Source organism: Oncorhynchus clarkii, chromosome 20 (genome assembly GCF_045791955.1).
Source record: "Oncorhynchus clarkii lewisi isolate Uvic-CL-2024 chromosome 20, UVic_Ocla_1.0, whole genome shotgun sequence".
Lineage (NCBI taxonomy): Eukaryota > Metazoa > Chordata > Actinopteri > Salmoniformes > Salmonidae > Oncorhynchus > Oncorhynchus clarkii.
In genome coordinates this window covers 23,934,130-24,045,707 of record NC_092166.1, presented here as the reverse complement: position 1 = coordinate 24,045,707, position 111,578 = coordinate 23,934,130, and the positions used below count along the sequence as shown (strand labels likewise).

Genomic DNA, 111,578 nt, shown 5'->3' with positions numbered 1-111,578 from the left:
TATAAAATAGTCGATGTCTAGAGGAAGACATCTGGTTTAATCTTGGACCACAATCCGGTAACACTTTACTTCACATCCAGCGTCAACACGTTATGACACATACATAACCATGTCATAGCAGCTGACACAACTTGGCATGACACTCTCATGACCGATATTTACACCTGTTGTGACATATATTGTCTTATTTTATTTCTGGTTAATACACCATAGGTGTCAAAACTCACATTTATTCAAATGTGTTTTTGCCTGCCAAGAAGTTTCATTTTAAAGTTTGTTAAATCCTATGTTCTTCTAATGAATTCTTTAGTCATGTTTTTTTCATATTTTAAATAACTTGCAGAAAGTACGCTATGACACTGTAATGAAGCATTATGTGCTGTGCTACTTTACTTGGACTAAGAAAATGCACTTTAACAATCATAATAATATAAACCAGATTAGCATTTCACGTGCATGCCCTTATGTCAGACATCAGTCAAAAAGAGGGTGTCTTGTCCTGCTCATTAAATCTGTTCCTGCATTCATCCAAGTCATCAGCAGCAGAGCACTGGGGTAGCTGAATGACTGATGTAAATGTGGGTGCAATTACAATGATAATTGAATGAGTTATTTCAGAAAATGTTATATAACATAGCCAACTTGTCAAGAGTTTGTTTATGGTGTAATGGAATGTTTTGCCTTGTGTGGTAGGTTTTGTGGGTTTTGACATTCTTATGTAGGTGTAATAACCAGCCATAATATAACTACCGTGGTAGGTTTTGTGGGTTTTGACATTCTTATGTAGGTGTCATAACAGCCATAAAATAGTGTAATATATGTTACGTCTAAATATACTTGTCCTGACAGTGTTATGACCATATTATGACAGGTTATGTCAGCTGTTATGTGTTCATAATGCTATGATGCTGGGTGTCAAGTAAATTGTTATCCACGATCTTATATATTCAGGATTCTGTGCAGGTTTATGAAGCATAGTAAAATGTGTATGCCAGAGACCTCTAAATGTAGGCCTATTACCTCTCACTTCATTTGCAACAATAAGATATCAGAAAACGGAATCAACCTGCCACCCATTGAAAATGTACATACCAAATGCATTGAGCAAGCTTCCTCTGTGATTTGAGTTAATCTACACTGAATGAAAATATAAACTCAACGTTCTACTTTTTTTTTTTTACTGAGTACATTTTTTAAAAATTGTTGACGTTGCGTTTATATTTTTATTGAGGGTAGATTAACTCAAGTCACAGAGGAAGCATGCTACAGCTTAAAATAAAATCAGTCAATTGAAATGTGACCACTATTTGCCTCAAAGCTCGACACATCTCCTTCGCATAGAGTTGATCAGGCTGTTCATTGTGGCCTATGGAATGTTGTCCAACTCTCCAATGGCTGTGCAAAGTTGCTAGAGTGGCAGCATGCCAGTGGCCGTTGAAAGTGAGCATTTGTCGACTGAAGTTGGTTACAACGCCAAACTGCAGTCCGATAAAGACCCTGGTGAGGACAACGAGCACACAGATGAGCTTCCCTGAGACGGTTTTTGACGTTTGTGCAGAAATTCTTCGGTTGTGCAAAAACACAGTTTCATCAGCTGTCCAGGTTGCTGGTCTCAGACAATCCCGCAGGTGAAGAAGCCGAATGTGGAGGTCCTGGGGTGGCACGTGGTCTGCGGTTGTGAGGCCGTTTCCACGTACTGCCAAATTCACAAAAAATAAATTGGAGGCAGTTTATGGTAGAGAAATGAACATTTAATCCTCTGGCAACAGCTCTGGCGGACATACCTGCAGTCAGCAAGCCAATTGCACACTCATTCAAAACCTGAGACATCTGTGGCATTCTGTTGTGTGACAACACTGTACATTTTAGTGGCCACTGAAGCCAGTGAAATCATGTTGAACACAGACAGTATGTCACTGTTAGCACTAGGTTTTCTTGGAATACTCCAGTCAAAGCAAGTTTTTAGTAGCCAGCCATTAGAGCTGTGTGTAAGACCAGGAGGAGTGGAGGATCAGTTGTTGAGTGACTGATAATTCTGTGATGGAGCTGCCAGAAGTCTCATTTGAGTCCAATGCCTAGGCCCCGCCCCATGGCGTGTGTGTGTAATCCAGGGTTTTGAGCTGCTGACGTGTGTGTGCCATGCAAGAGCACAGGCTTGCGTGCTCTAGTCCGCTACAGTCCTGCATGGCCTTGTTTTCAGTCACAGCATGGCAAATGCAGCCCTCTCATTGGACCACACTGAAGCATATGGAAAACTTGGAAAGACGTTTAGTACCCCCATCATACCTCATTTCATAGCTTTGATGAAAGTTCACAAATTGCAAGTAAATATCAATATCACAGGACTACCCTGTTTCAAAACGGACACAAATCACAGTTTGGAGTGGGTGTTTCTAAGGTCGCAGAGAGCCAATGGTAAAATGCCCCATAACAATTATGAATGGTCACGCAACGTCCTGGAAAAGGGATTGCTTTCACCATGGGAATGCTGGTTCCACACCTCCCCTGCAACTGTCACTGTGCATCAGTGGTTCCCCCTCTGCCTCTCCTTCCACTAGGCTGTGCTACCCTACCCAGGGTGATAACTGTCCCCTCTGGCTGTTTGTGCCTTCCTACCCCTTCCGCTGCTCGGCTAGTCACATAACAAATAGCGTGCAGCCAGATTAAACATTTAGAGGTATTACACAGAGCAGTAGGAGAGCATAGTACCCATTGCTTTGAGTCAAGTCAAAAGGCAGCATGCTGCAGTAGAGTCACACAGACAGAGGGAGATAATGGAGAGCGATCTTGATGGTATTGTTGAGGAAGGATGCAGTAAGCAGACAGCTTCTGCAAATTATTGTCAACTTCCTCAGCAACCCTCAAATGAGCCAACCAATGAAATGATTCCATGTGAGTGTGGGTACACTCAGTAGTTTGGCATGTTTCAGAGTGTCAACACCTCTCCCTGACAGCAGAGTAAATTAGAAAAACAGATGTACAGACTGACAGGGGAAAGGATTTCTTTAATAGATTTTCTGACAGACATTCAGCATCACACACTGAAAAAGTTTAAGAAACAATTTCAAACTGTTAATTGTATAAGGCAAGCATGGAGGGATGGGTGGTGTGAGCAAGGTCTCATTTCAGTAACAAAACCACTTGGTAGTGTTCGACGGTTCATTCATCAAGTATCATACGCTTACAGATCCTCAAGGACTACAGTCCAAGCCTTTCATCGGAGGTCTGTGGAATAGGTTTCAAAAGTGCAAAAGAAAAGAAAAATCATGATTTTTTTGAAGTGTGTTTTTTTTGTGCCGGGGTCGTAATCACTAGGCACTAAAACAGGGAGGGACTATCCAAACGTGTCCAATAAAGGCAGAGTTTCCCAGGACCGAGTTTGGGAAACCCTGCAATAATGAACTCTTGTTTTTTTATTTTCCTTTAAATTGATTTGCTACCTTGTGCATTAATGAATACGACCCAGGTGTCTCCATCTCTCTCCAGAATCAAGTTATTTATTTCAGCAGTTTGTTGGCAGTGGCGGCCATAGAGGAGGACATTGAGGTCATGGTCACGGTGGGGATTGTGATGTCCTTGAAGATGGGCTGGGTGTTGCCGGCATAGGAAGGCTTGTTCTGGTTCAGCGTCTCAATGATCATCTGCTTCATTTCTCGGCTAGCGTCCCCTCTCACCGCTAGTAAGGCCACGATGTGCTCTTCCCTATGGGGACAGAGGACAGACACCTTTTTACTGAAGGACAATCAATTAAGCCTACAACGGTAAAATCAATGGACATCACATAATAATTTGAGTAGATAGCACATCGTACATAGCACACTATACATACACAAGTATGTGGACACCCCTTCAAATTAGTGGATTAGGCTATTTCAGCCACACCTGTTGCTGACAGGTGTATAAAATAGAGCACACAGCCATGCAATCTCTATAGACAAACATTGGCAGTAGAATGGCCTTACTGAAGAGCTCAGTGACTTTCAACATGGAACTGTCATAGGATGCCACCTTTCCAACAAGTCCGTTTGTCAAATTTCTGCCCTGCTAGAGATGCCCTGGTCAACTGTAAGTGCTGTTATTGTGAAGTGCAAATGTGTAGGAGCAACAACGGCTTAGCCGTGAAGTGGTAAGCCACACAGAATGGGACCGCCAAGTGCTGTATGAGCATAAAAATCATCAGTCCTCGGTTGCAACACTCACTACAGAGTTCCAAACTGCCTCTGGAAGCAATGTCAGCACAAGAACTGTTCGTCGGGAGCTTCATGAAATGGGTTTCTATGGTCAAGCAGCCGCACACAAGCCTAAGATCACCATGCGTGATGCCAAGCGTTAGCTGGAGTGTTGTAAAGCTCGCTGCCATTGGACTCTGGAGCCATGGAAACGCGTTCTCTGGAGTGTTGAATCATGCTTCTCCATCTGGTTGTCCGACGGACTAATCTGGGTTTGGCGGATGCCAGGAGAAGCTACCTGCCCCAATGCATAGTGCCAACTGTCAAGTTTGGTGGAGGAGGAATAATGGTCTAGGGCTATTTTTCATGGTTCGAGTTAGGCCCCTTAGTTCCAGTAAAAGGAAATCCTAAACGCTACAGCATACAATGATATTCTAGATGATTCTGTGCTTTCATCTTTGTGGCAACAGTTTGGGGAAGGCCCGTTCCTGTTTCAGCATGACAATGTGCACAAAGCAAGGTCCACACAGAAATGGTTCGTAGAGATCGGTGTGGAAGAACTTGACTGTACTGCACAGAGCCCTGACCTCCACCCCATTGAACACCTTTGGGATGAATTGGAACGCCGACTGCGAGCCAGGCCTTAATCACACAACATCAGCGCCCGACCACACTAATGCTCTTGTGGCTGAATGGAAGCAAGTCCCCGCAGAAATGTTCCAACATCAAGTGGAAAGCCTTCCCAGAAGAGTGGAGAGGCTGTTATAGCAGCAAAGGGGACACCAACTCCATATTAATGCCCATGATTTTGGAATGAGATGTTTGACGAGCAGGTGTCCACATATACTTTTGGTTATGTAGTGTCTTATACAGTACATCTGAAGTAACTTCTCCTACAGCCAAGGTTATTCTATTGAAAACCATGATATCCCACTAACATTCATTCTCTGTGTAGCCTATGTGTTAAGTGGCGTATGATCTGACCTGATGTCAGGGTATTTGGACACCAGCGTGGAGACCTCCAGGTACAGCAGGGTGGGGTCTGTGAGTTTAAACACCTCAGCTATAGCAGCGATGGCGTTGCACAGTCGATCAGTCTCCTCACCCTGGAGCAGAACAGAGACAGAACAAACAAACTGTAAGAGTCAGCAACAGTATCAGCGTATGGACTCATCAGAGAAAAGCAGTCTTCCTTACATCAAAAATCAATAATGAATCGTGACTAACTATTTGCTGAAAGACTAGATCAAGATGCATGTAGTTTCTACTGAGCATCTCCTTGGAAAAGAGAACACTCCTGTAACAGGAAATAAACACTCACAGCAGTGAGTTTCCTGAAGAGGAACTTGAACTGTTCAGCCTCTTTAATCATCCTGTCCGCTCCCTCCCTCCTCTCATCTGCGTTCTTGAAGGTGATTCGTTTCTGCATCACTGCCTTGATATACTCCACCACCACCCTGCGATGGGCCTCGCTGGTCATCTCCTAAACACATCACATACAACATACCCAGTCACACACACACAGGATGACCACTATCAATTTGTACAAAATGTGTGGAGTTCTCCAGATCAATCAATTGTCCAAGCCTTTCATTTGATATGATTATATCAATTGATTGATTTCTCCATGTACCGTATTGAAAGGCTTCTTGATCTTGGCGAAGTCGTTGAAGTAATCCTCGACGGTCACACAGATGGTGTCCACTGCATGGGTCCCCGTCAACCACTTCCGGGTCAGCAACTCACTGAGATGATGCTGTGGAGAGAAAAATCACCAATCAAATACAACAGAACCGTGTTCATGGCAACATTCTGTCAAATATTACACTAGAACAGTAACGAATGAGCTTAAAATATGTCCAAACACTTCGTCCTAACCTCCAAATCCAGGAAAACTTCATCCAGTAGAAACTGGCATCCATCTTTGGCCACATCGTTCAGGGTCCTCTCTATGGCAGCATCATTCTGGGTGGGCTCCGTAGATTTTAAGTATTTCTTCTTTAGACTGTTAATAGACTCCCTAGGAGCAGAGGTACGGTTAGATATACATTAGCAGCATTAGGTTAGAGAAGACATTCATATTTACAGGGAATTGTCAAATGGGAATCACTTGAATGTATGACAGTTGTTTATAATGGCGATCATGTATTGGACGTAGCACTGAGGGAGCTGCCGGTCTCTCAAGTGGTCCTCCTTGTAGGCGATCGCCTCTTCCCTGTATCTGAACAGCAATAGAAGACAATTGAGAGATGTCATATACATATTTTTTTTATTACCTTTATTTAACTAGGCAAGTCAGTTAAGAACAAATTCTTATTTTCAATGACGGCCTAGGAACAGTGGGTTAATTGCCTGTTCAGGGGCAGAACGACAGATTTGTACCTTGTCAGCTCGGGGATTTGAACTTGCAAACTTTCGGTGACGAGTCGAACGCTCTAACCACTATGCTACCCTGCCGCCCCATATTCTGTAACACACCTTTACTGCCATCAATGTAAACGGCTAATCACTACACAATTATTAACACAACATTATGAAATCCATGTTACCTGATGAGGAATGAATTCATCTGTTTTAAACAGAGCTTCAGGACCTCCTCTTTGAAGGTCTCGTCGATCTGGGCTGCCACTTGGAGATTCTGCTCAAACATCTGATGAGAGAAAAACAAACATGTCAGATGATGGTCCCCCATCCAATAGACTTACAGTACACACTAGTGACTCACTGTAATTCTCAGATCCTAATTGTATCACATACACATTGTCTAGTATAGTAAGACTACTGTAGTAGCAACTAGTACACTTAGTCCAGTGGGTTAAAGAGATTCTGGCTGATGCCAGGCTCGTGACTGGTTATACTTGGAAGACGATGGCGGGGAGGGTGGTCTGGTAGTATCCATCTTGATCCGCCTCTGGTTCTGTCTCTTTAAACCAGTCCTTCTTGTCTGTCTCCAGAGCCTTACGAAGCCAGCCAGTGATGTTAGACTGTGGAAGGGTGCGAGAGAGAGTCAGCCAGAGCCATGTTACCTGTCTTTAATAATTCATGAAACATTTCATTAGTGGCGGCTTCATCTTTGTTTACTGACGCAGAGAGAGAGAGTTGTATATCTGACAAGAGCCACCATAGAGTATGTCGCTGCTATCACAGAGTGTGTGTTGGCTGGACTCACAGTGAAGGTCTGGACGTATTTGCTGAGAAGCTCATCCACCACCTTCTGAGGCAGCAGAGGATCCATCAGGTGGATGTCATACTCTGTCACCAGATCTGGGTGACCCATCATCTCCACACTGGAACACAAACACAGTAGGGTGTGAGAACATGGCAACACAGCCCAACCTGTACTATACTGTCTGTGGGAATTAATATATTTAATGTATTTGAATGTAACAGACAGCTACAGAGACACACCATGGCATGCTTGCGCACCTGCACACACGACAATGCTTGAATCCATATTATACACACAGATACCAATAAACATAGGCTTCTCACAAGCAGTCGCACGTAAACACACACACACTCAGAAAATCATTGTGAATATAAGTGATCTATAATTCTACAGCCTCATCCAATCAGTGGTTGTGGTTTCCATGGTAGCTGATGTTTGTGTCAGAATTGGATATAAGGCTAGTTCTTTATGTTTTGAATTCATCTTTCTCCATTCAATCCTGTCGGTGCATGCAATGTGCAGTAGTATGTGCATTCATTGGATTATCCACAGCAATTTTGCTTAGATCGCATGCTATGCCCTCCCTCTCGTGCCAAGGGACTGTTTAGCTTTAAATATTGAGTTAATTACTCTTTGCAGAGCTTACAAGTCCTTCCCATATATGGAGAGTACAAAAGCATTTCCGTTCCAATGTTCTTCCTACATCAATTTAATGATTTTGAGAAACACTCCACACACAAATGGGGAGAGGTTAAAGGGATAGTTCACCCAAATTACATTGGTCTCCAAACCTTGTAAGCAGTCTATGGACAAGGCATGACAGCAATCCATGCTTTGGTTTTATTTCCCAGGAAATGTTTCCAAATGCTAATGTTTTAGCATTTGAGGCACAAATCCCATTTAAGTCATGGTACCGATATTAGCATTATTCATCTGAAAATATCTAATATTAAATGCGAAGCTCAGCAAAGTCACTAAAAGATTAATATATTGGTATCATGACTTTAATGGGATTTGTGCCACAAATGCTAAAACGTTAGTATTTGGAAATAGTGTCAGGGAAACTACACACCAAAGCAAGGATTTCTGTCATACCTTGTCAATAACTGCTTGCAGGGTAATTCAAATCCTGCATATTCCACTGAGCTATGATTGGACTGGTGCCCAGTTATCACAGATGCTACATGAGCCACAGAGAGAGCAGATCAGAGCCTGACCTGTATTCAAAAAGTGTCTCAAAGTAGGAGAGACGATCTAGGCTCAGGTCCTCCATATCCATAGCCTAATCGTATTCAATATTATCTAAAAGACAAAACTGATCCTATATCAGCCCTCCTACGTTGAGCCTCTTTTGTGAATACGGGATGAGAAAGGATACCTTTTGTATGTGTTGAGGACCCAGGTGAGGAGGGACACGATCTCGTTGGCCTCCAGGTCTTCTGCAGCCAGCTCCTGCACCCGCATGGACACGGCGTTGTGGTACAGCTTTAAAAACCTGTCAAAGGTGTTGTAGTGTGGCGGGAAGCACTGCACCATCAGATTCTTCACCACAATCAGGTCGTCCAGCACGTACTTCCTGGTGATCTCCAAGAGCCTCACCATCCACATCTTGTCTGCCTCTCGCGTCACCGACTGGCTGCCCTCGATGCGTGTGGTGACCGTGCCCTCCAGCACCTCAAACATCTTCTCTTTCCAGCTCTTGGGCCGACTTGGGGGGATAAAGCCCGTCTGCTTCTTGCGGTCCAGCATGCGCCGGTCAATCTTCTCCTCACGCTCAATAATGCGCACCACGGAAACCAGCATGGTGGGGTCACGGCGCACCGTGCCCATGGCGCGCTGCAGCACCATCCACAGCTGCTTGGCCAGGTCGTCAGACAGGCCCTGCACCGCGCCAAAGTAGTTGCGGATTAGGTTCATGTCGTGAGTGTTTTTGCTGTCCATTCGGTACTGCTCATACATGAGGTCGTCCCGCGAGCATTCCAGATCCATCAGTTTACGGTGGGCCTCTAGCAGCTCAGCCTGCTCAATCAGCACCTGGGTGTCTGCCACTATCTCAGGCACTGCACAGAAGGGGAATGGTATACAACAAGGTAGATAGTTATTGGCACCCTTGATAAAGATGAGCAAAAAAGACTGTATAAAAAAAATAATACAAGTACTGAGCTATATTGCATGCTCTAAAGAATGTGCTAATGATATTATACTAATACAATTGCTCGGAGAAGGAGATTAAGTTTAACAAATAATTAAAAACATCTAAAAAGATAGGGGTCAAAATGATTGGCTTCCGTTTTTAGTACTCCAGCACCCTCCCTCCGTGAAGATGACGACACAGCCTTTTTCTAAAATATTTTATGAGATTGGAGTGGTTCAAGTCCGGAGACAGATTTTGTGACAAATTAACAATTTCTTTGTGGATTTTGATCCGTGCCTGGGGTTGTCTTGCTGAAAGATCTACTTGCGGCCAAGTGTCAGCCTTCTGGCAGAGGCAACCAGGTTTTGGGCTAAAATGTCATGGTACATTTTATAGTTAATGATGCACCACCAAATGTTAACTGTAGGTATGAGGTACTTTTCTACGCCATACCCACCAATTGTGTGCAGGGCAAAATAGCTATATTTTCATGTCATCTGACCATAGCACTGCCTAGAGTTTGTAAAACAGCATTGGCACTTGGATTGAATCTGGTGCTATGGTCAGATGGAAAGGGCCTTGAAAGGGCCTTGAAAAACAGAAGCATATGCAGTAACATACCTCATACCTACAGTAAATTATGGTGGTGCATCTTCTTTGTTATTGGGCTATTTTGCTTCCACTGGTCCTGGGGTCAACGCCATCATGAACTTTACCAAGTACCAAACCTGGTTGCCTCTGCTAGGAGGCTGACACTTGGCCGCAACTAGATCTTCCAGCAAGACAATAACCCCGAGCACTAATCAAAATCCACAAAGAAATGGCCATCTCAGTCTCAGAACTTGAAACCCATTGAAAACCTGTGGTTTGAATTGAAGAGGGCAGTCCATAAGACCAGACAAAGGATATCAAGGATCTGGAAAGACTCTCTATGGAAGAATGGTCCTCCCAATGTGTTCAATGGGAGGATGCTAGAGTATTGAAAACACGGCTTCCAATAAATTTGGCCTCCATCTTTGAGATAGTTTTTTATTTACTTGTTAAACAAATGTTATTTCTATAAGCAACTATATTAGTATAAAATAATATAATTTTCCTTTTGTTTTTAGCATACAATCTAGCTCAGAATTTATATTCTTTATTTTATACAGTATTTTTTGCTCATCTTTATCACATTGCCAATAATTATGTACCTGACAGTATATTAATGCATTAATACTTTGTAACAGTACATTCTATGTACACAAATGCAAAGACAGACAACAATAACAGTTTTTCTTTGAGGCACATGTAGTAGTTGTGCAGCGTACCTGAGAAGATATTCTTTAAATTCTCGACAGCTGAGGCAAGCTGACTGTGCTGGACAACGGCGTCTTTCACATCTTTGAGGTTCTCAATCGTGTTAATACTCTGCCTCCAGTCCTTACTGACGTCTGCCAGGGAGTTCTGTATGTCCTTGACATCCCGCAGGGCATTATGGAGCTGACTGAGCCCTGTGCGGACCCCGTCCAACTGGGACTGGATGGCAGCCTGGGGAGAGGGAAAGAGACCAGGTAAGGTGTTTCAGGCCTGAGCCAAGTATTTACAATATATATAACGTTACAGCTCTCATGCAGACTAAATGTCTATGAACAATAGGGAAGTACAGAATGTATCTCATGTCTTCTTAGCGTCGTCATTTTCTACCTTCAGTCGGGCTTCTACTGAAGCTTTCTTGCGAGCCTCTCGCCGGCGGTACTGCTCTACTTTGTCCAACTGGTCCGAGCGCTGCAGCATCCCTGCCACCCTCTGCACCGCGGTGGCGACAGCCTCCCTGTTCGTCTCCTCCATGACAACAACGCCAAGCTGGGTCTGTCAAAGATCAAGATGCTCACGAAACTGAACGATACACGTTGTGATTACGACGATGTTGAAAGGCACTATATCAGGTCGATTGCGTTATTAAACCATTAATACTGACAGTGCCTGTGTGAGGTGAGTGCCCATTGCATTGGGTAACGTTAACGTTTAGCTGCCTTGGCTAATGCTACTTGCTGGCATAACGTTAGCTAGCTAGCTTGCTACTACTACTACTACTACTACTACTACTACTACTATATGGCAAGCAAACTCAAATGTCTCTCAAATGCATTTTACTGGAGTACAGTAGCTAGCTATATTGACTGGAAAAGACTAACCTTATAAGGACAAGCCTGACGCCCAAACCTAAGCTATAAACATTTGGTTAGAGTCAATTTTAAGTTTTTGCTAGACGGTTTAAGCGTCATCTGTGTGTTTAAAGTATCTCCCATATTGACTTACTAGAAAGCAGCCCATTGTTAATGGTAAGCTAGACAGCTAGCAGCCTAGGTTGGCGAGAGGAAGGACGCGCACACACAGCCCAATCAGCAAACACAACGCTAGCCCGTGTACAACACTAATTTGAAATGTAAAATGAACAAATCCAATATCTTACCAACTCTAATAATACGTTTGAATAGGTAAACTGTCGTTCAAATTATCTCATCTCAATTCCAACACTGCTTCTCCTGGTTCAGTTCCTGGTTGACCTTTCTCGTGCGCCGCCCCAGTAGCAGCTGACACAGCGCGCTTGAGAGCATCATAATGTGCGCGACTTTTGAAGAGTATGCAATTTCTCACAACTGTATTTTATGTTACCGTTGATTTCTATAAACAGAAGTCATTAGCTGCAACACAGTTTCTAAACCCAGAGGCATAACATCGCAAGACTTCCGGGAACGCTGGGAAACAGACCTGGTCAGGGTTTGGTATAAGAAGTCAATGAGATAAGTGAACAATTCTTCCTTAGTTGTTAATTTTTTCAAAATATGAATGCCCAATATAAATTCGAGACAATGTCTTAGGTAGTTGAACTTGTTATAACTACAAGCTCGTCAGAGTGAGAAACTGATACATTTTCATTTTCGTCCAAAACAACTTTATATCGAAGGAGTGGCTTTGATTTTACGGTCTGCATATGCGCAGTTTGGGCGAGACGAGCGTTATGACGTCATCCGCATAGCCATGACATCGCGTGATCAGGGATTTCTATTGGAGAAGCAGTTTTAGCCTATCTTCATACTGTAACGTCTTTGGCTAAAATGTGTAGGAACGTAACAATTTGGTTTTAATTCCCCAATTGTACTGAGCGCTAAATGTAGTGTTTATTAGAAAAATAAATCCTCATAAATATCATAGCTTTCTTTTTGTATGGAGATCTGTATCCAGCATTTTATTAATATTTTCAGTGTTCAAATAAATTTGATAATAATCTGCACTTGTTTTATGATTTTATTGTGCTAAATAACAAAACATGTTAGATGCCTATTGAATTCAATTGATATCTGAAACTTGTATGCCTGTAATCCTTTCTGTAAAATGTGCCTACAGTGCAACACGCAGGTTGTTCCATTTATTTATTGGTTTAATATATTACGATAAACCTTTTGTTTCTCTCCTGTTCAGTGTAAAGTACTTACAATAAATACACAATAAAAAGCATTACCAACAGTTGTTAAAAAAAAGCTTGGAATTACATTATTTACATTTGCATAATAGTTTTAAATAAAGACAAATGCAAGAGAAAGAGCTCTGAAAGCTTTCTTTAAAAAAACTAACGGCATAAAAGAATGCCGTAGAGACTGTTGCATGCAGCTATGGAATACATAATGGGACATGTCATAGTTTCAAATATTTTTTCCTTTTCAAAATATAATAACAAATTGACTTCATAAAACAGAGTTATACAGTTTCTAACATTTCTTTTGAATGTCTACAATTTTACAAACATTGACAGATAATGTTACATTGGACCAGAAACTTAAATTAACAGTATTTCTGTGTAATACATTTTTACATTATTATGCTCAGAGACCATCTTAGACATTAATGTTTGTAAATGGCTGTTAGGTGAAGCTTTGTTTAATTTACATTTGTAACACTGTTTTATAAGACAAAAATGACAAACTCACTGTTAAAATAATACATTAATTCAACCTGTCATGAATAAAAACAATGAAGATACAGTATCTCATTCATAAAGGTTCATGACTCAATGGACATTGAAGCATCAATCACATTATAAATCAATGCAAAGAAATTAGTAGGATTTTTATGTTCATCTGAATAATCAATCAAAAATAAACTACATTACATTTTTTATTTATAATCCTTTGTTTAACTAGGCAAGTCAGTTAAGAACAAATTCTTATTTACAATGACAGCCTACCCCGGCCAAACCCTCCCCTAACCCGGACGACGCTGTGCCAATTGTGCGCCGCCCTATGGAACTCTCAATCACAGCCGGTTGTGATACAGCCCGGGATCGAACCAGGGTCTGTAGTGATGCCTCTAGAACTGCGATGCAGTGCCATAGACCGCTGCGCAACTCAGGAGCCCCCAATTTAATTAATCAATGCATGTATTTTCTGTTCCATTTGCTGTAAAATGCATTGAATAGAAATACAGTTAATTTGACATGACGGGTGACATGGCTTGGTTTAAAAACGAGAAGTTATGAAATGTGTTAAAAAAAACAAATGTAGAACTCATGTGAATTGCAGTAGGTTCTGCATGTCATATTCATGTCATATAAAAACATCTCTCCATTGCTTCCATATCTTTCTGCTTTGTAACACTGTTGATTACCTGAGTTGAGTATAAACCCACCCTGCTATTTTAAGAATCAATACAATAAAGAAGCAAGGTGGAGCCCAGATGGTTTTTAAGATTGTCCCTTGAGCTCATTGCATGTAGATATATGGGTTTGGTTTGTATACAATAGCATTCATTGACGAGTTGGGAATCATATTTCTCTGCATGGGTATTTGGCTAATGTCATGGCCACTGTCAGACCATGGAGGTGAGTCCATGGGTTCCCTCTTTATAGCGTGGACCAGGTGATTCCTGAACTCGTAGTTCAGTTTGTTGTCTTGCTCCATGTAGCCATATACACTGATGTCCATACAGTTTTCTCCCTGACTGCTACACAGAGAGTCTGAGTGTGGTATCCTATGATCCTTCTGAGCCCTGTTCCCCGCTGTATATAAGTATTTATGGTGTCCATTGAGCATTGGGCTCATGTTGGTCTTGTTCTTTTGGCAGGTGGTGTATTGTTCATAGTAGTCAGCCTCTGACTTCACCTGTGGTTCTTCTGAGTAGCCCATGTAGCGCTTTTCGTTCCCCACCCAGGCTCTATTTTGGGGCATGCCGTAGATATTGCAACCGTTTTCTGAGTCAGAGTCCTGCTCTGTTTTTATGGCCGTCTCAGGCAACACCATGCCATTGTAACAGTCAAGATGGCCGCCCATGTACCTGTTGTCTGTCTTCATGCCATCTTCGCAGTAGCTCTCCACCTCAGGGCTGTGGAGGCCACCGTACAGCTTGTTCTGAGATGCATCCTGTCTGTTAGCGTGATATCCTGGAGACATCCTGTAGGATCTAGTCTTCCCCAGGTGATTGTACTTGCTTTGTCTGCCTGGTGTGTAGGTGCCGCTGGGGCCCTTTCGCATGGCGGACCCTGTGCGGATGTCCCATGGATGATCCATGCTCTGAGGTTTGGGCCCACCACTCATGGAGGATAGGCAGAAGTTCAGGGGCTCCTCCTGGGTGTAGTAGCTGTCGTTCTTGTACCTGGTGCCGTCTTTGGAGATGGGTGGCCATGGGGTGTAGTGGCAGGGTTCTCTGGTAGTGCTGCTGGACCAATTCAGAAACAGTAAGTCACTGCTGTCATATGAGCCTCTGGAGGAACAATGCCTCTTGTCACTGGGAACCGTGACAAAATGTATAAATGGTCATATATGCATTATATAATCTGCTAGTTGTGTACAGTATGAAGTACTAATTTGACCAAATTCAGCATACCCAGTGATTTGATTCTGAAATTGATGGTGTAATAAACATGTCTTGAATTGTAAATTGATAGTAAACAAAATGAAGTCCATGCCTGGCTCCTTTTATCAAGTTTAGTTAAAACATTATATAGACCAGCGTTTCCCAAACTTAGTCCTTGGTACCCCAAGGGGTGCACGTTTTGGGTTTCGCCCTAACACTACACAGCTGACTCAAATGATCAATGCTTGATGATTAGTTGATTAATTGAATCGGCTGTGTAGTGCTAGGGCAAAAACCAAAAGGTGCACCCGTTGGGGTCCCGAGGACCGAGTTTGGGAAACCCTGATATAGACACACATTATTTGAGGAAGAGTTCTCACTGCTCAGCTCTCCCCATGCACACCACTCCCACAGTGCTTACCTGTGCTTATCCAGTGTGGTGATGACGGGGCCCTTGTTCTTGCTCCTGGCCGTCATGTTCTTCATCTTCAGCTCTGTGATGGAGGGTATCATGAGGGGAACGGCCACACAGAACAGGGCCAGCTGGGGGGGCAGCAGTGCCCCGGACTCTGTCTTCTTCTTCTGGCCCTGCAGGAACTTCAAGCTGCCCTGGAACTGCATGCTCTGCCAAAACATCCATCAATCAATCAATCAAAGTTATCTATAAAACACTTTTTACATGAACAGATATCTTGAATGTGTCGGTGCTTTACAGTAACAGTAACCTTGCCTCGACACCCAAAGAGCAGGTGCACATACATAACTGAATATAACTCCCACAAAACAGAACCGACTTCATACTGTGTTGAGTACAATGGTAAATGATGATATATTCAGTTATGTAGTGCACCTGCTCTTTGGGGGTCGAGGCAAGGTTAGTGTTACTGTAAAGCACCGACACATTCAAGATATCTCCCACAAAACAGAACTGACTTTATACTGTGTTGAGCACAGTGGTAAATGACGATTGTAAGAGTTGATATTGTCAGATACTTGTGTGAGCCGCGATACTCACCAGAAAGCCTGAGGTGCTGTCCAATAAGCAGCGGACCCGGGCGATGAAACAGCGAGTCAGGAAAGAGGTGAGCTCTAGAGGAACACCGTCAGGCTCCAGTGCGTTAAAGAGACTGCTCATCACAAAGTCATCATCTACAGGACAGCCACAGCATTTCTGTTAGTACAACCTATGTAACAAATACAATCCATTATATTTGTTTTGGTCTTCTAACCACCAATATTACTGTGAGTGGTTTTAGGATAGTATTACAGAGTACAAATTAAATACAGTATCCTTTCTTTCTGTCTGTGTCTTGTATACAATAACTAATGTACTAACCCTTGTGTCCCTCTTCAAAATGGTAATACATGGAAACTAATCTAAATGACAAGTTGCATGTGAAGATGAGGGGCTTTCCTGCAGTGTTTATCGGCTCCACAGAGTGACAGAGGTAATTATCTACACACCAGTTACTGTGGCCGAGTGCTGGTCCAGGGATGCCCCCTGGGACCCGGTGTTCATGGCCCAGTGGAGCTGTCTTCTGAACTCCTGCCGCTCCTCCACATGTATATAATCAAATACATTCTGGTGCATCACATCCGTCTATGGGAGGGGATGAGAAGGGGGAGCAAGTCACCAAACAACCAATTAACCCCCACATTAGGACTGTCGATTGTGTTTGGCCAACACAGTGACCTCCCCACTTAACCTGTGTCACGGTCGAGTGAAGCAAGTCTATGGTTACACGCCATGGTGGTATCTGGACAGACACCGTAAGTGTCAGCCTGCCGTGAGCCCACTGAGAACTTAACGCTTCTGTTTTTCTGTTTCCCCCCACTGACCAGGAGGGAGCCTCCGGAGGGCCTTCTGTGACTGACGGAGTTCACTCAGCATTCCTCTCCACCAGTTAGATCTACACGGGAGATCTGGGTTCTGTACACGTTTTCCAGCTTTTTTTAAATCTTTTTTTTTGTAACAGAAAAGCTTACAACTGGAGAAAAAAAAAAACCTGAATGTATGAAGAGTTTAACGGTTGGATCATTACTGAGTGCATCCAGTAATATCAAACTGCTTTGTTTGACTGTTTGCCAGTCAAAGATCTATAAGTAGTAACTTAAATCAGTAAAACTGAGATAGTGAAAATGTTGAGTAATTACTAATGACTTCTCTACAATTTGTAACACGGATGGGTAATTGGTGACAACAGTTGAATCAGTGAGTCATGAGTTATGACTCTCTACAGTTTGTATTTATAACATGCAGTCTCTTCGGTCGGTGGGATAGTGGGAAGCCCTCCTCGCTGCCTTGTTTGTGCTTTGCGTGACACCAGAGCTGCTTACATGAGGACAGATGCAACGCTACCCTGATGAAATCCCAGCCCACACTCGTAACTCCTCTTGTTTTCTTTCATCTCCAGCTATACCCACTGTTCATAAAACGACAGACTCCCAACTAAAGTATTCAACCGTCCCAAATATATCTGCTTCTGTTGCACGCAATGCTTGCCTTCTGAAACGCCACTATTGTTGAACACACCATCTCAATTCCCATCAGAGAAGCGATCAACAGACTCTTTTGTCTCCTTTCCATGTTAAAACCCAAGGTTTAATGAGGCCCAATAGAAAGCTATTCACTCAAAAAGGACAGTTACAAATGTGTGAAGTAAACAAAGTAAGCTCTGTTTACTTACAACTCATATTATCATTAAAATCCTGTGAATTACACAACTGGCTATTTTCAACTATTGACATGGTTGGTCATCTGTTTTATACAACCATATTTAGATTTCTGTTTTGTTTAGTTTATGACTAAAAGGGCATGGTTTTGCATTAAAAACAATGTATACATTTTGTTGCGTTTTTTATTGTTGGTGGTTTTACTTTAAACCTGTTTAACAATGCTGTACAATTTTTCCTCAATGTAATTTTTTATTAAAGGCTTGTACAATGGTACTGTATTTCAACTAATTTACTTTAATTATTTATCTTTTCCCCTCAATAATTAGGACCATTTTGATGAGTAATAATACACAATTTGAGAATACAAAGTGTTGTGATTATAACATACCTGATGAAAGCCCAGGTAGTCAACAATGGAGGTGGAGACGTAGAATATCAACCCATCTGTGCCCACCACCAAGGCAAAACCAGGCAAGGACTAGGAGACAAGAGACATGGATACATCTTTATACACGGAAACAGCATAGGGTCGTTCCATTTGATGTTAATAACCTTTTGACCGCACCCCTTTTGATTTGAACAAAAATGTCTACACATATTTGCCCATGGTAGAAGTGATCAGAAAGTAACTTCTTTGACCTGAATTCCAAAACATTTAATAGATGGACGTAATCAAAGTTGATCCATTTTGCATACCCCACCCTACTATGAGACATCCCCGTCTTAATCACTGGAAAAAATAAACGGTTAAGTTTGATATCATTTAAAAGCTTACAAACAGGGTTGCCAAACCATTTTATAATTTCTTACAACAAAAAAAATCATAAATTATGCCATTATCTAAAAACATGTTTAAAAAAAAAAGAGGGTAGTCGATAAGCACAGATGAAGGATATCAAGGATCTGGAAAGATTATGTATGGAGGAATGGTCTAAGATCCCTCCCTACCAGTGTGTTCTCCAATCTCATAAAACATTTTCGAAAAAGGCTCAGGGCTCACCTCCTCGCAAGGTGAGGTATTGAAAGGTTTTGAAAAAAGGGGTGGCAATAATATTTTACACCTATTGTTGAAGAATGTATTTTATTACTAGATTGTATTGTTAAATAAAACTTTCTCTGAGCAATTGTATTGTAATTTTCAAATACTTTTTCCATTTATACAGTCTTTTTTGCATTTCTTTATCAAGGGTTACAATCATTTTGGACCTGAATGTGCTAAGAGCACAGGAGACCAACTTCAATTGCACTTGATTGATGAGTAATTCATAGGTAAATGCTTTTCATACAACATCTCTTTTTCTGATAATGAATGGACATTAGAACAAAACATTACATGTTTTCGTACCTCCTGATATGAAGAGTAAAACAGGGAGAAAAGTAGAGGACACGCCATGCAGGGTTCCTCATTAACTTCTCTGTGTTGGCTGGAGCTGTTGTGTTTGACATTTGCGTGACTCTGGCATGCTCCTTGCTAGGCCTTGTCACCTCTGGTCTAATTCGAGTAAGCCCAGGTCAGCTGGGTCCCCTTTTCCCACTCTCTGGTGTAATACTGACTTAACAGTGTCACGATCTTCATTGAGCAGCATCATGGTCGGTTGTTTGGTCTCACGCTACTGAGGGAGGGAGATTTTCTAGCCGTTTGTGGCGAGGGGAGGGCGTGGTTCTGGGATGGAGAAGGTGGGGTTTAGGGGACGCAATGTCCTGTTCCTACACCCATCCTCCCAGCAGCTCCGCTGTGCCACGATATCATCAATACATATTCTATACCTCAAATAATAAATGCGGCTAAATTCAACTTTGTGGATTTTTTTCATTCAAGCTTTTATTTGCCATTTTTGCACTCCTTAATTTTAAAGAAATAACACAATCATAGCATGGTAGACTGCTTTCGCCAAGACTGATGACCCAGTCATTGCCGTTTCCCTGCCCCATCAGTTCTCTCTCATCTCATCGCTTATCAGTGCTCTCTCATCTCATCGCTTATCAATGCTCTCTTGGGAGGACAAACCACAGCCTGACCCTTCTGCTCCACTCTTTCTCACCTCCAGTAAGAGGTCACTCTCTACCACGCTGATGCTGGTCCCCGGGGTTCCAATGGGCAGGCTCTCTTTCCTGGTATCCTGGTGGTTCAAAGGCGGCTTCATGATGTGCTTTCTGCATGGCTTCTCCTGGATGGCTGGATAAGAGGAAAAAGGACAAAACCTTCTCAGTGAGGGGACTAACAGGTTTATTAGATGTATGATGAGTAATCAGTCGATTAGGGTTCACAATAATAATACAAATTCTCACAGTTTGTCTCATACTATGCACACTAACATGAACTCATTACTCATTACATGCCACAACATGTCCTAGAGCGCTCTCTCTCTTTTTCTCACACACAGAGAGTGAGAGGGATAGAGAGAGAGACAAACGGTGTTGTACACCAACCTGGACTCACAGGTAGACGTTACATAGTAAATCTGGGACACTCAAATTAGTATATGTTACATATGGTATGTATTAATTTGTACATGTCATCTATTTCGTATGGTACGTTACGAACTGCAATTCATACAATATTACACAAATTAACAATAGGTATGATATGTTAAGAATTCCTTTTTGTTATGGCTAACGTTAGCTAGGTAGCTAGGTGGCTAACGTTAGCTAGACTAGGGGTTACGGTTAGAGTTAAGGTTAGGGTTATGAGTTAGGTTAAAAGGTTCATTAATGTTAGGATTAGGGGAAGGGTTAGCTAAAATGGAAAGTAGTTGCAAAGTATCTAAAAAGTAGTAAGTAGTTGCAAAGTTGCTGATGAACAAAAATGCTACATTTTCTGTGATGAGATTTGAACACGACACCTTTGGGTTGTTAGACGTTTGCGTTATACGCCCACCTTCCTTTTGCTTTTGCCTTAAATAACCTTCCGTCTAATGTAACTATACCAAACGTAACATATCATACTCATTGGAGTTTCTTGTATTTTTTATTTACTATGTTACATCTAGTCTATGAGACCAGCCTGTGTACACACACATGCTATGGTGATATGTTCCTAAAGGGCTCATATTTTCAGTTTATGAAGCATATCCATTTTTTTTTTTTTTTTACAGTATTTCCAATCTACCTTTTTCTTCAAGCTATTATTAAATTATTAAATTATGTGTCTGGAGAGAGGCAGTGTTTACACTCATCTCCCTGGGAACCACAGACGAAAGAGAGACAATACAGTACTAGGCTGCCCCTAATCCACTGCTTCCCTAGGCTGTGTTATCACCTGGTTGGCCAGGGAGGGAGAGCACAGAGCAGAAGGGACTGTGCCCGGTCCCTGATGTCTGACAGCCTTTGCGTGTTCACAGCACAAATTATATTCACCAGTGGCTTCCTGGCCACCCCCTACATGACTAAACAAGGAAATCCATGTCAGGATCACCAGAGGGAAGCAGGAATGGAGAAAGAGAGAGAGGGAGTAGGAGTTGGCTGGCTGAGGCGACACTGTCACGCAACTAAACCATCTGCCAATCTCCTCCATATCCCTAACAGTGGGCTGGCGTCTGTTCAATCCATTGCGTGCAGGATGGCAAGCTACATTAGCCTGTAAAGAATTTCATAATAACAGCTGTTACATATTGATGACTGCTGGCCAACACAGAATTCTCTCCCTGAACATTAGGCCCACAATGCAATTGAAACAATATACATAGTAGATGGCATAAATAATGCATACAGTACATCTGCATAGTATTACATACAAACATAGATTGTAAAGGTAATAACTATGACTGTGTGATATCCATGGCACTATTCCCAATAGAATTGTACAAAAATGATGTCCTTACGTTGATATACCTTATTGCACCTTCTTTACTGAATGCCATGACAACTGCATTGTTAACAGCATGGATAACATGGAAATGCAATCCATCAATTTAATTATTTCCACTTTTAGGAGTGAGTTCATGAAGAGACCCACAAACACACACGCAAGCACACACAGACATGAGCACACACACACGCACGGTGGCAGGCACACACAGACATGAGCACACACACACGCACGGTGGCAGGAACACACAATGAATGCATAGCTGTAGTAAAAGACCTCCGGGGGTGGTATGAAAAAAAAACTGAAACAGTAGTAAAAGCAATCAAGCTTTTGAAAATCGTGCCAACAACTCCTCTTGTGGTCACGCACTTCCAGCCATTCCCTACAGGTCAGAAACAGCCAGCAAATCCTTTTCTGGGGATTACTACTGACAACTTGGTATTTTTAATAGAAAGCACATCCAATATCACTCCCAATGTACTATATGTTGAGGCTCACACATACAACAAAGACGTCACAACTGCTGTAAGGGCTATTATGAAGGGAACGTACATGTTTACCCTACCTAAGATAATTATAACACGTACAGTACAAAGCATCTGAGCCTCAACTGGGAGAACCAGTGAAAACAAGATTTAAAAAAATGTAAGAGTATGTCCAGTTCGATTATAAGTGGTTGGACATTTCCACATTTAGACAAACTGGTTGACAGTTTGACCATAAGAACACAATAGGGAGAAGTGCCTTTGTTACAGTCAATGATACTGGTATGCCTCAGTCACAGCGGATCCAGTGAAATGTAAAAAAGCTTCCTTTAATTAACTTGCCCGAAAATAAACTAAATGAGTCCTGCTTGATCATCCTTAAGATGTTTCTACAAGTTGATTGGAGTCCACCTGGGGTAAATTCAATTGATTGGACATTATTTGTCACATTGATTGGTCATTTCCGGTCACAACTTGCAGACTTGTTCGTGTTGCTGTGCGTTTTGTTGCCAACCTTACTTTGCTACTTGACAACTTTACGGTTTTTACTTTTTAATTACCGTTTATATTTTTTGTTTTTCCTTCACTCAACTTTTTTTTCATTCAACTTTATCACTCCGGACGCTTTATCTGGACATGGTTCGTCAGGACCTCCAACAGCCGAAGCTAAGTAGTAACATTAACATGATTAGCCTTCTAATTGCAGTCGCTGTACTCATAATATACAGGAGAACGATCGCCTTACGGCGAGGATAGCTGTGCTGCAAGCCCAGCTTCAGACGCAATCGTTAGGCAAGGATAATTTCAGTGTAGGAAAGTATGAAACAGCGTCTGTGCCACCAGTAAGTACAGATAGTAACGTTAGTATAAATCCCCTCGCACGGTCCCCGCAGCCAGACAACTTTCTCATTGCTTCTGGAGGGAAATGCTGTAGGAATGCTCAACCGGTGTCGCTCGTTCAGCCGACAGAAACTTTCAACCGGTTTTCTCCATTAAGCAGCGAGTCGGAGTCTGAGGCCGAGCCTTCTCTGGTCTCTACTCCTCCCGTTACGGGGTCTGAGACGCCGAAGGCTCCCACCATTGGCTCTGACAAATTGAAAACCCTAGTCATTGGGTATTAGACTTAGTATTAGACTTAAAACGAATCATCCAGCGATCATACACTGTTTACCAGGAGGCAGGGCTACCGACGTTAAGGCTAATCTGAAGATGGTGCTGGCTAAAGCTAAAACTGGCGAGTGTAGAGAGTATAGAGATATTGTTATCCACGTCGGCACCAACGATGTTAGGATGAAACAGTCAGAGGTCACCAAGCGCAACATAGCTTCAGCGTGTAAATCAGCTAGAAAGATGTGTCAGCATCGAGTAATTGTCTCTGGCCCCCTCCCAGTTAGGGGGAGTGATGAGCTCTACAGCAGAATCTCACAACTCAATCATTGGTTGAAAACTGTTATCTCCCCCTCCCAAAAGATAATTGGCCCTCTTTCTGGGACTCACCCAAAAACAGGACCAAGCCTGGACTGCTGAGGAGTGACAGACTCCATCCTAGCTGGAGGGGTGCTCTCATCTTATCTACCAACCTAGACAGGGCTCTAACTCCTCTAGCTCCACAATGAAACAGGGTGCAGGCCAGGCAGCAGGCTGTTAGCCAGCCTGCCAGTTTAGTGGAGTCTGCCACTAGCACAGTCAGTGTAGTCAGCTCAGCTATCCCCATTGAGACCGTGTCTGTGCCTCGACCTAGGTTGGGCAAAACTAAACATGGCGGTGTTCGCCTTAGCAATCTCATTAAATCAAATCAAATGTATTTATATAGCCCTTCGTACATCAGCTGATATCTCAAAGTGCTGTACAGAAACCCAGCCTAAAACCCCAAACAGCAAGCAATGCATGTGTAGAAGCAAGTATTCATTAGAATAAAGACCTCCTCCATTCCTGCCATTATTGAAAGAGATCATAATACCTCCCTTAATTTTTTTACCTTTATTTAACTAGGTTAAGAACAAATTCTTATTTTCAATGACGACCTAGGAACAGTGGGTTAACTGCCTGTTCAGGGGCAGACCAACAGATTTGTACCCTGTCAGCTCTGGGATTTGAACTTGCAACATTTCGGTTACCAGTCGAATGCTCTAACCACTAGGCTACCCTGCCGCCGCAAAATAGGGCTACTTAATGTTAGATCCCTCACTTCAAAGGCAGTTATAGTCAATTAACTAAAAAACTGATCATAATCTTGATGTGATTGGCCTGACTGAAACATGGCTTAAGCCTGATGCATTTACTGTGTTAAATGAGGCCTCACCTCCTGGTTTACAAAAAAAAAAAAAAAAGTTTTCGTCTTTTGAGCTTCTAGTCATGAAATCTATGCAGCCTACTCAATCACTTTTAATAGCTACTGTTTACAGGCCTCCTGGGCCATATACAGCGTTCCTCACTGAGTTCCCTGAATTCCTATCGGACCTTGTAGTCATAGCAGATAATATTCACATTTTTGGTGATTTTAATATTCACATGGAAAAGTCCACAGATCCACTCCAAAAGGCTTGCGGAGCCATCATCGACTCAATGGGTTTTGTCCAACATGTCTCTGGACCTACTCACTGTCACAGTCATACTCTGGACCTAGTTTTGTCACATGGAATAAACGTTGCGGATCTTAATGTTTTTCCTCATAATCCTGGACTATCGGACTACCATTTCATTACGTTTGCAATCACAACAAATCATCTGCTCAGACCTCAACCAAGGAGCATCAAAAGTCGTGCTATAAATTCTCAGACAACCCAAAGATTCCTTGATGCCCTTCCAGACTCCCTCTGCCTACCCAAGGACGTCAGAGGACAAAAATCAGATAACCACCTAACTGAGGAACTCAATTCAACCTTGCGCAATACCCTAGATGCAGTTGCACCCCTAAAAACAAAAAACATTTGTCATAAGAAACTAGCTCCCTGGTATACAGAAAATACCCAAGCTCTGAAGCAAGCTTCCAGAAAATTGGAACGGAAATGGCGCCACAACAAACTGGAAGTCTTCCGACTAGCTTGGAAAGACAGTATCGTGCAGTATCGAAGAGCCCTCACTGCTGCTCGATCATCCTATTTTTCCAACTTAATTGAGGAAAATAAGAACAATCCTAAATTTATTTTTGATACTGTCGCAAAGCTAACTGAAAACCAGCATTCCCCAAGAGAGGATGGCTTTCACTTCAGCAGTAATAAATTCATGAACTTCTTTGAGGAAAAGATCATGATCATTAGAAAGCAAATTACGGACTCCTCTTTAAATCTGCGTATTCCTCCAAAGCTCAGTTGTCCTGAGTCTGCACAACTCTGCCAGGACCTAGGATCAAGAGAGACACAAGTGTTTTAGTACTATATCTCTTGATGAAAATAATCATGGCCTCTAAACCTTCAAGCTGCATACTGGACCCTATTCCAACTAAACTACTGAAAGAGCTGCTTCCTGTGCTTGGCCCTCCTATGTTGAACATAATAAACGTATCTCTATCCACCGGATGTGTACCCAACTCACTAAAAGTGGCAGTAATAAAGCCTCTCTTGAAAAAGCCAAACCTTGACCCAGAAAATATAAAAAACTATCGGCCTATATCGAATCTTCCATTCCTCTCTAAAATGTTTGAAAAAGCTGTTGCACAGCAACTCACTGCCTTCCTGAAGACAAACAATGTATACAAAATGCTTCAGTCTGGTTTTAGACCCCATCATAGCACTGAGATTGCACTTGTGAAGGTGGTAAATTACCTTTTAATGGCGTCAGACCGAGGCTCTGCATCTGTCCTCGTGCTCCTAGACCTTAGTACTGCTTTTGATACCATCGTTCACCACATTCTTTTGGAGAGATTGGAAACCCAAATTGGTCTACACGGACAAGTTCTGGCCTGGTTTAGATCTTATCTGTCGGAAATATATCAGTTTGTCTCTGTGAATGGTTTGTCCTCTGACAAATCATCTGTACATTTCGGTGTTCCTCAAGGTTCCATTTTAGGACCACTATTGTTTTCACTATATATATTACCTCTTGGGGATGTCATTTGAAAACATAATGTTAACTTTCACTGCTTTGCGGATGACACACAGCTGTACATTTCAATGAAACATGGTGAAGCCCCAAAATTGCCCTCGCTAGAAGCCTGTGTTTCAGACATAAGCGGAAGTGGATGGCTGCAAACGTTCTACTTTTAAACTCAGACAAAACAGAGATGCTTGTTCTAGGTCCCAAGAAACAAAGAGATCTTCTGTTGAATCTGACAATAAATCTTGATGGTTGTACAGTCATCTCAAATAAAACTGTGAAGGACCTCGGCTCTGGACCCTGATCTCTCTTTTGACGAACATATCAAGACTGTTTCAAGGACAGCTTTTTTCCATCTACGTAACATTGTAAAAATCTGAAACTTTCTGTCCAAAAAATATGCAGAAAAATGAATCCATGCTTTTGTTACTTCTAGGTTAGACTACTGCAATGCTCTACCTTCCGGCTACCCAGATAAAGCACTAAATAAACTTCAGTTAGTGCTAAATACGGCTGCTAGAATCCTGACTAGAACCAAAAAATTTGATCATATTACTCCAGTGCTAGCCTCCCTACACTGGCTTCCTGTTAAGGCAAGGGATGATTTCAAGGTTTTAATGCTAACCTACAAAGCATTACATGGGCTTGCTCCTACCCATCTTTACGATTTGGTCCTGCTGTACATACCTACAGGTACGCTACAGTCACAAGACACAGGCCTCCTAATTGTCCCTAGAATTTCTAAGCAAACAGTTGGAGGCAGGGCTTTCTCCTATAGAGCTCCATTTTTATGGAATGGTCTGCCTACCCATGTGAGAGACGCAGACTCGGTCTCAACCTTTAAGTCTTTACTGAAGACTCATCTCTTCAGTAGGTCATATGATTGAGTGTAGTCTGGCCCAGGAGTGTGAAGGTGAACGAAAAGGCTCTGGAGCAACAAACTGCCCTTGCTGTCTCTGCCTGGCCAGTTCCCCTCTCTCCACTGGGATTCTCTGCCTCGAACCCTATTACAGGGGCTGAGTCACTGCCTTACTGGTGCTCTTCCATGCCGTCCCTAGGAGGGGTGCGTCACTTGAGTGGGTTGAGTCACTGACGTGATATTCCTGTCTGGGTTGGTGCCCCCCCTTGGGTTGTGCCGTGGCAGAGATCTTTGTGGGCTATACTCGGCCTTGTCTCAGGATGGTAAGTTGGTGGTTGAAGATATCCCTCTAGTGGTGTGGGCGCTGTGCTTTGGAAAAGTGGGTGGGGTTATATCTTGCCGGTTTGGCCCTGTCCGAGGGTATCATCGGATGGGGCCACAGTGTCTCCTGACCCCTCCTGTCTCAGCCTCCAGTATTTATGCTGCAGTAGTTTGTGTCGGGGGGCTAGGGTCAGTCTGTTATGTCTGGAGTACTTCCCCTGTCTTATCTTGGCAAATGAAAAATGCTCACTAACAGGGATGTAAACAAATTTGGAAACAACATTTTAGAGCATATGGAACATTTCTGGGATCTTTTATTTCAGCTCATGAAACATTGAACCAACACTTTACATGTTGCGTTTATATTTCTGTTCAGTATAATTAACTAGGTATGCCTATTATCATCAACTGAATAGTACATGGGGTGTTCACTCTAAGTTCAAGATAAGCCATGTCACCTTTGACAATACACAGACTCAATTTAACACACACCAATGTGTTTTACAATGGAATCCACTAAAGGGGCTCTGGTTTATAACCATATCACAGCATCAATTATTCTCACAAGACTGAAGCTTTTACAGTACATTCATTGAATCTCCTGGATGCTATTTTCTCTACTCCACATAGTCTATTCTCTCTATTTGGCACGATTGAAGTAGATAGAGTTTACTCCATCAGTCTGCCTGTGACATGGTATTTCTAATGAATGTTCCCTCCAGAGTCCATGGTTATCCGACTCATCGCAGAGATTCCTCATGAGGGCGAATCAGCACGCTAATCCATACCATGATGTCACAATCACATGCTCCAGTTGAAGGTTTGGCCCTCCATCCTCAACACAAACAGCAGCTTTCATCACGCAAGTCTGAAGGGGGGGGTTGCTGCTGGATGGATCCACCACCACCACTATATATCACCTCTGAGGTCACAAAACAGAGAAGATCTCATCCAGCCAGCAACCACGCAGAGGCATATGTAACATTATAACTTTAGACCGTCCCCTCGCCCATACCTGGGTGCGAACCAGGGACCCTCTGCACACATCATCAACAGTCACCCTCCGAAGCATCGTTACCCATCGCTCCACAAAAGCCGCGGCCCTTCAAGGTCTCAGAGCAAGGTTACCCATCACTCCACTACTTCAAGGTCTCAGAGCAAGTGACGTCACCGATTGAAACGCTATTTAGCATGCACTACCGCTAACTAGCTAGCCGTTTCACATCCGTTACACATACACCTTCTAGTGGGGGAGGGGGATAGAGGGAAGCAGGGATGCGGCGCTGTGGAGGGAAAGGAATGACCGACTGGAGATGGAGCCATCAGCTGTCTACCACCAGTCACATCACCAGTCCTTCCTTCTGTTCTGTCATTCACTCCCAGGCTGTGGGGAGTACGCACTGACAAACAACTACTACTTAGGACTTTAGAATAGCGTGGCATTTAAGTCAAACCACTGTAGCTGGCAGTAGCATCCATGTTAATGTAGCCAATGGCATCTAGTGACTGGTACGAGACGAGGTGAGGTGATCAATTTAAATAAATACCTGAAACTGAACTTTCAGATAGCAGCATTGCTTCCGCCCTGGAGAACAGGGAACAGTACATATTTCCTCTTCACACCGTTGGCTGTGTTTGTGAAAGTCTGTCAACCTTTTATGTTGTGTTCAACTCTGTTTTGGGAGAGGCGGTTTTGACGCTGTATTTTGGTTGTGTGGACTTAGGAAGGGTTTGACCTACCAACTTTAAAAGGTATACGCTTTTAACATTGTAATGTGAATAGAGTCTATTTGAAAATGTTGAGTATTTAATCAAGTATACAAGTTTTGATATTGATATTTTGTAAATGAGCCGGGGTTATAATTGTTTGAATGTGATCCGGAGAAGCCTTTGGCTGCCCTTACTGTGTCATTTGTTTGTGTCCCTTACATTAAGTAGGCAGGATTTGGTATGTTGTCTATTCTGCCCAAGCAAATGATCTGGTATTTCAGGCAAAAGATTTTGGGTTGCCTTATCGGTCAGATTAGTAAAAAAATATATCTTAAATGTTAAATGTTTGTTTGTCTACATGTTTATTTTGTTACCACTTCCCTATAGACCTCCACGGCTGGCTGTTCTTAGGAGGGAACTGTTTAGTTAGACAGCAGAGGCGCCGGAGGGGGATGGTTGCCGTTTAACAGGCTCCAAACCAACTGTGCTATTTTGTTTGTTTTTTCGCATTTTTTGTAACTCATTTTGTACATAATGTTGCTGCAACCATTGCTGCTACCATCTCTTACGACCGAAAAGAGCTTCTGGACATCAGAATAGCGATTACTCACCTTGAACTGGACTAAGATATTTATTAAATGAGTCCGATGCGAAGGATATACTGCTTTGTCAAGACAAGGCCCAAATCCCGTCATTCGCGTAAAGAAAAGATGGAAATACAGGGGGCGGAGGTCTGGGTGCCTTGTGAGAATTCGTCGCCAAGTGAGTAAACCACCACTACCCTCCGTATTATTGGCCAACGTGCAATCATTGGAGAAAAAAATGGACAATCTATGATTAAGACTATCCTACCAATGGGACATTAAAAACTGTAATATCTTGTGTTTCACCGAGACTTGGCTGAACGACGACACGGATAATATAGAGCTGGCTGATTTCTGTTTTTCGGCAGGACAGAGCAGCTACGTTCGGTAAGATGAGGGGTGGGAGTGTGTGTCTATTTGTCAATAACTGGTGGTGCACAATGTCAAATATTAAAGAAGTCTCGAGGTATTGCTTGACTGAGGTAGAATACCTCATGATAAGCTGTAGACCACACTATCTACCAAGAGAGTTCACATCTATATCAGTCGTAGCTGTCTATTTACCACCACAAACCGATGCTGGCACTAAAACCGCACTCAACGAGCTGTATAAGGCCATAAGCAAACAAGAAAATGCTCATCCAGAAGCGGTGCTCTTAGTGGCCGGGGACTTTAATGCAGGCAAACTTAAATCTGTTTTACCTAATTTCTACCAGCATGTCACACGTTGAAAAAAAAACTCTAGACCACCTTTACTCCACACACAGAAACGCATTCAAAGCTCGCCCTCCATTTGGCAAATCTGACCATAATTCTATCCTCCTGATTCCTGCTTACAAGCAAAAACTACAGCAGGAAGTACAAATGACTGCTCAATACAGAAGTTGTCAGATGACGCAGATGCTATGCTACAGGACTGTTTCGCTAGCACAGACTAATATGTTCCGGGATTCATCCAATGGCATTGAGGAGTATACCACCTCAGTCACCGGCTACATCAATAAGTACATTGACGACGTCGTCCCCACAGTGACCGTACGTACATTTCCCAAACAGAATCCATGGATTACAGGCAACACCCGCACCGAGCTAAAGGCTAGAGCTTGTGCTTTCAAGGAGCGGGCCACTAATCTGGACGCTTATAGGAAATTCCACTATGCCCTCAGACAAACCATCAAACAGGAAAATCGTAAATACAGAACTCACGAGCGGAAACATACGAGCTAAATGCCTTTTATGCTTTGAGGCTAGCAACACTGAAGCATCCATGAGAGCACCAGCTGTTCTGGATGACTGTGTGATCAGGCTCTCCATAGCCGATGTGAGCAAGACCTTTAAACAGGTCAACATTCACAAAGCCGTGGGCCAGACGGATTACCAGGACGTGCACTCAAAGCATGCATGGACCAACTGGCAAATGTCTTCACTGACATTTTCAACCTCTCCCTAGCCGAGTCTGTAATACCTACATGTTTCAAACACCACCATAGTCCCTGTGCCCAAGATAGCGAAGGTAACCTGCCTAAATAATTACCACCCCTTAGCACTCACGTCGGTAGCCATGAAGTACTTTGAAAGGCTGGTCATGGCTCACATCAACACCATCATGCCAGAAACCCTAGACCCACTCCAATCTCTATTGCACTCCACCCTGTCCTTTCACACCTGGACTAAAGGAACACCTATGTGAGAATGCTATTCCTTGACTACAGCTCTGCGTTCAACACTATTGTGCCCTCAAAGCTCATCACTAAGCTAAGGACCCTGGGACTAAACACCTCCCTCTGCAACTGAATCCTGGACTTCCTGACGGCCGCACACAGGTGGTAAGGGTAGGTAACAACACATCCACCACGCTAATCCTCAACACTGGGGCCCCTCAGGGGTGCGTGCTTAGTCCCCTCCTCTACTCCCTGTTCACCTACGACTGTGTGGCCAAGCACGACTCCAACACCATCATTACGTTTGCTGACGACACTACAGTGATAGGCCTGATCACCGTCAACGATGAGACAGCCTATGGGGAGGAGGTCAGAGACCTGGCAGTGTGGTGCCAGGACAACAACCTCTCAATGTGAGCAAGATAAAGGAGCTGATCATAGACTATAGGAAAAGTAGGGCCGTACGGCCCCCATTAACATTGACGTAACGAAGAGGAGCGAGAGTTTCAAGTTCCTTGGTGTCCACATCACCAACAAACTATCATGATCCAAACACACCAAGACAGTTGTGAAGGGGGCACGAAAACGCCATTTCCTGCTCAGGAGACTGAAAAGATTTGGCATGGGTCCCCAGATCCTCAAAAAGTTCTACAGCTGCACCATCGAGGGGATCCTGACCGGTTGCATTACCACCTCGTATGGCAACTACTCGGCATCTGATCGAAAGGCGCTACAGAGGGTAGTGCGTACGTCCCAGTACATCACTGGTCCAAGCTTCCTGCCATCTAGGACCTATATACTAGGCGGTGTCAGAGCAAGGCCCAAAAAATTGTCAATGACACCAGTCACCCAAGTCAAAGACTGTTCTCTCTGCTACCAAACGGCAAGCGGTACCGGAGCGCCAAGTCTAGGACCAAAAGGCTGAACAACTAAACTAGTCAAATGGCCACCTGGACTATTTACATTGAACTCCGTCCCCCATTTGTTTTTGCACTGCTGCTACTCGCTGTTTATTATCTATGCATAGTCACTTTACAAATTATCTCAATTAACCTGTACCCCCACACATTGGCTCGGTACCGGTACCCCCTGTATATAGCCTCGTTATTGTTATGTTATTGTTATTTCTTGTGTCACCTATTGATTGATTCGGTTTTTTTAAACTTTAGTTTATTTAGCATATATTTTATTAACTCTATTTCTTGACCTGCATTGTTGGTTAAGGGCTTGCAAGTAAGCATTTCACAGTATTCGGCGCATGTGACAAATACAATTTGATTTGATTTGTTCATCTGTATGAATTATATTTATTGCCTCTTATCTTTAATAAACCTTGGTTTATATGGTTAACTCTGTAATTTATTTGACAGACCTGTGTTTAAACTTCCCTTGTGTATAAACAAGATGGCGTAGTACAGTTTACATTAATGTTGATGTGATGCTGCCTAGGAGGACATAGGAGGAAAACTAATGAAGCACTTGTGTTAGGAATCGCCAGTCTGAACACAGTCTTCAGAGGTACAGTATCTATGACCGGATGTTCTGCTCTTAGTTGCCAAAATGATGCCTCTATGGTGACTATTGACTTGGGGCGGTCACTGCTACACTGTCAGACTCTCACCAAAAACAAAAGAGGACAAAGGCAATTGTACACAGACCATAAAAATTGAGGAATTGTTATTAGTGGACCAGACTTAATTCAATTGAACGTTAACATGGTGAGACTGTTGAGGTCAAACTAAAAACGTGAGAATACAAACAACCCATTTAAAAGATGTTCAAACCCAGTTTGGATCCCACAGTTTCTGTGCCAGGCCTTGGTGACATTTTGACTACAGTATGTCTGAAAAACAATACCGTTCTTTATATCTTAACACTGAAGCTGATGTAAGATTCTCTGTTCTGTGTGGTTTGCTGTAACAGAGGCAGCCTAGATGAGACCCACTAGCTTCGACTGAGTCATTGCTGACCAGAGTGAACACCCCAGGATACTTCAAAGCTACCTAGTGATATAAGAGTAAATCCTTCTCCGTTGCGTGCGGGATGTGCAGGCGGCTCTGGCTCCCACTCACCTCCCGCCTGGCTTTGAGCGTGCTTGCTCTCATTAGCATCCCAACACTGCTCTGTGGTGTGCAGCACCACTCCACATCAGGCCCTGACAGGGTCAATGAGGCCTGAACACTTCAGGTTAAAAGCCTACTGTGCGACAGACCCAATAGTGTTCAGACATTTTAATCTGTCACCCTCACACACTTCCATACTTAATGCATGTGCTGTGTTTCAAGCCCAAATGGACAGAATGTCACATCTGACAATGGCTCATATACACACACAAATACACTGTACATAACATAATTTACAAACTAAATCCACCGAATGGATCCAGTGCAGCCTTCAGCGCTTGACGAGAAAAACATGGAGGGGAGAATCCTTAAAGCTGTGGTCTATAATGAAAGCAGATGTCTGCTTCTTCATGTGTTGGCATGGAACAAATGAAAACATATAAAAGCCCCATAAACTAAGCTTCATCCCTATAGGGGAATGCTGCATATCCAACTACCTCATCTCTTTAGATAAAGAGTCAAAGACAACATGTTTACAGTTATACAGCCATTGTTATAAAAGTGTTGTAAAAGCGAGTTCGGTTTAGGGACTGTCAAATTAAATTCCTACAGGTTATTGTAAAAATACATAGAGGGCCACTTCAAGTAATATTCCTGAACTGAAAAGCCACATTTGCATAGTTAATTGTTTATTTCAACAATATATGTGGTTTTAGAGAGTATTTTTTTCCCACAGAATAAGGTTTGTCCAAATACACATTCCTGTCTGGGCTGATGCAATACGTAACAGTCTGACATGATAGATAGACCTGCAGTATGAAATCTACACTAATCATTTGGTAGCCTAGCGGTTAAAGCGTTGGGCCACTAATCAAAAAGGTTGCTGGTTTGAATCCCTGAGCCGACTAGGTGAGAAATATGCCTATGTGCTCTTGAGCAAGGCATGCAACCCGAATTGCTCCTGTAAATCGCTCTGGATAAGAGCATCTGCTAAATAATGCAGTTTTGCTGTTGTTGATGGGTGAATGGATGCTAATCAAACCCAGACAGACACATTTACAACCAGATGTGTACTTATGCCGTGGAAATAGTGTCTTAGGGAATGGAATGACAACACTGCCAAATATTCTGGTTCATGTTCTTTCTTCATAATATCAAAAACATGAGAATTACAAACCCAATCTCAGATGTACACTGTCTGTATCTGCCTGTCTACAGTGATTTGGTCCATATCATACTCATGATTATCATTGGCAATTTGAAAATGTTTATAAGAAGGTCACTGACTGGCTCTTGAGGACCATCTCTCAGCCTGGTCTATTGAAAAGGCTCAGCAGGTCATTCCTCAGTACTGTATGCAGAGACCCAAGGACAGGGAGGGTCAAGGCCAGAGTCCTGCAGGATATCTGTCCTTGTAACACCGTCCCCCTGGGCATGAGGGATGGGACCTCTCTGACATGGAGAATATCTCTCGCCATCGCAGGGATCTGCTGGCCATGATGGAATGCCCTCTTCTCTCCATGACAACTGTCAATCACTCCCATCAGGATCTATGGTGATTGGACTGACACGGACCATCATAATGGCTCATTACCTCTAAATATTGCAGAAAGCCTGTGGCCTACATGATGAGATTATTATGGACAAAAGAGCGAGATTTGACGATCATGTCACCAGAATAGAACACTCAATATTTATTGGAAAAGAGCATCAAACTCATCACCAACACTTTCACCACACTGTGAAGTTCATCATCATTTATTTAATCTGTAGCCTACAGTTTATTAGGCTATGATTTCCCAAGTCATAGAGGGAGGACAACAAAACATATCATCGCGTGACTCCAAGTGTTCTTCAATATGATTGTTTTCTATCAATATTTGCGCATAAAAGCATTTCCACTGACATTTATTGCATAATAAATGTTACTGACACAAAAAGACATATGTTTTATTTCACCTTTACCAGGTAGGATAGTTGAGAACAAGTTCTCATTTGCAACTGCGACCTGGCCAAGGTAAAGCAAAGCAGTTTGACACATACAACAACACAGAGTTACACATGGAATAAACAAACATACAATCAATAATACAGTAGAAAAATCTATATACAGCATGTGCAAATGAGGTAGGATAAGGGAGGTAAAGGCAATAAATAGGCCATGGTGGCAAAGTAATTACAATATAGCAATTAAACACTGGAATGGTAGGATGTGCAGAAGATGAATGTGCAAGTTGAGATACTGGGGTGCAAAGGAGCAAGATAAATAAATAAATACAGTATGGGGATGAGGTAGATTGGATGGGCTATTTACAGATGAGCTATGTACAGGTGCAGTGATCTGTGAGCTGCTCTGGCAGCTGGTGCTTAAAGCTAGTGAGGGAGGTAAGAGTCTCCAGCTTCAGAGATTTTTGCAGTTCGTTCCAGTCATTGGCAGCAGAGAACGGCCAAAGGAAGAATTGGCTTTGGGGGTGACCAGTTAGATATACCTGTTGGAGCGCGTGCTATGGGTGGGTGCTGCTACGGTGACCAGTGAGCTGAGATAAGGCGGGGCTTTACCTAGCAGAAACTTGTAGATGACCTTGTTTAGCGTATTTTGTTTTGTCTACATTTGGAAAGATTACCAACAAATGTTATGTTTCCGTCAGTCCTGTCATTATCCGACATGTACTTTAATTCCATAAAAAGGTTGGATGCAAACTTGGTTAATGTGGTTCCAAGGCAATCATTTTATTCCATTGACATTGAATCAAGGAGAGCAACTGAAACCTGTCCCAAAATACTGCTACTAACAAAAATATTCCTTTGTGGGTTTTGGAAGGATTAGTGATCTAATTTGCTTATGTGATCAGATTTTGAGCAATAGCCAAAATATCAACTATCCAAATGCAGAATTACCCAAATGATCTACCCTTAATTCCATTCCACTTTCTGAATCAGTCCTTTAGAATTCCGGATCAGCTGCACTTTCATTTCCCTCTGTGTTGTTCCATTAAACCCACAGACACTCTGCCTTCCGAGTGTCTGTGGGTTTTCGTTCCTCCTTTGTAATTTATTGATTAATTAAGGTCACACTTGGTTGTCTAGAGCTTAATTGAAAGGAAAAACAAAAACACTACAGACACTAGGCCCTCTATGGAATGGGTTTGACACCTCTGCATTACAGTGATGCTCAAGGCCTCCCGAAGGACGCAGCCGTCTAATGCATTGTATCGCAGTGCTAGAGGCGTTACTACAGACCCGGGTCATTCCCGGCTGTGCCACTACCGGCCGTAGGCGGGAGTCCCATAGGACTGCTCACAATTGGCCCAGCCTCGTCCGGGTTAGGGGAGGGTTTGGCCGGGCGGGCTTTACTTGGCTCATCACGCCCTAGCGACTCCTTGTGGCGGGCTAGGTGCCTGAAGGCTAACCCCGGTCACCAGTTGAACGGTGTTTCCTTCCTCCGATTGATGCAGCTGGCTTCCGGGTTAAGCTCCTGAGCCCGTTGGGGAGTTGCAGCGATTAGACAAGATCGTAAAATACAAAAAAATGATACAAAAACAAATAAAAGTGACGCTCCAGAACTTTTGTATCATTTTTGCCAGTCATTTTGAAAGTGATGCTCTCGAGCCAAAATTGGTCCTCTTTTTTTGTGTGCTACGTCATCCAATTGTGCACTACATCATCCATTTCGTATGACATGTTATGTCCTTTTTTTGGCCAATTTGTATGTTATGTTAGAAATCCAATTTGAACAATATGTTACGAATTTGTTGTATTTAAGATCCCAAACAGCATCTTTAACTATTTATAAAGGCATTGTTATAGGTTTCATGTTTGAGAGACACCAATTGCATAAAAGCTAAGTGATATCATGGCAGTCCTAAAGAAGAGCTGAAAATAATTTTATGACCAATCTTGGATTATGTAATGTTCAAACATATGGCTACCTAGTCTGGCTAACACCTATCTCCTGAAGTCCTTCTGACTTCAGAGTCTGGAATGGCTCTTCGATGTTGTCGGAACAATGCATCGATAATGAAGGGGGCTGTGCTTATAATGGTTGGCTATTTTATGTGTCTCACTCAAATCAAATCGGATTTGTCACATACACTTGTTTAGCCAATGTTATTAAGGGTGTAGCGAAATGCTTGTGTGTAAGGGGTGCCTCACTGGTGGCAGAAAAGTCAGACACAGGAGAGTAGAACTGGGTAATAATATATAATATACAAAACCACCGGCATCCAGAATAACAACGTGGGTACAAAACCTGTCGCGCACCAGACAACAATGTGCACAAGCACTTACAACAAACAATTTCGCACAAAGACATGGGGGGAACAGAGGGTTAAATACACAACACTTAATGAGGGAATGAAAACCAGGTGTGTGGGAAAACAAGACAAAACAAATGGAAAATTAAAAATGGATCGGCGATGGCTAGAAGACCGGTGACGTCGACCGCCGAACACCGCCCGAACAAGGAGAGGAACCGACTTCGGCAGAAGTTATGACATTGTGTTTCTAGCTCTAACAGTGCAGTAATATCTAACAGTAATACCTAACAATTTCACAGCAATACACACAAATCTCAAATAAAGGAATGGAATTAAGAATATATAAATATTGGGTGAGCAATGACAGAGTGGCATAGACTTAGATACAGTAGAATAGGATAGAATAAAGTATATACATATGAGATGAGCAATGCAAAATATGTAAACTTTCTTAAAGTGACTAGTGTTCCATTATTAAAGTGGCCAATGATTCCAAGTCTATGTACAGTGGGGAGAACAGGTATTTGATACACTGACGATTTTGCAGGTTTTCCTACTTACAAAGCATGTAGAGGTCTGTCATTATCATAGGTACACTTCAACTGTGAGAGACGGAATCTAAAACAAAAATCCAGAAAATCACATTGTATGATTTTTAAGTAATTCATTTGCATTTTATTGCATGACATAAGTATTTGATACATCAGAATATTAAGCATAACTTAATATTTGGTACAGAAACCTTTGTTTGCAATTACAGAGATCATATGTTTCCTGTAGTTCTTGACCAGGTTTGCTCACACTGCAGCAGGGATTTTGGCCCACTCCATACAGACCTTCTACCAGATCCTTCAGGTTTTGGGGCTGTCGCTGGGCAATATGGACTTTCAGCTCCCTCCAAAGATGTTCTATTGGGTTCAGGTCTGGAGACTGGCTAGGCCACTCCAGGACCTTGAGATGCTTCTTACGGAGCCACTCCTTAGTTGCCCTGGCTGTGTGTTTCGGGTCGTTGTCATGCTGGAAGACCCAGCCACGACCCATCTTCAATGCTCTTACTGAGGGAAGGAGGTTGTAGGCCAAGATCTCGCGATACCTGGCCCCATCCATCCTCCCCTCAATACAGTGCAGTTGTCCTGTCCCCTTTGCAGAAAAGCATCCCCAAAGAATGATGTTTCCACCTCCATGCTTCACGGTTGGGATGGTGTTCTTGGGGTTGTACTCATCCTTCTTCTTCCTCCAAACACGGTGAGTGGAGTTTAGACCAAAAAGCTCTATTTTTGTCCCATCAGACCACATGACCTTCTCCCATTCCTCCTCTGGAACATCCAGATGGTCATTGGCAAACTTGAGACGGACCTGGACATGCGCTGGCTTGAGCAGGGGGACCTTGCGTGCGCTGCAGGATTTCAATCCATGACAGCGTAGTGTGTTACTAATGGTTTTCTTTGAGACTGTGGTCCCAGCTCTCTTCAGGTCATTGACCAGGTCCTGCCGTGTAGTTCTGGGCTGATTCCTCACCTTCCTCATGATCATTGATGCCCCACGAGGTGAGATCTTGCATGGAGCCCCAGACCGAGGGTGATTGACCGTCATCTTGAACTTCTTCCATTTTCTAATAATTGCGGCAACAGTTGTTGCCTTCTCACCAAGCTGCTTGCCTATTGTCCTGTAGCCCATCCCAGCCTTGTGCAGGTCTACAATTTTATCCCTGATGTCCTTACACAGCTCTCTGGTCTTGGCCATTGTGGAGAGGTTGGAGTCTGTTTGATTGAGTGTGTGGACAGGTGTCTTTTATACAGGTAAAGAATTCAAACAGGTGCAGGTAATACAGGTAATGAGTGGAGAACAGGAGGGCTTCTTAAATAAAAACTAACAGGTCTGTGAGAGCCGGAATTCTTACTGGTTGGTAGGTGATCAAATACTTATGTCATGCAATAAAATGCAAATGAATTACTTAAAAATCATACAATGTGATTTTCTGGATTTTTGATTTTTGTGAAGCGTACCTATGATAAAGATTATAGACCTCTACATGCTTTGTAAGTAGGAAAAACTGCAAAATCGGCAGTGTGTCGAATACTTGTTCTCCCCACTGTATATGCAGCCTCTAATGTGCTAGTGATGGCTATTTAACAGAATTTAACAGTTTGAGGACCTTGAGAAGCTGTGTTTCAGCCTCTCAGTCCCAGCATTGATGCACCTGTACTGACCTCGCCTTCTGGATGATAGCGAGGTGAACAGGCAGTGGCTCGGGTTGTTGTTGTCCTTGATGATCTTTTTGGCCTTCCTGTGACATTGTGTACGGTAAGGGGTGCTCCCTCTGCTGTTTCCTGTAGTCCACGATCAACTCCTTTGTTCTGTTAATGTTGAGTGAGAGGTTATTTTCCTGGCACCACACTTCCAGGGCCCTTATCTCCTCCCTGTAGGCTGTCTCGTCATTGTTGATAATCAGGCTTACTACTGTTGTGTCGTCTTCAAACTTGATGATTGAGTTGGAGGCATGCGAGGCCACGCAGTCATGGGTGAACAAGGAGTACAGGAGGGGGCTCTGCACACATCCTTGTGCGGCCCCAGTGTTGAGTATCAGCGAAGTGGAGGTGTTTTTTACTACTTTCACCACCTGGGGGGCATCCCGTCAAGAAGTCCAGCAACCAGTTGCACGTGGCGGATTTAGACCCAGGGCCTCAAGTTTAATGATGAGCTTGGAGGGTACTGAGCACAGCCACACAGCTACACCCACAAGCACAGGATTTTCAAATATGAACAACAAGAGGTCTCAATCTCAGAGGGAAAAAAAACATCAAATCAAATTTTATTTGTCACATACACATGGTTAGCAGATGTTAATGCGAGTGTAGCGAAATGCTTGTGCTTCTAGTTCCGACAATGCAGTAATAACAAGTAATCTAACTAACAATTCCAAACTACTGTCTTGTACACAGTGTAAGGGGATAAATAATATGTACATAAGGATATATGAATGAGTGATGGTACAGAGCAGCATAGGCAAGATACAGTAGATGGTATCGAGTACAGTATGTACAAATGAGATGAGTATGTAAACAAAGTGGCATAGTTTAAAGTGGCTAGTGATACATGTATTACATAAGGATACAGTCGATGATATAGAGTACAGTATATACGTATGCATATGAGATGAGTAATGTAGGGTATAAGTAACATTATATAAGGTAGCATTGTTTAAAGTGGCTAGTGATATATTTACATCATTTCCCATCAATTCCCATTATTAAAGTGGCTGGAGTTGAGTCAGTGTCAGTGTGTTGGCAGCAGCCACTCAGTGTTAGTGGTGGCTGTTTAACAGTCTGATGGCCTTGAGAAGCTGTTTTTCAGTCTCTCGGTCCCAGCTTTGATGCACCTGTACTGACCTCGCCTTCTGGATGATAGCGGGGTGAACAGGCAGTGGCTCGGGTGGTTGATGTCCTTGATGATCTTTATGGCCTTCCTGTGACATCGGGTGGTGTAGGTGTCCTGGAGGGCAGGTAGTTTGCCCCCGGTGATGCGTTGTGCAGACCTCACTACCCTCTGGAGAGCCTTACGGTTGAGGGCAGTGCAGTTGCCATACCAGGCGGTGATACAGCCCGCCAGGATGCTCTCGATTGTGCATCTGTAGAAGTTTGTGAGTGCTTTTGGTGACAAGCCGAATTTCTTCAGCCTCCTGAGGTTGAAGAGGCGCTGCTGCGCCTTCTTCACGATGCTGTCTGTGTGAGTGGACCAATTCAGTTTGTCTGTGATGTGTATGCCGAGGAACTTAAAACTTGCTACCCTCTCCACTACTGTTCCATCGATGTGGATAGGGAGGTGTTCCCTCTGCTGTTTCCTGAAGTCCACAATCATCTCCTTAGTTTTGTTGACGTTGAGTGTGAGGTTATTTTCCTGACACCACACTCCGAGGGCCCTCACCTCCTCCCTGTAGGCCGTCTCGTCGTTGTTGGTAATCAAGCCTACCACTGTTGTGTCGTCCGCAAACTTGATGATTGAGTTGGAGGCGTGCGTGGCCACGCAGTCGTGGGTGAACAGGGAGTACAGGAGAGGGCTCAGAACGCACCCTTGTGGGGCCCCAGTGTTGAGGATCAGCAGGGAGGAGATGTTGTTGCCTACCCTCACCACCTGAGGGCGGCCCGTCAGGAAGTCCAGTACCCAGTTGCACAGGGCGGGGTCGAGACCCAGGGTCTCGAGCTTGATGACGAGCTTGGAGGGTACTATGGTGTTGAATGCCGAGCTGTGGTCGATGAACAGCATTCTCACATAGGTATTCCTCTTGTCCAGATGGGTTAGGGCAGTGTGCAGTGTGGTTGAGATTGCATCGTCTGTGGACCTATTTGGGCGGTAAGCAAATTGGAGTGGGTCTAGGGTGTCAGGTAGGGTGGAGGTGATATGGTCCTTGACTAGTCTCTCAAAGCACTTCATGATGACGGATGTGAGTGCTACGGGGCGGTAGTCGTTTAGCTCAGTTACCTTAGCTTTCTTGGGAACAGGAACAATGGTGGCCCTCTTGAAGCATGTGGGAACAGCAGACTGGTATAGGGATTGATTGAATATGTCCGTAAACACACCGGCCAGCTGGTCTGCGCATGCTTTGAGGGCGCGGCTGGGGATGCCGTCTGGGCCTGCAGCCTTGCGAGGGTTAACACGTTTAAATGTCTTACTCACCTCGGCTGCAGTGAAGGAGAGACCGCATGTTTTCGTTGCAAGCCGTGTCAGTGGCACTGTATTGTCCTCAAAGCGGGCAAAAAAGTTATTTAGTCTGCCTGGGAGCAAGACATCCTGGTCCGTGACTGGGCTGGATTTCTTCCTGTAGTCCGTGATTGACTGTAGACCCTGCCACATGCCTCTTGTGTCTGAGCCGTTGAATTGAGATTCTACTTTGTCTCTGTACTGGCGCTTAGCTTGTTTGATAGCCTTGCGGAGGGAATAGCTGCACTGTTTGTATTCGGTCATGTTACCAGACACCTTGCCCTGATTAAAAGCAGTGGTTCGCGCTTTCAGTTTCACACGAATGCTGCCATCAATCCACGGTTTCTGGTTAGGGAATGTTTTAATTGTTGCTATGGGAACGACATCTTCAACGCACGTTCTAATGAACTCGCACACCGAATCAGCGTATTCGTCAATGTTGTTATCTGACGCAATACGAAACATCTCCCAGTCCACGTGATGGAAGCAGTCTTGGAGTGTGGAGTCAGCTTGGTCGGACCAGCGTTGGACAGACCTCAGCGTGGGAGCCTCTTGTTTTAGTTTCTGTCTGTAGGCAGGGATCAACAAAATGGAGTCGTGGTCAGCTTTTCCGAAAGGGGGGCGGGGCAGAGCCTTATATGCGTCGCGGAAGTTAGAGTAACAATGATCCAAGGTCTTTCCACCCCTGGTTGCGCAATCGATATGCTGATAACATTTAGGGAGTCTTGTTTTCAGATTAGCCTTGTTAAAATCCCCAGCTACAATGAATGCAGCCTCCGGATAAATCGTTTCCAGTTTGCAGAGAGTTAAATAAAGTTCGTTCAGAGCCATCGATGTGTCTCCTTTCCAGACCAGTATGGTCACAGCTCTGCCTGCGCTGAGTCACATGGGTCGCTTCAGTCAGACTAATGGCTGACTCCATGCAAAATAAAACTGAGCATGCAATCCGGGGTCCAGGAGAATGTGTTGGCTTTTCAATAAGTATTTGTCTCTCCTTTAATTTATCAAATCCAACCTAAACCCACTGACCTTCACAATCTCTGGTTGTAGAAATCAACTGATCGCATGATTTACTCATGCATACTTCCCCATTAGCTATTGTCAAATCCAATTTTAAGTATAAAACTAGGTTAAAACTGAAAACAGCAACGCAGCCAGGATCTGAAAATATAACTCTCTCTTAAACACTTCTGCAAGTAGAGTAACAGGGTAGCTAAAGAAGTGAATGAGACAAGAGGAATACGAGCCCAGCTGCCAAGGAAGGATAAGCAGTGTCATGTCTAATGTAATCAGCCCGGAGCCTTTAATGCATGGGGCTAATTGGCTTGGAGCATGTATAGAGTAGTACTACACAAAGTGGCTGTGACAAGGCCTGGGTGGCTATGGAGGGGGAATATGTAAATAATGACATCAAGGACAATGCAACAGAGATGGCCCTCAAGCAATGAACGCCAAATAAATCTATCAACCTTCTAAAGTATGCTATAAATGACACAGAAATCCTATCTAAGCTCTAAGGGAAGGAACAACATAATAACTCTCAGGGAAGCCACTGGAGCTTCCTGCTCCATACCACCTCTAGAATGGGTATATGTAAACAACATAATAAACAACATAATAACTCTCAGGGAAGCCAATGGAGCTTCCTGCTCCATACCACCTCTAGAATGGGTATATGTAAACAACATAATAAACAACATAATAACTCTCAGGGAAGCCAATGGAGCTTCCTGCTCCATACCACCTCTAGAATGGGTATATGTGCATTCGGAAAGTATTCAGACCCCTTGACTTTTTCCACAAAAAAAAGCTCCACGGACAATTCCTCGCTCTGACCTGCACTGACATCTGTGGGACCTTACATAGATAGGTTTGTGCCTTTCCAAATCATGTCAAATCAATTGAATTTACCACAGGTGGACTCCAATGAAGTTGTAGAAACATCTCAAGGATGATCAATGGAAACAGGATGCACCTGAGCTCAATTTCTATTCTCATAGCAAAAGGTCTGAATACTTATGTAAATAAGGTATTTCTGTTTTCACTTTGTCATTTTGGGGTATTGTGTGTAGATTGATGAGGAAAATGTTTTATTTAATCAATTTTAGAATAAGGCTATAACGTAACAACATTTGGAAAAAGTCAAGGGGTCTGAATACTTCCCGAATACACTGTATGTCTTGGTGCGTGTCTAGTGCTGTAAAGGCAATAAGGCCCAACTCTGAAGTGCAAGAGGTGGCTCCCCACTCATTTCTGCAGGGCTGGTCTCCTACACGCTGCACTGATCAACAGATCGTTTTCATAACCATTTCTGAGGTCAGAACCCAGTCTTCTGCAGTCACGCAACTGCTCGCCTGATGAGCTTTACTACATGCCTACAACACGAAGAGCCTCTTAAAGAGACATTGTGCTGATTTCCTAAGAGGCTAAAACTCATTACTCAATAACAAGTAGTTAGTGTACAGTACCTACAGAAAGTCTATCCCCCCTTGGATTTCTTCACATTTCATTATGTTACAAAGTGTGATTAAAATGGATTTAATTGTCATTTTTGTCAACAACCTACACAAAATACTCTAATGTCAAAGATGAAGATTTCTGTCAAAATACAATAGCTTTTTTTATTAAAGGAAAATAAAACACTAATATACCTTGGTTAGAGAAGTGTTCAATACATGTTAGAAACACCTTTGGAAGTCATTACAGCTGTGAGTCTTCTTGGGTAAGTCTCATAAGAGCTTTAAACACCTGTATTGTCCATTATTCTTTTCAAAATGATTCTAGCTCTGTTTAGGTGTGTTGGGGTTCATGGCTAGACAGCAATTTTCAAGTATTGCCATAGAGTTTCAAGCAGATTGAAGTGAAAACTGTAACTTGGCCACTCAGGAACATTCTCTGTCTTCTTGGTAAGCAATTCCAGTGTAGATTTGTATATACTCCATTAGGGAGTATTTTGTGGAGATCAATGACAAAATTACAATTAAATCTATTACAATCCCAATTTGTAACGCAACAAAATGAGAAAAAAGTTCAAGAGGGTGTAGACTTTCTATAGTCACTGTACCTATATCAGGAGGAGGACATCATTCTGTTACTGTGACTATGATTTTCCTGTTTTCACTTCTCATCCTTCAATTTTTTTGGTGATACTTCGTAATCAATCACTGGTGAAGGGGGGGGAGAGGGGTCAGGGGCCAACTGAATGAGAAACTTCTGTGACTGATTTCAACCTTGCTGGGGGGGGGGGGGGGTCAGTGACTGTAAGGTGCAGAGGATAGTATTCAGTGGCTTGCAAAAGTATTCACCCCACTTGGCATTTGTCCTATTTCGTTGCCTTACAACCTGGAATTAAAACTGATTTTTTGGGGGGTGTGTATCATTTCATTTACACAACATGCCTACCATTTTGAAGATGCAAAATATTTTTTATTGTGAAACAAACAAGAAAGAAGACAAAAAAGACAGAAAACTTGAGCATACATAACTATTTTTGCAGCAATTACAGCTGCAAGTCTCTTGGGGTATGTATCTATAAGCTTGGCACATCTAGCCACTTGGAATTTTTCCCATTCTTCAAGGCAAAACTGCTCCTGCTCCTTCAAGTTGGATGGGTTCTGCAGGTGTACAGCAATCTTTAAGTCATAACACAGATTTTCAATTGGATTGACATCTGGGATTTGACTAGGCCATTCCATGACATTTAAATGTTTCCTCTTAAACCACTTGAGTGTTGCTTTAGCAGTATGCTTAGGGTCATTGTCCTGCTGGAAGGTGAACCTCCACCCCAGTCTCAAATCTCTGGAAGACTGAAACACGTTTCCCTCAAGAAATTCCCTGTATTTAGTGCCATCCATCATTCCTTCAATTCTGACCAGTTTCCCAGTCCCTGCCAATAAAAAACATCCCCACAGCTGCTGCCACGATGCTTCACTGTGGGGATGGTGTTCTCGGGGTGATGAGAGGTGTTGAGTTTGCCAGACATAGCGTTTCCTTGATGGCCAAAAAGCTCCATTTTAGTCTCATCTGACCAGAGTACCTTCATCCATATGTTTGGGGAGTCTCCCACATGCCTTTTGATGAACACCAAACGTGTTTGCATATTTTTTTCTTTAAGCAATGGCTTTCTTCTGGCCACTCTTCCGTAAAGCCCAGCTCTGTGGAGTGTATGGCTTAAAGTAGTCCTATGGACAGATACTCCAATCTCCGCTGTGGAGTTTTGCAGCACCTTGAGGGTTATCTTTGGTCTCTTTGTTGCCTCTATGATTAATACCTTCCTTGCCGGGTCCGTGAGTTTTGGTGGGCGGCCCTCTCTTGGCAGGTTTGTTGTGGTGCCATATTCTTTCCATTTTTTAATAATGGATTTAATGGTGCTGCGTGGGATGTTCAGTTTCTGATATTTTTTTTAATACCCACGTACTTATGTACTTCTCCACAACTTTGTCCCTGACCTGTTTGGAGAGCTCCTAGGTCTACATGCTTAGTGGTGTTGCAGACTCTGGGGCCTTTCAGAACAGGTGTATATATACTGAGATCATGTGACAGATCATGTGACACTTAGATTGCACACAGGTGGACTTTATTTAACTAATTATGTGACATCTGAAGGCAATTGGTTGCACCAGATCTTATTTAGGGGCTTCATAGCAAAGGAGGTGAATACATATGCACGCACCACTTTTCCGTTTGTATTTTTTTTTTAAACAAGCTACTCTTTTCATTTCACTTCACCAATTTGGACTATTTTGTGTATGTCCATTACATGAAATACAAATAAAAATAAATTTAAATTACAGATTATAATGCAACAAAATAGGAAAAACGCCAAGGGGGATGAATACTTTTGCAAGGCACTGAACATCACTGGGAATCTCAAGGAGAGTAGCCTAAATACACATCATGAAGTTAATTGAGGATCCAAATATGAAATCTATATAGGACTACTTACTTTTACAGTCATGTTGAAACTATATAATATAAAATTGTCATTGTTGTTATTTACACAATGTAGCATAATATACCTCAAATAAAAGCTTAATTAACAAATTAAACTAATTTGTTACTGTCTAAACGCCCCCATCCCCAGGGTTTCTCATTCACTTGTCTGATCTATGTTGTCTAGTGCATTGATGATCAACGACTGTGGTGTTGTAGACAAAACTTGGAGTGCGAGTTGACACAAAAAAATTGTTTGGTGACAACAGTCTTTGTCGGGGTTCTTGAGTCGATATAGTTTTGTATGTTGACTAGTCCGAAGAGCAGGTGGATTTGTCATTAGAGAAAGGTTCAATACATGTTAGAAACACCTTTGGAAGTGATTACAGCTGTGAGTCTTCTTGGGTAAGTCTCATAAGAGCTTTAAACACCTGTATTGTCCATTGTCCAGCACAATGCATGTCCGTCGTAGCTGTAGCAGTCATGAAAATAATAAAGATGTAAACATTATTTTGCATTTACACATAATAATTCATCATAATTTCTTCCGTCATATTCACTTTTGAACACGTATCTTTGGGCTTGATTAATCGAACGCCAGTAATCCATCGATAAATCAATATATTTCCATTAACATACATTTCTTGTTTTGTGACTGTCTTCGTTATCGTGCCAAAATTGATAATAACATGTGTTGTGAAAATGCTTGTTAAGTAGATGTTTTTTATGATCTGATAACAGATGAAAAATCACAGTTTAAACAAAAAGGACTTGTGCCAAATCAGTTAGCACTGCAGTCATCATGCAATACGACCAAGGTTAGTACCGCTACTTTATGACATATTAAGGTCACTTCCTCACGCTATTGAGAGCAGACAAATAGTTTTCCATGATCTATACTGTAAATACGAATTTGTTCTTAACTGACTTGCCTAGTTAAATAAAGGTCAAATAAAAAATACAATATTTTCCATTGATGTTGCCTTTGGCTGATTGAACACAACCAATATCGGATAACTGAATATCACTGACAAGTAGAAAACATAAGTAAAATACATGTTGGATCACAGCATGCATACGTATAATATCAGAATAACATCTGCTAAGATTTGAATCGTTGCTGTTAATAACAACTATTTGTTAGAAACAGAACAAGCCAAAAATGTTTACTATTTCTAAAAACACTCTTCATGATCAATCAAGGCATTGTTTCTGGAAATAAGAATGAAGTGAAAAATTGATTTTTGGATGAAGTGTAACAATGACCGACAGATCAGGATGAAAGAAGAACAAAGAGAATTTCTATATATATAAAAATTTCTTATCCTTATTGAAAAACAGTCTATTCAAACATGATGACAAAAGAAAATGGAATTTCCCCGTTCTGCACGCAAGTTGAAGGAAATCTGCCAGAGAAGGTTGTGCAGCTGCCAAACACTCTGCCCTCCGATAGCCAATTTCTACATGATACTCAGAGCACCTAGTTAAACATGGAGGAGAAGGGAGAACCCAAGACCTCTTCTGTGTACTGATTCCATTCTAGCCCCTTGATCCCCCTGGTCAACATGATAAGCACTACAACTGGAAATGGAAATATGGAACTGTGACCAGACTGCAGAGTGTGCAACATCACAATTCAACACAGTACTTACAAAGGTTTTACATTAAAGTGATGCTTTCTTAGTGGTACTTCATCATTTGGTGGGGCCTTTGGCTCCCTTTGTACCAGTTCTATAACATTTCAGAACCCTTTTCACTCAACTCTCAATATCATTATACTAAACCTATAACCTCTTCTGCATTTCCGTTTGAAGACTATCACGCTACTGTACTGTTACAGTGAGTTTCAGAAGAGCATTTTAAGGTTATGGATGATAATCCAGTCTATCTCGCTTGCTTTAACATGGTACAATTCACTCAACTGGCAGCGCCTCAAACACATTAGCTCAGATTAGCTTCATTTGGCTACATCTGGGATATAATTCAGATCTAAAATGACATGACCTATACAGTAGTTCTAAGGAAAATGTATGTTCTGATTCAACATTTTAGGTACAGTATATAATGGCTGTTTCATTTGATTATAACAAATTAAATTTGGGTTTACAATAGGTGATAGATTACAAACTCACTTTAGAAATTAATTGTTAACATTCACACACAGCATCCTTGTTGTGTCATGCGAGGTCATTAGATCCCCACCAATAAGTACTGATGTATAAAACCCAATGTCGTGGCACTTGATACATACTTTCCTTTCTTGTGCATTACACTGAGCCCTGAGGGCGGTCCGGGCCTTGCCAGGGAGCAGTCACGCAATGTACTCAGGGAATAAGTGGAGCATTCATTACCTCTCTGATCTGACTATTCCTTCACTGCCACTTTCACTTGTGCACAATTACTCCCTCATGTGCTGGGGCACATTACAGCTTCCTAATATCTACCATTTTCCTTTCCCCATTACTCTGTATTCCACAGATATACACTGTCATGTAGGCTCATACAAGTCAAACTGGCGAGTTAGTCAACACTGACAAGACGCTCATACATTCATCTCCAGGTAACACGCTGGGATACAGGCCGCATGACACCTTACTGGAGATGTATCCTGTATGAAAAATGACATTTCTATGGACTTTTATGGTTCGTATGAATGTACTGCGGAGAAATCACCACATCTTCAAGACTGTTACACTTTTATTGTTTTTTCCTTGTCTGATCATTTCAAAGAGCAGCTTTTCATGTTGAATGTACAACAGGCAATATCAGAACTCTGCTTAGAATCAAACAGTATTCAGGACCCTGAGATTAAAGACCATAAACACTGATCCTCCCCGTAAGGGCACTCACCTGAAACTAGAGGTCGACCGATTATGAGTTTTCAACGCCGATACCGATACCGATTATTGGAGGACCAAAAAAAGTCGATGTCGATTAATCGGACGATTTTTTATATTTATTTGCAATAATGACAATTACAACAATACTGAATGAACAATTATCTTAACTTAATATAATACATCAATAAAATCAATTTAGCCTCAAATAAATAATGAAACATGTTCAATTTGGTTTAAATAATGCAAAAACAAAGTGTTGGAGAAGAAAGTAAAAGTGCAATATGTGCCATGTAAGAAAGTTAACGTTTAAGTTCCTTGCTCAGAACATGAGAACATATGAAAGTTGATGGTTCCTTTTAGCATGAGTTTTCAATATTCCCAGGTAAGAAGTTTTAGGTTGTAGTTATTATAGGAATTCTAGGACTATTTCTCTCTATACGATTTGTATTTCAGATACCTTTGACTATTGGATGTTCTTATAGGCACTTTAGTATTGCCAGTGTAACAGTATAGCTTCCGTCCCTCTCCTCGCTCCTACCTGGGCTCGAACCAGGAACACATCGACAATAGCCACCCTCGTAGTAGCGTTACCCATGCAGAGCAAGGGGAACAACTACTCCAAGACTCAGAGCGAGTGACATTTGAAACACTATTAGCGCGCACCCCGCTAACTAGCTGGCCATTTCACATCGGTTACACCAGCCTAGTCTCGGGAGTTGATAGGCTTGAAGTCATAAACAGCGCAATGCTTGAAGCACAGCGAAGAGCTGCTGGCAAAACGCACAAAAGTGCTGTTTGAATGAATGCTTACGAGCCTGCTGGTGCCTACCATCGCTCAGTCAGACTGCTCTATCAAATCATAGACTTATAACATAATAACACACAGAAATACAAGCCTTAGGTCATTAATATGGTCAAATCCAGAAACTATCATCTCGAAAACAAAACGTTTATTCTTTCAGTGAAATACGCAACCGTTCTGTATTTTATCTAGCGGGTGGCATCCCTAAGTCTAAATATTCCTGTTACATTGCACAACCTTCAATGTTATGTCATAATTACGTAAAATTCTGGCAAATTAGTTCGCAACGAGCCAGGCGGCCCAAACTGTTGCATATACCCTGACTCTGTGTGCAATGAACGTAAGAGAAATGACACCATTTCACCTGGTTAATATTGCCTGCTAACCTGGATTTCTTTTAGCTAAATATGCAAGTTTGAAAATATATACTTCTGTGTATTGATTTTAAGAAAGACAATGATGTTTATGGTTAGGTAAACATTGGAGCAACAACAGTCCTTTTTCGCGAATGCGCACCGCATCGATTATATGCAACGCAGGACACGCTTGATAAACTAGTAATATCATCAACCATGTGTAGTTAACTAGTGATTATGATTGATTGATTGATTGTTTTTTATAAGATAAGTTTAATGCTAGCTAGCAACTTACCTTGGCTTCTCACTGCCTTCGCATAACAGGCAGGCTCCTCGTGAGGCAGGTGGTTAGAGCGTTGGACTAGTTAACTGTAAGGTTGCAAGATTGAATCCCCGAGCTGACAAGGTAAAAATCTGTCGTTCTGCCCCTGAACAAGGCAGTTAACCCACTGTACATACTGTACGTCTTTGAAAATAAGAATGTGTTCTTAACTGACTTGCCTAGTTAAATAAAGGTGTAAAAAAATACAGATTTCGATTGTTATGAAAACTTGAAATCGTCCCTAATTAATCGGCCATTCCAATGAATCGGTCGACCTCTACCTGAAACCACAGTGAGCTGTGCAGTGTGTACTAGGTCTCTTAAGCTCTATCACTTCACCTGCCTTTTTAAAATTCAGGTCAATGCAATTTTACATTTTTGTCATTTAGCAGATGCTCTTACCCAGAGCGACTTACAGTAGAGTATATACATTTTCATACTGGTCGCCCTTGGAAATCAAACACACAACCCTGGCGTTGCAAGCACCATGCTCTACCAACTGAGCCACGCAGAAGTGAAGTGCATGCTCCAATCCTATTAACCTCTCTGTGATCTCATTGTGAGCTGCTGGGAGGATCATACAAGCATGCGTGATATCTAAGTGAGTCTGATGACTAGAACCTGGCAAGGGGAACCACAACTTCCGGCAAAGAGGAAGAGCAGCACGTGGCACAACTTGTACTGCAAACCCATTCCTCAGGCTATAGGGTGTTACAGCACTTGTATTATGCAGTATCCTGGATGAGATACTATCTCATCAATATGGTTCACAAAAGTACTGTGCAGATAGCACACAAAATAAGAGATGACAGAAAAACAAGTAATACCTGGCACACCTCCGGTATAAGTGTGGTAAACTATGGGAGTACTCAGTCTGTTGCTGTAAATAACATCTGCTCTAAACTTGAAGGTTTGTAGGGTGCTGCTGAAAACCCATCAAAAATAAACCATCTGTTAAAACTGGAATACATAGAGTTCCAGACGAGGGTCAACCAAGGGTCATAAAACCAAGGGTCATAAAATCCGACAGGGTGATCAACGCAGGGAGTTGAGTTCTGGGTGATCACATTTGAGCGTAATTGTAAGCGACAACAGTCCAACAATAGTGTTGGGGAAACAAAGGATTTCTTTCCGCTACATGCTGTGTTCTCAGCTTGCTCTTGTTGAACAAACATATTTGGCGTCTAGACCAGAAGTGGTTTGGGGTCAGTCACTTACGCCTTTTGTTGTGCAGGGCCAATCTATGCAATTATTGACATGAGGCTATTCAAGCAAAGACACCCACCAGCTCCAGCATGGCGCTGCCACAGAAAGAGACGAGGTCATTACATCACTAATGAGGGAAAATGCTTTAATATTTTCTTCTGTTGTACTGTAACTGTAGATGGGAGGTTTCAATTGGACAATACACTTTCTTTAAGTTTGTAGATATTGATATTAGTCAATCAATCAATCAAATGTATGGATAAATCCCTTTTTACATCAGCCGATGTAACAAAGTGCTATACAGAAACCCAGCCTAAAACCCCAAACAGCAAGCAACGGAGATGTAGAAGCAGAAAACAGAGAACAGCTACACATTTCTTTGATTGAATAGCATATCTGTCCTTTTCACTATTCATAACAGGTTGGGTACTTCCAGTATGAGCTTAGTATTTGATGTATTTCAAAGCTATGAAGATTTACAGTATATTGCAAAGATTGCATAAATAAGTGATGACTGACACCTTATTTCACATGTGGACAATTCAGTCAAAAGCTGATCTGAATCCAGAATCAGATAATCAAATGATGTTAACACATGCAGCAACACTACCTTGACCTAACATGTTTCATTACAGACTTTGAAGGGATTGGAAGTGACACAGAAAAAAACAAGGCCACAGCTAGACACATTTGTCCAATGTATAAAACAGTATATTTCAAAAGTTCATATAGACTACCAAGCATGTATATCCATCACATATTGGCTGAATGAGCAAGGCTACCACAGCGACAACACGCAGGCGTAGGGTCATGCATGAATGGGTAAACTATCAAGGCTGTTTGGTAATGTTTCCCATTTTCATTTTCTCAAAGTGATAAACCTTGTCAAATACATAGAAAAGTAGGAGTGTGCATGGTTAGAATATCAATAGGTAGTCTACACTCTTACGAAAAAAGGTACTATCTAGAACCTAAATAGGTTCTTTGGCTGTCCCCATAGGAAAGCTCTTTGAAGAATACTTTTTTGTCCCAGGCGGAGGGTTCTATATGGAACCCCAAAAAGTTGAAGAAGCTGAAGAACCCTTCTAGAGACCTTTTTGTCTGAGTGTTAATGATGTCTTATATGTGCCATTCCACCCCAGGAAGTCCTGAAAACATTTTTGACATCTTGGATTGTTCTGGCAATTCTCACATAGAAACTTCATTGGGAGGAAGGATGTTTGATGTGCTTTTTACATTTGTATCACAAACCATGTTTGAGAAAATCATGATGAAATTTTAGGCCCTTTTTAGACCTATATATGCCTCCTGTAAGACCTTATGATCCGTTAACCGTACATGATACAGACAATGTGTTGGTGTCATTATACTCCTTACAGTGTGCTCTAAAATATGGAGTATGTCTAGTTTCTGAAATATTATTTTTTCGCAAGAATTTATTCAACATTACAAATATTCATATTAATATCTCAAAAGTACCCTTTTAAATTTTGTTCATTTTTAGACATTGTTTTAAACAATATACTCTACAAGTACATCACATTTCCAGAGTGGGCTCTCTGCTACTTTTAAAGTTATGATACATTTTATGAGCACCACCAACACAGTGAATGGGAAAATGGATTCAAAGGGAACTCCCTCTGCTGGTGATTTCCTGAATGTACAATCCTAAAGCAGAGCTGTGATTGGTTAATGGCCTGTAAAGTCAATTTCTATGTATACAATGGGTCATATCTTCAAAAGTACCAGAGAGCCCACTCTGGAAATGTGATGTGCTTAAAGAGTAAAAATAAGTCAAATCAAAAAGGGCACTTCTGAGATATAAATATAACTACATACATATTTTAAATGTTTAATAAATGAATGTGACTTTTTATTTCAGAATCTAGACATACTCCATATTTTAGAGCACACTATAAGGAGTATAAGACACCAATATGTTGTCTGTATCATGTACGGTTCACAGATCATAGGGTCTTACAGGAAGCATGTATAGGTCTAAAAGAGGTCTAATAATGTATGTGATACAAATGTGAAAGCATGTCAAACATCCTTCCAATGAAGTGTATATGTGAGAATTGCCAGAACAATCTGAAACACCCAAAAATATATTTGGGCCTTCCTGGTGTGGAATCCCCCACATGCCTGCAGCAGAAGGCCACAAGATAAACAATTGCACACATGTTGAATCTACTCTGGTACTACTTCAGAAACGTAAGCACTTATCTTGTGACCATAGTAGTCTGAATGTGTTGCACCCAGCCTGACGGTGCATTACACACTTCTGCTTTGGTCCATGTATGATAAATAACTTTCTTTCAGCTGAGGTGTTTTTCTTTTTATTTGTCTAAACACTCTCATTAGTAATGTAAACAGAATTATAGCTTCATAACATGGAAGTGGCACTAGGGTTAAAGAAATTTGAGTATGTGTGGCAGCACAGTGCAAGTGGTGCAATTCAAGTGTACAAACCAATCCTTGCATTACACAAATAAATAACTTAGTTATAGGACTAGTTTTCATACTGCAATAAGGTGTAATCTTGGCTTCCAGACATGTCACCGGGGGTCTTTTCACAGTCCCCAAATCCAGAACAAATTAAAGAAAGTGTACAGTATTATATTGAGCCATTATTGCATGGAACTCCGTTCCATCTCATATTGCTCAAATGAACAGCAAACCTTGCTTCAAAAAACAGATTCAGCAACAACTCACGGCACAACGCCTCTCCCCTATTTGACCTAGATAGTTTGTGTGTATGTATTGATATGTAGGCTACATGTGCCTTTTTAAAAAAGTATGTAGTTCTGTCCTTGAGCTGTTCTTGTCTATTAATGTTCTGTATTATGTCATGTTTCATGATTTGTGTGGACCCCAGGAAGAGTAGCTGCTGCTTTTGCAATAGCTAATTGTGATCCTAATAAAATACCAAAATCCATGGCCAAATCTCGCATGTGCGCCGTCACGATAGGTTGTAACTGCTGTCACGAGAGACTATATAGTGTGTAACTGCACCACATGGGGACGCTGTGCTGTCTGTACCTTGGAAGAAGCTCTTGACCCGGAGGTAGCTGACACTGAGGCGCAGCACGGAGAGCTTGTCCAGTTTGGAGATGATGTCCAGGGTGAAGGGTAGGAGACTGGCCAGCCGGTCCAGCTCTGTATTCAAACGGTCACGGTGCCTCTTAGACGGATTGGTCTTCTGAGTGGCCGCTGTCTGTTTTCTGTCAGATATAGAGAGTCAAGTAATTGATTGATGTTAATTGATGTTATGATAAAAGTTACAATCTAGGCTTCAACATCAATCTACTGATACCAAAATACAGTACTATTTATTGTCCCAATGATGACTGGTTTATTAAATAAGAAAGCAAGCGTTACTGAAATTTAAATCCCATTTTGTCTCATTAGTCATTGGAATCTTTACTATGTCTAAGCAGGTATTTTTAGAAAGTCAGGTGTTGTCTGTGGGGTCAGAAAACAATGACAGTAAATAGTCCATTAATGACTAAATAATGAAGAGGGAAAGCCTCTGTAGTAGCAGCAGGTCCCTCAACTGAATAATGCTGAATATAAAATTTTTCTCAAGTTGGATATGAAATTGTAAGAAACTTGCAATGGCTTGATAGATGATGTGGACATCAATTAAGGATTCAGAGGGGTTGGATTAAATTTGGTTGTGCAACTGAATGCACAACTACATAATACTAAAACTATGTATTTACAGTACATCATACTACTACTTACATAGGCAGGCACAATGTAATTAGTGTGGGTACAGATTGTTACAAAGAACTTACAACTTTAATACATGTTTGTGGTTTGTGTAATTGCACATCTATAACGACATTCAATTTGCAAATTATAATATATTTTTTAGCAAATTGTTTTCAAAGTGTAACCAAATACCCTTAGAAATATAGGCAATGTAACAATGAATGCCAACATAGTGCGGTATGCTGTTTTTAATTTTAAAACATCACAATGCTTTTGTTTGTCCATTCATTTACAAGTGTTGAATATCCATGAAAGCCAGACTGGAAACAATTATATTATATTTGCACATGCAACAAACAGGCATTTCATGTGAGACTAACTCATTAATATCCGGTACTCAACTGTTTTTGGATGGGCTTCCTTCTCTTCCTTCCCGCATATAAACAGTCCCCAGGTGGAATCATCATCTGTGAGTCAATTATCATTAATTGCGTGTCTCAAGAAGGCAAAACTTAGAAAGGGCATATCATGAATAAAGAAGTCTATATGAAAATAGAATTATACAAGCAACAATATTAACTTCATTTCACATTTATTTATCACAATAAACTTGACCATTTGCTAACTAATTTAGCGTCCCAGTTATTTCACTATATCCGCTTCACATTCGTGTCTTTGTTTACGTTCAGGGACCAATGGCATATAGCTTGAAAAAGTGGCATGCGTAGTAAGTGCTCAGGTATTGTAAACCATCGATTTAAGGGAAATTAGTATGACTGATCAAAAAAATAAATATTAACACATCTACTAACTTGCACACTGTATTCAAATGTAATACAACTCACCTAAAGACTGTTCCAAGTAATATGCAAGTCAAAATTAAATCGGTAGTAGTTCTCAACAGTCTAGAGAATTGAATAATACTATTCTGTAAATAAAGTTGCATAAGAACCTAAATTATAGCATACGGTCCAACACAGCTCTCTACAAAGATGGTTTATCAGTCCGCGGTCCTCTTGGCAGGGATGTGGTTGATGTTATATAGACCCGATTGGGTGGCGTTATCTTCCTCGTATTTCAGGTGGCGAATTTATCCCAATGACCTGACATGCCCTTCGCACGCAACTCTCTGAGATGCGATCTGGGACGAGACACACAAACAGTTGTGCGCAGGTGGTCGTACGGCACACTTCTCCGCGATGAAGGCAAGGAGCGAGGGTCTATTTAATATTATGGATATTATTTAATATTTACATATAATGGAATTGGTCACCTACAAATTGAATAGTATGAATGTAGGTTATAGTTATATGCACTATTCCCATTCATTGACGTTTGGAAAGGAAGCGGAATAGAATGCCCTTTTTCTGAAGGACATTCGACTACATTTTTATTAATGTTCTCACATATTTTTCTAAATATTTACTTGCCTGCAGAGAGAAATGAACAAGACACTGAATTCAAATTAAAACAGGGTGAGTATCCATATTTGTTCTAAAATAAATGTTTCAGTATAAAACATTTTCTTGGATGTGCTTAAATGTAGCTTAAATGAACTTTTCTGTAAAACATATTATTGTAATAAATTGAATCTTTGTGCAAGTCGATGATAGGCCATTTCATTGCATCGTCAAGATCAGATCTGCATGATTTAACACATCAAGAAAGGGTCACGAAGGGTGTGCCCCACACTATGGGACTTCGATCACGACTGGTTGTGATACAGCCAGGGATCGAACCGGGGTCTGTAGTGACGCCTCTAGCACTGAGATGCAGTGCCTAAGACCGCTGCGCCACTCGTGAGCCCACAGACTAAATGTATCATATTCTGTTGATAAAAAATATATATACAGAATTTTGTAGTAATACCTCTTTAGAACCAATGTTCCATGAATATCAGAGATAAACAAAAAAACATATATTCTTCCCCCCAAAAAACAACATGCCCCCTCAATGTCCCCATAGTCCAACTGACATGCCCTGAACCATTGGCCTGAACTCTGAGGCACCAGTGCGATGATAGGTAAAAGTGCGCCACCTGGTGAGCGCAACTCATTGCAAAAAATACATTTATTGAAATCCATAGAGATGAGCAGCATGACGAAAGTGTATTCATTTCATATTCTACATAACTTTTTTGAAAGACAGTACATTGACAGTCAATAGCAACATGTCAGCACACCAAGTGAACAGTAGGCTAGTACATTGACAGTCAATAGCAACATGTCAGCACACCAAGTGAACAGTAGGCTAGTACATTGACAGTCAATAGCAACATGTCAGCACACCAAGTGAACAGTAGGCTATTGTAGCTCCGATCACAAATTCCTTTCAGATAAGCCTGAATTAAATGACCCTTTCCACAATATCTACGGCTGAGGTGTACGTGGACCATACCTAGTCTTCCAGGATGTAATTGGCATTGACCACTAAGAAGGGGTCCACTTCCTCCACAGGTTCCTCTCCCTCAACACCAACTTTCTTCAGCCCAGTCTTCATTAACTCTATGATGATGTGGTCCTGAAATAAACACATGTACAGAGCATGTCATTCACTCACAAATTGTACAAATCTCACTGCATTATGTAAAGGTTAATACCATAAATGCTTCAAACAGTCAAATATTTAAGATGGTTTTAGTGTGTCTTGTTTTCCAATGCTTTATTTACATAATGGATTCGTCTCTGAAGCACTTTCTCAATCAGATACTTCTTGGCAACCATCTCAGCTTCTGACTCGATCTCACTCTTCATCTCTTTCAGGTACAAGTTAAATCAGCTTTCACTTCTTCAGTGAAGACTCTTCGTCAACTGTAAGAATGAAACATTTTGTTAAACGTTGACAAAACTAGTATCCTTTTAATTAAACTAAATTGAAAATAAAGGATCCTTTCAGTTTGTTTGAACTCTGACTATCATCCATCTTGTGCATGTGCAGAATGATGAGGTTGGAGACCCTACAATACTCAGCGAAGGTCATTTTGAGAGCAGGCTTGGCAGTGCTGGTCTTCTCAGGTCTGCCTGCCCCATGGTCTATGTCCATAGCCTCCTCTGCATGATGGCCATTAGTGCCGTTTCTCCCCTTCACAGCCTCATCTATCAAGTCATTCTGAAATGGAGAACACAGGATGACAATTTTTTTATGTATAAATGTATCTTTTTCAATAAATATATTGTTGCAAAAAGGTGAAAGTGACTGTTTCCTTCCATTCATTCCCCCATTGTTTCTTACCATTAATTTCCCCATTGTCATCTTGTTCCTGGTCAAAGTTGATGTCTGGGGAGTCAACACTGATGACAGACTTATTCAGCAGTCAGATGGCCTACTTTACATGTTTGGGATGCACCTTTAAAAAGTACAAATTAAAGGGTGAAGATGTGTGTTGTACTATCAACGCAACTCTTCAGATATCATTTAAGCTTACTCATTATGTGAGCAAATTCACTGAACAACCTCTGTTACACCAACAACCATAATTATTATATTTTAACAAACAATGAAGACACATAAAAAGACAGGAGTTTACTCTACAATGTATAGGGGCCTATACATATGGGGATGTATAATTCAGTAGTAGGTGTTTGACCAGCCACATCTGAGCGGTAGAGCCTGGCCATGCCCTCAGACAGTCGGAGCATGCTATCTAGCTGCCTGACAATGATACACCAGGCTGGCTTGGTGCTGTCACTCTGACACAGATGCTTGTTTATTGCTTATTACTGCATTGTCGGAACTAGAAGCACAAGCACAAGCATTTCGCTACACTCGCATTAACATCTGCTAACCATGTGTATGTGACAAATAAAATTTGATTTGATTTGATTTGATTTGATTTGTGCGTCAACTCCTTGACCTCCGAGGTGATCAGGGGTCAACATTCACCACACCTACAATGGGACAGAAAGCATGTTATGGTAGGTAGATCTCACTGAACGCTGCATCTAAACAGCACAACACATAAGGAACACCAATACAACAAGGGCAATTATTACCTCTGGTTGAAACTGTAGAGTAAACAATATGTATCTCTGGACCTCATCAGTGGCGTAGACTCGCTGTACAGATTCCATGTTTCTACAGTGCAGGTCTACATTACGTCTGGCTATGACATAATTTGTCACCTCTACCTCAAGTCACACAAAGGTGAAAATCCATATGCAAAGGTCTCAAAGGCTTCTGAAACACACATTTCCATTCAATGTGGGCTTACTGCAGGCGCTGAAAAAGTTAGGGAAAAGGGAAGGTTTTGCTTTTACCTCATTGCACTCATCAATCAAATTGACGAAGAGGTCAAATCTGAAAATGATGTGTTCTGACATGTTGACGTTCTGTTTCAGAGACTTAAAGTGGTTGTATCTCCCATCGATGGGGTTGGCAGCTGCCATCCACAGCATGCAATGCTAGTCTCTCACTAGATACTACTCCAAACATGTAACATGCTACATTGCTATGAGGAATAATGAGACCTCCCGAGACCAGAAAGACAGCCTATGCAACAGTAGTAAACAACTCCAAATGCCTCTGTTAAAGCTTTGATCACAGGTTTGATCTTCAATTTCAAGTAACTTATATGTTGGTTACAAATAGGATAGTGCTTGGTGGATTACTTAAGAAACTGTCTCTCGGCGGTACTGGGGTCGCAAAAGATGCAAACATTGATGTCCCCCTGAGAGATGTGTCCTCCATGGTTGTCTTGCCAACACAGCCAGAGAGAATCAGTAGGATTCCACGCTTGATCTCGTCATTCCCTGCAACAAGGAATATTAAAAATGTTTTTTTTTTTCAGGTTAGGCAGTGCATTTTATAACCGTTTTAACTGTTCTTTTACTATTAGATTTGTGTGTATTGTTGTGAATTGTTATACTACTGCACTGTTGGAGCTAGGAACACAAGCATTTCGCTGCAATAACATCTGCTAAATATGTGTATGTGACCAATACAAGCTGCCTCCACTATCGCAGCACTATTTCAACTTAAACCTCATCAAATCACCTATGACTGGACTAAACAATTTAGTCCAATCAATGTATGCTAAATATGATGTGGCTGTCCATGGTTCTGATTTCTGCACGTGAGTGCGTTGTGCAAGTACAACAAATCACGTTGACTCTATCATACAGTACATGCTTTTATTTTTTGTTGTCCTAGGCAACCTGGCTAAAATGCTTGCTCGCTAGCCTGACTTCCTTTCATGGGCAGTGTTAGCTAGTTAACATTAGCCTTCAACATCTCGCTATATATTGAACTTCCATTCCTCTCAGGAGAGGGGCACAATGTATGAATTTATGGTTGAATCAGAATAGCCATTATATTAATTCGCCAGTATGGCCAAATCCCTATCTCCATCCATGGCTAATTTAGGAAAGGCTCAACACACGGTCTCCTCTTGGCCTTAATGACGAGTTCGATTTGAAACCGTTTTTATAGTTAAAAAATTTATATTTAAAAAAAATAATAATAATCCTAGTTGAATAGTTGGTGGGTATATAAACTCAGTAAAAAAAGAAACATCCTCTCACTGTCAACTGCATTTATTTTCAGCAAACTTAACGTGTAAATATTTGTATGAACATAACAAGATTCAACAACTGAGACATAAACTAAACAATTTCCACTAACATGTGACTAACAGAAATTGAATTATGTGTCCCTGAACAAAGGGAGGGGGGTCAAAAGTAACAGTCAGTATCTGGTGTGGCATTAAGTACTGTAGTGCATCTCCTCCTCAGACTGCAACATATTTGCCAGTTCTTGCTGTGAGATGTTACCCCACTCTTCCACCAAGGCACCTGCAAGTTCCCAGACATTTCTGGGGGGAATGGCCCTAGCCCTCACCCTCCAATCCAACCGGTCCCAGACGTGCTCAATGGGATTGGGATCCAGGCTCTTCACTGGCCATGGCAGAACACTGGCATTCCTGTCTTTCAGGAAATTACGCACAGAACGAGCAGTATAGCTGGTGGCATTGTCATGTTGGAGGGTCATGTCAGGATGAGCCAGCAGGAAGGGTACCACATGAGGGAGGAGGATGTCTTCCCTGTAACACACAGCGTTGAGATTGCCTGCAATGACGACAAACTCAGTCCGATGATGCTGTGACACACCGCCCCAGACCATGACGGACCCTCCACCTTCAAATCGATCCCACTCCAGAGTACAGGCCTCGGTGTAAACGCTCATTCCTTCAACGATAAACGATGACTCGTCAGTGAAGAGCACTTCTTCCAGTCCTGTCTGGTCCAGCGACGGTGGGTTTGTGCCCATAGGCGGCGTTGTTGCCGGTGATGTCTGGTGAGGACCTGCCTTACAACAGGCCTACAAGCCCTCAGTATAGCCTCTCTCAGCCTATTGTGGACAGTCTGAGCACTGATGGAGGGATTATGCTTTCCTGGTGTAACTCGGGCAGTTGTTGTTGCCATCGTGTACCTGTCCCGCGGGTGTGATGTTCGGATGTACCGATCCTTTGCAGGTGTTGTTGCACGTGGTCTGCCACTGCGAGGATGATCAGCTGTCCGTCCTGTCTCCCTGTAGCGCACTCTTTGGCATCTCATGGAACGGACATTGCAATGTATTGCCCTGGACACATCTGCAGTCCTCATGCCTCCTTGCAGCATGCCTAAGGCACGTTCACACAGATGAGCAGGGAGCCTGGGCATCTTTCTTTAGGTGTTTTTCAGAGTCAGTAGAAAGGCCTCTTTAGTGTCCTAAGTTTTCATAACTGTGACCTTAATTGCCTACCGTCTGTAAGCTGTTAGTGTCTTAATTAGAGCTGAGGTCCCGTTGACGGGATCGATATGACAACAGCCAGTGAAAGTGCAGGGTGCCAAATTCAAAACAACAGAAATCTCATAATTAAAATTCTTCAAACATACAAGTATCTTATACCATTTTAAAGGTAATCTTGTTGTTAATTCAACCACAGTGTCTGATTTTTCATAGGCTTTACAGCGAAAACACCACAAACGATTATGTTAGGTCAGAGCCAAGTCACAGAAAAACACAGCCATTTTTCCAGCCAAAGAGTGGAGTCACAAAAATCAGAAATAGAGATAGAATTAATCACTAACCTTTGATGATCTTTATCAGATGACACTCATAGGACTTCATGTTACACAATACATGTATGTTTTGTTCGATAAAGTTCATATTTATATTTAAAAAAAATCTCAGTATACATTGACACGTTATGTTCAGTAGTTCCAAAAACATCCTGTGATTTTGCAGAGAGCCACATCAATTTACAGAAATACTCATTATAAATGTTGATGAAAATACAAGTGTTATACATGGAAATATAGATAAACTTCTCTTTAATGCAACCGCTGTGTCAGATTTCAAAAAAGCTTTACGGAAAAAGCAAACCATGCAATAATCTCAGTACGGTGCTCAGAGACCCAACAAGCCAAAAAGATATCCGCCATATTGTGCAGTCAACAGAAGTCAGAAATAACATTGTAAATATTCACTTACCTTTGATCATCTTCATCAGAATGCACTCCCAGGAATCCCAGTTCCACAATAAATGTTTGATTTGTTCGATAATGTCCATCATTTACGTCCAAATAGCTACTTTTGTTAGCGCGTTTTGTAAACAAATCCAAAGTCACGAAGCGCCTTCACTGGGAGCAGACAAAATGTCAAAAAGTTCCTTTACAGTCCGTAGAAACATGTCAAATGACGTATAGAATCAATCTTTAGGATGTTTTTAACATAAATCCTCAATAATGTTCCAACCGGAGAATTCCTTTGTCTGTAGAAAAGCAATAGAACGGGAGCTACCTCTCACGTGAACGAGCGTCACGAGCCTGTGGCACTCTGCCAGACCACTGACTCAAATTGCCCTTATGAGCCCCTCCTTTACAGTAGAAGCCTCAAACAAGTTTCTAAAGACGGTAGGCATCTAGTGGAAGCCTTAAGAAGTGCAACATGACCAATATCCCACTGTATCTTCAATAGGGAATGAGTTGAAAATCAACCAACCTCAGATTTCCCACTTCCTGGTTGGATTTTTTTTCAGGTTTTTGCCTGCCATATGAGTTCTGTTATACTCACTGACATCATTGAAACAGTTTTAGAAACTTCAGAGTGTTTTCTATCCAGAAATTCTAATAGTATGCATGTATTAGCAATTGGGACTGAGGAGTAGGCAGTTTACTCTGGGCACCTTATTCATCCAAGCTACTCAATACTGCCCCCAGCCATAAGAAGTTAACAACCGTTCCACAGGTGCATGTTCATTAATTGTTTATGGTTCATTGAACAAGCATGGTGTCACGATCGTCGTCAAGGAAATGACCGGACCAAGGTGCAGCGTGGTAAGCGTACATTCCTTTATTTTAAATGTCACCAACAAAACAATTAACAGCAAAACAAACGTGAAGCTCTGTAAGGCTACACGTGCCACTAACAAAGACAACAACCCACAAATGACAAAAGGAAAAAAGACTGCCTAAGTATGATTCCCAATCAGAGACAACGATAGACAGCTGTCCCTGATTGAGAATCATACCCTGACAAAAACAAAGAACCAGAAAGCATAGACTTTCCCACCCGAGTCACACCCTGACCAAACAAACAGAGAATAAAAGCATATCTACGGTCAGGGCGTGACACATGGGTAACAGTGTTTAAACCCTTTACAATGAAGATCTGTGAAGTTATTAGAATTTTTACGAATTATCTTTGAAAGACAGGGTCCTGAAAAAGGGACAAATCTTTTTATATTATTGTAAATATTGATCACATTCCTTGTGTATGATCATATATTTTGATACATTGAATGTTAACATTGTGAATCTCTGTTATATACAGTGGGGAGAACAAGTATTTGATACACTGCCAATTTTGCAGGTTTTCCTACTTACAAAGCATGTAGAGGTCTGTAATTTTTATCATAGGTACACTTCAACTGTGAGAGACAGAATCTCAAACAAAAATCCAGAAATTCACATTGTATGATTTTTAAGTAATTAATTTGCATTTTATTGCATGACATACTTGTAAGTATTTGATCACCTACCAACCAGTAAGAATTCCGGCTCTCACAGACCTGTTAGTTTTTTTTAAAGAATAACCCCTGTTCTCCACTCATTACCTGTATTAACTGCACCTGTTTGAACTCGTTACCTGTATAAAAGACACCTGTCCACACACTCAAACAAACAGACTCCAACCTCTCCACAATGGCCAAGACCAGAGAACTGTGTAAGGACATCAGGGTTATATTGTAGACCTGCACAAGGCTGGGATGGGCAACAGGACAATAGGCAATCAGCTTGGTGAGAAGGCAACAACTGTTGGCGCAATTATTAGAAAATGGAAGAAGTTCAAGATGACGGTCAATCACCCTCGGTCTGGGGCTCCATGCAAGATCTCACCTCGTGGGGCATCAATGATCATGAGGAAGGTGAGGGATCAGCCCAGAACTACACGGCAGGACCTGGTCAATGACTTGAAGAGAGCTGGGACCACAGTCTCAAAGAAAAACATTAGTAACACACTACGCTGTCATGGATTAAAATCCTGCAGTGCAGACAATGTCCCCCTGCTCAAGCCAGCGCATGTCCAGGCCCGTCTGAAGTTTGCCAATGACCATCTGGATGATCCAGAGGAGGAATGGGAGAAGGTCATGTGGTCTGATGAGACAAAAATAGAGCTTTTTGGTCTAAACTCCACTCGCCGTGTTTGGAGGAAGAAGAAGGATGAGTACAACCCCAAGAACACCATCCCAACCGTGAAGCATGGAGGTGGAAACATCATTCTTTGGGGATGCTTTTCTGCAAAGGGGACAGGACGACTGCACCGTATTGAGGGGAGGATGGATGGGGCCATGTATCGCGAGATCTTGGCCAACAACCTCCTTCCCTCAGTAAGAGCATTGAAGATGGGTCGTGGCTGGGTCTTCCAGCATGACAACGACCCGAAACACACAGCCAGGGCAACTAAGGAGTGGCTCCGTAAGAAGCATCTCAAGGTCCTGGAGTGGCCTAGCCAGTCTCCAGACCTGAACCCAATAGAAAATCTTTGGAGGGAGCTGAAAGTCCATATTGCCCAGCGACAGCCCCGAAACCTGAAGGATCTGGAGAAGGTCTGTATGGAGGAGTGGGCCAAAATCCCTGCTGCAGTGTGTGCAAACCTGGTCAAGAACTACAGGAAATGTACTATCTCTGTAATTGCAAACAAAGGTTTCTGTACCAAATATTAAGTTCTGCTTTTCTGATGTGTCAAATATTTATATCATGCAATAAAATGCAAATTAACTACTTAAAAATCATACAATGTGATTTTCTGGATTTTTGTTTTAGATTCCATCTCTCACAGTTGAAGTGTACCTATGATAAAAATTACAGACCTCTACATGCTTTGTAAGTAGGAAAACCTGAAAAATCAGCAGTGTATCAAATACTTGTTCTCCCAACTGTATTTTTTACCTCCTGTTTCAGGAATGTCACTGAGTGTTACCCCTATACAGTGGGGCAAAAAAGTATTTAGTCAGCCACCAATTGTGCAAGTTCTCCCACTTAAAAAGATGAGAGGCCTGTAATTTTCGTCACAGGTACACTTCAACTATGACAGACAAAATTAGAAAAAAAAATCTAGAAAATCACATTGTAGGATTTTTAATTAATTTATTGAGTACAACCCCAAGAATGTGAGTAAGACCGATGTGAGTAAGACCTTTAAACAGGTCAACATTCACAAGGCCGCAGTACTAGACGGATTACCAGGACGTGTACTCCGAGCATGCGCTGACCAACTGGCAAGTGTCTAAACTGACATTTTCAACCTCTCCCTGTCTGAGTCTGTAATACCAACATGTTTTAAGCAGAGCACTCACATCTGGAGCCATGAAGTGCTTTGAAAGGCTGGTCATGGCTCACATCAACACCATTATCCCAGAAACCCCAGACCCACTCCAATTTGCATACCGCCCCAACAGATCCACAGATGATGCAATCTCCATTGCACTCCACATGGCCTTCTCCCACCTGGACAAAAGGAACACCTATGTGAGAATGCTATTCACTGACTACAGCTCAGTGTTCAACACCATAGTGCCCTCAAAGCTCATCAATAAGCTAAGGTCCCTGGGACTAAACACCTCCCTATGCAACTGGATCCTGGACTTCCTGACGGGCCGACCCCAGGTGGTAAGGGTAGGTAACAACACATCCGTCACGCTGATCCTCAACACAGGGGTTCCTCAGGGGTGCGTGCTCCTGTACTCCCTTTTGACTCATGACTGCACGGCCAGGCACGACTCCAACACCATCATTAAATTTGCCGATGACACAACAGTGGTTGACCTGATCACTGACAACGATGAGACAGCCTATAGGGGGGGGGGTCAGAGACCTGGCCATGTGGTGCCAGGTCAACAACCCCTCCCCCAACGTGATCAAGACAAAGGAGATGATTGTGGACTACAGGAAAAAGAGGACAGAGCACACCCCCATTCTCATCGACGAGGCTGCAGTAGAGCAGGTTGAGAGCTTCAAGTTCCTTGGTGTCCACATCACCAACAAACTGACATGGTCCAAGCACACCAAGACTGTTGTGAAGAGGGCTCGCCAAAACCTATTTCCCCTCAGGAGACTGAAAAGATGTTGGCATGGGTCATCAGATCCTCAAAAGGTTCTACAGCTGCAACATCGAGAGCATCCTGACTGGTTTTTATCACTGCCTGATATGGCAACCGCTCCTCCGACAGCAAGTCAGTACAGACGGTAGTGCGAACGGCCCAGTACAACACTGGGGCCAAGCTTCCTGCCATCCAGGACCTCTATACCAGGCGGTGTTAGATGAAGGCCCTAAAAATTGTCAGACTCCAGACACCATAGTCATAGACTGTTCTCTCTGCTACCGCACGGCAGCGGAGCGCCAAGTCTAGGTTTAAGAGGCTTCTAAACAGCTTGTACCCCCATGTCTTTTTTAATTTACGGATAGCCAGGGGCATGCTCCAACAACCCTCAGATATAATTTACAAACGAAGCATGTGTTTAGTAAGTCCGTCAGATCAGAGGCAGTAGGGATGACCAGGGATGTTCTCTTGATAAGTGTGTGAATTAGACCATTTTCCTGTCCTGCTAAGTATTCAAAACAGAATGAGTACTTTTGGGTGTCAGAGAAAATGTATGGAGTAAAAAGTCATTTTCATTAAGAATGGTAGTGAAGTAAAAGTATAAAGTTGTCAAAAATATAAATAGTAAAGTACAGATAACCCCTAAAAAAACAATTAAGTCATATTTAAGTATTTTTACTTAAGTACTTTACATCACTGCTAGTGTGCAGTGACATTGATGTACATTCTGATGAAAGCTGATCATGTAGCAACCTTCAGTTTTAATACCCACAAAATCCCAATTTATCCTGTTGACAAACTTTATTTGAGTTTAACAGTTTACAAATGACTAGTGATGAACAGCTAAGTATGTCATTTCGGGATTGTAATGTCAAGTAACCAGCACTGATTTAAAATATCCAGGTGACATTTTTCATTCCTGCACCCCCAATGACATGATGGCCCTGGCTCCCAAAGTGACAGCCTGAGCACAGAGCATAAATTCAGTGCACAGTATATATCCATTAATGTCTAACATATCATCCAAACTTTTACATCGGTTTTGAAGGAATAAAGACCATCAGAGGGCATACAGAAACCTTTAACTTTTATTTACCACATAAAAAAAAAAGTGAACCACACTATACAAATGGTTTTCTGGTAGCAGGTAACAATGCAGATTACACTTCTAAGGGCCTTTTTCAAACACACAGATCGCGCTCTGGAAGTGCAGCTAAAATTGCTCATCTTTTTTAAAACACGTTCTCCTGCCACGTAACGCAGCAGTGTCTCAATAGCTTCTCCCCTATTACGTCTTTTTGCTCCTTAAATGCAGATAGGCAGTAGCATGCAACCCTCGGTGTGAAGGGTTTTGATTGTTTTTTTTGTAATGTTAAGATAAAGGGGTAAAGGTCTCTGTCCATATTTACATATCAAAATGTATCTGTCGAACCTGAGCAGTTCAGATGGGATCTTCAAACAAACACTGGGCGAGCAGCTATCCCATAATCTCCGAGTTTAAAGGGAAGTCCAGCTTTAGCAACCACCTTGATGATTCAGAAGACTTTTCTTTCTTCTTTATGGTTTTTATTTTTCTCCTTCTGTGCTCGCATTCCTGACAACATTGGCCAAATGTCAAAAAGAATGATGTTTACTAATCAAGAAACAACTTAAAAAAAGAAAGGAGGAAGGGTGGAGAACAATGAAAAGGTTTTAAGCCAAGTAGCTGTACGTGTCTTTCTCTCCATCGACACGCTCCAGGTACTCCTTCTCTATCAGGATGTCGATGCATTTCTGAAAGATACATACACACATGACCATTATACTATTACTAACATGGCAGATGTTGCATACAGAAAGTGGTTTCCATAAACCTACAGGAAACAACCGTAATTTAAAAACACAGTATAGATTTGTTACATTTCTGAAACACAAACAAGACCGTTCCTACCATGGCAAGTGATGCATTTACAGTATGTGGTTCCATGAAATCCTCTGGAGTCGGAAGGTAAATTGCCATCTAATGTTCCCTAATTTAATGCATAATTTACCTTGATGACGGGGACTCTTGGTTTAAACCTGGATGACAGCTGGTTCAGAACCTCTGCCAGGAGCTGCTGATGTTTCAGCACTTTACGCATCTTCATGATTCTCACGATGGCTGCCTACAGTAGGGTGGAGGAATACAACAGAACAGCCTTAAACAACAATATTCTAGACTAGCGTCATTTGTGGACGATGGATGATAAACAGCGATTTTTGTGAATGTTAATGAGTGCTTGAGAGTGTGTAAATTTCAGTGAACAGAAGAGCATGATGATGGACTGATGGACAGTGTACCTGTATTAGCAGTTTCCTGTCCTCCTCTATGTTCTTGTGAGTGGTTTCCTGCTCCTGCTTCTGCTCGGTCTTCATTGGCACGTTAATGTTCACCCGAAGTTTCTTGCTGTCAAGATTAAAATCAAAACCTGCTATCAGCAACAGTTCATGGAATCGATTACAGTACAGTAACATCATAGGGATTATGAATATCTTTTTTACACCATTTGTACAGTTGTGATCTACACTGATAAACAGGGCTGCATCCCAAATGGGATTCCCTACGTAGTGCACTATATAGGGAATAAGGTTTGGAATCAGCCATGGTGTGTGTCATCACTCACTTTTTGTATCCCAGGAAGAGTTTTATTAAGGTGTCTGGTTTGAACTCCACTTCATCCACATTTGCATTCTCATCCTCCAGGACCTGGACAAAAGAACATGGCTTAGGTCAAAACTTTCAAAGAGACTCTACAGTGCTGAATGGTGATTCCCTATCAACTGGAGTTGTTTCTGTCTGTCTGCTAATAAGAGGCACGAAACTTACCAGCAATTTGGACTTCAACAAGATTTGCAACACTTGCACCAAAATGTCCTGTAGGGGAAGAAAAAAAACTTCATCAAAATGTATGAAGCAAATTAGTTGGCTGTTGCTTTCAGCTTATATCTTCACATCACAGCATTACATCTTCTTTTGAAAAACCATCCATCAAAGAGAATGGTCTGTCTGACAGTAACTTTTGAATTACATTTATTTTGAGTAACAGACATATAAAACAAATGTACAATGTGGACCCAGAGGATATCACTTGAAAGTATTCATTAAAATGCTTGTTTCCAAAGTGGTCCTCGATGGTATACTGGATCCTTTAGAGTTGTCAGTACTCACTATCTTGATCTGCGTGCTGTCAGTGAGCTGCTGCACTGTGTAGACATCCTCAGTGTTGTATTGTAGTAAGATGGCCATCTGGAAGGTAGAAGCCTGGGAGGACAGGAGGAGCAACAGGGAATATATCAAAACCATCTTACAGTACAGGATACAACGGCAACTCAGCTCCATGCATATGGTTGATTTGTGGAATTTTTGCTTGTTGACAGTGAGCACACAGCAGTACGCTCCAGTATGTTTGTTCAACAGTGTTGGTTGATTAATGAATATTCCTAACTTGTGAGAGTCTGAAAGGACATTATTGCATTTTATTTGACCAGAGAGACAACAGCTGTACTCGCCTGGAGAGTGTATCTGTTCTTAAAGCAGTTGGTGACCAGCTCTCCTTTGGACAAGTGGTAGAGCCAGGTCAGCTTGCGCCCGCTGTGTCTGCTGGCGTAGAAGGCCGTGAACCTTTGGTAACTCCTCTCCAGCTGAATGAGGGCAGGAGAAGAAAAGAGAGAACGGTGAGTAAACAGGGATCAATGTCAGTTAATTGGGTCACTGTGGAGGAGATCGTTAGTGTGTCTTACCTCAGAGGGCAAAGCGAATGTACAGGACTGCTGGAAGGGCCAGGAACCAGAACTGAGGACCTGGATGCTGAAGTCCACTGGAATATAGACACACAAACAGATTAGCAATCTTCTTACCATAGTTCTTGGTTTCAAAGTGATTCTTTGTTTTACAGTTTGGTTAGGATAACACAGGGCTGTAGATTAATCTCAGTAGCCGAGTTTCCAATAAACTCCTTTCTGTCATAATGAATCCCAGAATCGGGAAACTCTCCTTTTGCTCATTAGTCACATTATACTCACAGTCCAAAGGCTCAGAGTTTGTGAGGTGCTTTTTGAATTGTTCATTTAGGTCTTTGCTGACGCCGATGTCCTGGAACATGCGCTGGAGTTTAGAGGTGTACTCGAAGCCGCACGCTTGCTGTTGGGAAAGAGGGCAGGACAAACCATTAAAACAGGGGTGATCCCAGGTAAAACACAGTCCAAACACTGAGCAACCAGAGAATATCTTACGGTTTGTAATTCAACAAACCAATCAAAATGCAATGGCAATATCACAATAAAAACTGCAAACTGATCAAATGTGTTTCAAGGCAATTAAAGGCATTGTCATGAGGTGAACAAGATTTTAGTTGTGTACTACCTTCAGTTTGGAGATCATACTGGCTTCAGCATCGTCACTGGCGCTGTTCTGATGGACTAACCGCTTAGCCAGCATCTTGGCGTAGAACTTCTGGAACACATCTTTGTCCTCTATGTACTTAAAGACCACCATCTAGGGAAGAGAACACATAACAGTTAGATATAGGGTTGTGAATAGAGATCACGTCATATACTGTAAACCAACTAAAATACAACATCAGGCTGAAGGAGGGGGAGGAGATTGGGTCTGCAATGGAGGGCAGGCAGTTGTGGAAGTCCCAGTTTTCATCCTGTTGACTCCAGATAACCTGATGAATGACCAGTAGCCGTGTAGGCATACCAATCCTTGCGCCCTAAATAGTAGGCTGTTTGAGTATGCGAAAAAATTTAGTTTAATAGTTTGCAACGTTTAAAAAATAAGGTATACTTTAAAAGCACTGATGTCATACTAATTTCGGCTTTTGACAACAGCTGATCAATTAGATATTGGGAGGTGCTACCGAAATCAACAAATAGTGGGAATAACGCAATCACGCATGACGCATTCTCAGCATGCAAAAATATAATGTGTTATATATAGTATGTGACTTTTCAAAAATCAAGTATAAAAATGCCAGGATGTTATACTTATTTCGTCTCTTCGTCTAGTGGAATTCGATGCACACTTTTCCAGTGCTTTAGTTTATTATGTTGCTGTCCAGCGGTTCCCGACTGTCCATGTTTTGTGCAATAGCATTTTGATTTGAACATCCGAAAGGTTTGTGCGTGTAATAGGCTATTCTATTTCATTTATATATGTTACAGCACTTTGGTTTCACTAATAAATATGCTGAAATGGAACCAAATTATCGTTTTTTGTCTTCAGTCCTTTTTACACTGAACAAACATTTAAACGCAACATGTATAGTGCTGATTCCATGTTTTCATTAGCCGAAATAAAAGATCCCAGAAATGTTTTATATGCACAAAAAGCTTACTTCTCTCAAATGTTGTGCACAAATTTGTTTACTTCCCTGTTAGTGATAATTTCTCCTTTTCCAAAATAATCCATCCACCTGACAGGTGTGGCATATCAACAAGCTGATTATTGATCACTACACAGGGGCACCTTATGTTGGGGACAATAAAAAGACACTCAAATGTGCATTTTTGTCACAACACAATGCCACAGATGTCTCAAGTTTTGAGAGAGCGTACAATTGGCATGCTGACTGCAGGAATGTCCACCAAAGAAAGTTGCCAGAGAATTTAATGTTAATTTCTCTACCATAAGCCGCCTCCAACATCGTTTTAGAGAATTTGGCAGTACGTCCAACCAGCCTCACAACCACAGACCATGTGTATGGCGTCGTGTGGGTGAGCAGTTTGCTAATGTCAACATTTTGAACAGAGTGCCCCGTGGTGGTGGGGTTATGGTATGGGCAGGCATAAGCTACGGACAATGAACACAATTGCGTTTTATCGATTGGCAATTTGAAAGCACAAAAATACCGTGACGAGATCCTAAGGCTCCTTTGTGAGGCTCAGTCTTTTTTAAGTATCTGTGAACAACAGATAAATAACTGTATTCCCAGTAGAGGTCGACCGATTATGATTTTTCAATGCCGATACCGATTATTGGATGACCAAAAGAGGCTGATGCCGATTAATCGGCCAATATTTTATATATATATTTGTAATAATGACAATTACAACAATACTGAATGAACAATGAACACTTTCATTTTATCTTAATATAATACATCAATAAAATCAATTTAGTCTCAAATAAATAATGAAACATGTTCCATTTGTTTTAAATAATGCAAAAACAAAGTGGAGAAGAATGTAAAAGTGCAATATCTGCCATGTAAAAAAGCTCATGTTTAAGTTCCATGATCAGAACATGAGAACATATGGAAGCTGGTGGTTCCTTTTAACATGAGTCTTCATTATTCTCAGGTAAGACGTTTTAGGTTGTAGTTATTATAGGACTATTTCTCTCTATACCATTTGTATTTCATATACCTTTAACTATTGGATGTTCTAATAGGTACTTTAGTATTGCCAGCCTAATCTCAGGAGTTGATAGGCTTGAAGTCATAAACAGCGCAATGCTTGAAGCGTTGCGAAGAGCTGCTGGCAAACGCAGTAAAGTGCTGTTTGAAAGAATGCTTACGAGCCTGCTGCTGCCTACCACCGCTCAGTCAGACTGCTCTATCAAATCATAGACTTAATTATAATATAACAACACACAGAAATACGAGCCATAGGTCATTAATATGGTCAAATCCGTAAACTATAATTTCGAAAACAAAACGTTTATTCTTTCAGTGAAATACGGAACCGTTCCGTATTTTATCTAACGGGTGGCATCCATAAGTCTAAATATTGTTGTTACATTGCACAACCTTCAATGTTATGTCATAATTACGTAAAATTCTGGCAAATTAGTTCGCAACGAGCCAGGCGGCTCAAACTGTTGCATACACCCTGACTCTGCGTGCAATGAACGCAAGAGAAGTGACACAATTTCCCTAGTTTAATATGGCCTGCTAACCTGAATTTCTTTTAACTAAGTATGCAGGTTAAAAAATATATACTTCAGTGTATTGATTTTAAGAAAGGCATTGATGTTAACGGTTAGGTACATTCGTGCAACGATTGTGTTTTTTTCACAAATGCGTTTTTGTTAAATCATCCCCCGTTTAGCGGAGTTGGCTGTCTATGTTAGGAAGAAATAGTCTTCACACAGTTCGCAACGAGCCAGGCGGCCCAAACTGCTGCATATACCCTGACTCTGTTGCACAGAACGCAAGAGAAGTGGCACAATTTCCCTAGTTAAAATAAATTAATGTTAGCAGGCAATATTAAGTAAATATGCAGGTTTAAAAATATATACTTGTGTATTGATTTTAAGAAAGGCGTTGGTGTATATAGTTAGGTACACATTGGTGTAACGACAGTGCTTTTTTTGCGAATAAGCTTGTTAAATCACCCATTTGGCGAGGTAGGCTATGATTCATGAATTAACAGGCACCGCCTCGATTATATACAACGCAGGACAACCTAGATAAACTAGTAATATCATCAACCACGTGTAGCTAACTAGTGATTATGTTAAGATTGATTGTTTTTTATAAGATACGTTTAATGCTAGCTTGCACCTGACCTTGGCTTCTTGCTGCACTCACATAACAGGTAGTCAGCCTACCATGCAGTCTCCTCGTGGAGTGCAATGTAATCGGCCATGATCGGTGTCCAAAAATGCCCATTACTGATTGTTATGAAAACTTGAAATCGGCCCTAATTAATCGGCCATTCCAATTAATTGGTCGACCTCTAATTAGCAGTCATGCAAAATCCGTAGATTAGGTCCCAATTTATTTAAATTGACTGATATGAACTGTAACAGTAACATCTTTGAAATTGTTGCATGTTGCATTTATATTTTTGTTCAGTATAAATAGGATAGATGGACTATATGGGCTACAGTAAAGATTGAATGTGATAGTCTGCCTTTAACCAGCCTGAGTAGGCCTCTAACTTCATTCCTACTCTACTCAGCATTTAGAGAAATTAATCCAATTGGAATTTAGCTATTGTCAGGCTCGTTAATACGATGCAGGGCCACGGTCAGTATGTTTCTATGTTCTGGAACATTCGATTGAACGGAAACAAGATTCCGACCAGTTGACAAATCGGGAGGAGTTGGGTTGTGGAACGCTGTCAGCCTGGCTACTGCCCATTAAATACGTCACTCATTACTTCAAGCCACACCTCGCCAAACGTACCTCAAAGTCCGTTCAAGAACGTTTTGGGAAACGTGTCGTTCAGTACCAACCATTCTGCAATGTGGCAAACGTTTAAGCTAACCGAACGCACCTCAGGAGCCAGGAGCCGCTACCGTATGGCGGCCGTGGCATACTGCATACTTTTTTACTGAACAGTATGTGCTGAATAGTATGCGACAATGAGTACGTAATATGCAGTTTAAGTATGTAATACGCTAGTATGTGTATTCAGACATGGCCAGTGTGACAGCTGAACACTTGAGAAAAAGCAGTCCCCCAACTTACCACTTGGTTTAGTGTGTCTTCCAGCTCTGCCTCCTCTGGGTTCTTTGAGCTGTGCGAAATAAAGAATTTCATTTAAAATCAATGTCAATGTGAACCGTTTCAGAGCAAAAGTCAATAGCAATACTGGAGTGCAGGCTACTGCCCTCAGGCGTGCGTAGACTTGAATATCAAACTGTGGGTCTGGAGTTATGTATTGGGTGAATGCATCAGAGGAGAGACTGAGTGACACACCTCTTCTTCAACAGAGAGTCACAGTATCTAGCCAGCAGCTCTGGAGATTTGCTGGACGACTGCACCATCTTGGTCACAGCATTGTTGTTTATGAAGCGTCCACAGGCCTGGAAAAAACAGTTCAAACTTAACAGCAACAGTCTGCATGACACCATATGAAAACCTCTTACACCACAAAATATAGTAACATTTGACCATACCTTGTCCAGAGCAGCAACAAAACCAGCGTCGTTGTTGAACGCTGACATTACTAAGGCATTATACTTTTTGTGGACGTCTAAGATGGTCTGGACATACATTTTGGGATCCTGTGGTGAAGTAAATGAAAACAATAAAGTCAAGGATAACTCAAGTGATCTGGAGAGAGTGTCTCAGATGAATCCAATAAAGATGTGAACCTTTGGGTAAAAAGTATGCGTAAATGTCACTATTTTAGCCACTGTAGTTCTTACATTGAGAGCCGCTTCTCCACACTTCTCTATAGCAGCAAGGCCCTGGTTGTATATGTGCGTCTCCAGGAGTTTCTTCAGCTCTCCCAACCCATCAGTGATCCGGGACACCAAATTGTACATCCGCCCAAGGTCTGCACAGAGATATATATATATGAGAATAAATGGTGATAACCACAAACATACATTTACACAGCCAAAGCTCACATGGAAAGTACATATACAGTAAATGTACATATAGAAGTACATACATAGTGTACAAAGCATTGTTGACTGGATGTCCTTTGGTTGGTGGACCATTCTTGATACACACCAGAAACTGTTTGAAAAATCCAGAAACGTTGCAGTTCTTGACACACTCAAACTGGTGGGCCTGGCACCTACTACCATACCCCGTTCATAGACACTTAAATATTTTGTCTTGCTCATTCACTAACTGAATGGCAAACATACACAATCCATGTCTCAATTGTCAAGGCTTAAAAATCCTTCTTTAATGCGTTCTTTCCCCTTCATCTACACCGATTGAAGTGGATTTAACAAGAGACATCAGTAAGGGACCATAGCTTTCATCTGGTCAGTCTTTCATGGAATGAGCAGGTGTTCCTAATGTTTTGTACACTGTGTACAAATTTATGGAAAGTACACAAAGCAAAAAGGCACGTCTGGCAATTGCCATCTGGACTCTCCTCTGTACCTTCATTTTTGTCAGCGTCCAGAAGATTCTGGAACTCTGTGTGGAAAATCTCCAGGTGCTTCTCGATGAGCACCTGCTCACACTTGCGGGCCAGCTCGTCCTGCGTGCTCTCATGGAGGTACACCTGCACCCTCCGCTGCTCTTCCAAAAGACGTGCCTCCGCCTGAGAGACAGAGAAGGAGAAAAAGAGAGCAGAGGGAGACGGATAGAGATGGAGAGAGAAAAAAGGATTCGATTAACATTTTTACACTAAACAAAGGCCACAGATACAGCTACTATTTCGCTCGATGCACAGGTTTGATAACCTACCTTCTTCATGTACTCAGTAACAGGGTTTTGTTGCAGGAACTCTGTGCTCTCTCGTGTGTAGAAGCGCTCGGTGTCCGCCAAGAACTGAGTCTCAAAGTACTCTTTGTAGACCGACAATGTGGGGCCTTTGGCAAAGGCATCATCCTCATTGAGGCCCAACTCAACTAAAAGACACACAACTCCACTGTCAGAGCCATGAAATCACAATAGTTTCATATTGGTTGACCAACACACAACTAAAATATGCAATGACCTACCGTAGGATTGGACGACTCCACTGATAAGCCTGGTGTTGATGGTCTCTCCGTTTCGTTCCTTCTCGATGAGCTTCAATACAGCATTTGTGACCTTAGTTGCGGGGGGAAAGAAATGTAGGGTAAATGCCTTCAACAAAATGTACATTATCACAATCTACTCACTAATAAACTAAGACTGGGAATAACTTTTCCACAGCTGATCTGAGGGGATACTCACTTGTTTATTCAAAGGTCTGAAAAGGCATTCCCTCCATGTCACCAAAGCGAGCTGAAAGGAGAGGAGAGGATGGGGCGATGCATACGGTTGAGAATACCATCTAAGATGAGATGTGGGTTAAGAAAAATTATTGTCTATCGTCTTACGGAGTAGATTTCATAGATCCCTTTGCGCCCCTCATCACACTCGCGGCGGACCCAGTGCCGGTTGAGGTAGGCACAGATACCATTCAGCACTTTGCTGGAGAATCTGTAGTCTTCCCACTGCTGTGTGTAGAACTTTAATACACTCTCATCCATCAGGTCTTCTCCATCCTGCAGATGAAGGGAAAAGAGAGGGAAGAGAAGAAGAAACTGATATTTAGTTAAAGATAAGCAAGCAAACGTGGTAGGATATTTCATATGCTTCCTTTAACCTCTTTTGAAAGGGCTTATGGAGAATTAACCAGTATTCAATTAATTCAGTCACTTCATTAACCTCAGTCCATTTAAAAAGGTACAGGAAAGAGCATTACCTTGAGCAGGTTGGTCAGGTAGTTCTTGAGGAATTCCTTGAGTCTCTTGTAGAGCTCCAGGCCCACAAACTGGGCCCCTCCTGGGGTGGGGGCCTTTTTGGAGGGTTTGGATGGAGGGGGCCCTGTCCCACGGGCCTGATTAGACTGGTGCACACTGGTACAGTAGTTATAAACATGTCTGGGTGGTGGGTTAAGGCAACAACATAAATGTAGAAACTGAAAATACTGACAAATGGATTTTCCCCAATTGTGCTTCAAACTGATGCAAGCATGTCCCAAAAAACATAAAATGCATTTTTTCCAGCTTTGCCATTTTGTTTGACTAACCAGGCATAGAAACCATCCGTTAGCTATGCCCCTTAATAAACACACCGGGAAGTGCATTAGGAAGTACATTAGTCAGAGAAGCCTTGCAGTGCATCTATGGGGAAGGATACGTGTAGAGTTCCATGTATCGTGCTTTGGCCATGCTCTGTCTGGTGTACACCTGCTGTATGCCTGCTCGCAGGTCATCCCAGATCTGGTCTAGGCCAATCTGTTTGAGCCCATGAGGGTTCTGGCTTCTGTTGGAGGACATTGTCTCTTTGCTTGTTGTTGCTCTCTTATCAGTTGCTGTGTCACGTTTTGTTTTATCGTGTGTAATGAACCTGTCAAGAGCTACTCCTCCATAAGGTGATGAAGAGAGAGGCCACAATCCAACACAAGACAAGGTGGGGTCTTCTCTTCAGAGTGGCAGACAATATTGGAAGACCCCCTTCAAGTAGCAATCAGGAGCACCCTGCCAAGAGACCTGCAAACACACACACAACAAAAAACATTGTAAGAAAGGAGCATACATTTGTATAAGTCACATAGTGCAGACTCTGAAGTGTAAGATAAAATGTTGGAAAAATCAATTAGCTCATCAATATATGCATTATTTTGAAACTGTTTCCATTATAGACTACACTACACAGCAAAATGATTGGAATAATTCCCCTGCCACACAAAGCTGCTCTCTAGACAGGTGCTAATGAATGACATATTGTAAGAGATTAGCTTAGTCGGTGTTATATTGACTCCAGCCTCCCATTGATCAGGACCTAGCAGCTGGGCTTGAGGTCTGACCTTCACTGGTTCTGAATATTGTAACTTTAATACAGTGTCAGTAAGTGTGCCTGTCCACCGCAGTGCAGCGATGCCTGGGGGGAATATGGCTGACTGGATTGGGCTTTCCTTCAGCTTGAAACCTAAACCCAGCTGCCCTCGGCTTCTGTTTACCATGTGCATGGCGGGGCTGATTTCCGGCATGGAGAAGGACATCCTTCAAGTATAATTGAATAATACATTGAAGGTAGAGAAATTACAAAAAAAAATAACCATGATTTAAAAGGAGACAAGAGCACAGAATTATGATTTCAAGATGACGTAGGCCTAACCTGATCTTGTTTCATTACTGTGTTTATGTATGCAAATATGTTCATTTAGATTCTACTAAGTCTTAGAATACAACCATAGACATGTGTATATGATAATATCCTTGGTTACTAGAGACAAATGTATCTAATAAGAATATGACTTGTCTTGAATGCAGAAACACTGCATGCACTTTGCATGAATGACAAACATGAGATGGTAACATAAGTGGTGGGCTTAATCATTTAATAACCAACTGTTCAAGATAATGTGTTACTCCTTTAGTCAAGGCTCAATTATTCATAATGTTATCAGAGACAGGGTTGGCTCTCTGTAACCATGGCAACAGATGCAGATAACTCACTAGAAAGAGGTAGCCTAACCTCTCAAAGTGGTGTGGGTGCTATGGATGGAGGGAACTAGCATATGTGCAGTAAAGGTAGGTTGGCTGCATAACAACGTTCTGAAACAGTGACACTAATCCAGTTCAACAAATAAAGAAATGAAACGTCGGACAGTTGGCAGCAAAGAGGAAGCTACATGATCATAGGGATAATAACGTTGTTTGGGCAAAATGATTGTCACTTAGCTGATAGCTAACAACAATCTTTGAATGCCTGGCTTGCAATACGTCGTCACATATCTATTCTCTGTCTATTGTTAGCTAGCTCCATAGCTCACTGTCAGTTGCACAACTGTTAACATTGATAACTAGTAGGTAGCTAGCCAAAGGCAACATCGTTGTAGCTAACGTTAGCTACAGTAACTTTATCTGGCTATATAGTTACACCTGTACAGTCTTCCGGCACGATCTAGCTATCCAGGGAAACTTCTGAGTTTGTAACTAACTAGCTGTATCATGCCATGGCCAAACCTGTACGTTAATATTAACCTGGTCTGTGAAGCGTAAGCAACAATAGCAGTTAATAATGGTTTGGACTAGCTTACGCTAGCTTTATTTGCTAGGTGTATGTAGCTAGCTAGTAAAAAACAAATAACTACTCGATAACAAGACAAACTACACATTTTGATTGACAACTGTTATTTAGCTAACAGAGGGCACTGGCTAGTACTAACATGATATATAGCTAACTAACGTTACTGCGAAAAATGAGGCCTGTTGTTCGGGCGCAATGCTAGCTAGCGAAGTTAGCTGTCCGCAGAAGGCAGACGAGATAAGACAGCCAGTCGGTGTTCGCTGTATAAACACAACACAAAATAGTCTAGTGCGCGTTCAGTTTATAACCAGTTAGCTAACCTAGCTAGCTAAATAGGTACAATAATTTCAAAGTTCACTGGTGATATGTGTAGCTAGCTATGCTTAGCTACCGTACTAGCTAGCTAACAAGCGAACGTAGCTAGCTGACGTTAGTTTACCATCGTCCAGTAGCAGTAGTGCTCGTTCTTGGCTCCAAATCAAAGAAAACAGTGCAAATTAGGCACAAATATTACGTTTATAATCCGAGTAGAGTATTGTAAAATCCCCTTTCTAAAACAAATCCCCCTTCCCTCTAAATGATTTTCTTTCACTGCCACAACAATAGCTGCGGCAGTGTATAGAAATAACACTTTATAAATCTGCGTTCACAGAAAGATGTCCCATGGAATTTGAGTGTGGAATTTAACGTTCCGTATACGGTCGGCGGATAATAAGGCCATTTTGTTCCATGTCACAGCCTGGTTTGTGAGATTGTAAAATTTCTAAGGAAAACTGATTGATGATGATGTATACCCCTACTACAACAGAAAACAATTAGTGTCGTCATATTCTAAAACATCCTGTAATTTTAATATGGTTTTATGGGTCCGGCTCTGGCATAGTTTGATGCTACAGGTACAAGTGTAACTATCAGCCATATGGTTCCCCTTCCACTCACCACCAAATATTATGAGAGGAAGGCTGGCAGTGGGAGAAAAGTAAAATGCAGTAGGATCTGTAACATGGAGCTGGATCTGGATGTTACATCAAGTAGGGCATCCAGCTCAGAGTTAAAACTTCCTGCATAGCATCCAGATCAGTTACGTTCGGCTCAGAGTAACATTCAGCATCCAGCTCAGTTACATACAGCATCCAGCTGAAAGGTACATCCGGCTCAGACTTCAAATCAAATTTGATTTGTCACATTCTTTTATTATTATATTTTTTATTTAACTAGGCAAGTCAGTTTAGAAATATTTCTTATTTACAATGACGGCCTACCCCGGCCAAACCTTGCCCTAACCCGGACAACGCTGGGCCAATTGTGCGCTGCCCTATGGGACTCCCAAAAACAGCCAGTTGTGATACAGCCCGGGATCAAACCAGGGTCTGTAGTGACATCTCTAGCACTACGATGCAGTGCCTTAGACCACTGCGCCACTCGGGAGCCCGAATACAACAGTTGTAGACCTTACCAGGAAATGCTTACATCCAACATCCGGCACAGAGTTATATCCAGCATCCGGTTCAGAGTTACATCCAGCATCCGGCTCAGAGTTACATCCAGTTCAGAGTTACATTCAGCATCCGGTTCAGAGTTACATCCAGCATCCGGCTCAGTTACATCCAGCATCCGGTTCAGAGTTACATCCAGCATCCAGTTTAGCGTTACATCCAGCATCCGGTTCAGAGTTACATCCAGCATCCAGTTCAGAGTTATATTCAGCCCAGAGTTACATCCAGCATCCAGTTTAGCGTTAAAACCAGCATCCGGCTCAGAGTTACAGTTGAAGTTGGAAGTTTACATACACCTTAGCCAAATATGTTTTAACTCAGTTTTTCACAATTACTGACATTTAATCCTAGTATAAATTAATTCCCTGTTTTAGGTCAGTTAGGATCACCACTTTATTTTAAGAATGTGAAATGTCAGAATAATCATAGAGAGAATAATTTATTTCAGCTTTAATTTCTTTCATCACATTCCCAATGTGTCAGAAGTTTACATACACTCAATTAGTATTTGGTAGCATTGCTTTTAAATTGTTTAACTTGGGTCAAATGTTTGGGGTAGTATTCCACAAGCTTCCGACAATAAGTTGGGTGAATTTTGGCCCATTCCTCCTGAAAGAGCTGCTGCACACGCTTTTTTTAGTTCTACCCACAAATGTTCTATAGGATTGAGGTCAGGACTTTGTGATGGCCACTCCAATACCTTGCCTTTGTTGTCCTTAAGCCATTTTGTCACAACTTTAGAAGCATGCTTGGGGTCAATGTCCATTTGGATGACCCATTTGCGACCAAGCTTTAACTGATGTCTTGAGATGTTGCTTCAATATATCCACATAATTTTCCTTCCTCATGATTTTGTGAAGTGCACCAGTCCCTCCTGCAGCAAAGCACCCCCACAACATAATGCTGCCACCCACGTGCTTCACGGTTGGGATGGTGTTCTTCGGCTTGCAAGCCTCCCCCATTTTTCCTCCAACCATAACGATGGTCATTATGGCCAAACAGTTCTATTTTTGTTTCATCAGACCAGAGGACGTTTCTCCAAAAAAGTACGATCTTTGTCCCCATGTGCAGTTGCAAACCATAGTCTGGCTTTTTTTATGGCGGTTTTGGAGCAGTGGCTTCTTCCTTGCTGAGCGGCCTTTCAGGTTATGTCCATATAGGACTCGTTTTACTGTGGATATAGATACTTTTGTACCCGTTTCCTCCAGCATCTTCACAAGGTCCTTTGCTGTTGTTCTGGGATAAATTTGCACTTTTCACACCAAAGTACCTTCATCTCTAGGAGACAGAACACATCTCCTTCCTGAATGGTATGACGGCTGCGTGATCCCATGGTGTTTACACTTGCGTACTATTCTTTGTACAAATTAATGTGGTACCTTCAGGTGTTTGGAAATTGCTCACAAGGGTGAACTAGACATGTGGAAGTCTACAATTTTTTTCTGAGGTCTTGGCTGATTTCTTTTCATTTTCCCATGATGTCAAGCAAAGAGGCACTGAGTTTGAAGGTAGGCCTTGAAATACATCCACAGGTACACCTCCAAATGACTTAAATTATGTCAATTAGCCAATCAGAAGCTTCTAAAGCCATGACATCATTTTCTGGAATTTTCCAAGCTGTTTAAAGGCACAGTCAACTTAGTGTATGTAAACTTCTGATCCACTGGAATTGTGATACAGTGAATGATAAGTGAAATAACCTATCTGTAAACAATTGTTGGAAAAATTACTTGTGGCATGCACAAAGTAGATGTCCTAACCGACTTGCCAAAACTATAGTTTGTTAACAAGAAATTTGTGGAGTGGTTGAAAAATTTGTTTTAATGACTTCAACCTAAGTGTATGTAAATTTCCGACTTGAGCTGTACATCCAGCTCAGCGTTACATCCAGCAGGATGTAACTATGAGCTGGATGTAACGCACTTCAAAATAAGAGTCCCCCAATTTATCATGCCAAAATAAAAGTAATGCCAGCATTACTGATTTTAAAATATGTCAAGCAAAAATGAAAGTCTTGCATTTCCAATTTGAAAATAAGTCCTGCGATTTCAGGTTTCAAAATAAGAGTCCCTCAATTGGAAATGTGAAAATATGTCCTGCAATTTCCTATTTAAAAATAAGAGTCCCTCGATTTGTCATGCCAAAATAAAAGTCTGGTCAATTTCCAATTTCAAAACAAGAGTCCCTTGCTTTGTCATTAACATAAGTAATGCAATTTTCAATGTCAAAATAATAATACCTTGATTTATCGTATCAAAAAAAAGTTATATAATTTTTTATTTTCAAAATAACAATAAGTTTCGTTCCAAAATAAGTCCTACATTTCCAATTTCAAAATAAGAGTCATGATTTGTCGTGTATGTTTTTTTATGTCCGTTTTATTTCAATAGTAATATAAAGCCCTTGTGGAGAATGTCATAAAATTAATTGTCAAGGCACAGATATACAGTGCCGTGAAAAAGTATTTGCCCCATTTCTGATTTTCTGTATTTTTGCATATTTTTGATACTGAATGTTATCAGAACTTACACCAAACCCAAATATTAGATGAAGGGAACCAGAGTTTACAAAAACATATATGCTTATTTGATTTATTTAATTAACAGTTATGCAACACCCTATTCCCCTGTGTGAAAAAGTATTTTCCCCCTTACACTCAATAACTGATTGTGCCACCTTTAACTGCAATGACTGTAACCAAATGCTTCCTCTATTTGTTGATCAGTCTCTCACATCGATGTGGAGGAATTTTGGCCTATTCTTACATGCAGATCTACTTTAACTTACTTTAACATTTGTGGGTTTTCAAGCATGAACTGCTTTTTCAAGTCCTGTCACAACATCTTTGACTAGACCATTCCAAAACTTCAAATTTGTAGCTTTTAAGACATTTTCATGTAGACTTGATTGTGTGTATTGTATCATTGTCTTGATGCATGATCCAGCTGTGCTTCAGCTTCAGCTCAGAGATGGAATGCCTGACATTCTCTTGTAGAATTCTCTGATACAGAGCAGAATTCAGGGTTCCTTCTATTAAGGCAACCCACCCAAGTCTTGAGGCAGCAAAGCATCCCCAAACCATCACATTCTTGAAACCCACCATTCTTGATTGTTGGTATAAGGTTCTTACTGTGGAATGCAGTGTTTGGTTTTCGCCAGTCATAATGGGACCCATGCACTCATTATTGGAAGTCGCTCTGGATAAGAGCGGCTGCTAAATTACTAAAATGTCAAATGTACTTTTGACTCATCTGCCCATAGGACATTCTTCCAGAGTCTTAATAACCATCCAGATGCTTTCAGGTGCTTTTTGGCAAACTAAAGTAAACTTTTTGGAACGAGATGGGTCCCATTATGTCTGCCGAAAACCAAACACTGTCCCAATTTTTTGTTAATAGAAGAATTAAGGAAAGTGAAGAACCAGCTTCTACCATAACTGCTCACATACCTGCCATGATGTTGTCCTGTGCGGTGAAGGCCACTATGAGTCCGTCAGGGGCCTGGTTGCCAGGCCTGTCAACTTCTTCCTCAACATCTGCTCCTGGCTCACCATCAGCCTCAGCAGGTCAGGACCTGTCGGGGTAGTCTGACATACTAAAGACTGGACTGCTGGGTGGCCAAGACACGAAGCTGGCCTGCAGGGGCTTCCCCGGGTCATCCTTCAGGCCTTTATGTAGTCTTTGGTGAACTGCTCATTGAGGATCATCTTATTCTGCAGCTGGGCATTCTCTTTAGCTGAGATCCTCTGGCCCAGTTTATTCAGCTTGCCCTCAGTCACTTTCACAATGCACTTGAGGGGCTGGTACAGGTGGAAGGGGGGCAGCAGGTCTGTCTGAACCGTCTGCAGCGATGGGGTTATCCTGTAGGGGGCTCAGCCACTGCTTACACAGCCACACAGGACAACAACCAGTTAGCTACAAGGTTGTACCATCCAATATCACAGTAATCATTACCTGTAATGCTTTGATGTCTTGTGTAGTTAACTGATGTCTAGTTGTCTTCTTGGATAGGGAATTAGCAAAGTTAGACCTATTTTTACTGTTGGACTGACCTTTTGTTGAGGACGGGGGGAGGTCTTGTGATGTTGGTGGGTATTCTGTCTGGCTCTTGGGGAGGCAGGAGCGAGAGAGAGATAGAGAGAGAGCCAGAGAGAGGGACAGAGAGAGCCAGAGAGACAGAGGACATGCTTGGGGAACACTTGCTTTTGCAATGTTAACATATGTTTCCCATGCCAATAAAGCCCTTGAATTGAATTCAATTTAATTGAGAGCCAGAAAAGGAGAGAGACAGAGAGAGAGACAGAAAGAGAGAGCCAGAAAGAGAGAGTCAGAGAGGGAGAGCCAGAGAGAGAGATGGCCAAAGAGAGAGAGAGACAGAGAGAGAGCCAGAGAGAGACAAAGAGGGATAGAGAGAGAGACATACAGACAGGAGAGAGAAACAGACAGACACAGAGTGGGCTGTGCATGATGTGACTCACCAGGGCCAGGTACCAGGATGTTCCGTTCTGAAAACTAGCCACTTTAGCCAGGAGGTCATCATTTAGCCCTCTCCTATCCCTACAGTATGTGTGTGTTAATAGACCAATTTCCAATCAACACATTTAATATCTGTTTCAGCTTAGATTGTTCCTGTTAACCATTCTAAATGCAATATTTTTCCTATTGCAAATGTAGTCAATTTCTCAGATGAAGAAATCAGTGATATTTGATCCTAGGCATCAAATAAAAAGTTGTTTTAGACACCTATGTGTCTCCCTTAATTAACATACACACTGTATTGGACTTCCATTTTTCCTGGAAGCAAGAATTCTATTCAAGACCCATCAGAGAATAGAGTGTTTCATTAAGTGGAATTGACCCCATTTTAAAATAAACAATCCCAGAGCCCCTTTCCAGTAATCCTATCAGTTTAACCTGTTGCATTAGTTTAGTAAAATGCAAAACTGTTGTTTAACAAATGTAGAACCTTCAAAAAGTTGGTGCTGTCTTATCAGCTTGGCAGTCAATACTTATTTCATTCTGCTTGTATTACCGGACACTACTCCACGTAATGGAAACAGATTATAATTTTATAATACATTAGCTTCCTGCTCAAATTCACTGGAGTTACCTAACTATAAAACCAAGCAACAATAATCAAAAACTGTCAAAGAATGTTTCTCATACCTCTATTATGACGACCGTCATCAAGGCAAAGGGTGGCTACTTTGAAGAATCTCACATATCAAATATATTTTGATTTGTTTAACACTTTTCTGGTTACCACATGATTCCATATGTGTTATTTCATAGTGTTGATGTCTTTACTATTATTATACAATGTAGAAAATAGTAAAAATAAAGTAAAACCCTTGAATGAGTAGGTGTGTCCAAACTTTTGACTGGTACTGTACTCAGAAAATCCCAAGAGTGGTCAGTGCACGTCGCCTGACCCGTATGGTAAACGGAAGGAAGGAGAAAAGCCTATCAATATTATTGTTGTTTGAGGAGACTACCTGAATACGTGAAGTTTGGATATGTGAGGTATGCCGTGAGAACATCTGTGTCCAAACCATTACAGTGTTGGAATTGTGAAGGATATGGTCACGTGTCAAATGTTTGCAGAAGGGAGAAGTATAGTATTGAATCTGTCAATTGAAATTGTTGCAACTGTGGGGATCATACTACGGACTTCCTTGAGTGCCCAGTTAGGGTGAAGGTCAAGGTGTCAAGGATCAGGGCTGTGCAGCAGATCTCCTATGTCAAAGGGGCAAGAGGCAACAGTGTTGAGGATATGGCAGTGGATGCATTGTAACCAGTTGCTAGTGTTTTAAGTCAATCGAGTGATCTGGATACACTCAATCTGAAGAAAGTGGATTTTTGGGCATTTATAGCCACAGTGATTTATTGTACAGCACAAGGGTCTAAGAAGCCCAAGAAGCTGGACATCATTATATCTGCATCCGAGAAGTTTCTGGGTCTCCAAGAATTCACGGCAGAAGCACTGCAAGGACTGTTGTCGCTAGGAAATGTTTTCGCCCTCACAGAGCCTTTTTTTTTTTTTTACAGAAAAGCAGGTTAATATTGTTAAGTAATGTTTAAAAATATATATATATATATTTTTTCCCCCGTTTTTGCTCATCTCCCAGACAATCACTGGTATGGTTGATTAGCTGTCCTAAGTCAAATATTGAGAAAAGTGCATTTAAGTGGGACCATCCTACTACTCTTCAAACCATCCCATCCTACTACTATCCTCAAATCACCATATTTTCCTACTCTCATCACCAATGGGAACCGTCAACACGGCTGGCTAACCACTTCCAAGGAGCATCTTCCAGAGTGAACAACAGTAAGAAGATGGGAAAGGGGGGACCCCTTTTGGACAATCAGAGCCTTACAAGCCTGCTGCTGAAAGGCCAACCCAACACTCTTCCTAAAGAAGGCTTGTTCCGACAGAGATAAACGGCGAACGGCACTCACAAATAAATACATTCATGATTTCTTACTTCAAACGGGCGGCTGTTCGTGTGCAAAGTATATGATTACTGTGAGAATAGTTCTAAAGATGTATCAACAATGTATCTCTCTCTCTACCCCACCCATCTTCATTTTCCGTGTAACAAGCCACCATATGTTGTCAGTCCGTTTGAGACATTTTTCTCATGTATTAAGTGTGTATGTTATCCTGTTTTGACCTGGCGAAGATCCGTTTTGGATCAAAAAGTTGTCTTGTTCTATTCTGTTTTATTATTTAGTTAAGTAGTGTCATGACGTTGGCCTGGGGGGTAGGTTTATGACCGTCATAAATACCTCTTCCCCCCTGTTTCCTCTCTCTACCCTACTGATGTGACATTTGAAAACCCCTTGGTTAACATAGAGATTCTGGGAACATCAGAAGGTCGGGGGAAATGAACTATATTCTGGTAATCCAACCAACTGAATATACGCGGTGGTACATAATGAATATGATATCAGTTCGGTTGTCATCTGAGACATTCTCATCAATGACAAGATGACATAAACTCTACAGTGGAAAGTCTGCATATTGTAGTTATCGGATTCACATGGAATTGTTGTTCAATTTAAATGTTTGAATATAAATTATTGGTGAAGAGATTAAATGTAATTTTAGCTTCCAAAAGAGAGATTTGGGTTTTCATAAGATTAGGACTCTGCTCAATCAGTGGCCCGCCCCTGTGAAGGGACATGGGTTATACAACTTTTCAAACACGCCCTCCTCTCCCTTCCTATATAAAGAACAAACATTATGAATTTACTGAACATAAATGTAATAATGTTTGTGTATGGTTCAAAAGTCAAAACTCATGTTGGCTTTTGTTATTATTGAAGGACAATGAGGTTCTTATCGACTTACACAAATCCACAAGGAGTCAGTAGAAACCACATTTGTTTAAGCAAGTCAGCCATATCTGCTATGGTTTTCAGTAAATGAGGCTGAATGAAATATTTCACTGCCAGATGAGGCTCCGCTGATAGCCAGCTGTAGCAGTGGTAAGGATTCACTCCATGGTGCTGAAGGAAAGCTTCACTGTCGGGACAGCTTTATGTAGGCCCTAACAGTTTGTGGGCACCGTTTGTCACTGTTATAGTGCAATTAATGTATTGTTTTGTCGTGGCTTTGCTGGCATGCATAAAACTAAAATTGGGAGTTTGCCCCACCAATATTTACATGCTAAAATAGCCACTGTTTAGAACAGTGCCAAAGTTGTCTTTCAACTGTAAAGGTTTAGCACAACAGAACCAGTTACAACTGAAGTATCTGTTCATCTGTTACGAATCTCTTTTTGGCCCGACAGTCTAGGGGGGGATGGTAGTGAGACCCGTAACATAACTCATGTAAATTATAATAGTGACAAAGTAAAAGTGAACGAAATAACCACGACAACCGAAATAATACCGTCAAACTCAGGGTTTATTATAAACACACGGTAATGGGGGGGGAAGCAGGAAAAGGGGCTGAGCTGGACCCAAGGAAAGAAACAAATATGCAAAAACACCCCTAAGCTAGGCTAGCCTATTTCAACAACAGCTAACTAACTAACCAAAAATACAGTGGGTGGTCCGCCCAGTTCTAACTAGTGTGTTTTAACAAAGTTTACCTACGGGTAGTGTATGCCCATGGGCGACTTGTCTTGGTTTCCCCTTTTTCCCACCAGCAAACACCATAAACAAAAACAATACTCACAGGAGATGACAAAGTGCTATGGAGGTGCTCAAACAAAAGAGGAGGTTAATTAATACACAGAGAGCGAGATCTACATACATGGCATTTACAAAGATTGAGTTACTGAAATCTATCAAGAGCAGAGATCTACCAACATGTCATTACAAAGATTGAGCTCTCCTGAAATCTACAAAGAACAGCTATCTACCAACATGGCATTACAAAGATTGAGCTCTCCTGAAATCTATCAAAGAACAGCTATCTACCAACATGGCATTACAAAGATTGAGCTCCTGAACAAACAAATGATGGGGTTTTTAAACCATGGGGAAGGAACTGTGATAGGGTAGGAAACAGGAGGAGGTGTGTCTTCTGATTGATGGGTTGATTGTTGACTGATTGGGGAGTAATGATTTTCACCTGTGAGGGGAGAAGGAGAGAAAAGAAACACACACAGGATACACAGACACAGGTTACCTGTATCCGTAACATCATCAATGAACTCGAGAAAAGGGTATTTGTTTTTAACACAGCAACCACATACCACCAGGTAGGCCAAAATGCACTTCATTATCCTTTTCTAGTTTATTATATTTTATTCCATGTTATTTTTGTTACAAAATAGATGTATGTTGACTGTGATTAGGGCATTGGAATATAAAAACATCTGCTAGGCTAAATTAACAAACTAGGCATGCATATGTCACCACATGATCCTCAAACCAAATAGTGGGCAAACTTGTGTTTCTAAAAGTGAATTCCAAGGCATTGTAGAATGACTGTAGAGCCCAATAAGGCATTTATCGTTTCATTCTTATTTATTTCTAAGTCATCTTTTTTTAAATTATTTCATTTTATACAGCCTAAATGTGAAATGTATATATATGCATGTTGTTGAAGTGCTGTTGTTGTTGTAGTGTTGCTGAAGTGCTGTTGTTGTTGTAGTGTTGTTGAAATGCTGAGCGCTCCTACCAGCCTGTAGCGTGTCACAAATGATTCCCAATCTATTTCTTAAATGGCAGATCATAGCCTTGAAATAATAATAATATAGCCTAAATAATTCATTTTCGTTCCTTCTTAGGCTATGTTGGGGTTCATTCCTTGTTCCTTGTCAATCATTGGCGCATTGGTGAAATTAGCATTCAGACAATATCTTTAAGTCAATCACAATCACTCATTTATTAATGCAATTGCAGACAGAAGTTGACAACAGGAACATAGCACGCATGTTTCCGAGTAAGTTCTTCAAAATAGAAAAGGGTCCGAGTTTTTTTAATTATGCCTGCAGTCATATATCTTAGCGATGTCACTGCCTACGTCATGACCTTCTACTCATGAGACCAAACCCATGCCTACACAACTATACAAACAATAGTTTCAGTGTTATCTAAAGGCTCAGCAGTAAATGTCCACTCCCCAAGTTGATTTATAGTGGAATGTCTGACTAGTCTCTTATCTCTTACACTCCCCTGCAGAGTTCTGTCTCACATTCACACAAGGGTCTTATAACCTCTCCCCTTCTATTAATACAACATAAGCATATTCAATTATTATAATATATCAAACATTTGGTACAGCCCCTATCATGACCCCAAGGTGAACCCAACAGCTACCCGGCTTGCTCCTGACTGATTTCGAGTTAGTATGTTGTTAATAGCCTGTTGAAATATTGAATGTGAATTGATAATGACAGAATCACATATTACTTCCCAAGCAAAGTACATTTTTGGTCTCCTCGGCTATAGAAGGTTGTAACGCGGCCTCTAAATGTCATAGAGACGAATCAAAGATATTCCATATGCATGAGTCACATCTTTCCCCTGCATTTTACAGCTTGTTTCTAGAATAAAGCATTGGGGACTAAAACGTCATTATAGATAGCTTTATATAATCAGGTCCATTACATATTTTTCTAAATCTTAAGCTAACAAGGGTTAGGCTGTCAAACAGGTAGGCCTACCTCTTATTTCTTGAATAGGAAGAAATAGGCTCTAACACAAAGCCATCTTGTTGTTAGTAACCTGAAGTAAAATTAAAATGAAGACTGTTTAAATGAATTAGGCCTTCTCGAATGAGCTTTTTAGCACCCATGTGCTGTCCTTCTCCAAGGCTACTGCTTCATCGTAATGCAAGTTATGTACTCGAATATGGATTATTGTGAAGTCAATTACTCTGATATATATCTTCATTGTGGGCAACGAAACAGATTGTTATACCTCCGGTCGTCATTCTCATCTTCGCACTATCCCGCTAAAACTTAACAGGACATCAGTAGGCCTAGTCAGCTTGCACATACAGTATATTGAATTTGTTGGACAAATATAGTATTTTTTCTGAAGAAGCCTTTGACTCCCCTCCTGAAGTGCAACTGTACACAGCACAGCTATTGGTTGGGCAGCACAAAAGGCTTTAGGCCTACATCAGCAAGAGCAGGGCAGGCCAGGGCCTAGGATTGGGGCAGCCTATCCATTGCCGCGTGTAATACAGTGTAGCCTAGTTTACACCATCCCAGCAGCGCAAAAACACGGGAAGGAAGTATATTTTCTTAGAACTATAACTTTGACCTGTGCTTCTCCGAGCATGGTCTTCATATAGGCTATGGATCATTGGATTGAGACCACACTAGGCACACTTGATATTGCTCACCCAGCAGAGAATAAGGGATGAGGGGCAGCATCAGGTTCACAGAGATATAATGAGCAACTAATTCTCGAACACTGAGCAATATGACATTAAATCTATTACAGATTACATGACCCTCCTATGGACTAAATACAAAAATATTAAACCCTCCCCCTGACTGAAATTGAAAAAGCATGACCCACCCCCATTTCCTCCGGGGTAGCAATTGTATACATTTCTACCGCTCCATAATCATATCACTTAATAATTTTGTTTCCAAAAGAGGGGTTTCCTATTTTGCCTTAACACTGAGCTTGGATGTCAATATGGTAAAACATCTTTAAACAAAAGCACTGGTTTAATTCAAACCCAGACAGAGAAGCCCATACCTCTTGCCAAAAGCAGTGTCTGGCAGGGGTCTACATAAGGATTTGGTGATAATGACATACAGGTGTGTGAACAGCTGATTAGAATTCAGGTGATTGGGATCTGGAGAGTGAGCTGCTGCGTTCAGGGGATCTACGTGTTTTAGGGTGTGAGTTGGAAGCAGACGTTACATTACCCCTCCCTCTACTAGCGGTACTTCCGGCGCCGACAGAGATGGCCGCCTCGCTTCGCGTTCCTAGGAAACTATGCAGTTTTTTGTTTTTTTACGTGTTATTTCTTACATTAGTACCCCAGGTCATCTTAGGTTTCATTACATACAGTCGAGAAGAACTACTGAATATAAGATCAGCATCAACTCACCATCAGTACGACCAAGAATATGTTTTTCGCGACGCGGATCCTGTGTTCTGCCTTACAAACAGGACAACGGAGTGGATCCTATGCAGCGACCCAAAAAAAACGACTCCGAAAGAGAGGGAAACGAGGCGGTCTTCTGGTCAGACTCCGGAGACGGGCACAGCGCGCACCACTCCCTAGCATTCTTCTTGCCAATGTCCAGTCTCTTGACAACAAGGTTGATGAAATCCGAGCAAGGGTAGCATTCCAGAGGGACATCAGAGACTGTAACGTTCTGTGCTTCACGGAAACGTGGCTTACTGGAGAGACGCAATCCGAAGCGGTGCAGCCAACAGGTTTCTCCACGCATCGCGCTGACAGGAAAAAACATCTTTCTGGTAAAAAGAGGGGCGGGGGCGTATGCCTTATGACTAACGTGACATGGTGCGATGAAAGAAACATACAGGAACTCAAATCCTTCTGTTCACCTGATTTAGAATTCCTCACAATCAAATGTAGACCGCATTATCTACCAAGAGAATTCTCTTCGATTATAATCACAGCCGTATATATCCCCCCCCAAGCAGACACATCGATGGCTCTGAACGAACTTTATTTAACTCTCTGCAAACTGGAAACAATTTATCCGGAGGCTGCATTCATTGTAGCTGGGGATTTTAACAAGGCTAATCTGAAAACAAGACTCCCCAAATTTTATCAGCATATCGATTGCGCAACCAGGGGAGGAAAGACCTTGGACCATTGTTACTCTAACTTCCGCGACGCATATAAGGCCCTGCCCCGCCCCCCTTTCGGAAAAGCTGACCACGACTCCATTTTGTTGATCCCTGCCTACAGACAGAAACTAAAACAAGAGGCTCCCACGCTGAGGTCTGTCCAACGCTGGTCCGACCAAGCTGACTCCACACTCCAAGACTGCTTCCATCACGTGGACTGGGAGATGTTTCGTATTGCGTCAGATAACAACATTGACGAATACGCTGATTCGGTGTGCGAGTTCATTAGAACGTGCGTTGAAGATGTCGTTCCCATAGCAACGATTAAAACATTCCCTAACCAGAAACCGTGGATTGATGGCAGCATTCGTGTGAAACTGAAAGCGCAAACCACTGCTTTTAATCAGGGCAAGGTGTCTGGTAACATGACCGAATACAAACAGTGCAGCTATTCCCTCCGCAAGGCTATCAAACAAGCTAAGCGCCAGTACAGAGACAAAGTAGAATCTCAATTCAACGGCTCAGACACAAGAGGCATGTGGCAGGGTCTACAGTCAATCACGGACTACAGGAAGAAACCCAGCCCAGTCACGGACCAGGATGTCTTGCTCCCAGGCAGACTAAATAACTTTTTTGCCCGCTTTGAGGACAATACAGTGCCACTGACACGGCCTGCAACGAAAACATGCGGTCTCTCCTTCACTGCAGCCGAGGTGAGTAAGACATTTAAACGTGTTAACCCTCGCAAGGCTGCAGGCCCAGATGGCATCCCCAGCCGCGCCCTCAGAGCATGCGCAGACCAGCTGGCCGGTGTGTTTACGGACATATTCAATCAATCCCTATACCAGTCTGCTGTTCCCACATGCTTCAAGAGGGCCACCATTGTTCCTGTTCCCAAGAAAGCTAAGGTAACTGAGCTAAATGACTACCGCCCCGTAGCACTCACATCCGTCATCATGAAGTGCTTTGAGAGACTAGTCAAGGACCATATCACCTCCACCCTACCTGACACCCTAGACCCACTCCAATTTGCTTACCGCCCAAATAGGTCCACAGACGATGCAATCTCAACCACACTGCACACTGCCCTAACCCATCTGGACAAGAGGAATACCTATGTGAGAATGCTGTTCATCGACTACAGCTCGGCATTCAACACCATAGTACCCTCCAAGCTCGTCATCAAGCTCGAGACCCTGGGTCTCGACCCCGCCCTGTGCAACTGGGTACTGGACTTCCTGACGGGCCGCCCCCAGGTGGTGAGGGTAGGCAACAACATCTCCTCCCCGCTGATCCTCAACACTGGGGCCCCACAAGGTTGCGTTCTGAGCCCTCTCCTGTACTCCCTGTTCACCCACGACTGCGTGGCCACGCACGCCTCCAACTCAATCATCAAGTTTGCGGACGACACAACAGTGGTAGGCTTGATTACCAACAACGATGAGACGGCCTACAGGGAGGAGGTGAGGGCCCTCGGAGTGTGGTGTCAGGAAAACAACCTCACACTCAACGTCAACAAAACTAAGGAGATGATTGTGGACTTCAGGAAACAGCAGAGGGAACACCCCCCTATCCACATCGATGGAACAGTAGTGGAGAGGGTAGCAAGTTTTAAGTTCCTCGGCATACACATCACAGACAAACTGAATTGGTCCACTCACACAGACAGCATCGTGAAGAAGGCGCAGCAGCGCCTCTTCAACCTCAGGAGGCTGAAGAAATTTGGCTTGTCACCAAAAGCACTCACAAACTTCTACAGATGCACAATCGAGAGCATCCTGGCGGGCTGTATCACCGCCTGGTATGGCAACTGCACCGCCCTCAACCGTAAGGCTCTCCAGAGGGTAGTGAGGTCTGCACAACGCATCACCGGGGGCAAACTACCTGCCCTCCAGGACACCTACACCACCCGATGTCACAGGAAGGCCATAAAGATCATCAAGGACATCAACCACCCGAGCCACTGCCTGTTCACCCCGCTATCATCCAGAAGGCGAGGTCAGTACAGGTGCATCAAAGCTGGGACCGAGAGACTGAAAAACAGCTTCTATCTCAAGGCCATCAGACTGTTAAACAGCCACCACTAACACTGAGTGGCTGCTGCCAACACACTGACACTGACTCAACTCCAGCCACTTTAATAAATGGGAATTGATGGGAAATGATGTAAATATATCACTAGCCACTTTAAACAATGCTACCTTATATAAATGTTACTTACCCTACATTATTCATCTCATACGCATACGTATATACTGTACTCTATATCATCGACGGTATCCTTATGTAATACATGTATCACTAGCCACTTTATACTATACTATGCCACTTTGTTTACATACTCATCTCATTTGTACATACTGTACCCGATACCATCTACTGTATCTTGCCTATGCTGCTCTGTACCATCACTCATTCATATATCCTTATGTACATATTCTTTATCCCCTTACACTGTGTACAAGACAGTAGTTTTGGAATTGTTAGTTAGATTACTTGTTATTACTGCATTGTCGGAACTAGAAGCACAAGCATTTCGCTACACTCGCATTAACATCTGCTAACCATGTGTATGTGACAAATAAAATTTGATTTGATTTGATTTGACGGCCAAGGAAGCTGAGCAGGGGATCTCCCCCGGGGGCGTGGAGCTGGGCGGTCAGGACGGTTACTGTGGAAAGCCAGGATCATGTCTGGGTCGAGGATGTCCTAGGCGGGGATCCAGGACCGTTCTTCGGGTCCGTACCCTTCCCTATCCATCAGGTAGTGGATGCAACCACCCAGGCGCTTGGAGTCAAGGAGGGCTCAGACGGAATAAGCCATTGCACCGCCAACGTCAAATGGAGGGGGTGCGCCGAGGTGTGCCACAGGAGGATGGAGAGTGTTGTACCTCATAGTCTTGAGAAGGGACACATGGAAGGATGAGGAGATCCGGTAATGGTGGGGCAACTGGAGATGGTAGGTGACAGGATTGATGTGGTGTGTTATTTTGAAGGGACCAATGAACCGGGACTGAACCTTTTGCAGGGGTCATGAAGCCGGATGTCCCAACTAGAGAGCCACACACATTGCCCAGGGTGGAAGAGTGGAGTAGATCAGCGACGCCGGTCAGCGAACCGTTTCTGGGAGAGGGAAGCTTGATGGAGGTGCCGATGTGCGGTCTTCCAAACCTGTGCGCTCCGTCGAAACCACTCATCGACGGCAGGCACAGTTCCGGGCTCTGTCTCCCATGGGAACACAGGGGTTGGTATCTGAGGACACACTGAAAAGGAGCAAAGGAGCACCAGGGAGTTCTGTGCGTATTCGGCCCAGGCTAGAGAGCGACTCCACTCGTGTGGTTGGTAGGTGCAGTGTTGGCGAAGGTACTTCCCAATTTCCTGATTCAGGCGTTCCGTCTGCCTGTTGGTTTAGGGATGGTATCCGCAGGATAGGCTGATGGAGACCTCCAGTCGGTCACAGAAGGCTTGCCACACCCTGGAGACGAACTGGGGTCCCCAATCTGAAACGATGTCTTCCGGGATCCCATACAGACGAAACACCTGTTGGAACATGCACTCTGCCATTTCCATGGCATTAGGTAGATGCGGAAGGGGGATGAGTCGGAACATCTTGGAGAACCGATCCACCACAACTAAAATGGTCATGAAGCCTGAAGGGTCCAGCAGATCCTTGAGGAAATCCATGGCGTTGTGGGACCATGGTCTGTGTGGTGTAGGTAAAGGCTCAAGCTTACCGGTAGGTAGTTGGAAAGGGCTCTCTGCCCAAGCACAGACAGGACAGGAAAGAACGTAATCTCGGACATCGGCTGTTAGGGATGACCACCAGAACTTTCGTGTCAGTAGCTCCATGGTCCGGGGGATTCCGGGACGGCTAGAACTAAGCGAGGTATGGCACCACTGCATTAGTTGGTTTCTGGCGGACAGTCTTGCCTGCAGGGGTTTCGGAGGTGCTGGTTTGTGGCGTAGGGCCTCTTGGAAGGCTTCTTGGATTTCCCGCTGTATGGGTCCCACGACACAAGACGGAGGCAGGGTGGCCTCGGGAGCTGTGTTATAGGAAGGGGCATCAAATAGACATGATAAGGAATCAGCCTTCACATTTTTCTTGCCGGGAAGATAGGTGACGGTGAAGTTGAAGTTGAATCTGGTGAAGAAGAGTGCCCAGCGTTCCTGTCTGGGGTTGAGCCTCTTAGCACTTATTAAGTACTCCAAATTGCGGTGGTCGAAAAGGACAAGGAATGGGTGATGAGCTCCTTCTAACCAGTGGCACCACTCTTCGACAGCCAGTTTAATGGCGAGGCGCTTTCAGTTCCCGACGTCATAGTTCCTCTCAGCGGGTGACAGTTTCTTGGAAAAGAAGCCACATGAGTGTAATTTGGAAGGTGTCCCGACACACTGAGAGAGAACTGCTCCCACACCGACCTCGGATGCATCCACCGCCAGAACAAAAGGAAGGGTAGGATCTGGCTGCCTAAGGATGGGTGCGGAGGTGAAGAGGCGCTGCAAGGTCACAAATGCAGTAAGGGCGGTGTCGGTCCATTGGAGGGTACGGGTTTTTTGACTGGTGAGAGCTGAGAGAGGAGCGGTTGTGCTGCTGCAGTTTCAGATGAACGGGCGGTAGTAGTTGGAGAATCCTAGGAAATGTTGTAGTTCCTTTACGGTGGTAGGTTTGGGCCAGTTAAGCACGGCCATGACATTGCCTTCATCCATGTTTTTTAAATGTTTGTATTTTTTTTGCCCAATTTCTTGGTATCCAATTGTTAGTAGTTACTGTCTCATTGCTACAACTCCCGTATGGACTCGGGAGAGGCGAAGGTCGATAGCCATGCATCCTCCGAAACACAACCGAACCTAGCTACACTGCTTCTTAACACAGCACGCATCCAACCCAGAAGCCAGCCGCACCAATGTGTCGGAGGAAACACCGTACACCTAGCAACCTGATCAGCGTGCACTGTGCCCAGCCCGCCACGACTCTAGTGCGCGATGAGACAAGGATTTCCCTGCCGGCCAAACCCTCCCTAACCCAGACGAAGCTAGGCCAATTGTGCACCGCCCCATGGGCCTCCCGGTCGCGGCCGGCTGCGACAGAGCCTGGGCTCGAACCCAGAGTCTCTGGTGGCACAGCTAGCATGCAGTGCCTTAGACCACTGCGCCACCTGGGAGGCCCCGCCTTCATCCATGTTGACCCTTCCTGGTGTCAGTACGACCCCTGGGAAGGTTACCATAGTAACGTGAAAGGCGCTCTTCTCAGCCTTGACATAAAGAGGGTGGTCCTGTAGCTGTTGGAGGACCTGTTGCACATGCTGTACATGTTCTGCAAGAGAGTGAGAGTAGATCAAGATATCGTCAATATACACAATGAGGAACTGGTTGATCATGTCCTGGAAAACTTCATTCGTGAAGGACTAGAAGACTGCGGGAGCATTGGTGAGACCGTAGGGCATAACCAGGTATTTGTAGTGACCCCTAGCGGTGATGAATGCCGTCTTCTACTCATCCCCACTTCAAATACGGACCGGGTTGTAAGCACTACGTAGGTCCAGTTTGGAGTAGATGGTATATTGTCCAACTTGTTCTAGTGCGGCCGGAATCAGAGGAGGAGGGAAGCGATTCTTGATGGTAAGGTCATTGAGGGGTCAGTAATCTATGCAGGGACGGAGACTACCATCCTACCATACCACCATTTTTTTTTCAAAAAATGAAACTGGATCCAGCCAAAGACGTGGATGGACGGATGAATCCCATGTCGAGAGCCTCTTCTATATAGGTGTCCATAGCCTCATTCTCTATGATGGACAAGGGGTAGATCCGACCCTTAGGGGGCGATAGCCCAGGAAAGAGGTCGATCGGGCAGTCCTCCAGGCGATGAGGGGGCAGAATGGATGCCTTTTTCTTGCTGAAGACACTCAGGAACTAGGCATATACAGTTGGGATGTGGGTTGGAATGGCAGACTCTGATCCTTCTATAGAGGTGGCTCAACATGGTAGACTGAAGCAGTGCTTAAACAGATGGGAGACCATGACAGCAGTTCCCCTTGCCACCAGGAGATGGCAGGGTCATGAAGGCTTAGCCAGGGGTGACCAAAGATGATGGGTTCTTTAGGTGAAGATAACACCATTAACTGAATGACCACAGAGTGAAGGAGGCCAATCAGAAGGGTGATACTTTCGGGTCATGCTAGACACAAGACCAGTTCCGAGAGGTTGTCCGCATTCATTCTAAAGGGAGGATTAACAGGGATTAGCTTGACCCTTAACTGTTGTGCCAATTGTTCGTCAATGAAATTTCCTGCAGCCCCCGAGTCCACTAGTCCCTCCACAAACTGAGTGAACTAATTAATAGAAAGAAGTGCTGGGATCCCAAACTGCCTTTTGGTAATGTTCAAAAATATAGAGGTGCTTACCCGGGCGGAAGTGGAGGGGTTGTGGTTACACTCTCCACAATATAGGCACAGGTTTTCACGTAACCTCCGGTGTCTCTCGGCAGGCGTGAGGGGAGCGCGGCCGAGATGCATGGGTTCGGGGCTATTGGACCGTGGTGGATGAGAGAAGGGCGTGGAAGACTCGCAGGCCATGGGCGACTGTATACGTTTGCGGTCCACCAGTAGTTCGCCAATGGATATGGACATCCGGATATATTGGTTTAGGTCCATTAAATCTCCTCTGCAGGCCAGTTTGGTCTGTAACTCCCAATTAAGACCCCTCTGGTAGACTGTAAGGAGAGCTGGTTCACTCAATCCACAGCCGGCAGCCATGGTACGGAACTCAAAGACATACTCAGTGGTGGAGCGACGGCCCGTCGCAGCTCACATAACAGTTCCCAGGTGTAATGACCTGAAACTGAATGGTCGAACACCTCCTTGAAGAGGGCGTGGAAACGTGATTCAGAGGACAGATCAGAATTTTGAGTGGCCCACAGGGCTGTGACCCAATCCAGAGCTTTGCCTGTGAGTAGGGAGATGACGAAGTCCACCCTGTCTTTGTCAGAGGTGAAGTCAGCGGGGTGATGGTCTATGTACAGGTTACACTGCATGATAAATACTTGACATTTCCCTGGGGAGCCGTCATATTTATTAGTCATGGATATGGGGGGGAGATGAACGAGAGGAGGCTGTGGCACCTGATATGGGTGAAGCAGGAATGGACTGGCGAAGGAGGTCGCAGAGTTCATCGATTCGTTCCTCATGTCGGGTCAGAAGTAGCTGCAGCACCGCTGAATCCATCTGTCGTTTTTGGTGAATTATTCTGTAACGAACATGAGGGGAGACAGAGAGCTGGTTTCAAGCGCAGGGCGCAGCAGGTGTTTATTGCAAAGGACCGCAAGAGGAGGCAGGTAGCTAGGTCCAGGGGCAGGCAGAAGGTCATACACAGAGGGTCCAAAAGGGCAACAGTACAGGCAGGGAAAAGGCTAGTAACGTAGTCCGCGAGATGAGGCAATAGGTAGATAACAGGAAATCTGATAGGCTAAAGTACAAGCAGCGAATAGGCAAAAGGCATCGTTAGTGAGAGCACACTTATCCAGTGTGCAAGTGGCCATCGAAGGTGAGCATTTACCCACTGAAGTCTGTTACGGTTTCTGGCAGTTTGTGCAGAAATTCTTCGCTTGAGCAAACCCATAATTTCATCAGCTGTCTGGGTGGGTGGTCTCAGACGATCCGCAGGTGAAGAAGCCGGATGTGGAGGTCCTGGGCTGCACGTGGTCTGCGGGTGTGAGGCTGGTTGGATGTACTGCCAAATTATCTAAATGTCATTGGAGGCGGCGTATGGGAAAAATTAACATTAGAGAAATTAACATTAAATTATCTGGCAACAGCTCTCGTGGACATTCCTGCAGTCAGCATGTTAATTGCACGCTCCCTCAGAACTTGAGACATCTGTGGCATTGTGCTGTGTAACAAAACTGCACATTTTAGAGAAATAATCATATGGAAACATTCTGGGATCTTTTATTTCAGCTCACGAAACGTGTGACCAACACATTACATGTTGCGTTTATATATTTTTTCAGTGTATTTGCCTTCCTTGCTGTAACCCAAATCCTTGCAACACCATCAAAGTCGGCGCGCTGTTGACCTGACAACGTTGGCTGACGCAGATCGTACCTTCACTCAACTGAGTTCGGCCCTATCCGTGGTGCCAGCTGGGAAGTCTACCAAATACAATGCCACCAGAGTTTATATTCTACAAGCGCAGCTAACTGCTTTCTGAGGTCAAGTGTTAAATATATGAAAAATACAATTCCACGGCTTTAGAATATAACCAGTTACACAAACAATCCCAGCATGCAATGCTCCACTGGCTAAAGTTTGCAATTAGTAAGCCCAGCCAAAGTCTAAATATACATTCCATTCCACATTTATTTGGGGTTGTATTTGTGTTATAATGCTCATATAATGCTCAATATATGATCATACCATTGTCACCAATCAACGCATAACACTCAAAATAAATCCAATTCAGATGCTGATCTGGTTGACAACACTAGCTAACTAAATTGGCTAGCTAACCAAACCCATTATTATGGTTATCTAGCATGCCAGCTAGCACAAAATTATTATTTCCAACAATAATAGCCGAGTTTATTTGGGGAGTTTCTCCCATTCTTCACTGCATATCCTCTCAAGCTCTGTCAGGTTGGATGGGGAGCATCACTGCACAGCTATTTTCAAGTCTCTCCAGAGATTTCAGATCGGGTTCAAGTCCGGGCTCTGGCTGGACCACTCAAGGACATTCAGAGACTTGTCCCGAAGCCACTCGTTTGTTGTCCTGTTGGAAGGTGAACTTTCGCCCCCAGTCTGGGGTCTTTGTCACTCTGAAGCAGGTTGTCATTAAGGATCTCCCTGTACTTTGCTCCGTTCATCTGTCCCTCGATCCTGACTAGTCTCACAGTCCCTGCTGCTGAAAAATATCGCCACAGCATGATGCTACCACCCCCATGCTTCACCGTAGGGATGGTATTGGCCAGATGAGTGGTCCCTGGATTTCTCCAGATGTGACGCTTGGCATTCAGGACAAGAGTTCAATCTTGGTTTCATCAGACCAAAGAATCTTGTTTCTCATGGTCTGAGAGTCCTTTAGGTGCCTTTTGGCAAACTCCAAGCAGGCTTTCGAGTGCCTTTTACTGTGGAGTGGTTTCTGTCTGACCCCTCTACCATAAAGGCCTGATTGGTGGAGTGCTGCAGAGATGGATGTCCTTCTGGATGCTTCTTCCACCTCTACAGAGGAACTCTGGAGCTCTGTCAGTGACCATCGGGGTGTTGGTCACTTCCCTGACCAAGGCACTTCTCATCCGAATGCTCAGTTTGGCCAGGCGACCAGCTCTAGGAAGAGTCTTGGTGTTCCCAAACTTCTTCCATTTAAGAATGATGGAGGCCACTGTGTTCTTGGGGACCTTCAATGCTGCAGAAATGTTTTGGTACCCTTCCCAAGATTTTTCCCTCAACACAATCCTGTCTCGGAGCTCTACAGACAATTCCTTTGACCTCATGGCTTTGCTCTGATATGTACTGTCAACAGTGGGACGTTATATAGACAGGTGTGTGCATTTCCAAATCATGTCCAATCTATTGAATTTACCACAGGTGGACTCAAATCAAGTTGTAGAAACACCTCAAGGATGATCAATGGAAACAGGATGCACCTGAGCTCAATTTCAAGTCTTATAGCAAAGGGTCTGAATACTTATGTAAATAAGGTATTTCTGTTTTTTATTTTTAATAGATTTACAAACATTTCTAAAAACCTGTTTTTGCTTTGTCATTATGGTGTATTGTGTGTAGATTGATGAGGAAAACATGTATTTAATCAATTTTAGGATAAAGCTGTAACACAACAAAATGTAGAAAAAGTGAAGGGGTCTGAATAATTTCTGAAAGCACTGTAGGTGTTGGGAGAGGGCGCATGTTCTGATAGGGAGGCATCTGATGAAAAACCAACAAAACTCTGTATGGCAAGGCTTGTTTAATGTTTTATATTAAGACAAAATCACATTACATATGCAATCTCAGGCCTGACATACAATACTGAACTAAAATAACACAAAATGAAGTTGTAAAATCTTTCATTTTGGGGAACATGATCTCAAGCCACTGTAAAAGACAATTTCAACAATGTATGTTTTTCACACAGAATATCAAAAAGAAAACTGCCATTTAATTATAATTGCAATGAAATAAATGTAAATATATTATAAAAAATACTTTTGCACGTCATCCCTCAGATAAGAAATGTACAAAATATTTCCAAAGAATTAATGTAAAATAAATTGCACTGCAATGTGGTACTGTTGTTAGTTTTAATTGTCATGCTGCTAATGAAAAGAAAAACAATAATGGAATTTGAAATCCGATGCCAATCATTCATTTGACAAAAGTGGTTAACCAACATAACAAAATAAAATCTCCATAATATCAATATGCTATATTATGCTTTATTATATCCTATGCTATAATATTATATATTACATTGTGAACTGTGACGTGTTAGATATTCTAATGAAATGTAAGATCATGCTTTCTCATAAAGTGTTGCTCTACAGTAAATGGATGTCCTCTGATCATTTTGGTTTATAGAATATTAAAGTATATTGTGTTTCAGTTGCAACTTGACTATTAGCACACACAGTGATGAACAACCAATGTTTTGCTCCTCTTAATAACAATAAACCAAAATGTACCATTGTGAGATGTAGACAGGGATTAACATGTTGATTCAAAACAATAGCCTACATGACAAAATAGCAACACAAAAAATGTGAAGAAATGACCTAATAATAACAGCTTTGCTTATGTGTTCAGTGGTGCAATTTTAAGGGATTTCATCATCCAATTCAGATTGCTGTGGGCATGTGGGACACTGACATTATATGGAAGGATACATTCTGTTTGCAGATGCTGTTACAGCCTTCAACAGCAACAGCTAATCATTTTATGTTCATTTCAGAGGTTTTCACGACAGTCTCTCATGCTGTCTACATTCCCCTTAGCTCCCCTAATCCTCCAGTTCTTCTCTTCAGCACACACTGTGTTGTCTGTGTAATGCTACTCTGAATTAATCACAGCAATTCCCAAACCACATGATGGGAATATGAGAATCTTAACATGGGGAAAGGCTGGCATAATCTTGTTGGCACTTGTAACATAAAAACATTTAATATTGTGGGTTATTCTGATTTACTGGGTGAAAAAGGTTATCTTATGAATAAGGAAATAAAATGATTAGACATAAAACATACAACCCCACTGTACTCAAATAAACAAAAGAAATAACACCTATAGAACACAGGAGGTTGGTGGCACCTTAATTGGGGAGGACAGGCTCCTGGTAATGGCTCGAGCAGAATAATTGGAATTGTATCAAATACATCAAACACATGGTGCCATGTGTTTGGTGACATTCCATTCACTCCGTTTTTGGCCATTATCATGAGCCGTCCTCCCCTCAGCAGCCTCCTGTGCTACAGAACTATACACATTGATACCAACAAAGGCATAGAAGTTCAGGCATTAGTTAAGCGTGTGTAGCTGGAGCTGAAGTTAAGCCACGTTCTGTCCTTTTACTTTTAGCATATAGCCACCATCATAAATACATCCCTATTGGCCATACAGTATTTATTTTGTTCAATATTCAGGGTACAGTCAGTGTGCCCAGAAGGAAATAGTCCAAAACTGAAAGCAGAGTGGCTGAATCTTGAAGGCACATTGGATATTGTCATTACTATAAGTAATATGATGCTTGTTTGTACAATAAACCTTTTCATGACAATATCATAGCACTTCCCTCTCAAAAGTCACAATGTTGCCAAATGTGAACCTGTCATATCATGCCAGAAACCAATTTTCCAAGAAGAGCCATCATCATATGTAGCAAGACCGGGGAAACAGATAAAGCATGCTGAATAATTTGGCCCCCCCAAAAAATTATCTGCAAGATAAAAGACACTTTTGTGAGGAAATACTAGTGCTACTGTGTGGAATGGTGCAATGAAGGGATGCCATAGTTGTGTAGCATGCCATTGTATTCTACACATAATAAGGACTGCAGTGCAATCAAACCAATACATTACAATGCAATACAATCAAATGTCAGTGACATAAACCTTAATGTGTTTTTCAATCTGTGCAGGGATATTATTTTCCAGAGCATTTTGTCTCTAAGCAACTCACTTGGTACTCATTTGGCAGCAAAGGAACTAAAAGTGTACATTATGTGCTTGACCCATTAAATGCAGGCATAAACATCTCTACAATCAAAGCTAAAAACATTAAGACATCAACAGTAATGAAAAAAATAAATATAAAAAGTGATATTGTTTTTTACATTTTTAATTCTCAGTCCAGGTGATGCTGTAGTTGTAATAATGGCTCTATGTGAATGACTGATATCATGTTGCCAAAACTCCTCCAACTCCTCACTCAATGTAAATACATTATAGACAAGCCAGCCAATGCACACATCTAGTCCATGGGGAAATCTTCCTATGCCCCATTTACACATTATTCATTCATCATCCTCATCATCATCATCATCAAAGAAAGCCTTGTCCTCACACAGCGAAGTGTGAAGAGCCATAGGCACACCACTGACCAGTAGCAAAATGTGAATGTCTGATTAAATGAACCATTCCTTCTTGCTCTCATCAATGGTTTCTGTGAAGGCTGGGTCATTGACAATGATGGCTGCATCGGCACAGTCCGCAGACTCCGCCCCTTTGGCCTCATTGGTGTGGTAGGAGCCCTTGTGACGGAACATATGGCGAATCAGGAACACCAGGGTGCAGAGGATGGTGAAGATGACCACAGCAATGATACCTACAAGTATAAAGGACATTATGAGGTACATGACAATGTGTCCTTTTGAAAAATCGATTCCTGGATTTGACCCTTTTCTATTTATTTTCCTTTTTTATATATTGAATACTGCATTGTTGAGGAAGAGCATGCAAGTAAGCATTTCACTGTACTGTTTGCACCTGATGTATCCTGTGCATGTGAGAAATACACTTTGATAAGGGCTTGTAAGTAAGCATTTCACGGTATTCGGCGCATGTGACAAATAAAATGTAATTTCATTTAATTTGACCTTTAAAAACCTCAACAACCCTGTATAGTAGGTGAGTTGATTACTGCCCCTATTCACCTCCGATAATTGCAGCGTTCCGATCAACTCCATCCCGGCTAACTCTTTCCTCGTTGAATGGGAATACAGCACCAGCTAAAAAAGGAAACAAAAACGGATCAACCACAAAATAACCAAACAATGCTAAAAAAAAATGTAAATGCTATGACACATTTTTTACAGAGACAGGATATGTCAATTGTAAACTGGCACACTTTGGCATCCGATTATAAAAAAAAACAGGACAGGCGATAAATATAGCGTGCAGTATATGCACAGTGTGAGTCATGGGGGGAAGTAGGCGTGGGCTGAGTTAAGAGGGGCAGTCTGCTCTTTTCATCTGGCATCTCTGTGGGCACTCTAGTCCATTTGAGTGGATTCTGCAGAATATGTGCAAATCTCTCATCACATATCACCGCCCCCAAAATACACACACACACACACACACACACACGCACGCACGCACGCACGCACGCACGCGCACGCACGCACGCACGCACACACACAGTGGAGCAGGGATCACAGATACTTCTTACAGGGAGCTGATCTGTTTGCCTTTGGAGCACTATGCAAGGCTCAGATCAAATGATACAAAGATTCTTCCTCTTATTCTCATGTTTTTCATCCAAAGCTCTCTTAGTAAAAGTCAGAGTATCAATAGTGTAACAATCTATAACTAGTCCCATTAGGCCTAGCTGTGGGACAATTTAAATTGTTTATATTAATCCTTACTAAAGCAGTACCACTAAAAAGATTCATCTGATTTATTGAAACCTCATATGCCTCCATAGGTTAAACATACAAATAGTCACTTAGAGTCCCTGAGGGATAACATTTCATACAGAGCAGTGCAGGCATGAGATAGATATTGTGTTCCCAGTAATGGAGAGATTAAGAGAAGAGGGTGAGTGGCTGGGCAGCAATAGATCTCATGTGTCCGGAAAGCTTATTCCTTTGTGTCCAGAGAACACACCCAGGATCAATACACTGACCCAGTGATAACCATCCTGTCGACCTATCCACAGGAGCTAAACAGCACAGCACATGGGTTTAAATGGTTCAATAGCTGAAGAAGAAAAGTACCACTATTAAATATCATGCCTTGAAGTTTTAATTAAATGTCAAATCTCTTTGGAGGACTGAGTGGACTGCTGGTGCTGATAGTTGACCACCGACAATATATCTACTGTAAAGGACTACTTTTAAAATGCAGTATTCAAGATGATGGTATCGAGATGTAAATAAACACAACAATTCAATAGAATATAATAAAATCCCATGATATGAATAAATGGTTCCATTGGTGGGACAATTAAAGGGGATAGATAGAAACACAGTGATTTACTGTACCTGAGTCCAGGTGCCAGGGGTCATTGGCAGCAGCCATGGGTGAGATGGTGAGAGGAGACGCCCCGCAGTTGGACTCCACTAGAATGCCCTGGGTGGTCACTGGGGCGACGATGCCAGACCTCAGTGCTGCCTTCAGAGGGGCGATGTTGTTGAACTGAACTCTGGACAGACAGCCAACGAACCCTGGGGTGTTGTACTTCTCTATGAGGACTGGGTCAATCTGGCCAGTTTCTGATTAAAACAAAGAAAAAATAAAAACCATCACAGTACTTCTAGATTAGATAGGAGTTCTTCTTGGAGCTGCTGACTGATGCTGCCTGACCACTTAATACTAGTCTACCACCACGATGCACTACTACTCAGCACAACACCGTAAGCCTCCCCAGTTTGATTTATGTTCACTTGAACCTAGTCTCTGGTTGGTGATACTGTATTCCCTGTCCCTAGCTTCCACCAGACAGGCAACTACTGTAGAGACTCCTACTGCAGATATGTTATACTCCAGGGAAAACAGAGTATCCAATTCTTTTGCAATATGTTATTCTCCAAGGCAGATAAAGAAGAGTAAAGAAGGATGTTTCATATGCCCCCAAGTTGAAAAGACAAACACATCCTGTTTGGAACATTAGCCAATGCATTATCTCTACTTTTCAGAAAACACATTGCAATATCTACAGAAAAAGTATTCACCATCTTAGGCTACAGTGACAATGTTTGTTAAAAACAACATAGGCCTACCTTGCATGAAAAGGAAATGACAAAAAATAGAAATATATTTGAAACAAAGAGTTGCAACAACAACACAAGGTCAAGGTTTACCATAAGGGTCCCCAACACCTACAGATTTACAGTGTAGTTACAGGTAGGTTGTTATTGAAAACACTATGCCACCTCAAGTTTGTCAAATACAGAAGAGTATTACCTGGTTGCCCTGTTGTCCTCCCTGAATGAAGTGGCGCTAACTCTGAGTCTGCCCCCACGGCGCAGCCCCTCTATCCAGAGGAAAAGTCCTTGTCTTATACAGTGCTACCACTGCCCGCTGTATGCCTGTCTATGAGACATGCTTGTCTGTCTACCTGTATGTTCGTCTGTCTGCCAGGAACATTTAATTCTGTATCTGCCCTGCTGCCTTTCTGCCTGCTAGTAGTCTGTTTATCTTCTTGCCAATATGTCTATCAATCTCTCTGTCTGTCTTCCTGTGTGTATTACCTGTCTGTATGCCAACCTGTCTGTGTATCTGCCAGGGTGTCTATGTGCCTGAAGCCTTGGTTAGCCAGCGAGCTTTGAATGTGAATGCACCCTAAATGATTCAGCCCAGCTCCTTTCCCTTCCTTCTCTTCTCTTCCTTACAGCCAGACCAGGCAGGGAAAACATGATGATGTCATGGATCAGTGAGCTAATACATTCACAAACAGAACGAGGCTCGGAGAAAACCTGGATGTGAGTAAAGGATTACAGGATGGGGATCAGGACCGGGCTTTTGCGCTCCCTCCCTCCCTGAGGATGATGTCAGAGATGGTTGTTAATTTATTAATTGAGTGCAGCAGCAAAGCACTCTGGGAAGTTGTAAGGCTTTACCAGCCAGGCACAATGGGGCATTCTACTGTTCTCAGAATAGGATCAGTGTACTGGTGTCTGACTCCTGCTAACACGGTGCTGCTCCCTCCCTTAGCGGAAATCAAACACGCCATGCCATGCGCACATCACT

At 42.4% G+C, this 111,578-nt stretch overlaps 4 protein-coding genes and 1 pseudogene across 5 annotated transcripts in view; all 5 read right to left on the bottom strand.

Moving 5' to 3' along the window:
- Nucleotides 1-2,985: 2,985 nt before the first annotated feature.
- Nucleotides 2,986-12,451, bottom strand: LOC139376107 (exocyst complex component 3-like). Of its 2 annotated transcripts, XM_071118297.1 has the most exons (13): nt 11,928-12,451; nt 11,159-11,323; nt 10,783-11,002; nt 8,717-9,398; nt 7,339-7,456; nt 7,028-7,153; nt 6,719-6,819; nt 6,280-6,390; nt 6,048-6,189; nt 5,803-5,925; nt 5,491-5,652; nt 5,154-5,275; nt 2,986-3,702 (listed from the first exon to the last, which is right to left on the bottom strand). In XM_071118297.1, exons 2-13 carry the CDS (start codon nt 11,300-11,302, stop codon nt 3,498-3,500), a joined length of 2,256 nt encoding a protein of 751 aa, XP_070974398.1. In that variant the 5' UTR covers nt 11,303-11,323; nt 11,928-12,451; the 3' UTR covers nt 2,986-3,497. The 2 variants fall into 2 exon arrangements, with proteins under 2 accessions (XP_070974398.1, XP_070974399.1); XM_071118298.1 differs by lacking the exons at nt 10,783-11,002; nt 11,159-11,323; nt 11,928-12,451 and adding an exon at nt 10,105-10,199.
- A 424-nt stretch (nt 12,452-12,875) lies between these two features.
- LOC139377348 (uncharacterized) lies at nt 12,876-57,099 on the bottom strand. The gene is made up of 8 exons (XM_071120373.1): nt 57,038-57,099; nt 55,961-56,142; nt 20,023-20,156; nt 18,369-18,458; nt 16,769-16,904; nt 16,320-16,453; nt 15,726-15,928; nt 12,876-15,163 (listed from the first exon to the last, which is right to left on the bottom strand). The coding sequence occupies exons 1-8, from the start codon at nt 57,097-57,099 to the stop codon at nt 14,215-14,217; spliced, it is 1,890 nt and encodes a 629-aa protein (XP_070976474.1). The 3' UTR covers nt 12,876-14,214.
- A 1,933-nt stretch (nt 57,100-59,032) lies between these two features.
- On the bottom strand, nt 59,033-61,020 carry LOC139377033 (DNA replication licensing factor MCM6-like; annotated as a pseudogene).
- Nucleotides 61,021-69,286: 8,266 nt separating this feature from the next.
- On the bottom strand, nt 69,287-82,346 carry LOC139376106 (cullin-1). Its single transcript, XM_071118295.1, has 22 exons — nt 82,101-82,346; nt 79,766-80,118; nt 79,329-79,506; nt 78,961-79,128; nt 78,815-78,865; nt 78,598-78,688; nt 78,341-78,504; nt 78,032-78,194; nt 77,338-77,468; nt 77,086-77,193; nt 76,886-76,992; nt 76,655-76,703; nt 72,598-72,729; nt 72,258-72,375; nt 71,976-72,052; nt 71,745-71,876; nt 71,404-71,496; nt 71,062-71,109; nt 70,859-70,941; nt 70,536-70,641; nt 70,247-70,360; nt 69,287-69,989 (listed from the first exon to the last, which is right to left on the bottom strand). The coding sequence occupies exons 2-22, from the start codon at nt 79,903-79,905 to the stop codon at nt 69,909-69,911; spliced, it is 2,334 nt and encodes a 777-aa protein (XP_070974396.1). The 5' UTR covers nt 79,906-80,118; nt 82,101-82,346; the 3' UTR covers nt 69,287-69,908.
- Nucleotides 82,347-105,347: 23,001 nt separating this feature from the next.
- The window catches only part of LOC139376105 (contactin-associated protein-like 2), a 70,514-nt gene continuing 64,283 nt past the window's right edge, over nt 105,348-111,578 (bottom strand). The window contains exons 23-25 of the mRNA XM_071118294.1: nt 109,871-110,101; nt 108,542-108,616; nt 105,348-108,213 (exon numbers count right to left, since the gene is read on the bottom strand). Coding sequence (XP_070974395.1) covers nt 108,014-108,213; nt 108,542-108,616; nt 109,871-110,101 — 506 coding nt within the window. The 3' untranslated portion in view covers nt 105,348-108,013. The remainder of the gene's footprint in view (nt 108,214-108,541; nt 108,617-109,870; nt 110,102-111,578) is intronic.

What these genes read in the sequence shown, in the direction of transcription:
- LOC139376107 (XM_071118297.1), bottom strand. Translation starts at nt 11,302, where the DNA reads ATGGAGGAGACGAACAGGGAGGCTGTCGCCACCGCGGTGCAGAGGGTG. An exon ending in TCAAGAAGCCTTTCAATACG is followed by an intron (nt 5,653 to 5,802) that starts GTACATGGAGAA and finishes TGATGTGTTTAG; the next exon opens with GAGATGACCAGCGAGGCCCA. An exon ending in TCCAAATACCCTGACATCAG is followed by an intron (nt 3,703 to 5,153) that starts GTCAGATCATAC and finishes CTGTCCCCATAG; the next exon opens with GGAAGAGCACATCGTGGCCT.
- LOC139377348 (XM_071120373.1), bottom strand. Translation starts at nt 57,099, where the DNA reads ATGATTCCACCTGGGGACTGTTTATATGCGGGAAGGAAGAGAAGGAAG. An exon ending in GGTCAAGAGCTTCTTCCAAG is followed by an intron (nt 20,157 to 55,960) that starts GTACAGACAGCA and finishes CCTCTTATCCAG; the next exon opens with CCATCCAGGAGAAGCCATGC. An exon ending in GCACTCGGCCACAGTAACTG is followed by an intron (nt 16,454 to 16,768) that starts GTGTGTAGATAA and finishes GCTGTCCTGTAG; the next exon opens with ATGATGACTTTGTGATGAGC.
- LOC139376106 (XM_071118295.1), bottom strand. Translation starts at nt 79,905, where the DNA reads ATGTCCTCCAACAGAAGCCAGAACCCTCATGGGCTCAAACAGATTGGC. An exon ending in TCAGACCTTTGAATAAACAA is followed by an intron (nt 78,689 to 78,814) that starts GTGAGTATCCCC and finishes CCCGCAACTAAG; the next exon opens with GTCACAAATGCTGTATTGAA. An exon ending in GACTCTCTGTTGAAGAAGAG is followed by an intron (nt 76,704 to 76,885) that starts GTGTGTCACTCA and finishes TATTTCGCACAG; the next exon opens with CTCAAAGAACCCAGAGGAGG.